We start from the raw sequence: 144,179 nt of genomic DNA, 5'->3' as shown, positions 1-144,179 counted from the left end.
TGGCCAACCTTGGCCGAGCGCTGATCAATGAGACAGCACGTTGATCGGCGCTCCTTTCATGAGGAGTTATGATTGGTTATGTATAGGGACGAGAGATCATTACTACGATCTTTCGTCCCCAGTCATTTCCATCATATGTTAGTACATCTTGTTTGTACAGGGAGATGTGCTGCCAACATTGATAAAATGTATTGCTGCATAAACTATGCGATCAGTCAGTGAACGTTGCCCTGTTTACACAGGGCTGTGATCGGGAACGAGTGTTCATATGAATGCTCGTTTGCCCGATCATTGGCCTGTGTAAAAGGGCCTTTAGACATGGTTTGGTTTTAAGGTTTAATAAAATGGGGCCACCCAATAAAAACGGTTCTTTTTTGTTTGTTTTTTATTAATTTAAAGATGGTTTGATCTGTTTATTCACTTTACATCCCAGAAATTGTACGTTCTGAGTGGTAAGTCTACATAATTATTTGACTGCGAGATCGCAGTCAAAACATCCTTTTTCCCTGATGCAAAGTCAACAATCTTCTTTTTTTTCACCTCTGTTCTATTTTGGTCAGGTCTGCAGAGTGTGTCTTCTTATAGCTTGTAGTGGATTCAAGGCTTTTGAAACTTGGCCAGATGGTGGATGGGAACTGTTGTTCAGGACGGATGTTGATGGCTTTCAAGACAGAGCTGTCATTTGGGTGAATACTTGGAAAGTCAGAGTCCTTATTCCAATTCTGATCTAAATCTTCAAAGTCCCACTATAAATAAGACACAATTAAAGTTATTTTTGGCTTTGCATAATAAAGTACTAACACATGAATTGTTATAGAAACAAATGAGAAATATATTCCAATTTGTGAAATATTCAGAGTGAAAAACCAACAACAGCATTTTTTATTTGTCTATATCTAACCATCTCTACTTCATATAAACGCTTGTAAATTGTACATTATATGTAAAACTTTAACAATAATATTCAGCGATTTCCTCGTGCAGGAAGGGAAGTGGCCTAGAACTCACTTTTTTTTTTGGCTGTGTTTTTGTCTCTTTCACGATTTCCCTTCCTAGAGACCTTTCCCCTTGTTTCTTTTCATCTTTATGCAACTCCCTCCCTTCCAAGTCCAATTTCTCCAATTCAATTAGAGTACAAAAATTTTGTATCCCTGGAAAACCCCTGTCAAAATTAAATAAAACTTTCTAATATGCATTCTGTCAAAAATCGGAACGAATTTGTTCCCATTCACCCTACCGCTGCCCGGCCGGATGTTCTGCTTTTCATCCTGGTCTTTTTTTTTTCCTTCGACACACGTTCTTGCACGAGTTTTATTATGCAGACAGACCTGTGTCGATACCTCACTGAGTAACGTAACGACACAGGGATGTTCTTCAGTAATTATTCCTCCTCCTGGATTTTTCGCTTCTCCCTCCAAACTAGTTCTCCCGTACCCTTTAGTGTATTATCCCGCTCATCAGCTTTCTATGTGTGTGGCCACAGAATCACGTAACCGCACCTCCGCTAGATGCTGAAAACCTTGATTCAGCAGCGCGGAGCGACAGTGTGCATGAGCTTGTAATGGTCGAATCCGATCAAACCTGTTGTGCTTTCCAATGTAGTAAATAATAAAGATAAAACGGTGTCGTGGGATAAGAGTAAGTTGATAAAATTATTGAAACAATAACTTGCAGGTATGTTGTGCAGGGATGCCAGACAACCCTGCTCAGCGGAATGCTAATTTGCATAAGTTAATAAAACGAAAGAACATGTTGGAATTGGAGGTGGAGAGCTATAGGCAGTGCTGGTGGGAGGGTTGAAATAAGTATGATTGGGAGTAGATATGTAAATGTGGGAGTGCTAGGTCAGATGACAGAGAATATTACGTTGCGCCAGGCTGCAAGACCGCTCAGATGCCGGAAGACAAGGAGTGCAGGCAGTCTACGCAGTTGAATAGGAGTGAAAAAAAGTGAAAATTAATTAAAGAAAAAAAAAAAAAGAAGGATTAAGAACATATTTCATTGCAAGAATGTATTGGATTTCAGTTTAAAATAAAAAAAAGCAACTAATTTCCCTGATGGGTTTGACGACTTGCCGGCCTCTAATATTGCGGTTACGGAAGCAACTATGAAGCAGATGCTGCAGGCATTGCGCCATTCTTTACAAGCGGGATTCGCCAATCTTCTGCATCCTAATACCACATCTTTGCAAGAAGTGGAGCAACGTGTTAATCATGTGGAAACAAAGATGGGATCGTTTGCTACTTCCCATAATGATCTTATAGACGCTCATTTTGGCCTTGAAACAGAAGTACAACTGCGCACTAAAGTGGCTGATATGGAAGATAGATTGAGGCGCAATAATGTGAAGTTTATTGGAATTCCTGAGAAGGTCATGCCACAAAATCTGGCCCAATATTTGAAATCTCTTATGAAATGTCTGTTGCCCGACTGCACTCCACAGGACTTGATCATGGATAGAGAACAACCGGGTGCCGCGACCTAGGCATTTGGAAGAGCATGTTCCTGTAAAGGATCTGCCAGAAACAGCTGTGTCGACGCCCGTGGTTAGTCAGTCTGCACCTGCTCCTAAGTCTGATCGAGTGACCCCTCCTTCTACCAATCAGGCTGGGAGGCTGAGGAGTGGGAGAGCCTATCACAGCCTGGCCAGACGGAGCTAGCTTCCGCCCTCTGTCTGTTTCCTGGCTCTGCTGCTGCTGCTTGTACATTTGTCCTCTGCTCCATATAGACCCTGGCTTACTGACTACTCTCCTGCTCTGCGTTTGGTACCTCGTACACTCCTGGTTTGACTCGGCTCGTTCACTACTCTCCTGCTCTGCGTTTGGTACCTCGTACTCTCCTGGTTTGACTAGGCTCGTTCACTACTCTTGTTGCTCACGGTGTTGCCGTGGGCAACTGCCCCGTCCCCCTAGCTTCTGTGTACCCTTGTCTGTTTGTCTGTCGTGCACATAGTGAGTGTAGGGACCGTCACCCAGTTGTACGCCGTCGCCTAGGACGGGCCGTTGCAAGTAGGCAGGGACTGAGTGGCGGGTAGATTAGGGCTCACCTGTCTGTCTCCCTACCCCGGCATTACAGTTCCCAGAGATGTGTTGGCCCGTATCCACTTTTTCCAAACTAAGGAAAACCTGATGTATGCTGCCAGAAAGAGGTCTCGTTTGCCGGAACCTGATCAGATGGTCACTTTATGCATCGATCTATCGTCTACTACCTTGCAACTTCGGTGTCAACTGGCCCCCATCACCTCTACCTTTCGGGATCATAAGATCTTATATAAGTGGGGATTCCCGATTCGTCTACTCATCACTCGACATAATGTTTTACACATTGTTAAAACGGTGGAATAATCTACCTTACTGCATCAATGGAAGATTCCTTTATCATCATGGCACGCTTCACTCCAGGCGCCTCCTAAACATGTTAATGATGAATGGCGCACTGTAGGTTCTCCAAAGCATCCACATCGTTGAGGTACTTTCTATTAAAGGTGCTTCCTCATGCTGGGATTCCCAAGCCTTGGGGAAACTCACTGACTGTTCTACCCCCTCTTTTGTAAGACAGCTTCAATGCTGTTATAGTTTAACAAAATTTTGTTTCAATGCTGGTATATCGGCTTGTTGATATATATGTTCTTTTATCTTTTCTTGTTACCGTGTTTCCCCGAAAGTAAGACAGTGTCTTACTTTCTTTTTATCCCCAAAAGCCCCACTATGTCTTACTTTCGGGGTATGTCTTATATTAGAAAAAAATTGTCGAATTTTTTGCACTTTACTTTATTATTTATTATTTTTTTATTACTATGGTCTGTCCCTCAAAGGTCAAAAAAGACCTTTGGGGAACTTTATATATATTTTTTTCCTCTTTTACACCATCTTTTCCCCTGTAACTGGAGCTGCACAGCAGCCCCAGTTACAGGGGAAATCAGCCCTCTCATAGTGACGATTGTCACTAATAGGGCTGTGCTGGGTCTTGTTAGACCCAGCAGCAGTCTGTCACTAACGGGACCCGGCGATCATGTGACCTGTCACATGATCACCGGGAGGAATAGAGACAGCGCCGCTGCTGCTGTCTCTATTCCTATACACAGCGTTCATTGAACGCTGTGTAAAAACACATCGGAGAAGACAGAAGCAGCTAAAGCTGCTCCTATCCTCTCCTCAGGGTCCCCGGCAGTCACTGACAGCCGGAGACCCGACATTCAGCTGCCCGATCGCGCGGGCAGCAAGTTAAAACCCGAGCCGTAAAAAGTCTATGGCTCGGGTTTTAAGGAGGAGGCGGCGGCATTGACAAGTGCTGGGGGTGACGTATGGAGAGGGGGGCGGCGCAGAAGTGGGCAATACCCCCGTGTTTCCCCGAAAGTAAGACATATGTCTTACTTTCGGGGTACGGCTTATATTAGCCGACCCCCCTGAAACCCCCGATACGTCTTACAATCGGGGGTGTCTTACTATCGGGGAAACACGGTAGTCACTTTGTGGAATGTTGCATTAACATATTTTTTCTCCATGGATGTCTATGCAGTGTTGTATGGTGGCATATGGAGATATCTTCTAACATATATTTTCCCTGATGTAAGTGAATATTCAAATCCTAGTATGCATTTCTTGAGCTTTTCTGATGGTGTTGAAAATTGCACCCCTTAATGTAATGGGCCTTAATAGTCCGCAAAAGAAGGCATTTATGTGGGCAGAGGCCCGGGCTCTGTCATGCGATGTTTTTTGCGTCCAGGAAACGCATATTATGCAGAAAGATGCTTTTAGGATTAAACATCCGGGTTTCCCAGTGGTATATCAATCTAATTTTACTTCTAAATCCAGAGGGGTTCTCCTGGCTATTAAGAATACGGTAGCTTTTCAACTTATACAGGAGAAAATAGACACCGTGGGTCGGTACATAATTTTGGTTTGCTCCCTGTCGTATATACATTGGTATCGGTATATGCTCCCAATAAGGGCCAACTTCGTTTCTTTCAAAAGGTAATGAAAATTGTATCTAAACGGCGCCAAGTTAATTTGTACCATCTGTGGTGATTTTAATACCAGAATGGATACACAAATGGATACTACTTCTAGTGTGCGGAGACAAAAGAGCACGCTGGGCGAGAGTTTATGGAAAGCAGAATTGTATGATGTATGACGTGCTTTACATAGTACAGAGAGAGATTATTCTTACTTTTCTGCAGTTCACAATAGCTACTCTAGATTGGATGTGTTTTTGGTGGATAGAGCTTTACTGTTTTTGTCTAAATCCTCTACCATTGAAACTATTATGTGGTCTGACCATGCCGCTATCGCGCTCCAAATAGAACATATAATCATCCAAATACATATCTTTGGCGCTGTAATCCTTACCTTCCATCACATTCCACACATAAAAATACGATAGAACGTGATCAAGGAATTTTTCAGTTTGAATGCTCCTTCTGTCTCTAGTCGAGATATTTTATGGAATGCACATAAAGCATATATCAGAGGTACATTCATCAAGATTGGGCATAGAGACAGGAGGGAACAAACGAAACTGACCATGTCCCTTATGGAAAATATAAAAAAGCTAGAACTACTCAATAAAACTCAACAATCATCAGATCATGCTGAGAAACTCATGAACTTGAGACAGCAATTACGGGCATGTCTGATACAAAAATATAAGAAGAAGGTACGGAAAACAAATTCCTATTACTATTCCCAAAATAACAAGGCGGGTAAACTATTGGCCTCGCGACTTAAGCATCAATACACGAAAGCTAGAATTCCATTTTTATTAGCAGAAGGATCTAATGGAAAGTTATATGACCCACGGGACATTGCCAATAAATTTAGGGTTTACTACTCCTCGCTCTATAATTTGAAGGATGATCGTAATTCTCCCCTGGTGACGCAAAATACTATTCAGGCGTTTATGCAGTCACTTACTCCCTACCCTGACCATAGATCAATTATCTTCCCTCAACTGTCCCATTACTGATGCAGAAATTTCAAATGTAATTAAAAAACTCCCCTTAGGGAAGTCACCAGGCCCTGATGGGCTGACAAATGAATATTATAGATCTTTCCAACATATCCTTATAGAATATCTCAGACCATAATGCCTTTCTAACTGGCAGATTTCCCAAAGAAAACCAATCCGCATTCATAGTCACCCTTCCCAAGCCAGGGAAAAGCCCAGATATTCCCCAAAATGTTCACCCTATTTCGCTATTAAATACAGATTTGAAGATATGCTAAACTGTTAGCATCAAGATTAGCTCCACTTTTACCCACTCTAATTAAAGAAGACCAAGTTGGATTCATAAAAGGTAGACAAGCTACCGGCAATACTAGAAGGGTACTGAATATCATAAATTATTTGACTTCCCATGATGTACCTGCGGTTTTACTTTCGCTCGATGCGGAAAAGGCTTTTGACCGCATTAACTGGATGTATGCCTTTTCTGTGCTGAAGCGGATGGGTTTTTCTGGTCACATACTTACTGCAATTCAAGCTTTATATTCAGAGCCCTCGGCTCGGGTGTTTACTAATGGCTCTCTGTCTGAGGAGTTTTCCATCACTAATGGTACTAGGCAGGGATGCCCTTTATCCACACTAATTTTTGTGTTATCTATAGAACCTCTTGCACAAGCTATACGAGAAGATTCTTATGTGAAAGGCATAAAAATTGGAGACCGTACTCATGTTGTTTCTCTGTATGCGGACGATGTAATAATTACGTTAGGTGCTCCTGAAGTGTCGTTAACAAGAACCCTTGACATTCTTAAGGATTTTGGGGATTTCTCAGGCTATAAACTGAACACCCAAAAATCACAGGTACTACCGATTCATGTATCCTCTGATCGCCTCTATTCGGAAATGTAGATTTCCTTTAGATTGGCAACCAGAGGGTATACAGTACTTAGGCCTCACTTTGATGGTTTCACATAAAATAAACCATATACGGTTAATTATATACCACTTCTAGCTGATATTTCTGCAGAAGCTCGTAGACTTTCAGCATTTCAGGTCTCATGGATTGGTAGAATAGCGGCTTTTAAAATGCTTTTACTGCCAAGACTTCTTTACTTGTTCAGGACACTCCCTATTGAGGTACTAAAATTTTTTTTTAACTCCCTACGTCAGGTTTTTTCTTCATTTATATGGGCTAACCGTAAGCCACAAATTTCCTATAAACTACTTACTAAAGATAAGAAGAAAGGTAGCTTGGGGATACCCGATATGTAGGATTATTTTGTAGTGTGTCAAGTCTCACAATTGAGATATTGGTGGCTGTCGGACACGGTTAAACATTTGGTGCATATTGAGAGTGTTTTGGCTTCTCCCATCAGTCTGAAAGCATTATTAATAGCTGCCCTATGGAATATTAAGGCGCCAACCCAGATTTCTCCATTCACTAGAGCATCACTACTGTGCTGGTCTTTTCTCCATACGAATTCAGATGTTACAGTGGGTTTGCCAAAGCTGCATGTCCCCTTGGAATTAATGAACGTAGTTATATTAGATCTGAATGTTGATCTATGGGTGAAACAGGGTATTCGTTCATTGGCTGATTTATATGAGGCAAACCTTCTCAGGTCATTCACAGATTTATCGGATAGCTTCTATTTTCTTAACATTGGATACTTTGGACTCTTTTTCTCAAGTTTATATATATTTCAAAAAGGCATCAGAGGTCTAAAGCCTATTTATAATTTGTTGCATGAACATACTCTTTTTCAGAAAACATACCCTTTTAGATTATGGGAACGTGATTTGGGTGCCTCTTTTACTGATGCGGAATGGACCAGTGCCCTTACTTTAATTCATAGATTATTTAGGTGTAGTTCCCACTTCAGGGCAGCTATGAAGACTATGCTGAGATGGTATTTTACACCTGATCGATTACATTCTATGTATCCGAGCTCTCCACCTACTTGTTGGAGGAATTGTGGTTGTAGGGGATCCTTATAGCATACCTTATGGAGCTGTCCTATTTTGACGTCATATTTGGGAGAAGTCTTCCGCTTAGTATTTGATGTACTGAAACTTCACATTACTGCTGTACCTCAATTGGCCTTATTGTTTATAGGTATCCAAGTCATACCGGTACAATATAGAAAATTAACCTGTAAAATCCTTCTGATTTTAAAAAGAGAAAGGTCCTGTTGCACTGAAACGTTGCATTTGTGGGTAAATAAATTCCTGTTATTTTTGGATGTGCTGCCTTGTCTCCTGTATTTTGCGGTCTTCAATGATCAGCATCACCCTGCTTCTTTGGGTACTTAAAATCATGGTTTCAGTGTCTTGGTCATCAGCGTAGAACAAGTTAAGAAAAAAGAAGATGTTTGACAAAAAAGGTATAAAGTACGCATGGAAAAATGCTGGACAAATTTTCAAACAGTTTCCATTTAGTATTACTCCTGAGGGCAGAATAACAGAGCAAATAGCATTACAGTGAGAGGATTCTTTTAAAGAATTGTGAATGGCTTCCATTCTCTTCAGACTGTGCAAGGCTATGGACCATGCAAATTGATGGTCTCAATTATTACCGCCATAAAATAATTGTGAATGATGGCTGGTCTGCGGGTTGGATTTCCATTGCCAAGATGGAAAGTCGACTACAGTATTGATTCCATCTAAACTACGGAACCCTTGCACAACGGAGACAAACGTAAACCATTTGCACCGGATCAGTCACCATTGAAATCAATGGTAATGCAAAAGGAAACCTATGGTTTCCATTTGTTTTAGCCAGGGTTCCGTTCTGACGGAAAGCTCAGGCGGAACGCCAGAATGGAGCCCTGGTGCAGATGTGACGGAATCCTTACAAAATTAAAGCAAGCGAGTTCCATGGCACCCAGTAAATGTCCTCCAAACCTCCCTTTTCTGGTGTCTAGCAGGACATCTAGCTTAAAGAGCCTTATATTTTTAGACACAAAATTCTAGATTGCTTTCATTAACTAGTCTTCATGCAGGAAAAAGGCAAGACCATCAGACCATTTTTTTTTTAACCAATTGACTAGAGGTGTCTAGTTTGAGGCTACAGATTTGTGCTGCTTAGAAATCGTGCAGTAACTGCCCCTCCATCCTTGTCCCAATTTACTCTTTGCTAATGCAGTCCGTCCTGAATAGGGAGAAAAAGCACGATTTTCAACACAGTGTCCATTGACAACCCACCTTAATTTTAGACATTTTTCTCTTCTGCAGCTTTGTAACTTTTTTTCTCTGCTGGGATAAGAGGAACAAATGGTTCCCAAAAGGAAAAAAAAAAAAGTTTGTGGTTTAAAAAACCCAAAAAGCATATAGTGCGCCCCTTTGCGGGGAAACTTACGGCGGCATTAAAATGGCACAAACATCACTATTTGCCTCCATATAGAAGTTAAGCCTCTAGTTTGTACCCCCATAAATTTAGTGCCCTCTGTAGATGGTGCCACACAGCCCCCTCCCAGGTAGTGCCACACAGCCCCCGTGTAGATTGTGCCATACAGCCCCCTGTACTACAGCGCCATACAGCCACCCTGTAGATAGCACATTACAGCCCCCCTCCTGTAGATAACATCATACAGACAATACATGAATGCCAACGGGATCCTTGTGTAGGCTGGCATGATCCAGAGACATTATCACGCCAGCCTCTGTCGAAGTGTTCACTAGTATCTGCGTCCTGAGGACGCAGATATTATTGAATGTGGCGTCGCTACCGCTGTAGCAGCCATAGCGGCTGCTAGCGGCCCCCTCTTGCCGCAGGTCCCGTAGCATCCCTCTAGAAGCAGAATCCCCGGAAGAGTGTCGGCGATGCTCTGGCTGGGGATTTCACTCCTGTGAAAGCCATGACGGCAGCGACCTTGCCCGGCGGCTGAGTAGGCCACCTCAAGGGTAGTGGGCCCCGGCACTTGCCCGAGTTTGCCGGGTGCGAACGCGGGCCCTGTGCACATTTCAACACAAAACCGGAATTCAACTTGTATTCTAATAAAAATGAACATACAACAAACACTTGTACATGCCTAAGTCTAAAGTTGATCTTTACCCTAAACCAGTTTCACATGAGCAACTTATTTTTATCGTATTGCGTCTGTATTTATACAGTTCTTATTGTGGAGACAGTGTTAATCTATGGGGATTTTCACATGATTGTATAAAATAAGGGAGTATTTGAAAGTCTATGGAAAGCGTTAAAAATATGGATGCATTAATATGAGATCTGTATTGAATCTGTATTAAAGAAAAATAAAATAAAATCCTTAAAAAATCTCCCCAAATTTGCCATAACATCTAAGGTAACAGGGTTGGTTCACCAAACGAACATTCAAAAGAGCAATGTTTTTCAGAGTTTTCTATTGTATAGTCATATATTATCCCTATACAATGAGAAGCCTTGCATATTCCCAAACAAACTTGAAGATACACGGGATACTAAAATATATTTTAAAATGATCTTATTTCTGTTGTTGGGCAGCGTGCTTGGGACTATTTAGTGTTGTCCTTTGATGACATATCACAAGATTTTCCATCAGGACATTAAAATGTTGTGGTGTACTTTTTTTTTCCCTTGGAAAACATTTAACCTCGTATGTGCCACAGTGCCAGTTAAATTCAGAAGTAGAAAAAGTAAAGACTTGGCACTAACAAATCAGCATGCCCTTCCAGATACCCCAAGCCAGGAATGATTTTACGGCGTAAATATAGGAAAAAGCGATTCTTCACAGTTTATCTTGTTTATTTCTTATCCCGTTCACGTTTCACGCTAAACCTGTTAGATTAATTCTTCAGGTTATTACAGTCGTTTAGATACCAAATATGTGTAGGTTTTTTTGTTTTTATTTAATGTAGAGGCAATAAAATATATTTAATGCAAAATAATGACATTTTTGGGCCATTTTTTTTAAATTTTTGTTACTTTTTAAAAAAAATCCCATTAAGGGATAACTATTTTTTACTTATAAATGTATTAGCATACTCTTGTTAACGTTACACTGTGTCACGATGACACAGGCTGCTGTTAGCGCAGCACATAGTGTGCCCTAACAGCAGGCTTACGGAATAGACAGCCCTGGGGTCCTTTTATGTCCCCAGGGCTGACTGCATAGGGATTCCCTGCTCTTTAATCACATCACCGGTTTTCCAGTTACGCGATCAAAGAGGAGAGTTTCCTTTGTCACGGACCGTGGCAATCAAAGGGTTAAACAGCCGTGACTGAGGGCTTGCTTCCTGTGCAGTTCGTGTCAGCATGTTATCAAGCGCAAGAGACTAACATCGCTGGAGTCCCCGAGCAGAGCATCAGCTAGCGCTATGCCGGGACTCCAAGCACTGCTCCTGATGTCACTATCCATATATAGTCAGGGACTTCAGGGGTTTCTGATCGCTGGAGTTCCTGAGCAGAGCATCAGCTGATTCTCTGCCGGGGACTCCAACACTGCTGCATATATAGACAGTTATGTCGGCAGCAGTGCTGGAGTCCCTGGGAAGAGCATCAGCTGATGCTCTGCTCAGGAACTCCAGCGACAGGAAACCCCTGAAGTCACTGACCATATATGGACAGTGACGTCGGGAGCGGTGCTAGTGTCCAGAGCAAAGCGCTATCCGATTCTCTGCTCAGGGATTCCAGCGATAGGCAATGTGACAGCCCCTTGCGGTCATGCGATTGATAACATGACTACACAAACAGCACAGAAAGCAAGCTCTTAGTCATGTGGGGCCGTGTTGGCGCATCATCAATATTAGGATATTTTCAGGACTTTCAGGAACAATTCCCTGGGTTTGAACTGCACGATTTAGTACCAAATTAAAAATTAAAGTACATTAGTAAGGGACTTTTCACATAAAAATATTAATCCAATGCAATTTTTGGTGCCAGGATAACCCCTTTAAGATCTGGTGCATTTTCGAGAGCCATTGATCAATAGTTGGAATGAGTAATTTGGCCGCCGAAATTAAGAAAGTTGGGAGGATTGGGTGTGTTGAGGAAGCCAAAGAAGAATAAGTTCCACGGTTAGGATATGCTCGACTAACATAAAACTATTTATATGGGCTTCAACATCGTTCCAGTGACTTTTAATCAAAGGACAGTCCCACCAAATATGTGAAAGTGCCCGGATTACCACATCTCCAACAGGTATTCGTGGGGGATAGACCAATCTTATGTAGAAAGACTGGGGTTCTATACCACTAAGAGGTTGTTTTATCAGAGTTTTCCTGCACGTGAACACATCTGGAAAACCCATGGGAGTGGATCAGGATGTAGTTCCTTTCCGACTAAGTGAAAGTCTTAAGTTCAGATTCCCAAACTGCAATGTATTTTGGAGGGGGTCAGATGAAAGAGACCTTTATACACCTTAGACAGAATTTTCGAAGGTGGAGAGGGCAATAGTATATAGTTTGCTAACCAAGTGGTGTCAGGATAAGAAGATTCAAATATAATGGTGGTTTCTCTTGGCTCAAATACCCACAAAATCTCTCTCAGACCGGAGCAGGCAAAACTAAATTGGGTATGATCCAACAAATACCCTAAATAGCATATATAAAGTACAGTGAAGTTTACCGCTCAGACGGCACTGGTAAGAGTCCAATATCATTCAGTATAGACACTCTCTCCCAGAAAAATGCAGTGGACAGTCCGCAATCCAATGAGGGTGTGGATGGTAATTCTTATCCTTGTAGTTCCACCAAGCTCCTTATCGTCTCCCTCCACATTCAAAGAACTCCTGGTAGGAAAAGGATCTTATGTCTCTAATAGATGGAAAAAGGAAGACACATAGTGCAACACCCTCTGCAAGAAGATTGCTCCACGCCAAGTTTAATCCATACTCACAGAAGTAACAAGAAATAAAAGCATCAAGGTAAGTAAAAATCTTTAAAATTTCTAGGCGGCACGCCAAACACTCTCGCCCGACCCAGGGTTTCGCCCTTCCGGCTTCCTCTGGGGCATCATAATAAGAAGATTGGTGAGAGTTTTTGAACTTATGGCAAGTGATATTAAAATACATAATTTGAAGGCCATTAGGTTGAGCTAGTACTCGTTCGAGAAGAGATCGTTGGCAACGCGGTTGGATACTTCACTAATTCACAGATCTTTAAATTTTGTTAACAATTCCAAAAATCTGATACATGTGTAATCGAGTTATCCACAAAGTGGGGAAGCTTAGTGGGGCTAATGGGGACAAAACAAAACAACTTTGAACATGATGAGGGCCTGTGTTTTCTGGCAGACCCGCAGCATACCCCTAGTAAGGTCACTAATTAAAACATTCCTTCCCGGGCGTGAGGACTTGACCCAGAGAAGATGTAGAAGATGCGTGCCCCAAAGTCTGCGTTCAATATAGACATGTGAAGCAACTACACTAGGGTCAGCTAATCACGTCCATCTGATAGTACATTGGAGAGAAATTCCTCCATTTGACCTTTTTTGTGCCAAAAGAGGAAATACTAGCCTTTGGTATTTATTCTTCCAAAGAAAGCGCATGAAAAGACTTAAGAATTAATTATTTTGGACGGTTATGGTTAGAGCTTGGATCAAGTACAGAATTTATGTATAAAGCAAATTCTTCCTACCTAGCCAGTAAACATATGGAATCTTAAATTTGGCAAAAGAGAAGCTAATTTTAATCATAAACAGAGAGAAGTTTAGGTTGAATAGGGGAGTAGGATCAGCTGGAAGCATGATACCCAAGTACTTGATAGCGGTGCAGGGCCATTTGAAAGGGGAGGTGGTTTTGAAATAAGATATTAGAATGGATTTCTGCTTTGATTACTTGTGGTCTGATTGTTATAGGCAAACACAATCTAACTAATCTAATTAAAACACAGTTGTACTGTACCTTTCACATGGGCCAATAATCGCACAAACGCTCGTTCATCTGCTGATCGTATCGTAAATGCAGCACAAAATATTATCGTTATCAGCAGCACATTTCATTGCGTAAACAGGGAGATGTGCTACCGACATGATTGAAATGCATGCGGACGAGCGATCATAGTAACAATACATTACTAATCATTGCTCCTTGTGAAAGGAGAAAACGCGTGCCGATCAACGAGCTGTCTCGTTAGTTTCTTATGGTCCATATTGGCCGGTATAAAAAGGACCCTTAGAGTAGTCAAACTACAGAATGTCCTACCCCTAGCGGTAGTGATAACAGATACGTCAGCATTTAAAAAAAGGGCCAGATGATTATTTACGGACAAATGGCATTAAGGGTTATAATTAATCAAGCAATGAATAACGGGTAATGGATTGAGAAACGTTGAACTAGATGGACCTGTGTCTTTTTTCAACCTACGTAACCATGTATATGACTGCAAAAGAACAATTGGAGACTCTACAAACTGCAAAAACCTCTGTTCATGTGTCCACTATTAGAAAAACATTAGAATGGTGTCCATGGAAGGACATAACGAAGGAAGCCACAGAACCCCAAAAAACATTGTGGCCCATCTAAAGCTTGCCCTAGACCACCTGGATGTTCCACAATGTTTCTGGGAAAATGTTCTATGGACAGATGAGACCAAAGTGGAACTTTTTAGCACACATTCATGTTCATATTTATGTAATTCTCTAAATATATCTTAGCTATTTAACTGCTACATGCACAAATAACCTTACACATACATAGATAACCATTTAAAGAGATTTTACAAATTAAAAAATTTGTGGGTGAGGTTGGGGGGAAAAAAAACAAAAAAAAAACGTCAGAAAACCCCAAACACAGGGGCATGCAAGCAGGCATGCCAAGATATTGATGTGTTGATGTAAAAAGAAATGCAGGAAGTTGCTTGCGTTAAAAAAAGGGTAAAGATGCTTGGATACTTAAAAACCATTAAAAAAAAACAGAGACCTCTAGTGGCTAGATATAAAATTATGTATAGGAAGCATTTATGTACTGAAACCGTAAGGCCTAGTTCACACTGAGTTTTTTGTAGGCAGATTAGGAACTGCCAGCGTTGTTTTAACATTTTTCTTCTGCGTATTTCCTGTCGGTTTTTGCTAATGCAAGGACCGGGAGCAAAAACCGCTGCAAAAAACAAACAAAGAAGAAACGCTCAGAAACCAGCGCTGCTGTTTTTTTTCTGCCTCCCATTGATTAAAATGGAAGGTCAGAGGCAGAAACCGCGACACGTTAGAACATGCTGTATTTTTCCCCCGGGATTGGCAAAAAGCAGTCTTGGAAAAAAACAAAAAAAAAACGCCTCTGCCTCCCATTGAAATAAATAGGAGGCGATTTCGGACGTTTTTTAGCGCAGATTCAGTGTGAGCTGATGCGAATACTGCTTTAACCCCTTCCGGACATTTATCGAAAGTAAAAGTCATGGAAAGCCAGTGCTTCCCGCAATTTGTCATATATATATATATACACACGAAAAATGGATGACACTGGCTCAGAAACGGAGTCCGTGCCATCATCCCCGGGTGTCAGCAGGGTGACACCCTGCTGTAATGGCAGGGACCGAAGTTAGCTCAGATCTCCGCCATTAAATCCTTAAATGCAGCGGTCAAAAGCGATCGCTGCATTTAAGGCATTTTCAGCTCATCGCCATCCCAGCTACGAAATTGCCGGTGGTGCCGATAGCTGCAATGCAACCGGAGGCCTAATGCTGGCCTCCAGGTCTGCCTAGTACAGAAGCCTTCCAGGCCCCACCCGGAGGCCTAAAAGCCTTCTGTAGCCGACAGCAAGATGGCGCCAGCTCGGGAGCTGAGCCGACGTCATCAGCGGTGGATGTCAACTGTATGCTACAGCTGACGCCCTCCTGTAATGTCGGGGACCAGAGCTAGCTCCGATCCTTGCCATGAACGCCTTAGATAAAGCGATCGCTGCATCTTAGAGGTTGGTAGCAAATCGGCAGCCCTATATGCGATCGAAAGACTGCCGACTGCTGCTATGGCAAAAGGAGGTCTAACAATGGCCTCCTGCTCTGCCGTTATGGAAGCAGAGTAGGCCCTGCCCGGAGGCGAAGCCTAAATCGGCTTGCGGTCAGTGAACGACTTACAGATCTATTACATTGCCCTACATTGGTAGTGCAATGTATTAGAAAAAAAAATCAGACAGTCGGAACTTCAAGTCCCCTAGTGGGACTAAACAAAAAGTGAAAAAAAAAAAAAAGTTGCAAAATTTATAATAAAAGTTTCAAGTAATAAAATAAAAACGCAAATCACCCTTTTTCACTTATCAAGTTCTTTAATATTGAAAAAAAAAATGGATAAGCCATACATATTTGGTATCACCGTGACCGCAACGGCTTGAACTAGAACATAATATTTTTATTTATTTGACGTGGTGAACGGCGTAAAAAAAACAAAACAAAAAAAAATATATGTCAGAATGTGTTTTTTGGTCACTTTGCCCTACAAAAATGTGAATAAAAAAAGTGATAAAAAAGTCGCATGTATCCAAAAATGGTACTTATAAGAACTATAGCTCGCCTTGCAAAAAACAGCTCCGTCGACGAAAGAATTAAAAAGTTTTGTTTCTCACAACAAGGAGACAGAAAAAAATAATTTTTTTTTACAAAAGTAATTTTATTGTATACATAGTTGCAAAACATGAAGAAAAAAGTGCTATAAATTTGGTATCGCCGGAATCGTACTGACCCGCAGAGTAAAGTTGACATGTAAATTTATAAACGCATGGTGAACGCTGTATAGAAAAACCCCTGAAAAACGATGCCAGAATTGCTGTTTTTTGGTCACCTTGCCTCCCGAAAAATAGGATAAAAAGGGATCAAAAAGTCGCATGTACCCCAAAATGGTACCAATAATAACTACAGCTCGTCCCATAAAAAAACAGCCCTCATACCACTACGTCTATGAAAAAATAAAATTAGTTAAGGCTCCAATAAGTCAGTAAAGGAAAAATATGCAGTTGTGCAGGCCCGAGGGGAACATTTCTTCTGTTTCAAAAGCCGATTTATCAAGGCCCTAAAAATAGGGAACCAGGAAGAGTAGGGCCCAAACATATCCGCTGGAAGAGAGGATGCCCGTAAAATACCAGGACAACACTTTCCCAGCAAATTTCCCCAAACTGTAAAGGTGCGGAGTGTGTACCAAAAGGGAGATAAGAACGGACACCATTTATCAGTGTGACACCGGCCTGTGCAGGAAAGATTGCTTCACAGCGTAACACACAACTATGGATTATTTATTGCTTTTTTTTACCCCATTATTATATCATCTGACAATGCCCCTGATGTACTCTGCCCAGCTTACATGTACCCCCACATAATTGAAAACGCCAGCAATACTCAAACAAAACTACTACCAAGCAAAATCCACGCTCCCTTCTAAGCCCTACAGTGTGCCCAAACAGCCGCGTTTACCTCCACATGTATGGCATCTTCATACCCGGGAAAATCCTTTTAACAATTTTTTGGGCGTGTGTCTCCAGTGGCACAAGCTGGGCACGACATATTTGCCACTGAAATGGCATATCTAGGGAAAAATTTCTATTTTTACTTTGCTCCATCCGCAGCGCATTAATTTATGGAAAATGCTCACTACACCCCTTAATAAATGCCTGGAGGGGTGTAGTTTCCACAATGGGGTCAATTCTCAGGGGTTTCTTTTATTATTTCACATCAGAGCCTCAGCAATTGTGAACCAATACTTTGTAAAATCGCCAAATTAGGCCTCAACTTCACATGGTACTCTTTCACTCCTGAGCCCTGTCGAACGTCCAGGCAAAAGATTAGGGCCACATGTAAGGTGTTTCTAAAACCGGGAAAAACAAGTATAATAATTAGAGAGCTGTCTTGTTATGGTGGCACAAGCTAAGCACCACATATTGGCATATCTATGGGAACATTCCCATTTTCCCTCTGCAACATCGAGTGAACACTAATTTCTAGAAAACACCTGCATGGTTAGAATGCCCACTACACCCCTAGGTGAATACCTTGAGGGGTGTAATTTCCAAAATGGTGTCAATTCTGAGGCGTTTCCACTGTTTTGGTCCCACAGGGTCTTTGCAAATACGACATAGCGCTCCAATCCAGCAAAATCTGCACTCCAAAAGCCAAATGGCGCTCATTCCCTTCTGAGCCCTACTGACAGTAGTTTATGATCACATATGGGATATTGCCGTACTCAGGAGAAATTGCTTTACAAATCTTGGGGTGCTTTTTCCTTTATTTGTTGAAAAAATGAGAAATTTTGAGCTAAAGCTACAGCTTTATTGGTTAAAAAAAATAAAATAAAAAAAACAAAGGAATTTATTTTCACTGCCCAAGTCTAATAAAATCCATGAAACACCTGTGTGGTCAAAATTCTCACTACACCCCTAGATGAATTCCTCAAGGGGTGTAGTCTCCCAAATGGAGTCACTTTCTGGTAGTTTCCACTGTACTGGTACCTTAGGGGCTTTGCAAAAGAGATATGGTGCCTAGAAACCAATCCAGCAAAATCTGCGCTCCAAAAGCCAAACGGCGTTCCTTCTCTTCTGAGCCCTGCCACGTGCCCAAACAGTAGTTTATGACCACATATGGGGTATTTCCGTACTCCAGTTGCTTTACAAATGTTAAGGGGCTTTTTCTGCGGACATTGTTTTTTCTTAGCTAAAACTACATCTTATTGCTTTATATCTAAATTCTAATAAAATCTATGAAACACCTGTGGGGTCAAAATGCTCATTACACCCCTAGATTAACTCCTTGTGGGGTGTAGTTTCCGAAATGGGGTGTTTTTTGGGTGGTTTCCTGTGTTTTGGCATCACAAGACCTCTTCAATCCTTTCTAAAATATATTCTAATAAAAAGAAGGCCCCAAAATCCACTAGCTGCTCCTTTGCTTCGGAGGCCGGTGTTTTAGTCCATTAGCACACTATGTCAGATATTTCTAAAAACTTCAGAATCTGGGCAATAAATATGGAGTAGTGTTTCTCCGGTAAAACCTTCTGTGTTCCAGGGAAAAATAAAATTGATTAACTATGAATTTCTGCAAAAAAAAAAAAAATTTAATTTGTGAATTTCACCTCTACTTTGCTTTATTTCTTGTGAAACGCCTAAAGGGTTAAGAAACTTTCTAAATGCTGTTTTGGATACTTTGAGGGGGTGCAGCTTTTAAAATGGGGTGACTTATGGGGGTTTGTATTGTATAGGCCCTTCAAGGCTACTTCACATCCTGAACTGGTCCCTATAAAAATAGCCTTTTGAAATTTTCTTGAAAACGTGAGAAATTTCCAGTAAAAGTTCTAAGCTTTGTAACATCCAAGAAAAATAAAAGGAGGTTCAAAAAACGATGCCAATCGAAAGTTGACACATGGGGAATGTTAATTGGCAACTATTTTGTGTGGTATTACTATCTGTTTTACAAGCCAATACATTTAAATTTGGAAAAAGGCAAATTTTTCGCAAAATTTTGGGGTTTTTCACAATTAAATACTGTGTGGATCGACCAAATTTTACCACTGACTTAAAGTACAATGTGTCACGTGAGAACAATCTCAGAAATTGCTTGTATAGGTAAAAGCATTCCAAAGTTATTACCACATAAAGTGACACGTCAGATTTGAAAAAGGCTCTGTGAGGAAGGTCAAAAGTGGCTGCATCGGGAAGGGGTTAAAGATTGTAGAAAGTTGACAATAATGTGTACCTATGGCCACGTTTAGATGAAGGCCAAGCGATTGCTCGTTCAACTGACAGCCGTCTATCAAATGTCTATGGTTCGTTTCAGATGCAAATGCAGTTCTACAATAATTTTTTTTACGTTTTTAAAAATTGTTTGCTTCTTCCCTCTACTCATTCTACTTTTGTGTCAGTAACAATGACCCAGCACCCTTATTCTGAAATGCAGTTTAACTGCAGACTGTAAGGTTTGGTTCTGCTAGCCTTTGTACCCCCAACAGTTGCCAGTTATCTGAATCTTCATATTTTTACCAAAAATTCAGACTCGAAATGTATTTCGGTTTGATGAAACAATAATTCTTCTGCTTGAAGTTTGATAGCGGTCGTTCGGCCAACAGCTATTCCTCCCTACTCCCCCGTACATGCTCGGCCAAGCCTGTATGCATTCTCAATAGGGAGAATGCCGTTGCCAGAAACCTCTTTCAGCGGCTTATTTCTTTGCAAACAAAAGATCTCTCCGCCAAGATCGGTGTAGGGTCAATGCACATTAGATGGTCAACCACCGAAATCAGTGGGTTGGCCGGCATACATCCAGTATGTATTGCCATCGTAAAGCGTACCTAACTTTTCAGAATAAGCCGTCATATACATGTGTTCATGAGGAATAACACTGTCTGGCCATTATATGGATTTTTATTCTGCATTATTTAGAAGTTTTCCCCTCTGCAGAGTCTCTCTCCAAATCTCAGTTGTCTCAAAGTGGGTGGTGCCTGATGGCTATCATGTCTTCTATACACTGCACACATAGAAGAGGAGAATCCTGCTCCCCTATCTATCACATATAAAGAAGCTGCAGCAGCACGGAAGACATTATACAGCAGTAATGAGTAGGTTAAACAGGATATTTAAATAGTTCGGCCTATTACGGATGCGACAATACTAGTATGTTTACAATTTTTTTTTTCACATTACGTTGGGGGGAGGGGGGCGACTTGTTTTTTCAACGTAATAATCTCTATGTTTTGGTACATCATTGAAAATGTTCTTATACATAATAAATATTTTTTTAGTCCCTCTAGGGAAGGGTTGGGAACGTCCACCCGCGGGCCATATAAGGCCCACGGGATCATTTGGTCAGTGACGTGAGGTCAGGTGACTGGACTATGCCAGCCCAAGAGTGGACCAGTCCGGTCACCTGACCGGAGTCAGTGACGGGAGGTCAGGTGACAGGAGTGGTCCACTCCCGGTCCGGCATTGGCATAGATGTAGGGGTCACAAATGCGACCAGGCCCCTAAGCCTAGGGGGTGCGCAGGGTCCCCGTTGCCACACACCGCTGACCGCGCTGGTCTCGCTTCCAACAGGACGCACATTCAGTTGGCTTCAATGCTGGAGCCTTGCTTCAGCATTAACTGTGCCGCTAGCTGTTCGGCGCAGGCAGGCGCGATGTAGGGACGTCATTGCACCTGTCTGCGCCGAGTCACTCACAGCACAGTGCAAAGGAGGAGAAGGATCCTCCACCCATTGTGGGAACGGTAAGTAGTTATGTTATTGTTTTTTTCTATTATGTACATACCCATGGGGGCATTATACTGTATGGGAGAGCTATGGAGGGCATTATACTGGGTATGAGAGGGGGGCTCATATGGTAGCTGCTGATGGGGCTTTATACTGCGTGGGGGGCATTATACTGCATGGGACAGCTATGGAGGGCATTATACTGTATGGGGGGCATTATAATGTATGGGGCAGCTATGGGTGGCAATATACTGTGGGGGCAGCTATGGGGGCATTATTAAAGTTAATAATTTCTACGGCCCGCGAATGATGTTATAAATATCCAAATAGACATTGGAAGAAAAAAAAAAAGTTCCCAACCCCTGCTCTAGGGGACCTGAAAACGCAAACGCTTGATCGCTGGTACAATACTTATGTTTTGCAGTATATTGTGCTATTTACCGGCTCTCCTATTAAGCCCAACCTTTGGCAGGGTTTAATAGGAGAAGAAAGACCGCAGACCTGAGGGCCTTCATTAGGCCCCCAGGCTGCCATGGCAATTGTCGACATTCCACAATCGCGTTGCGCGTGGTGGGGCGATGGGTTGACAGAGAGGGCCGCACCCTTCTTCTAAAGGCTTAGATGCCCCTGGCGCTATTGACCATGGCATCTAATTTGTTAAACCTCCGGGATAAGAGTTATCTCCAATCCTGACCGTTGCAGTGAGGTACACCTGCAGAGTATGGAGTGGGCTCAGCCCGTGAGCTGGCTCTATACTCCCCCCCCCCCTCCCCTTATCACATGTTAAAGAGGAGTATCCATAAAATGCTCATGGTATGGTGTCTCAGCAGACCCACTGAACAGCGCCCCAAAAAGTGTGTGATCTATGCTTATTACGGTGCAACAGCACCCACTAAAGCATAATTCCATAAAAATGTTTTAGATTCTGATTAATAATCCTAGAATATAAGGGCTACAGCTTTGATCTTAATATCAAATTACAGGGATTATTCCATTCAATGTCTATGGGGCCAAAGGAAACAGCTGAGCGATGTACTTGGCTGTTTCCTTCAGCCCCATGTACATTGAATGGAGCAGTTGCGATGTTTGCGCCTTGCCGCTCTATTCAAACACTTCCTCACTGCAGTCATTTAGTGAAGAGGAACGGGGGCTCGGGACCTCCATGCTAGTGATCGGTGAGGTCCCGAGAGATCAGACATTACCTATCCCGATTATACCAGGATCATCTCTATCTGTAGCATTCAGCACTTGGGAACAGGATGAAAAGTTTTAGGCTATGTTCACACGGAGTATTTTGGGGGAGGAATATCTGCCTCAAAGCTCCAAACGGAATTTTGAGGCAGATATTCCTCCCCCAAAATACTCCGTGTGAATAGAAATTATCGCGCCGTTTTTCGCCCGCGGCCATTGAGCGCCGCGGGCAGAAAACACGCTTTCTCCTGCCTCCCATTGAAGTCAATGGGAGGTCGGAGGCGGAAGCGCCCGAAGATAGGGCATGTCGCTTCTTTTTCCCGCGAGGCAGTTTTACTGCTCGCGGGAAAAAGACGCCGACGCCTCCCATTGAAATCAATGGGAGGCGTTCTCGGGCCGTTTCTGCCGAGTTTTGCGACGCGGTTTCCGCGTCAAAAAACTCGGCAAAAGACCCCGTGTGAATTAATTTCTGATTTTGTGTCTATGTAAAGGGAGGGAAGCTGCAAGTGAAAGAAGGAAGGAAGCTCACAGCCTGTTACACGATCTCTCCTACTGTACAGCTTCCAGTGACCCCAGGTGGGTAATATAGGAACTTTTCTTTATGTTACCACCCCCCTTACCAATCAGGGAGGAGATGTGCTCTCTGGATGTCACGTTTAGGAGGATCTTTTTTCCCCCCACTACAGGGGTGAGAGAATGAGCAGTTACACATCTAATCACCCCCTGCACCAAGACATTTGTCAATTTTGTGACTCGGACGTTTCCTGGCATCTGGATTTTCACAGCAGTGAAAGGGTTAAAAGGGGTCTGTCTGGTGACGTATAAAACAGGACTCAGAGTTTATAACACCTATAGTGTCAAACCCAACCTTGCCGTTACCAGGACTGGCAATATCAATGGTAGTTTAAATGAGAGAAGAGATGTAGTGAGACTATGGTGTACAATTTCTACTAATGTTCATTCTACAACAAAGAATGAACCTTTTGACCACAATAGAATGGTGTTACTGAGGGAATTTTAAATCCTAAAGTTAAATATTCATTTGTGCAAATGTTATTTCCTGCAAGCTACTGAAAATGTAATGAATAGAGAGAAAAGACCACATACCTCCAGGTCAGTAGTATTAGAAGATGCATCAGAGCTGGAATTTGTAGAGTGTGTGATACGAGGAGGGGGATACACAGACAGGTCAAAGTAACAGAGTGGTTCCTTATTAATGCACCCAGGGTTAGTCTGTCCATCCCCAGGTAGTCTCACTGCTCCAATATCATTCTGAATATTGAACAAAATTTGAGTGATTCAAAAGTGGATCGGGAAACGTTTTCATTGCCAGAACGGCAAAAGTTTACCCTACACCAGAACACCCATTAGCAAATATTATCTTCTTCGCTGACCACCACTAAATATCCATAAAATAGCCAACTTGGACTTCAAAAATGGACTCCTGGAAGCCTTAGGCCATGGTCATATAACGTGGCTGTGTTGTGTGGTACTGCATTTGCCATCTTCAATTTTTTTTAATTTGTATTTTGCAGTTTAGTAAAAAAAAAAAAAAAATAGAGAAACCAAATATTACCTCTTGCACTTGCTCAACACTAAGCGTCACATAACGTCCAAGTGATACTTTGCTGCTTAAACATCTATTCGGAACCATATTTAATGGTGTCCAGCTCGAGTTCTAGAAAGAAAGAGGTAACAATAAACGGACAGCATTTTACAGAACGGTAGACCAAACACACAGAGTAGCAGTAACCAGTCAATGAACACCTACAATACGTGACACTTCATGAGATACCAGATTATATTTGGTTATTATTAGGAAACATTTGTACATAAACAGTGTCCTACTTAAATCATAACCATAAGTTGACAAACACTGTATACCGGCAAATAAGTAACAACAGCCAGAGATGATGCTAAATGCACCTCTACAGAGGTAGAAAAACCAAACCCGCCATCAGCAGACTACACAAGTGATGATTTTATATAAATGCATTGTCAACTTGAAGCTTTAAAAATCGATCCCAACCAATTAACCCTTGCCGTTGTAGGAGTGTTCAAACTAGACATGACACAGCACAGCAACTTTTAACATATAAAACTTTACTGATAACCAACCTCGGCTTCCACAGCAGCATTATGGATTACATTCGGCTCTCCCGAGTTTTGCTCTTCCGGTGCGAGTAGCTCGCAGCTTTCGTCATCCAGCGTTGCATCCAGGACAAGTCCCATCTGTTGTACCAGCTTATTTTTCATTATACAAGACAGTAACATTAACTGCAGATATCGCAAGGTCAAGGATTTTACACTAACAGCACAAAGACATCTAATAAAGGATCAAGAAAAAAAGACAGCAAGTCTTTATTTTTAGTCCTCAGGTGTCTAGCCTGTCGACCGGCACATAATCTTTTAATGGGCTTCTATTGTGTTTTATATGCGGTTTGTTATAAAGGCTTTAAAACGAATGTCCAACCTTTTTGTGTCCTACCTCCCTTCACAAGGCCAAGTCCCAGCTCTCTGCAGCCACCACTAGAGGGAGCTTATGGACTTATTGTATACTATGCGATTTATACATTGAACTCCATTATAAAACATTCAGTAAGCTCCTAAAGGGAATAGATCATGTGTCATCCCTAATGTCAGCTACAGGTAAAGAGAATATATTCAGGTAAATCTTTGGATGCAGGGGATTCGGAGCTCTATTAACCCCTGAGGACCAGGCCTATTTTGGCCTTAATGACCAATCATTCTTTTCATTTTTTCCTCCCCGCCTTCCAAGAGTCATACCTTTTTTATTTTTATGTCGACATAGTCATATAAGGGCTTGTTTCTTACGAGACAAGTTATATTTTTCAATTGCACAATATGGTGTATATATTAAATTGCTTAAACTTTTATAAAAAATTTTAGGGAAGGAATTGAAATAAAAGCAGCAATTCCAGCATTGTTTTTCATGTTTCAAATTGACACTATTCGGTGAAAAGAACAGGTTACCTTTATTCTATGGGTCAGTACGATTACGGCGATACCAAATATGTATAGGTTTTTTTATGTTTTACTACTTTTGCACAATTAAAAAACACTTTTAAACAAAAATTATTTAGATTTAATTAAGAGTGGTATCTTTGTAGCCATATCTGTTCTTGTTTTTTTGTGGGATGAGATGTAGTTTTCATTTGCATCATTTTAGGGTACATGAGACTTATTAACTTTTATTTTATATTTTGTTGGGGCGGAATGGAAAAAAAAAAAAAGCATTTTCACCATTGTTTTTGTGCCGTTTTTTTGTACGGCGTTCATCCTGTATTTTATTTAATAGATTAACTTTATTATTCGTGTCGTTATGATCGCGACGATACCATATACGTGTATTTTTTATCTTTTTTTACACTTCCAGTAAATAAAACCACTTATGACAAAAAGTGTGTGAATGTGTGAATGGCTGCCTTTCTATACCGTGCATGTACGGGATTCTGCGCCAAGGTGTTAATGTTGTTCAAGGGAAAATTCCCAAAATTTTACTGATGAACCGGAAGTAAAACGTTAAGTAACTATGCTTTACAGTTTTTGCATCAATATCAAGGTAGGGCATGTTCACACGGCAATAAAAATAAAATTAAAAAAAGGCGTCATATAAAACGCTAGCATTTTTGTAAAGTGCTTTTTAAAATATAGCACAATGCGTTGTGTGCGCTTTCTGAGCGTAATTAGGACCCCCCCCACTGATTATGGGAACATTTGGCGCGTTTTACGCACCAAAGAGTTTACCTGATGTTTTGTTTGTTTTTTAAATCCGCTCGCGTAAAAAAACAGTGTTGTATGTACTAATGGGGTGCTTTCTCATTGATTTGAATGTGAAGCTTAATCAAGCATTTTTTTTAACGCGTATTTTGGCGCATTAATACACGCCGTGTGAACAGGGCCTTACTCTTCTATTTCCTTCATTTATAATATAAGGGAATAAAAGCCAAAATAAAAGACAAATGCCTAAATAGCACAAGCTCAAAATACCTTAAATAGCAATTGCGCCAAAATTGTGTAAATTAACCATATACATTTTCAGTAAGTGCTATTTGGGGATTTGTCTTATTTTGCTCTTAAAGTGGTTGTCCCACAAAACATGTGTGATCGCTGGGGGTCCGACCCCTGGGACCTCCAGGAATAAGGAGAACAGGGGACCAAAAGACCCCGGAAGTCCGAAGCTTCTCATGAAGCACCTCAGGGGACTTTAGGCCCCCCGTACACATTATCGCTGGGGTACCAGCAGGCGGACCCCCAGCGATTACACATGTATCCCCTATCCGGGGGATAAGGGATACATGTGTTTTGTAGGATAACCCTTTTATGGCTTCACATTCACACGACTGAAAATACACGGTCATTAAGTTTTTCAGTTTTTCGTGGCCGTTTTACATCAGTGCGTCTCCAAATTTTCATCCATTTCCAGTCCGTATAACATCCGTTTTTCATGGCCGTTAAAAAAACTGATGTATTTCATTTGTCAGGGTTTTCTGTCCAAACCCCCAGAAAACACCACAATACCTATGTAGATCATGCCGCAATGCCCACTAAAAATAGTGTCCACATAGATAGTGACAGTGCTCACATAGTGCAATAGTGCCCACGTCGTGCCAGTGACCACGAAGATACTGCCACACACAGTACCCATGTACATAGCGCCAGTGTCCTCTCTAGATAGTGCCCATATAGTGCCACAGTGCCCATGTAGATAGTGCCACACCCCCTTGAAGAAAGCTCCACCCAACACTTCCTCCCCATAGATCGAACCCGACAACACCCTCCCCTGTAGCTAGCGCCAGACAACCCTACCTGCAGCTAGCGCCAGACAACCCCCACTATTGGGGCTCCATCTAGGAACGGAATCTCCAGCCAGAGTGTTGCCGAAGCTCTGGCCGGGATTCCGGCAGTGACGTCAAGGACTTCCCCGGGCTCAGCGCTTAAAGTAGTGCAGCTCCTTGGGAATCCTCTTGGCCAGGATCACTTTTTAATGGCAGTCACAAGGATTAAGTCATAGAGTTCTATGGGGGCCGTCTGGCCGTGAAAACGGCCAATAATAGGACGTCCTATTTTTTGACGGTCAGCATTTACGGGTCATTTTAAATAAAATAAAAAACGGTCGTGTGCATACAGACATAGAGGTACATCGTCCTTAAAATGGCTGCGACAGTGTCGTAAAAAAAATGGCCGTTTTTCACGGTCGTATGTATAAAGCCTAATGCATACTCACTACGGCGGTTCAGTTTTGTGTATGACATTCCCTCTTTAGTGAGATGTTTTAACACCAAAAAAAACACGACTCAAGGTATATAAAAGATGAGAAGTGCTACAAACTGATGAAAACAAGACTACACCTCAGCCATTGGTATTCATGCGCGGAGGCAAAATCCTGAAAATTCAATAATAGATTTAGGCGCTCATTTAGTATACATTCAGCGTAATAGTACGATAGTAGCGTAAAGGATACGGCAACATCCAGGGCAGCAGCGCCCATTGATATAAGGAACCAAGGAATTGCTCTGACAAAATATTCTGGGCGGCGATCATGGGACATTATGGCAGCTGCATACATCAAACTGGCCAAAGCAGAAAACAGCACAGCCCATACTCGAATGACTGGGAACACCAGCCCCTTGCACTGCAGACAAAATGTGCTTAGAACATAGTATAGAGATGCTTAGCAGGTTACACAATCCATACGCAAATGTTTATGTGAGAAGTGGTACTTGCCAGAGAAAAGCAAAGGATTCGTATGTGTCATTTGCTACCATGAAGAGTGGTTGATGTTTAGGCCAGGTATGCACTATTGTATAAACATTAATGCCTTGGGTGGCAGACAACCTGTTCACTTTAATGTAACACTGCAGGGACAAACTAGGCTTCGTTCACGTCTGCGTTTTGACAGAATCAATAGCGTAGACGACTGCGCTATTGATTCCGTCAAAACGACAGAACCCATGCACAACGGAGACAAATGGAAACCACTGGCACCGGATCCGTCACCATTCAAATCAATGGTGATGGAAACGGAAACCTGCGGTTTCCATTTGTGTCCGTCAGGGCTCCATTCTGACGGAAAGCTCAGACGGAACGTCAGATTAGAGCCCTGATGAATATTTGAACAAAGCCCAAATGCTAGTATTTATAGCGGTCTTTTTTTTTTTTCTTTTTTAACCACTCTGCTCTACTTTTCTCAGCAGTGGCAAATGCCGACAAAATACGCACCAAATCAAACAATTTGGTGAGGACTTTTAGCCAAAATTCCCGCAGCAAATTTGACCCGCGTTAACATACATTTTGGAAACAAATCCACACTAGATAGAAGTACACAACAATATCCATGCAGAGCCTACAGCAAAAAATGTTTCACATACTATGACTTTTACCCAAATGCTTCCTGGAAAAACCAGAATATCAGCTAAATCTACCTTAAAATAAGAGATGACGGGTGGGTAAGATGTGCATGTCTGTACAGTATGGCCTTCTTACAGTACGTGCTTGGATATTATTTCACGTGGCAGTGACACATAAGTACATGATGTCTGGTATTTTATACAGTGCCATATTGCAGGAGTATACATAAAAGTGGTTACATCCCAGACATGAATTATTTACAGGAAGGGCACCGTCACCATGTAAAACTATACTGGAGAAGTACAATTACTCTTCTCTTGGTAAATAAGTCACTGAATACAATGAAAGGAGGTTCACAAGGCATCTGTAAAAAAATAAACCGGTATATGTAATCTGTATCCTACACACAGAACAAAAAGGATGTGAACACTGGCCAACGGTGTCACAACAGAAACATTTTGGGAGGTCTTGCCCTAACCCTTTCAGAAATTGGCATCTACACCAGTGGTGACATTTTCTGTAGCCAACTTACCACTCTCGTGATGATAGGCACTCGTACTGTCCAGGAGACCAGAACAGCAATGATCCCAAGTGTAAAACCCACAACATCTGTATTTTCCTGGAACAGGATGACAGAATATTAAATATGAGACCTGGTCATCTAGTTATGCTAGGGTTACATGTAGAGGGGAGTTAGGGCAACATGGCGTATATCGTCACAGCAGATGCTAAAGAGAACAAAACACTAGCGGACAGGTCAGGTGACCCTTTGCTTTAAAGTGGTTACACTTTATATAAACCTACTGACGGCAAAAATCCCTGGTACCACCCCTCCAAAACTGGCATACAAAAAACACCAAGAAATCCTTACTCCAGTACTGGGGTGATCATCGAACCCTCTAAAGTCAAATGGACATGCAGAAATCTCATTTACACGGTGCGGTTCAAAACGGCTAGTGACGGAATGACGGAATCCACAGAGCTTTATGTTTTATAAAACCACAACTGCAGCAAAACATGCATGTGTTTACCTCCCTGTGTGAATGAACGCATAAGAGCTGGAAGTTATCAATCTGCACCACTCGTCTTTTCCAGTTTAGTGGGGGACACTTCCGGACACTGACCAGTGTTTACAGCACCATGTAGTCCATCGATGGACTTCTGACTACAACCGGCCATAAAGCGGCTTTGTTCTGCTGACGGGGTAGGGAATTTATCATGCACTGCACGTTATAAGAAGTGGGTTTTAAAAAACAAAAGTGCTATTCAATCTGCATAGTATAGATTGCAATTCATAGTTTCAATGCAGTTTATTACCTAGCAACATTTTTGTTGGTGGGTACTATAATGCGGTTATTTTATACTATGGATACTAAGTCTATTGCTATATGAAGTATTTATTAGTGGGTATCAAGAAATCACAATGCTCTTTTCTTTCCTACTTGGCACACTCAAAAAAAAAAGCTGCTCAGTGACGTTCAAATACCAGTCCACTTAGTCTCGTGTGATAGAAAGTGCTAACCATTGCATTTTCTGTCTCACAAACATTTCCTCAGGCAGTGTAAGGTGTAAATGCTTTGCTGGATTCACATGACAATAGTCTTTATTGCAACATGCAAATTAGTGCCACTCGGGCAGATCAATTCCCCGTATGTGCTCCTGTTCTCGGCATCTAAGCCAGGCCCAACTTCTACCCCTGGCACATGATTGACGTTTCCTCGCTAAGCTAGCGTCACAGTTCTCTTCATTGAATCTTGAACACGTGGCGCTCGCATTAGGGCCGGTATACTCATCATTTCTTGTAAGTCATCAAAGGCCAACTGCGCATTCCACACGGAAAAATGCTTTATAGCAAAGTCTCAAATTGACTAAAATCTGAATCATTTTTACCTGCAGTATTGTCCCGAGTAACCTTCTACGAGGAGCACGAGGCAATTCAAATGAAGAATGGTCATTTTCTACTAAGGAGTAATAATACCCCAAACTTATAAGCGTAGAGAGTGACAAAGCAGATAAGACAGGCTTGTGTTTTCTTCTGGATCTCCTTTGTCCTGCATTAGGGTAAATTAAATCCAAAATTAGTCAGCACCTCCTGTGGTTGCAATGCAGCAGCACCCTGCGAGCACTAAGGCCAGGGCGAGACCTAGACTTCTTGTGGCACAACTGATTGATTTTAACTCTTGAGGGACAACTTCAGTCCAAGATTGCCCTGGCCTATGGGTTTATTCACAAGTTGCGGTTGTGTTCAGTTAGAACCACATAAAAAAAAAAAACGCATCCAAAAACGGCTTTGTTTTTACTGCTGTAACTCAACTGCGTGTAAAAATGCACCAAAGAGGTAAAACCCCATGCAGATTTTGGGGGGAGTTGATTCGATGCAGTTTTAAGGGGCCATTCACATATGTCCGGCGTCCGCTTCAGTTTACCTCCGACGTGTTTAAAGAGGCTCTGTCACCACATTATAAGTGGCCTATCTCCTACATAAGGAGATGGGCGCTATAATGTAGGTGACAGCAGTGCTTTTTATTTTTAAAAAAACGATTTTTACCACTTTATAAGCATTTTTAGATTTATGCTAATGAGTTGCTTAATGCCCAACTGGGCGTATTTTTACTTTAGACCAAGTGGGCGTTGTACAGAGGAGTAGCAGAACCGATAAAAACAAGGGGACATATACAAAAACACCGAAAAAGGCCATACTTACAAATGGACACAGCCAGGTCAGAAACGCTGATGAAAGGGTGAGCAGGTGCTTTAAATAATAATAGCCACTCCCACTAGTCTTGAGGGGAGTGGTGTGTGGTGCATGGGATGTGTAGTAAGAAATAATAAATGAATAGTGTGTGTGCAAGTGTAATACTATAAGTGAAATATAGGGGGCAGTAATGAGTGAAGTGCCTCAATAGAAATAAATGGATAATGGGGTGCAAGTGAGTGAAACATGGAGGGATACTGCCCCCTATATTTCACTTATAGTATTACACTTGCACACACACTATTCATTTATTATTTCTTACTACACATCCCATGCACCACACACCACTCCCCTCAAGACTAGTGGGAGTGGCTATTATTATTTAAAGCACCTGCTCACCCTTTCATCAGCGTTTCTGACCTGGCTGTGTCCATTTGTAAGTATGGCCTTTTTCGGTGTTGTTGTACAGAGGAGTGTAGGACGCTGACCAATCAGCATCATGCACTCCTCTCCATTCATTTAGGCAGCGAATAGGGATCCGGTTAGATCCTTATGTGCTGTCTTATACTAAGTGTTTAGACAGTGAATAGACATTCCACGGGATATCTATTCACAATCTCTGCACTTCATTACGGTTTCTATGGTAGTTACAGCAGAGGAAGCGTGATCTCGAGAGATTACGCGGTAAATGACAGGTTACAATGAGATCACGCTTCCTCTGCTGTAACTACCACAGAAACATTAACGAAGTGCAGAGATTGTGAATAGATATCCCGTGGAATGTCTATTCACTGTCTAAACACTTAGTATAAGACAGCACATAATGATCTAACAGGATCCCTATTCGCTGTGTAAATGAATGGAGAGGAGTGCATGATGCGGATTGGTCAGCGTCATACACTCCCCTGTACAACGCCCACTTAAATCGAACCATAAATCTAAAAACGCGAATAAAGTGGTAAAAATAGATAGTTTATTTAAATAAAAAGCACTGCTGTCACCTACATTATAGCGCCGATCTCCTTATGTAGGAGATAGGGCACTTATAATGTGGTGACAGAGCCTCTTTAAGAAAAGCCAGAGGCAAACTGATGCTAGAACAGATCCCATAGCTTTCTATGGGATCTGTTCTAGCATGGGGGACATCAGACCTCCCTAGGAGCCGGATCTAAAAAAAAAAAAGTTACCTGCAGCGTTTTTTGTTCCAGCTCCCAGGGAGGTCTGGCGCTGTATCCTATCTATTTTAATGGCGGCCGGATGAACGCCGGGTGCTGCCGCATCCACCTTCTGGCAGCACCCGGCGGGAAGGTGGATGTGAGCTAGGAGCGGAATCCCCGCTCATAGCATTGCCGGGGACTCCGCTCCAGGCAGAGACCCTGACGACTACCCTCCCACCCTGGGCCAGCCTTAGGGGTGTACGACCTCTGCCATTGCACATCACCCCAGCAGGTGGAAGGGGGCGTTGCGCTGGATCCCTTCCCCTGCTGGTTTCAGAAGCGCCCAGGCCCGGCGACTCGGCAGTCGCCTGTCCGCTTCTTCAATCAGTGGCGTCGCTACCGCTGTAGCAGCCATAGCGGCTGCTAGCAGCGACACCGGGCATGAAGGCGCTCGTGCCGCCCGTCGGGACGGTGTACGGGACCCCTCATGGCCGGCGCCGCCGCTAGCAGCCGCTGCTACAGCGGTAGTGACACCAGTATAGCAGAGCAGGGAGGTATCTCTGCTCTGCTATCTACTAGCGCTGCTGTAACTCCTGAAGGAGCGGAATCCCCGTGGACAGAGACATTAAGCGTAACGCTCCAGCAGCGGACTCCCCGGCCACACTGGGATTTCGCTCCTTCAGGGAGCTACACTGGCACTATCTACAGGAAGGGGGTGTGCTACCTACAAGGGGTCTGTGTGGCACCACCTACAAGGGAGCTGCGTGGGGCTATCTACAGGGGGTACTGTGGCATTATATACAGAGGGCACTCAGCACTATTAACAGAGGGCACTGCGGTATTATCTACAGGGGGTGTGGCACTATCTAGAAGGAACCGTGGCATTATCTACAAGGGGGGGTGTGGCACTATATACAGAGGGCACTGCAGCATTATCTACAGAGGGCACGGTTTTATTATCTACACATGAAATTCATCCGTTTTTAAAAATTTGTCAAAAACTGAAAACACGGAACGGGTACAAAACGGCAGTCAAAAACTGACCTAGATGGCAGTTTTTAACAGCAGACACCCGAACCCTGTTGTGTGAATCCCTGCGTGGTGTGGGGTGGGTAGGATATGCAGGGTGGTATTGGTTAGCTGTAAAGGCGCCAAAAACTATCTACTCGCTGAACTTATGGCTAGTGTTTGGCGTCTTTTCAGGCTCCCATAGCTGCTTCGATGACTTGATCTGGACAGCAGCTGCCTTCTGGGCTCTCTCTCTCTTGGCACCGGCCTTGGCGCTGCGCTGAATATGACACAATGTGTGTGTCAGACTTCTCTGTTCCAGCCTTGGCGCTACACTAAAGGAGAGCCCTGACATGGAACACAAGTATCTAATCTATCACAAACTATCCACCACTCTTATAAAATTGGCACATTTTCAGACCCTTGACTACCTTTTTGGTGGACCAGTGTGGTAAAAACTGATGATAAAAACGGATGGTAAAAACTGATGACAACTGATTGTTTTATTGTAAAAATCGTGAAAAAGTCAGATTACAACTGATGCAAAAATGTATCTGTTGCCATCATTTGAGAGACAAAAAAACTGATGCGGATACAACAGATATATGTGAACGCCGCCTAACCGCACCTCAACCGCAATGCGTGAATGGACCCTAAGGCTGGATTCATACGACCGAGTGCAAACTCGGACGTGAAAAACTGCAGGTTTTCACGTTCGAATTGCCCCCGTGCGGTACCCGTTTTCATGGAGTCCTTCATAGACTTTAATCTTTTGAGGGATCCGTGAAAACTGAAGAAAATAGGACGTCCTATTTTTCCACGGACCCTTTACATAATCCATTAAAACAACGGCCGTGTAAACGGCCCCATTGAAATACATGCGTCCGTGTGACGGCCGATGTTTTAACGGCCGTCAGACGGACATATACTACGGTCGTGCGAATAAGCCCTTTGACATATGTAAATATTGTGTAGAAGTTATTTTAAATTGCATTACTGCTATGTGTACTATACATACAAACGTGAATTTCTTAGGGTCTGTTCACATCAGCGTTCTGTTTCCGTAGATGGGTTCTGTCAGACCATTCCGTCAGAGGAACCCATCAACGGAAAGGCAAATGCAAACCATAGCTACCATTGATTTCAATAGTAATGCTTCCGTTACTAATGGTTTCCGATTGTCTCCGTTCCGTAAAGGTTTCCGTTTTTTTTCAGAAACAATAGCGCATACGACTGCGCTATTGATTCCGACAAAAAGTAAGCTATGGTTACCGTTGATGGGTTCATCTGACGGAAAGGTCTAATGGAAACCCATCAACGGAAACTGAACGCTGATGTAAACACACCCTTAGCACACATTTTGATCAAATTTTATGAGCCCACCTGTCACGACAAGGCGACCTCATTCAGCTGGGTCCCTACGCTAAACAGACCAATTTGTGGGCGATTCATAATATAAATTAGACAATAAATTATATGTAAGAAATGCAGAAAAACAAACAAGGTTTTTTACTAAACCATTCCCCATAAAAAAAAAAAACGTGCTAAAATTAATTGTACCGGCTATGGTACAACAACAGTGACTGTTATTACTTGGTATGAATTAGAGACATGCGGACCACAGAGCGGCTGGGTTTAGATACGAAGACAAGCACATTAGATCAAACGTTCACATTTGCAAAACTCAGATGAGCCAGCAGACAATTACAAAATATGCCCATTACGCTGTACTCAAATTTTAAAAAAGCCTGTAAAAATTTATTCATACACCTTGTCCAACAAGCGACAAATTGATATTACTTACTCAATCTGTAGCTACATGCTGGGAATAAAGTCAACATAAATTGTATAACATCTGACAATGCCATATATGCCCCAGTGATGATCTGTAAAAATTTGAGGGGGAACAAAAAAAAAAACACATAAGAACTTGCAATAATTATGTAGAAAACAAAAATGGGGGGGAGGGGGGGGGGGACCTGCTATGTAAACGACTTTCTTAAAAATGCATAGTACCGTATATGTCGGCGTATAAGACGACTGGGCGTATAAGACGACCCCCAACTTTTACCCTTAAAATATAGAATTTAAGATATACTCACCATTTCGTGCAGGAGCGCTTCACTATGGCCATCGGCGGCAGGACCCAGGACTCTCTGTCTCTTTGAACTCGCGCATGCGCAGATAGGCTGCTTCATCGCGCGAGATCTGAGAGGCAGGGAATGAGAGGAAAGGGCGGGCCAGAGCATCTTACAGAGATGTTCCCTGGCGGCTAATACCGGCTTCCCTCAGATCCGTGGCGGATTCCGTGCATCCCGGGAGCCTGTGTACCGGACTGCAGGCTCACAAGGTAACACACAACCTGTGTGTAGACGATATGTAGACTAGGGATGTCACGATACCAGAATTTGGACTTCGATACCGATACTTCGTTTAGTATTGCGATTTCGATACCAATTTCGATACTTTTGCCAACAGTAATAAAAAAAAAATTCTTCCGTTTTCTGATGTGAGGCGCGACGTGTGATGAATTTTGAACGCGCCTCACATTAATAGTAATTAATCCCATCATGTTTCTCAGTCATATTGGGTTAATGTGCGAGGTACATGATGGGGTTAATTACTATTAATGTGAGGAACATGGAGGGTAAATTCATCGCACCTCATGCAGCACATTAATAAGTGAATGAAAGCCGTGTTTATTTAATTTTTTTATTTTAATGTTTATTGTAAAAAAGGTGAAGGTGTATTTTTTTTAAAATTTAACAATACTTTGTTTTTACTTTATTTTTAAACTTTAATGTACTGACATATATCAGATATGTGCCAGTACATTAACCTGTGGACGGATAATACACAGGCAGTTGTTAGGACATACTTGGGTATGTCCTAACAACATGAAATATGGTAAGACAGCCCTGGGGTCCGTCAATAGACCCTGGGCTGTCTGCCCATATATGGTATGGCCCTCGATCGCGTCACAGGAATTCCCTGTGACGCGATCCAGGGGCATCCCCCCTTCTCACTTTCCCCTGAATGCTGCAGTCAGCTGTGATCGCAGCATTCAGGGGAATAACGGCGGAGATGAGAGGTTTCTCTGATCTCCGCCGTTATAGCGCGGGGCTGCGGCTGTGTAATACAGCCATTGCCCCGCTCCTGACAGGAAGTGCGCGCTCGGTCAGCATGAGGTGATGCGGCCGGCGCTGCACTAATGAGCGGCAGTTCAGGCACTGAAGACAGAACATGGGGGTGTTTTGTAGCGCGCCCGCCATGTTCTGTCTCCAGTGCCGCCGCTCATTAGTGCAGCGCTGGCCGCATTGCATCATCCTGACCCCGCGAACTTATCATGACTCAGGAGCGGGGCTGTGGCTGAATTACACAGCCGCAGCCGCGCTCCCATACATTCATGCGTCACTATACTGAGCCGTGCGGCTGCAACATGCATCCCTAATGTAGACAATATCCGGCATATAAGACGACCCCACACTTTTGACATCTTTTTAAGGGTGTAAAAAGTCGTCTTGTACGCCGATATATACGGTACTTCAATACCAAGTGACAGACACATGTATGGCTGAGACCAGCTAAGTACAGACAAGTAGAATCACGTTTGGCTTCATATTTGCTCACACTTTGTAGAAGCACTGTTTATGAATAGTGTCCTTTTCAAAGCACAAAACCTAGTTGTGTACACAAGTATTCATTTGTAATATTCTCAATGTGTATTGTTATCTTGTCTAAAGCTTCACTGTCACATCCACACCCTCTATGCACACATGATGATCCGCTGAATAAAGCGGTAGCAGCGCTCGCTGAAGTATCGTGGCCCCTTCACTGCAGTACCTGGCAAAGCAACGTCCATACAAGTGTGGCTGTGTCTGGTACTGCAACTCCGCCCATTCAAGTGAATGAAGCTCAAGTATAGTTGATTTGCAGTACCAGTCACAGACATGGTCGTATAAATGTTGGACTTCATTATGTTTATCAGTGGGGGTCCCGGGGATGGGACCAACACGATCATACAATTTTGGCCTAGCTGAAGGATAGGCTATCAACAGGTGCATAGCTAATGGCTCATAGGCCCCGATGCAAAAGATGTTCTTGTCCCGTCCCCCACTTCTCATGGCCGACTACCCGCAGCTTTCAGCTGCATCGCTGGGTTTCATAAGTGACCCAACGATGCAGCACTAGTAGCCAGGGGCGTCACTAAGGACTTAAAACATCAGGGGAAACAACATATCTATAGCACTAAAGGGCCTTTTACACCTGCCGATATCTGGCCGATGCAGCGAGCGCCGATCAACGAGACATCCTTTGTCTTCTGCTGATGCCAGTCTGGACTAGGGATGTCACGATACCAGAATTTGGACTTGGTATCGCAATACAACACAAAGTATCGGTATCAAATACGATACTTTTGCCCAAAAAAAAGTTCTTCCATTTTCTGACGTGAGGCACGTGGTGGTATGAATTTTGAACCTTCATGTGCCTCACATTAATAGTAATTAACCCCATCATGTTCCTCAGTCGTAATGGACAACATTGGGTTAATGTGTAAGGTACATGGGGTTATTTACTATTAATGTAAGGCACATGGAGGTTCAAAATTCATAATACCTTGTGCTTCACATTAATAAGTGAAAGAAAGCAGTTTTTTTATTTTATAACAGAGTAAACACGAATGACGCTATAAATGTGTTATTACGGTCGTGACAATACCGAATGTGTACATTTTATGTAGCGAGACTTATTTTAATGTTTATTGTAATGTGTGTATGTGGTTTTTTTTATTTAACATTACTTTACTATTTTTTTACTTTTAAACTTTAACCAGTTCAGGACTGGGCTATTTTGAGCCACCGTTTAGCCCTTTTTAGCACGTGTTAGTTAAATGGCTATAACTTTTCTATTTGTTGGGCTAACGACGTGATTTTTGCGAAGTTTTTTCCGTAGACAATGCAGGTTTCATTTTGTATCGTTTTTATAAACACCTTTTTTGCTATTTTAGAAGTTTTATTCATAAAGTTTGAAAATAATAGTAAAAAAATAAGCTTTTTTACGTTTCAGCTATTTTTTTGGGGTAATAACATAGTTTTACCCTAAAATAGACCTTTTATTTGTAATCGTCATTGTCTACCGTAAATTTTTATATATTACATGTCTATATTAGGGTAATTGGGTCAGCGCTAGCGTTACAACAATGATTGGCGGGGGGGGGGATGTTTTTTTTTTGGGGCTGGGTATTTTATGTGTATTTATTATTTAATTTTTTTTGCTCTTTACTTTACTATTTTTTTATTACTATGGTCTATCCCTCAAAAGGTCAAAAAAGACCTTCGGGGAACTTTATATATTTTTTTTCTTTCTTTTACACCATCTTTTCCAATGTAACTGGAGCTGCACAGCAGCCCCAGTTACAGGGGAAATCAGCCCTCTCATAGTGACGATTGTCACGAATAGGGCTGCGCTGGGTCTAGTAAGACCCAGCAGCAGTCTGTCAGTAACGGCACCCGGCGATCATGTGACCAGTCAGATGATCACCGGGACCAATAGAGACAGAGCCGCTGCTGCTGCCTCTATTCATATACACAGCGATCATTGAGCGCTGTGTAAAAAGACATCGGAGAAGACAGAAACAGCGAAAGCTGCTTCTATCTTCTCCTCAGGGTCCCCGGCAGTCACTGACAGCCGGAGACCCGACATTCAGCTGCCCGATCGCGCAGGCAGCAAGTGAAAACCCGAGCCGTAAAAAGTCTATGGCTCGGGTTTTAAGAACCCTGACCGCTGGCCGTGAAAATACAGCCAGCGGTCGGGAACCAGTTAATGTACTGGCATAGATCTACATGCCAGTACATTAGCCTGCGTACGGATAGTACACAGGCAGTTGTTAGGACATATAACCTTATTCATGGTCAGAATTCACCTCATTCAGCCGCAACACAGAGTGGCTGAACGGGGTTTAGGGGGTCCCGTTCTGGAGATAGGTGCGGGTCCCAGAGGCGGGACCCACATCGATTTGACATTTATGACATATCCTGTGGATATCCTCAGAAAAAGCTTGGTTGAGCATGGTTTCTCAGACGGAATCAATAGCGCAGTCGACTGCGCTATTGATTCCGTCACAAAAACCTGCCGAAATGGTGACAAACGGAAACCATCAACAATGTTTTCGTCGCCATTGATATCAATGGGGATACAAACGGAAGCTAAGGTTTCCGTTTGACTTTCCATTGAGGGGTTCCACCACGGAAACCTCAGACGGAACCCCTGAACGGAAAGCGAACTCTGATATGAACCGGCCCTTAGAAAACCTCAAATAGTGACACTAGAAGTGTATCGTTAAAGAGAACCTGCTTGCTCTCCTGACATGTCTGTTTTAGTTAATACTGATATTCTCTATGAAACAATTTTTTTGTAGTATCTTTCTTAAAACTTTGCATTGTGCTTTTCCTCTGTTATTCCTCCTGGAAATGTAAGAATAAATTGACAACTGAGTGTTATTATTCCCCTTTTCAGAGGGGTTTGTCCCCAGTCTCACTCTGTCAGCACTGATTGGTCAATGTCAGTCTGTGTAACACCCAGTTGTCAATTTATTCATTCACGTTTCTAGGAAGAATAACAGGAACGCACAACGTAGACATAAAAAGATAGATGCTCCAGAATTGTTTATTCATAGGGAAGTCAATTATTTATTAAAGCAGACATGTCTGGTTTTTATTTTTAACTGCCACACAACAGAACATGTTTTCTGTGACACACGGTACTTAAAAATTATATTCATACCATTATTATACATACCTGGATGGTGAGCTGTTTTGACAATAAGGCCCCAATTGTGTTACACATAGAACCGAAAAACCCATATATGCTCCAGAACACAGATTCTTCATAGCTGAATTTCCGCTTGAACCTCAAGTAGACATGTCTAAAAGATACATACCGGTATATTAAAATAACGGCAAGCAATAATACTGGCGATTTTTAAATACTACTGAAAAACTAATATTATTATAGACCAGACTTATTGATCTGTGGAGCGATCTTCTCACTTTAATAAAAGCAGCAATTTCTATTTCATTATTTAATGGGTAACAAGTTAGTGTTAAAGGGGCTTATTTATTTAAAGAATAGGAAAGGGTACAGTTTTCTAATATACATGTATTAGAAATTCTGCTCACATACTATTGTTATATCAGTGTAGTAGGCCCGTCTCTTCACAGTAGAACGGTATAATCCGTAGGGCCTGTGAGTTCATTTGGTCTGGCCCGACCACACTCAGACCGCGTCATTGGCTATTTGGCTCAAGTATGACGGCGGTCAGAGTGAGGTTGGGGAGTTCCAGCCCGAGAGTGGACCAGCCCGGTCACCTGACCCGAGACAGTGACGTGAGGTCAGGTGACTGGACTGGTCCACTCCCGTCACAGCATGCCCCGCTGGGTCATTCCCTCCTAGGCTCTGTCCCCCCTATTCACTCACATTTAAAAGCAGACGGAGCCAAATATGGCGGCGGCGGTCTGAAGTTGTTGCGCGTCGGCCCAAGAGTGGAGCAGTCCGGTCACCTGATCCGAGTCAGTGACCTGAGGTCAGGTGACTGGACTGGTCCACTCCCGTCCTAGCACGCAGGATATGTCATAAATGTCAGAAAGATGCGGGTCCCACTTCTGGGACCCGCACCTATCTCTAGAACGGGGCCCCCTAAACCCCGTTCTACCTCCCTGTGTTCTGGCTGACTTCCGACCATGAAGAAGAAAACAGCATAGCTCACTGTAGTTTCGGAAACAGCGTAACTTGCACGCTTCGCTGCTTCTGTAACTGCCATTCACTACTATGGGAGTTACGGAAACTACGTAGCTCAGCGAGCCACTCGGTTTTCTTCTTCATGGTCGAAAATCAGTCAGAACACAGAGAGGTAGAAAAGGGTTTAGGGTGGCCCCGTTCTAGAGATAGGTGGGATCCGTATCTACCTGACTTTTATGACATATCCTGTGGATATGTCATAAATGTCTAATGGGAAAACCCCTTTAAGCAAGTCGGGACAAGCTCCTTTTCAAAACTTACCATTGCAAAGAGTCGATTGCGCTCTAGACTGACTGACACGGTAGCAACATCATCAATACCGGCTAACATCGCACGCCTCACCGAAGAGAAGTCGTTCCAGCCATCACATTAGGGGTGAGTTAATTCAATGTTTGACCATATATAGCAGGCACATTTTTAAGTTGATAATTTTGTATGGCATGCGAATGATTTTATAAATATCCTAAGTGAATAGAACAAATGGTGGAATAATTATGAGCTACTTCACCCTGTGTGTATTTACTTGTATAAAACGGGTGCCTGTCTCTAGGTGATATTCTCATTTTTGTAATAAACTAAATTGAAAAAAACCCCCCAAAAAAACAGAGGAGACAGCGAGAACAATGTCACAAAGACTGACAGACAGGATGCTGCTGTATGTAGTCATATTTAATACTCCTCAGTAAAATACTATTTACCAGATCATATACCTGAAGGTCAGTGGTCACATGATGTGCGGGTGGTGGGTCACATGATGTGCGGGTGGTGGGTCACATGACTGACGCCATCTTTAGTCCATTCAGTTATTCTATGGATGCATTATTATGGGCGATACCAGACAAGGGCAACTGCACCGTTACAGAAAGGTATGCGATCATCATTTCTAATACATGTATATTAGAAAAGCTTAAATAAATTAAACATAATAAAACTGGACAACCCCTTTAAGGCACTGTTCACATCAGCGTTGCTTTCCGTTGAGTGGTACCATTGGGTTAACCCCTCAACGGAAATGCAAACGGAAACCTTACATTCTGTTTGCAGTGATCTAAACGGTGACGGAAACTTTGCTAATGGTTTCCGTTTGCCATCGTTGTGAAAGGGTTCCGTTGTTTTCAACGGAATCAATATCGCACAATGTGAACAGGCCCTAAGTCTGTTATTAATACCGCTCCAATATTAGACGGGAGGCCTACCAGCCTCAAAGCTCTCATAATTCCAACCAACTACAAATATGTACAGTAATATCTCCAGTTCATTTGCAATAAATGACATCTGCAGTATAAGCAGATAACCTAAAATATTTATTTATTTTTAATAAATTTTTTCCAAATGGCCATCATGTTTTATGGGGATACTAGTAGCCGGTCCTCCTGAAATCAGATACTGCCAAGAAGAGATGACTCAATGACGGATGTCCAGGATGGAAAAACAATAAGGCCACTGAACTGAAGTCAACACGCACACCTAGTAATGCAAATATAGTACAGTCTAGTAACGAAGGCCGGGTCACACAGAGTTTTTTGCAGGAGGAAAATATGCCTCAAAATTCCGTTTGGAATTTTGAGTCAGATTTTGCTCTGCATGCACACCGATTTTTGCGACGTTTTTCACCTGCGGCCATTGAGCGCTGCGGGAATAAAACGCTGCAAAATACACTTTCTCTGCCTCCTATTGAGGTCAATGGGAGGTCAGAGGCGTAAACGCCCGAAGATAGGGCATGTCCCTTCTTTATCCCGCGAGCCGGTTTAATGTCATAGTGTCATAATGATGGCGGCTGCGCGAAAATCACACAGCCACGCATCATATGCTGCTGACACACGGAGCGGTTATGGACCTTTTGCGCGTGCAAAACGCACACGCTCGTGTGAATCCGGCCTAACCATGCAGTTTTTGAGGGTATGGTCACAGCCATTGCTAGAAGCAGGACCATCGGAAATAGTTTGAGATAATTCCATTTGTGACTTCTGGACTCGTGGTGAGTTACTGATATAATTGTACAAGGTTAGGCCTCATTTACACGAGCGTAATATACGCGCGTGCGACGCGCGTGCTTTTCACGCGTGTCGTACGCACCTATATTACTCTATGGGGCAGTGCAGTTGATGCGTGAATTTTGCGCAGCGCGAGTGCGTTGCGTAAAACTCACGACATGTTCTATAATCGTGCGTTTTTCGCGCATCACGCACCCATTGAAGTCAATGGGTGCGTGAAAACCATGAAGGTCGCACGGAAGCACTTCCGTGCGAACTGCGTGATTCACGCAAGAGCTGTCAAACTGAATGTAAACAGAAAAGCACCACGTGCTTTTCTGTTTACAAACATCCGAACGGAGTGTCTTAGACATGAGCGAACCGAACTTTACCGGGTTCGGCCGAACTCGTTTTGACCGAACCCGGCAGGAGACAGTCACTGTGCAGGGTGCTGAAAGAGTTAAACTGGTTCAGCACTCTGGACAGTGACTTCCGATTCCAATATACGTGAACGTGTAAAAAAAAAAAAGTTCTGACTTACCGATAACTCCCGGCTTCTTCCTCCAGTCTGACCTCCCGGGATGACAATTCAGTCCAAGTGACAGCTGCAGTCAATCACAAGCCAAGCACAGGCTGCAGCGGTCACATGGACTGCCGCGTCATCCAGGGAGGTGGGGCCAGATGTCAAGAGAGGCGCGTCACCAAGGACGCGTCACCAAGGCCGCGTCACCAAGGCCGCGTCACCAAGGCAACGGCCGGGAAGTTCTCGGTAAGTACGAACCTCTTTTTTTTTTAAACAGGTTGCTCGATATGGTGATCGGAATGCACTGTCGAGGGTGCTGAAAGAGTTACTGCCGATCAGTTAACTCTTTCAGCACCATGGAGTGACTGACGTCGACTAGCCTCATCTCTATGATGGCGGCTGGCGAAAATCACGCAGCCGCACATCATACACGGATGACACACGGAGCTGTGAAGTGCCTTTTGCGCACGCAAAACGCTGCGTTTTTTGCGCGCGCAAAACGCACACGCTCGTGTAAATGAGGCCTTAGAACTGGCAAGGGACGATTGATTACCATGAAATTGTATTAAAATGCAGCGGTTTAGCGAAATTGTGTGAAAACACACCAAAACCAAAGATTGATTATCATTATAAGGCCTTGTTCACACAGTGCAGATTTTGCGTGTATTTTTTAAACCACACAAAAGAAATATATAAAAAGGGAAGGCATTATAGATCTGCTCTCCTGGATCCAATTCTAGTTTTGGCTTATAAAAAGACATGCAAAATCTTCAGCAAATCTGCAGTGTGTAAACAAGGCCTTATAATGATAAGCAACATACGTTCCTTCTTTTCAAAGACTGATTATCACTTATTGAAAAATATAATAATATTACAGGTTAGGAGTGCTAGATTCTGGAGAGAGAACATTGAACCAGGGATTTATGATGATTGTCATATTTGGAGTCAGGGAGGAATTTTTCCCCTAATGAGGCCATTGGCATCTACCTCATGGGTGGATGCAAATTGCGTAAACGCTGCGGAATTCCCGCAATGGGATTATGTGCGGAAATTCTGCAGAATTTACAGTAGCAGCAAAGTGAATGAGATTTAGAAATTCTCATGCCCAAGCTGTGGAAAAAAAAATGCAAAACCCCCGCCGATTAGCAGCTTTGAAGGGGCTCGTACGAGCACCCCTCCTTCCCCTATCTGCTCATACTGTGAATCCCCAACACACTTGTAGCGGAAATTCACAGTATTTCAAGTGAAGGGGAGAAGACGTAAGGAAGAACATATGTTGTTTATCACTTCTTGAAAAATATAATAAGTTTGTCGGTGATTCACAGTACAAGCAGTGAAGGGGAAGCAGTGCTGGTATGAACGCTGTGGCCTTCGGAACAGCTGATTGGCAGGAGTGCCGGGTGTTGGACCCCCACCGATCAGAAGTTGATCGCCTATCCTGAGGCTAGGTCATTGATTTCTTATAACTGGACAACTCTCTTTAACCCCTACGCAAACCATGACGTAATAGCACGTTGTGGTGCGGGGGGGGGGTGATGTTTGGAGCGGGCTCATCCGCTCCATACACAGCGGGTGTCAGAATTGTATTACAGCTGACGCCCTGGCTGATTCCGGCAGTTAAAACCCTTAGATGCTGCGATCAATCGCAGCATCTAAGATGCCCCCCTCTGACAGCTCGAGATCAGGAGGTGCCGATGGTTGTCATGGCAGCCCAGGGGCCTTATGAGGGCCCCTAGTACTACCTTTCTTGCTAAGCTCTGCCTCTGGCAGTGCTTAACAGGAGCCTGTAAAAATGACAATATACTGCAATACATTATAAAACAAAGATCTCACGAGATCACGCTATGAATGACAGCAGTAGCGATTAAGTCCCACACAAACTTTACCGAAGTGTCGGGAGTGTGAATAGACATGGCGTCCTGGCTGGTGGTGATGTCTATTCACTCTCAAGACACTTCAGTAAAGTTAATGTGGGTGTATGTGACAGCACAGCGTGATCTCACGAGATCACGCTGTGCGGAATACAAATGGACATGAATGGAGAGAAGTGTATGACGGTGATTGGTCACTGATTGGTCAGCGTCATACACTACTCTGCACTACGCCCAGTTGGTCAAAAGTAAAAAAATGCCTAGTTGGTCATTAAGAAACTAATTAGCATAAAGCTAAAATTGCTCATAACTTCCTCATCAATGATCGTTTTTCTAAATAAAAACCACTGTTATCTACATTACAGCGCCAATCACATTATGTAGAAGATAGGGCACTTATAATCTGGTGACTGAGCCTCATTAATCTAGGGGTGTAGCTATAGGCGGTGCATAGGTTGCCGAAAAGGTCTCTCTGCTTCCTATGAGGAGACCACTATTATTATTTTGCTGGATTCAGTATTTTGCTGCGGCCAGAGTTTACGTAAGGCTATGTTCACACAGAGTTTTTTGACGCAGAAACCGCGTCGCAAAACTCGTCAAAAACGGCCCGAAAATGCCTCCCATTGATTTCAATGGGAGGCGGAGGCGTCTTTTCCCACGAGCGGTGAAACCGTCTCGCGGGAGAAGGGACATGCCCTATCTTCGGCCGTTTACGCCTCTGACCTTCCATTGACATCAATGGGAGGCAGAAAAAGCGCATTTCACAGCGTTTTATGCCCGCGGCACTCAAATCGGCGTGCAGGGAGAGGAAAATCTGCCTCAAACTTCCAAATGGAATTTTGAGGCAGAAATTCTGCCTGCAAAAAACTGTGTGAACATAGCCTAAGGATGGGTTCACACAACCATGTTACGTCCGTAAAGTACGGAACGTATTTCGGCCGGAAGACCCGGACCGAACACACTGCAGGGAGCCGGGCTCCAAGCATCATAGTGATGTACGATGCTAGGAGTCCCTGCCTCGCTGCAGGACAACTGTAATCATGATTACAGTACGGGACAGTAGTTCCACGGAGAGGCAGGGACTCCTAGCGCCGTACATCACTATGATGCTAGGAGCCCGGCCCCCTGCAGTGTGTTCGGTCCGGGTCTTCCGGCCGAAATACGTTCCGTACATTACGGACGTAATATGGTCGTGTGAACCCAGCCTTAAAGTCTATAGAAAAATATAAAAAGCACTACACAGCTGCATTGGTTTGCAGTGTTTTTGGGCAATGGAACGTTTTTGTGGTCAGTGGCAGTTTTTTTCCAAACACACATGCTCTGGGTATGGCGTTTTTCACGTAAACTTTTATTTAGGTACACCAAATAACAAAGCGCCACTAAAAACACCATCAAAAACGCATGTTACATTTTAATCATGCTGGTGGTTTTTGATGCAGTTTGTTGCCAGACAAAAAAAAAAAATCTGTATGTGTGAAGGAGACTTGAAGATGTGTAATAGGACGGTGCTTCAAGTAACCGCCACTGCTATAAATGGTATCTAGCGCAAATGGAAAATGTTTAAAAAAAAAAATATCAAATAGAATTAAAAACGCCATTACACATCTCATAGCACAGAAGATTATATATATATATACACACACACAGAGAAGTGTTTGCTCAAGTATGTGGGTCAGAAGTGACTACATTCACCACACCATACTAGCAACTTAACCCCTTTGCTGCCACTATCTCCCTCTATCTACACTGCCTGTTTAACAGACGGAAGTCTTATCAGGTGAACGATCCCTGCAGGAGGAGCAGCCAAACAAAACAAAGAAGGAACAGGCGACATTACAGGGAGAAGGAGGTGAACCAGAACAAGCAGGACAGCAGCCAGAGCCCGAACGACACGCAGATCTTCTCCTCAGCGAAGCAGGCGATCAGATAGTCCAGGTTCCACAGGCCGGGGTCACGACCCTCCTTCACGGTGACGTTTCCCGCCCCGTCCATGTTACCCCCTCAGCACCTGGTATGAGGGGGCAGCGTGCAGCGAAGTGTATGCCTGTCACTGACATATACCTGTGTGGATGCTTCCAGGCTATAGAGCTGAGGTCTGCTCCACCTGTGCATCCTGGCCGCGCCCCCTGCCCTGCCATAAAAACTCTGCTGATCCTAGTACTCTCAGCCTCAATTGAAACAAACGGGATCCTGATCATGACATTGACGCCTCCGTTCACACTAGCGGTTTTCTCTAGTGTCAGATACAATATCCCTGTTTTTGTAGTATTTAGTTTTTATTTTCTAAAGCAAATCTATGTATGACAGCAGACAAACATGATGTAATCGTAGCCCTAGGGCTCATTGCCACAGCAGAGTCCAGTGCATGGCCGGCCTTAGCTATGTTCGACCAGTGCGGTCGCACAGGGCGCCAGCCGCCACACGGCAAGAGGGGCTTCAGCGGGTGTGTGTATCCCCGCGCCGTTGCAACCAGGGCCGGCCCTAGGATAGATGGCGCCCTGTGCGAAATGATCTTTCGGCGCCCCACCCCATCATTAAAAAATAATGGCCCATAAAAAAAATTATAATGACCCTTTAATGCCCCCATACAGTATAAGGCCTCATTTACACGAGCGTATTATACGCGCGTGCGACGCGCGTGCTTTTCACGCGTGTCGTACGCACCTATAATAGTCTATGGGGCTGTTTAGACGATGCGTGAATTTTGCGCTGCGTGAGTGCGTTGCGTAAAACTCACGACATGTTCTATATTCTTGCGTTTTTCACGCAACACGCACCCATTGACTTCAATGGGTGCGTGAAAACAACGCATGCCACACGGACGGTCCTGCGTTGCATGCGCGAAAATCACGCAAGAGCTGTCAAAAGGATGAATGTAAACAGAAAAGCACCACGTGCTTTTCTGGTTACAAACATCCAAACGGAGTGTCAAATTAGAGATGAGCGCACCGAACTTCACCGGGTTCGGCCGAACTCGTTTTGACCGAACCCGGCAAAAAATGTTCGGGTACGCGACGACAGGAGACAGTCACTGCCCACGGTGCTCAAAGACTTAAACTGTTTCAGCACCATGGACAGTGACTTTCGATCACAATATACATATACGTGTAAAAAAAAACAGAAGTTCGGACTTACCGATAAGTCCCGGCTCCTTCCTCCAGTCCGACCTCCCGGGATGACAATTCAGGCCAAGTGACAGCTGCAGCCAATCACAGGCCAAGCACAGGCTGCAGCCAATCACAGGCTGCAGCGGTCTCATGGGCCTGCCGCGTCATCCTGGGAGGTGGGGCCGGATGACAAGAGAGGGACGCGTCACCAAGGCAACGGCCGGGAGACCGGACTGGAGGAAGCAGGCAGTTCATGGTAAGTTTGAACGTCTTTTTTTATTCACAGGTTGGTGTATATTGTGATCGGCATTCACTGTCGAGGGTGCTGAAAGAGTTACTGCCGATCAGTTAGCTCTTTCAGCACCTTGGACAGTGACGGGCGTCGACTACCTCATCTCTATGATGGCGGCTGCGCGAAAATCACGCAGCCGCGCATCATACACGGATGACACACGGAGCTGTCAATTGCCTTTTGCGCACGCAAAACGCAGCGTTTTTTTGCGCGCGCAAAACGCACACGCTCGTGTAAATCCGGCCTAATAATAATATTTAATAATATAATATATTACAACCCCTTCAAGGACACAGTATTTTGTCCTCTAATTGTGCCCACAGTATTATGCCCCCTGTAGTACCCCTACACAGTATAATGTCCGCTTAGTGGCCCCCACACAGTATAGTGCCCCCCTGTAGATTTTGCCATATAGCCTCCCTGTAGACAGTGCCATAATCCCCCACCTCCTTTTTGTAGATCGTGACATACAGCCCCCACCTCCCCCTTGTAGACAGCGCCCCCAAACAAAAACAAAAATTGTACTCACCTAGGCCCCGTTCACATGACGAACTGAGCTGCTCCATGACGGGACCCTAGTACAGAGTTTCCCAACCTTTTCGGACTCGAGGCAGCACTGGAAAAACAAGCATTGCAGACTCTATGACCGTGGATTCCACTCCAGGAGAAGCCAATGACGTCATGGACATAGACGACAGGAGCTTCTCCTGGAGTGGAATCGATGGTCATAGAGTCTGCAACGCTGTGGACGGGGATTCCGCCTCAGGAGTTTTCCCTGATGTCACTGTCCATATATGGACAGAGGCATCAAGCAGCGCTCCAGGACCGGAATCCCCGGCCACACGGGGATTCCGCTCCTTCAGGGAGCTACGGTGGCGCTATCTTTACTGGAAGGAGGGGGGTTGCTATCTACAGGGGGGCTGTGGGCTGTGTGGCACTACCTACAAAGGACAACTGTGCAGGAACACACACAATACCCAGCTTTCCCGGGTATGAAAAAAAAGTGTGGAAATAAACGAAGATATAACTTTTATTTTATCTAGCTAAAAGGATTAATCCTTTACTCAGACTAAATAAAAGTTATAACTTTATTTCCACACATTTATTTGATAGCTGGGAAAGCTGGGTATTTTGTCTGCTCCTGCACAGTTGTCCTTTTTTGAATGTCTTTTGCCCGCCAGCTATCGGTCATTTCGTAGTCCATGCACTACCTACCAGGGGGCTGTGGGCAGTGTGGCACTACCTACCAGGGGGGGCTGTGGGCTGTGTGGCACTACCAACCAGGGGGCTGTGGGCTGTGTGGCACTACCAACCAGTGGGCTGTGTGGCACTACCTACCAGGGGGCTTTGGGCTGTGTGGCTCTACCAACCAGTGGGCTGTGTGGCACTACCAAGCAGTGGGCTGTGTGGCACTACCAACCAGGGACGGAGCTGTGGGCTGTGTGGCACTACCAACCAGGGGGCTGTGGGGCACTACCAACCAGGGGGCTGTGGGCACTCCCTACCAGGGGTCTTTGCGACACTTCCTACCAGGGGGCTGTGGGCACTCCCTACCAGGGGGCTGTGCGGCACTCCCTACCAGGGGTCTTTGCGACACTTCCTACCAGGGGGCTGTGCGGCATTCCCTACAGGGGGCTGTGCGGCACTCCCTACAGGGGGCTGTGCGACGCTATCTACAAGGAGGCTGTGTGACGCTATCTACAAGGGGGCTGTGTGGCGCTACCTACAAGGGGGCTGTGTGGCGCTACCTACAAGGGGGCTGTCTGGCGCTACCCACAAGGGGGCTGTCTGGCGCTACCCACAAGGGGGCTGTGTGGCGCTACCCACAAGGGGGCTGTGTGGTGCTACCCACAAGGGGGTTGTGTGGTGCTACCCACAAGGGGCTGTGTGGCGCTACCTACAAGGGGGCTGTCTGGCGCTACCCACAAGGGGCTGTGCGGTGCTACCTACAAGGGGCTGTGTGGCGCTACCTACAGGGGGAATCTGTGAGTGGGGGTCTGACGGTAATTTTACTGTGAGTGGGGGGTTGATGGTCATTTTTCTGTGAGTGGGGGGCTGATGGTCTTCAAGTGGTTTCCACCTCTGATCTCCAATTGAAATTAATAGGAGGCAGAAGATACCTGCAGCGCCCGTTTGGAGCTTTTTTTCCTGCGTCTTTTGCATTCGCTTCAACAGCTTAAGAAAAAACACCAAAAAAAGGTCACACAACGCTGTCAGTTGCTGAAGGAATTTTGAGGCAGATTTTTTTTGCCTTACAAAAAACGTGTGTGAACATGCCCTACGAGTGGAGTGTTTGTTCTTAGCTGTTTTCTGTCTTTCTCAAAAAAAATTTGGTAGGGGGGCCCTGAGGAAATTTTGTTTTTCCAGTGCTGCCTCGAGTCCGAAAAGGTTGGGAAACTCTGTACTAGGGTCCCGTCATGGAGCAGCTCAGTTCGTCATGTGAACGGGGCCTAGGTGAGTACAATTTTTGTTTTTGTTTGGGGGCACTGTCTACAAGGGGGAGGTGCGGGGACTGTATGGCACGATCTACAAGTGGGAGGTGTGGGACTGTATGGCACTGTCTACAAGGGGGAGGTGGGGGACTGTATGGTACTGTCTACAAGGGGGATGTTGGGGTACTGTATGTCACGATCTACAAAAAGGAAGTGGGGGATTATGGCACTGTCTACAGGGAGGCTATATGGCAAAATCTACAGGGGGGCATTATACTGTGTGGGGGCCACTAAGCGGACATTATACTGTGTAGGGGTACTACAGGGGGCAAAATACTGTGGGCACAATTAGAGGACAAAATACTGTGTCCTTGAAGGGGTTATAATATATTATATTATTAAATATTATTATTATACTGTATGGGGGCACTAAAGGGGCATTATAATTTTTTTTATGGGGCATTTTTTTTTAATGATGGGGTGGGGCGCCGAAAGTTCATTTCGCACAGGGCGCCATCTATCCTAGGGCCGGCCCTGGTCCAGTGGATGGAGCCTGAGCGAGCCAGTCCTGTAAGATATTCTCTGCTAGAAACATTGCCACAATTTGTCTTTTAGTTGGACAATTGTAATAAATCGGAGCTATACGGAAATACGGTAGAAGCATCATGGACCTCTATGACCGTTCTATTATGGCTCTGTACGAAACCAAACCGCAATACGACCGTTTGCGCGAGCCCTAGGATCATGTAGACGTTTTCATCCGCAGATTTTACCTTATTCGTTTTAGTTGAAATCCGTGGTTAACATCACTTGCATTTCCTCAACAGAATGATTTGAAAATCCGCAGGTTGTTCTGATTTCCGCATGGATTTTTTCTGCTACATGTGGATGGGGTTTTGAAAAAACCGTAGCACATGTATTGTGCTGAAAATCGCAGCAGATTTTTGGTGCGGAATCTGTGTGGCCAGAACATCTGATTCTGGTATAGTAGTAAGGCTCTAGTCACACCGATGTGTCCTTTTTAATACAAAAGTAAAAAGAAAAATATTGGCGAAAATATTCCTTCCAAACATAAACACCAAATGCAGTGTGAATTTAGCCAAAGTTAGGCTATGTTCACACGGAGTATTTTGGGGAGGAATATCTGCCTCAAAATTCCATTTGGAACTTTGAGGCAGATTTTCCTCTCCCTGCACGCCGATTTTCGCGGCGATTTTCGCGCCGTTTTTCGCCCGCGGCCGTTGAGCGCCGCGGGCATAAAACAGCGCGAAATACGCTTTCTCTGCCTCCCATTGAAGTCAATGGGAGGTCAGAGGCGGAAGCGCCCGAAGATAGGGCATGTCGCTTCTTTTTCCCGCAAGGCAGTTTTACTGCTCGCGGGAAAAAGACGCCGACGCCTCCCATTGAAATCAATGGGAGGCGTTCTCGGGCCGTTTTTGCCGAGTTTTGCGACGCGGTTCCCGCGTCAAAAAACTCGGCAAAATACCCCGTGTGAACATAGCCAGTTTTTTGCAGGAGGAAAATCTGCCTCAAAATTCCATTTGGAATTTTGAGGCAGATTTTCCTCTGCCTGCACGATGATTTTAGCGGCGTTTTTCACCCGCGAAATCGAAATACGCTTTCTCTGCCTCCCATTGATGTCAATGGGAGATCAGAGGCGTAAATGCCCAAAGATAGGGCATGTACCTTCTTTTTTCCACAAGCCGGTTTTTCCGCTCGCGGGAAAAAGATACCTCCGTCTCCCATTGAAATCAATGGGAGGCATTTTTGGCCGTTTTTGGTGCGTTTTCTGAAAAAACTTGTCAAAAAACTGTGTGTGAACTGGCCCTTTCAGTGGTTTTGGTACCTGAATATTTTGTTGGCAAAGACCAAAGACTTTACTGCTAGAAAAGATCCTATTGGAGGCAGATAGTGGAAATCTCTGCTTTTTTCCTCTGCTTTGTTCACACTGTTGTTAGGGGATCCACTAGTAGTCGCCTTTGGCAGTTCCAACTTTTTTGACGGCAAGAATAACGCAGCATTCCGCACTAATATTGCTGTCAAAATGACAGTCAATGGGATCCGTCAGGCACTGTTTGGATCGATTTTAGGGCAGGTTCCCACGGGTCGGATACGCTGCGTAAAAATCACGCAGCATATCCGACCTGGAACCTGCAGCACTTTCTGTCCGAAAAGTCGCACCACGTTGTGGTGCGGTTTTTCTGATGGAATTTCCGCTGCGTAAGAAAGATGTTCATACTTACTCCCTCCCTCTTACGATGATGTTGCTGGCCATGTGACACTGCAGCCTGTGATTGGCTGCAGTGGTCCCATGGGATGAAACGTCATACCAGGAGGCCAGACTGCAGGAAGGACACCGTCCTGGGTAAGTAGGATTTTTTTTTTCCCCGTAGTTGCGAATACGCTGCAAAAGTCGCAACACTTGGCTTTCTGTTGCAGGTTTTGGATCCCTATTGAATTCAATGTGGGAAATCCGCAGCAATCAACAAAAACGCAGCATAAGTTGACGTGCTGCAGAATTAAATTCTGCTCCGCAGGTCACTTTATTAACGTTTACGCTGCAGGTCTTTTTCCCGCAGTATGGGCATGAGATTTTAGTAATCACATCCACTTTGCTGCTACTGTAAATGCTGCAGAATTTCCGCACAGAATTCCGTTGCAGAAATTCCGCAGAGTTTATTCTACGTGGGAACCCTGGCCTTACGACGGATCCGCCACAACACATTTGTGAACAGTAAGGCCGGATTCACACGAGCGCTGCACATCTCGGACGTGAAAAACTGCAGTTTTTCCCGTCCGAGGTGCATCCGTGTTCTGCACTGCGGGATGCGTTAATACGCATCCGCCATAGATTAGAGTCTATGGGGGGATGCGTGAAGTGTGAAAAAAAAGGGCATGTCCTATTTTCTCACGGACCCTTCACACGGTCCGTTGAAACAACGGCCGTGTGAATGGCCCCATTGAAGAACATTGGTCTGTGTGACGGCTGTTGTTTAAATGGCTGTCACGCGGACGTATACCACGTTTATGTGAATTATGTCTAAGGGCAGATTCACACGAACGTTGCGTTTTTGCGCGCGCAAACAACGCGGCGTTTTGCGAGCGCAAAAACCATTTGACAGCTGCGTGTGTCATGCGTGTCTGATGCGCGGCTGCGTGATTTTCACGCAGCCGGCATCATAGAGATGAGGCTTGTCAACGCCCGTCACTGTCCAAGGTGCTGAAAGAGCTAAATCTTTCATCACCCTCGACAGTGAATGCCGAACACAACAGCGAAAAACCTGTAAAAAAAAAAGATAAAGTTCCTACTTACCGAGAACTTCCCGGCCGTTGCCTTGGTGATGCGTCCTTGGTGACGCGTCCTTGGTGACGCGCCTCTCTTGACATCGGGCCCCACCTCCCTGGATGACGCGGCAGTCCAAGTGACCGCTGCAGCCTGTGATTGGCTGCAGCCTGTGCTTGGCCTGTGATTGGCTGGAGCTGTCACTTGAACTGAAGTGTCATCCCGGGAGGTCGGACTGCAGGAAGGAGACAGGAGTAATCGGTAAGTTAGAACTTCGTTTTTTTTTTACAGGTTCATGTATTTTGGGATCGCAAGTCACTGTCCATGGTGCTGAAACAGTTTAACTCTTTCAGCACCATGCACAGTGAATGTCTCCCGACGTCGCGGACCGGAAATTTTTTTGCCGGGTTCGGCCAAAACGAGTTTGGCCGAACCCGGTGAAGTTAGCTTCGGTTGTCGGGGTTCGCTCCTCGCAAAGACACTCCGTTTGGATGCTTGGAAACAGAAAAGCACGTGGTGCTTTTCTGTTTCCATTCATCCTTTTGACAGCTCGTGCGCTGTTTCAGTCTGTTCGGACGGAATTGCTTCCGTGCGACCTGCGTGGTTTTCACGCACCCATTGACTTCAATGGGTGCGTGATGCGTGAAATACGCAGAGTTATTGAACCTGTCGCGTATTTTGCGCAGCGAACAAACGCTGCGCAAAATACACGGACTGTGTGTACTGCCCCATAGACTTCTATAGGGCATTGCGTGCCGCGCGAAAACCACGCGGCCTACACGCTGCCAAATCACGTTCGTGTGAATCCCCCCTAAGGGTGAGTTCATACGTAGCGTATATACTGCAGATTTTCCGCAATGAATTTTGTTGTGGAGAATCTGCAGCATAATACAGAAGCAGCAGAAAGGATGAGATTTTAACAAATCTTATCCACACGCTGCGTAAATGCTGACCGGATAAAACGCTCAGAAATTGACCTGCGGTGCGTTTTTTTTAAATCCGCAGCATGTCAATTGTATTTGTGTAATCGCTGCTTATTTTTTGCGGGTTTTCCCCATTGAATTCAATTGGGAGGTAAAACCCGCAACAAATGGCATATGTTGCGTTATTTTGCGTTGGAAAAGCAACAATTCTGCCGCAAAAAACGCAACTCAAAATAAAAAACTTATACTTACCCAGGAATCTGTGTTTCTTCATCCAGGCCGGCCTCCTGGGATGATGTTTCATCCCATGTAACCCCTGCAGACAATCACAGACTGCAGTGGTCACATGAGCTGAAACGTCATTCCAGAAGACCCGTCTGCAGGACAGCGGAGAGACGTGTCGCCACCGTAAGTATGAGGGTATGTTCACACGCTGAGCCAAAACCGTCTGAAAATACGGAGCTGTTTGCAAGGGAAAACAGCCCCTGATTTTCAGACGTTTTTTGAGCAACTCACGTTTTTCGCAGCGTTTTTCGAGGCGTTTTCGCGCCGTTTTTTCTGCCGTTTTTGGAGCTGTTTTCAATAGAGTCTATGAGAAAACGGCTCCAAAAACGTCCCAAGAAGTGTCCTGCACTTCTTTTGACGAGGCTGTAATTTTACGCATCGTCTTTTGACAGCTGTCAAACGACGACGCGTAAATTATAGGTCGTCGGCACAGTACGTCGGCAAACCCATTCAAATGAATGGGCAGATGTTTGCCGACGTATTGGAGCCGTATTTTCAGACGTAAAACGAGGCATAATACGCCTCGTTTACGCCTGAAAATAGGTCGTGTGAACCCAGCCTGAAACTTTTTTTTTTTACATTCAGTTTTCCACAGCTGACATTCCGGCCGAAAAACTGCATCAAAATTTGGTGCGGTTTTTCAGCCGGAAGTTCCCTGTGGCACACAGGGCGGATACGCTGTGTGCTGTTATGCAGTGTATCTGACCTGTGTGAACATACCCTAAAGGAGTTTTGTAATCGTGCCTGGAAGGTTCGGAGGTCTCCACTTCATTTACATCACCTTTTGTATTTTTGATGTATCTTCTGTGTGGAACATGACACAAGGCGATGCCGGCACAGAGAAAGGAGGCCGCGAGTCTCAGCAAGCTCTCACTGCATGGAAATGGTAAAGCGTGTGTAATGTTTGTATTCGCTGACGCCTGTATACTCTGATGTCATCTGTGTGCACACAAATATCAAGTTACAGTCCTGATTCAGCTTGTCGAAGCACCCGGATTCCCTTACTCTGCGGATTTGTTCCAGAAATTTCTGCGTCTTATTATCGAGTTGCTTCTGCGACATGTTCAGGGATTTTTGCAAGCCCCATTGACATGGATGGGACAGTCGCCGAAATTTCTATAAAAAGTCTGCTACATGTGTATATACCCATAACGCTCATGCACACGCAGTAGTGTCAAGAATGGGAATGGATCCTGTCACGTGTTATTAGAAAAACACTTTCCAGATTACACATGGCCGTAACCGATCCTGTTCTTGGCCCTCATCATGTGGCTCACAGACTATGTGCATGCGTCCTTGGTCTTGGGATACATGGCAGCTTAGTCCAGGAAAAAGTTGCAGTCACTCACAATGCAAGTTCAATTCCCTATGGGGAACAATCATCGCCTTACAACGATCGTAAAATTTTTGACGCAGTTATATTCTCGAAGAACCTGCAGGGAAGTGGAATTATCTTATGCTGCGCCATCCGTTTAATAAATTCTGCCGGAAGTCATAACCAATATACAGCCACACTGCATTGGAATACATAGCGCTGTCGTGGAAATCCATCGCTCAAAATATATTATACTGAAATTTATACGAGTCCAAACAGACTCTCAAGGCCAGACCCCATTAGTCAGTATCCTAATTAGGATATTTCACCGATATATATCGAGAGAGGAGAAGAAAACACACAGACACGCTGATATGTTCAAAAATACTCCTCTGAAGGATTTCAGACTCAGGCCTCATTTACACGAGCGTGTGCGTTTTGCGCGCGCAAAAAAACGCAGCGTTTTGCGTGTGCAAAAGGCACTTGACAGCTCCGTGTGTCATCAGTGTATGATGCGCGGCTGCGTGATTTTCGCGCAGCCGCCATCATAGAGATGAGGCTAGTCGACGTCAGTCACTGTCCAGGGTGCTGAAAGAGTTAACTGATCGGCAGTAACTCTTTCAGCACCCTCGACAGTGAATTCCGATCACAATATACAGCAACCTGTGAATAAAAAAAAGACGTTCATACTTACCAAGAACTTCCTGCTTTCTCCAGTCCGGTCTCCCGGCCGTTGCCTTGGTGACGCGTCCCTCTCTTGACATCCGGCCCCACCTCCCTGGATGACGCGTCAGTCCATGTGACCGCTGCAGCCTGTGATTGGCCTGTGATTGGCTGCAGCTGTCACTTGGACTGAATTGTCATCCCGGGAGGTCAGACTGGAGGAAGAAGCTGGGAGTTATCGGTAAGTCAGAACTGTTTTTTGTTTTTTTACACGTTCATGTATATTGGGATCGGAAGTCACTGTCCAGGGTGCAGAAACAGTTTAACTCTTTCAGCACCCTGGACAGTGACTGTCTCCTGACGTCGCGTACCGGAATTTTTTTGGCCGGGTACGGTCAAAACGAGTTTGGCCGAACCCGGTGAAGTTCGGTTCGCTCATCTCTAAATTCTGACACTCCGTTTGGACGTTTGTAAACAGAAAAGCACGTGGTGCTTTTCTGTTTACATTCAGTTTGACAGCTCTTGCGCGAATCACGCAGTTCGCACGGAAGTGCTTCCGTGCGGCATGCGTGGTTTTCACGCACCCATTGACTTCAATGGGTGCGTGATGCGCGAAAAACGCACGATTATAGAACATGTCGTGAGTTTTACGCAACGCACTCGCGCTGCGCAAAATTCACGCATTGTCTGGACTGCCCCATAGAGTAATATAGGTGCGTACGACACGCGTGAAAAGCACGCGCGTCGCACGCGCGTATATTACGCTTGTGTAAATGAGGCCTCAAACTGTTAAACTGAAATTCAGAAGGGGTGTAGGCTTGAGGTAAACCAATCAGAGACAATGTAACAATATTTGTTATTCAGTAAAAAGCATACAATAAAATACATCCCAGATACATCATTATAATTCTTCACACATTAGGTTTTGCAGGTGTCTTATCTCTTTTTTACAGAATATTCTCGTGGAGATGGGGGAGACCTTCCCACACAAATACTTGCCACCCTCCCATCTCCCTCCCATCTCCCTCCCTGTCCATTCCTTACCAACTTCGCATGGGAACCAAGGTCAAAGATAAAACATACGAAATCAACATTACTTGTATTAAAGGAACAATGACTTTTCTATTCACTACAAAAGAACCAAGATGGGAACTCCAGACAAGATGGCTGCTGCACGAAACGAAATCATTTAAACATTATCATCACTTTCACATATTACATATCTTAGTAATTCGGCATCCTGCTTGATAATTCATAATGTAATTTCATACAGAGAATATAAGCAAATAAATCATCCTTCACAGCGCACACTAGTTTAACCCCTTTTAGATATTTTTTATTTAAGCTGTTTACGTCCTAAGGTCTTGTTCACACAGCGCAGATTTGCTGCAGATTTTGGCAATAATTTTCAAGTCAAAACCAAGAACGGAACCTAAACAGAAGCAATATATAAAGAAAGGCCTATTCGGTCTGCTCTCCTGGATTCAATTCTGCTTTTAGTTTAAATAATGCAAGTAAAATGTGCAGCAAATCTGCACCATGTGAACAAGGCTTAAAACATTCCTCTGTTCGAAGAAACTAATTTAAAGGGATTTTCTGTGACTTAAAGAGGACCTGTCATGTCCCCAGAAAAGTTAATATTACAGGGCGGCTTAGGTTCACGCGCCATTGTTGCTGGGCATTGGAGACTACCCAGTTGTCATTTTATTCATAAATAAGCATATCAGCCGTCGACCGGGCTGATTGCGGGGGAACGGGGGCAACTAGAAGCATCAAATAAACCAAGCGGGAATCGGGTAGAAGATTAACTTTTCTGGGGACATAATATGTCTTCTTTTAACTATTTACTTTTAGAACCCTATGATCTAAGTTTGGCTCAGGAGAACTGTGGACGGTGTTGGGTTTGTGACTGTAAGGGTATGTTCACACGGCGGGGGTCCGTAACGGCTGAAATTACGGGGATGTTTCAGCCTGAAAACATCCCCGTAATTTCAGCCGTACCGGCATGTGCAGGCACTTGAACGCCGCGTCCATTACGGACGTAATTGGCGCTGCTATTCATTGGAGTCAATGAATAATGGCTCCAATTACGGCCAAAGAAGTGACAGGTCACTTCTTCTACGCGGGCGTCTATTTACGCGCCGTCATTTGACAGCGGCGCGTAAATATACGCCTCGTGTGAACAGACAAACGTCTGCCCATTGCTTTCAATGGGCAGATGTTTGTCAGCGCTATTGAGGCGCTATTTTCAGACGTAATTCGGGGCAAAAACGCCCGAATTACGTCCGTAAATAGGCCGTGTGAACATACCCTAAGGGTATGTGCACACCTTAACTGCAGTTACGCCTGAAAACACGGCTCAAATACGTCGGCAAACATCTGCCCATTCATTTCAATGGGTTTGCCGATGTACTGTGCCGACGACCTGTAATTTTACGCGTCGCTGTCAAAAGACGGCGCGTAAAATAACAGCGTCGTCAAAGAAGTGCAGGACACTTCTTGGGATGTAATTTGAGCCGTTTTTCATTGACTTCAATGAAGAACAGCTCCAAATTACGGCCGTAATTGACGCCTCGCAAAACGCGAGTACGAGCAATTACATCTGAAATGCAGGAGCTGTTTTCTCCTGAAAACAGCTCCCTAATTGTCGATATGATGTGCACATACCCTAAGGGTATGTTCACACTGCCTATTTTTGGCCGTTTTTCGGGCCGTAAACACCCGAAAAACGGCCGAAAAGTTGGAAGCAGAACGCCTCCAAACATCTGCCCATTGATTTCAAGGGGAAAACGGCGTTCTGTTCCAACGGAGCGTTTTTCACTGCGTTTTTTGGCGTGTAAAAAAACGGCCGCGAAAAAGAAGTGCAGGACACTTCTTGGGACGTTTTTGGAGCAGTTTTCCATAGACTCTATTGAAAAAAGCTCCAAAAACGGCTGTAAAAAACGCCACGAAAATCCCAAGTGGCACAAAAAACGTCTGAAAATCAGGAGCTGTTTTCTCTTGAAAACAGCTCCGTATTTTGAGACTATTTTGACTCTGCGTGTGAACATACCCTAAGAGTATATTCACACGCAAACTCCCAAAACGTCTGACAATACGGAGCTGTTTTCAAGGGAAAACAGCTCCTGATTTTCAGAAGTTTTTTAAGCCACTCGCGATTTTCGCTGCGTTTTTTATGGCCGTTTTTGGAGCTGTTTTCTATAGTCAATGAAAAACGGCTCCAAAAACGTTCCAAGAAGTGACCTGCAGTTTTTCGCGGCCATTTTTTTACGCGCCCGTTTTTCAAAACAGCCGCGTAAAAAAACGGCCCATCGGAACAGAACTCAGTTTTTCATTGATTTCAATGGCCAGATGTCTCTCTTTATGTTCCATTTCTGTTTTTTGCTCAATGCATGCCATACTATGGAGGTACTCCCCTAAGGGCGGATTCACACGGACGTGATTTGCGTGCGTGCAGCCCGCGTTGTTTTCACGCACCACGCACAGACCAATAGAAGTCTATGGGGCAGTACAGACAGTCCGTGTTTTTTGTGCAGCGTTTGTCCGCTGCGTACACAGCGCGACAAGTTCTATATCTCTGCGTTTTTCGCGCATCACGCACCCATTGAACTCAATGGGTGCGTGAAAATCACGCATGTCATACGGAGGCACCTGCGTGGAACGTGCGTTTTTCACGCCGGAGTCGTTGTCTCTATTCTAATTAGTTTGACCTAACTTGTTCAAACCAGCAGAAAAGCAGGAAGTTGTTGATAGGCCAGGTTTGAAAAGAGAACAGACCATACTCCTGCAGGACAAGCAACTTGCAGCCATGCCACGCCACATGGATGTGGAGAAGCTAATCATTTTAGTTCAGGAGCGCCCAGAGGTATGGAACACCCATGCAGAGTCATACCATGACTGAACACTCAAGGAGGTGGCATGGGAGCATATTGCGGAGGCGCTGTTCGAGCAGGATTGGGCCAAGAGCACCTGCCGCGACCGTCAACGCATTGGTGAGTCGATGTCTGTATACATGTAATGTGATCCATATTCACTAGTGTGTCCCTGTGGTAACAGTTCCTCTCATGGCCAACGTTTCGGTTCAGTCGCAGCTTTAGCAGCTTAAAGTAATGTCTGTTCATCTATGTAAGTGTCGTCCTGTCGTTTCTAAGCAGTGCCTGTGTGGGCAGTAACATCATGTGTGTTCATTGAATGTTGTGTTCATTCTACAGTGGATGATGTAAAGAGACGGTGGCGAAGCAACCGCGACCAGTTCCGCCGTGAATATGGTTCCAGCGGGCGCAGCGGAGATGGTGCCACCAGGAAGCGCCGCTATATATACTATGAGCAGCTGCTGTTCTTGCGTGAAATCATGGATATGCGACAGTAAGTAATCGACGTTTCCCCTTTTTGCAAACGTGACCTCGCAGAAATGTCATATACGTAAAAGATGGTGGGTTTTCCAACAGTAAAATGTGATACTCAACTCTCGTGTCTATTATTCTAGAACTAGCGACAATCTTGACGACTCTCAAGAGGAGGCACGGCCAGAGTCGTCTCAGGCGTCCGCCGCTCCCCTGGTGACCCTAACCCCGGAACCCACCGCAGAGGAGCCTGCCCCAGTAGCCTCGGCGCCAGAAGCGGGCCCACCTGAGGAAGTGGCACCTATGCCTGCAGCACCCCGACGCAGACGGCCACTGAACCCGTCCGCAGGTGCACAGGTGGACGCTTGTGTCCTGGACTACCTGCGCCGCGCCGCAGATGAGGACAACTGCGATTTTTTTATTTTATTTTTGTCGCAGCATGGCCCCTTTAATGTGCCGGGTACCGTAGCATAGGCTGGGGCGCCTCCAGTCCAACATCCTGTTGCTGATCGACAGTGCTACACCCCCGCATAGTCCAGGGCGGTGCTTCACTGCAATAGAGCAGTGGCGTACTGTCCCTGTGCCCTTGCCGGGGGTCCATTTGCCTGGGCCCTCACAACCTGCCCCAGCCATATTGCATATGCTGCAATATGGTCCAGGGCCAAGCCACTTGGCCCCTGGTCCGATGGCTGGCCCTGACCCTCACTTACCTCCCTACTCCCGACCTGCCCCAACCTTTCAGCCTCCCATCCAGCATCACGGCTACCAGCCCCAGTATCAGCACCACTATGCTGCTCAGGACCATCCTCCTCAGGGCCGTGGACAGCATAGTGCTGCTCACTGGCGTAGCTATAGGGGTCGCAATTGCGACCGGGCCCCGAAGCCAGGGGGGCCCACGGCCCCCCCGCACCACATCAATAAAAAGTTACTATAGTAACTCGGGCCGCGGGCCCCTGTTACTATAGTAACATACTTTACTTACCTTCCTGGTTCCGGGTGGCAGCGGAGGTCCTGACGTCAAGAGCTGTGCGCAGCGCATGACGTCACAGCGCTATGCGCCGCGCACAGCATCGCGACGACAGAACTCCCGCCGCGGCCGAAGAGGAAGGTAAGGTTAGCCCTGACTGGCGGCGTCCGACTCCCGGGACCCGCCAATCAGCTGTTTTGAAGGGGCCGCAGCACTCGTACGAGAGCTGCTTCCCCTTCATTCCTGTCACTTCATTCCGGTCACACTGTGAATCGGTGTCGGTGATTCACAGTATGAGCGAGTAGTGAAATGAAGGGAAGCAGCTCTCGTACGAGTGCTGCGGCCCCTTCAAAACAGCTGATTTGCGGGTCCCGAGAGACACATCAGCTATTGATGGCCTATCCTGTGGACAGGCCATTAATGTTTAGGGACTGCACAACCCCTAAGCCTACGATGTATCAGGCTTAGGGGGCCCATGAGACAGGATCATAGATTGTGTGATCCTGTCTGCTGGGCCCTGTATCTAAGCCAATCACATGGTAGGCTTAGATACATGGCCCATGTGTGATGCTGTCTGCTGGGCCCTGTATCTAAGCCAATCACATGGTAGGCTTAGATACATGGCCCATGTGTGATCCTGTCTGCTGGGCCCTGTATCTAAGCCAATCACGTGGTAGGCTTAGATACATGGCCCATGTGTGATCCTGTCTGCTGGGCCCTGTATCTAAGCCTACCACACTGTAGGTTTAGATACAGGGCCCCAGCACACAGTAATCTTATACTGTATAAGATTACTGTCTGCTGGACCCTGTATCTAAGCCTACGTTGTGGTAGGCTTAGATACAGGGTCCCACAGACAGTATCACACATGGGCCCTGTATCTAAGCCTAACACACGTGTTACTAATCATTTTTTGTGTGTTTTCTTACAGGTTCGGTCGTTGGACTACGGCGGATTCCAGGACTACTTCGATGACGGCTTTTTTTTTTATTATCAATAAAATGGTTAATGAGGGTTGTGTGGGTTTTTTTTTATTTCAATAAAATATTTTTTCTATGTCTTTGTGTTTTTTTTTAAACTATATTACTACCGCCTTAGTAATGGCCGCCAGCTGATTGACGACGTCCATTGCTAAGGCGGGGCTTAGTGTTAGCCGATGCAGCGGCTAACACTAACCCCCTTTATTACCCCGGTACCCACCGCCACCAGGGGTGCTGGGAAGAGCCGGGTACGATCCAGTACCTGACCATCTGTAGTGATGTTCGGCTACTGGGGTGGCCGCAGGCTGGTATTATCAGGAGGGGAAAGGCCAGATACGGTGGCCCTTCCTACCCTGGTAATGCTAGGCTGCTGCTGCTTTATTGTATCTGGCTGGTTATGAAAAATGGGGGGTGATGTGGGGTCCCCCCCAATTTTCATAACCAGCCAGATACAACACAGCAGCAGCAGGCAGCATTACCAGGGTGGTAGGGGCCACTTTTTTTGGCCTTCCCCAGCCTAATACTACCAGCCTGCGACCGCCCCGGTGCCTGCCCGTCACTACAGATAGTCGGGTACTGGTTCGTACCCGGCTCTTCCCAGTACTCCTGGTGGCAGTGGGTACCGGAGTAATAATGGGGGTTAGTGTTGGCCTCTGCATCGGCTAATATTAAGCCCCGCCTTAGTAATGGAGATTGTCAATCAGCCAGCGGCCATTACTAAGGCGGTGATAATAAAGTTTAAAAAGATACAAGCACATAGAAAAAATATTTTATTGAAATAAAAAAACACAACCCTTATTAACCATTTTATTGAGAATAAAAAAACGCCGTCATTGAAGTCCTCGAATCCGAAGTCCAACAACCGAACCTGTAAAAAAAACACAAACACAAAAATAATCAGTAACACATAAAGAAGCAAAATTATTATTCTTACCTATCCTGGGTCCAGCGCTGGAGCCGCAATGTCAGCGAGCTGAGCCCTGTATCTAATCTAATCATGTGTGATACTGTCTGCTGAGCCACTGTATCTAATCCTATCATGTGTGATACTGTCTGCTGAGCCACTGTATCTAATCCAATCATGTGTGATACTGTCTGCTGAGCTGTGTATCTAATCCAATCATGTGTGATACTGTCTGCTGAGCTGTGTATCTAATCGTATCATGTGTGATACTGTCTGCTGAGCCACTGTATCTAATCCTATCATGTGTGATACTGTCTGCTGAGCCACTGTATCTAATCCTATCCATAGTTTATAGGGTTGTAGTGCTATAGATATGCTATGCTGTCTCATATACACACTTTTTTTTGGGCGGACACATATGTATTGGGGCTATTTTCCCTGACATTTTAAGCCCTGAGGGTATGGTCACACGGCAGCGTCTGTTACGGCTGAAATTACGGTCCTGTTTTCAGGAGAAAACAGCACCGTAATTTCAGCCGTAATGGCACGTGCAGGCGCTTTTCGCTGCGTCCATTTCGGACGTAATTGGAGCTGTTTTTCTATGGAGTCCATGGAAAACGGCTCCATTTACGTCTGAAGAAGTGACAGGCAGTTCTTTGACGCGGGCGTCTTTTTACGCGCCACTGTCAAAAAAAATGACCGTCGGGACAGAACATCGTAAGACCCATTCAAATGAATGGGCAGATTTTGAGCCGCATTTTCGGACGTAATTCAATGCTAAAACGCCCGAATTACGTCCGTAAATAGGGTGTGTGACCCCAGCCTTATTGACGCCCCCGGCTGCTAGTGCTGCATTGTTGGGTCACTTAGGAGACCCAGCGATGCAGCTGAAAGCTGCGGACCGTCGGCCATGAGAAGTTTGCGGGGGGGGGGGGGGGCCCAGTAAGAATTTTTGCATCGGGGCCCATGAGCCTTTAGCTACGCCCCTGGTGCTGCTGATATGTCCGCCTACACCTCGCCGACCCATGCATATCAGAATTTGTAGGTGTGCGCGGGCAAGGGCCTTTAATAATTAAAAACTGATGAAACCCTTGACAGGGTTGTGTTCGTTACGGGTTATAATGTTGATAGCATCATGTTGGTGCATAACTGTGTTTGGGTATTTAATCCTACTATGTTGTTTTTTTTATGGAGTTTATGTGGCACTAACATAAACTCAGAAGTCATTTGTTTAACTACCGTGTGGACAATCCTTATTTTACATATCTCAGCAATTTGTAGAGGCTCTACCGCTAGGAGGTGACATGTCTTAAGAGGTTTGCAGGGTACGACATTTCTCCACCACATCGTTGAGGTCTTAGTTGATCGGTAGGGGTTTGGAATTCTGGGGACTAAGCTTTTAGTATTTTGGTGCCCACAACTAGCTTGGTTCAGGCAGAAAGGGCCGCTGACATAGGACAGGAAATCATTGGTCTACACGAGGGGATGTTGTGGCAAGGAATTGGTGCCCACAAAAAAGGGAGCTCCATACCGCTACCGATGTTGAAGCTCGCAACCCACGTCAAGGGTCCTCAAGTATTGCGAGTCCCTAACACAACTCCCCCCCCCCCCCCCCCAAAACAAAAAAGGCCTAGAGGGAGAAACAACCGTTCTCGCAAATAATTAGAACTTCGCAACAGTTCAAATGGCAACGTGCTGCCAGGGTACATCTCCAGCCGGGCTGTCAAAATACTCGGCAAATTGCTGACGCACTCGCAGGCCAGATGTTGGTGGCCGCCATATGCGACCTGCCTGCACAATGTTGGTGGTGGGTGCAGGTGGTAACATATATTCCCCATCATGACTGGCATCATGGATGCGGGTAAAGTTGTGCAGCAAAACACACGCTTTGATCACACATGTCACATTGGCCGGTGACATTTGCATTGCTGTCATCAGGACCCTCCACTTGTTTGACATGATGCCAAAGGCGCATTCCACACATTTGCGTGCTCTGCCTAGCCGGTTATTGAACATGCGCCTACGGTTATCCAAGCCCCTCCGCGCATATGGACGCATTACTTGTCTGGTCAGGGCAAAACCCTCATCACCAACCATAACATATGGAAGTGGTGGGCCGCTAGTGCCAGGGAGGATGTTAGGTTCGGGAACATCAAGTTGGTTTGACATTAGGCGCTGGCCCATTCTGGACGAGCGAAATATGCGGGTATCCGCAGAGCTTCCATAGGACCCGATGTCTACGATGGTAAAGCATAAATTACAGTCCGCCAAGGCCAGCAAGACTATAGAAAAAAACTGTTTGTAGTTGAAGTATCGCGATCCAGAGTGGGGGGGGGGGGGTTTATGGACACGGATGTGCTTCCCATCGAGTGCACCAATACAGTGTGGAAATTGGGTGTCAGTTTCAAACTGCTGGGCTATTCGAAGCCAGTGTTGGGCCGTTGGCTGAGGCATCACGGTGCTCTTCAATCTCTGCCACAGGACCACACAGGTTGATGTGACAATGCCGGAAATTGTCGACACCCCAAGAAGGAATTCGAAATGAAGCGAATGGTAGCTATTGCCTGTCACCAAAAATCTACATGAAATCAGAAACACAAACAACAAAGCCAACATGTTAGGTAGGACATGAAGCACATAAACCACTGTGTAACCTCGCTTAACAAACATCACATACCGCAAGGTGACAAGGAGACGCTCCTCTGTGGAAATACAGCGCCGCATGTTGGTGTCCTGGTAGGTTATTCCTGTCCGAACCAGCTCAAGCAGCATATCAAAGGCGCTGACAGACAGGCGGCAAAAGGAGCGGAATTTATCAGGGTGACGACGGAGGTCAGCATACAGGGTATGAAAATGGCCTTTGGAGGTGCGTTGGGCCACGATGGTATGAACCCAAATCCTACCTCTTCTCCGCGGGTGTGGCAGTAGCATGGTACAGCGTTCCCCAAATCTCCAGGAAACCATCCATGCTAGCAGGACACGGGCCAGCGAGCTAGGTGGCATCAATGCAGTTAAGCAGGCAAAATATCCACAAATAGGGGTTGTATTAAACACTGTCTTGCACAAAAAGGCACAAAAATGCGGCATCACAGGTGCGTACATCAAGCTGGGGTGTTGCATTGTCTGCCTTTTTGTAGGCTGGCCAAAAGCTCACACCTCCTTGCATTTTTTAGACGCACGTGAAAAACGAATGTCGTACGCGCGTATTCAACGCACAAACGCGCCAAATACGCATGCCACACGCTGCTGACACGTGAGCAAAACGCTGCGTTTTTTGCGCGCGCAAATACGTCACGTTCGTCTGAATCTGGCCTAAGGCTGGGTTCACACGACCTATTTTCAGGTGTAAACGAGGCGTATTATCCCTCGTTTTACGTCTGAAAATACGGCTCCAATACGTCGGCAAACATCTGCCCATTCATTTGAATGGGTTTGCCGACGTGCTGTACCGACGACCTGTCATTTACGCGTCGTCGTTTGACAGCTGTCAAACGACGACGCGTAAAATGACTGCCTCGTCAAAGAAGTGCAGGACACTTCTTTGAAACGTAATTTGAGCCGTTTTTCATTGAATTCAATGAAGAACAGCTTAAGATTGCGGGCGTCAATGATGCCTCGCAAAATGCGAGGAGGAGCATTTACGTCTGAAACGACGGAGCTGTTTTCTCCTTAAAACAGTCTGTAATTTCAGACGTAAAAGCCAGTTATCGTGTGTACATACCCTAAGGCTTTGAGGGCCTTATGTACTAGATCAGGGGTCTCAAACTCGGCAGGGTAAGTTGGCCGCATATAGAAAAAATGGGAAGTTGACGGGCCGCATTACTTTCAAATTTGATACAACACAAAATTATTGTTAATAAATTACTTATTTGAACTACTATAACACTATATTACTATAATAATAATAATACTACATTACTATAAAATTAATACTACATTACTATAATAATACCACTAGGTTTAAAATTTGAGATATTTCTCCACGTGCTTATTTCAACAATCCAGTTTTCCAGTTTAAGTGTCGCTAAATGCAGTCCGGCGGCTCAGTTGGCAGACACACATGTCAAGATTGGACAGCCCCTTTTGAGATAGTGCCACTGTGCCCTCTGTAGATGCTGCCGCAGTGCCCTCTGTGGATGCTGCCGCAGTGCCCTCTGTGGATGCTGTCGCAGTGCCCTCTGTGGATGCTTCCGCAGTGCCCTCTGTGGATGCTGCCGCAGTGCCCTCTGTGGGTGCTGCCGCAGTGCCCTCTGTGGGTGCTGCCGCAGTGCCCTCTGTGGATGCTGCCGCAGTGCCCTCTGTGGATGCTGCCGCAGTGCCCTCTGTGGATGCTGCCGCAGTGCCCTCTGTTGATGCTGCCGCAGAGTCTTCTGTAGATGCTGCCGCAGAGTCTTCTGTAGATGCTGCCGCAGAGTCCTCAGTAGATGCTGCCGCAGTGCCCTCCGCAGATGCTGCCACAGTGATGTCAGGGGCTTGCCCAGAGCTGGAGTCCCGGAGCAGAGCCGCTTCTAGCACTCTGCCTGGGATTCCAGCTCTGCTCCTGACATCACTGTCCATATATGGACAGTGATGTCAGGGGCTTGCCCAGAGCTGGAGTCCTGGAGCAGAGCCGCTTCTAGCACTCTGCCTGGGATTCCAGCTCTGCTCCTGACATCACTGTCCATATATGGACAGTGATGTCAGGGGCTTGCCCAGAGCTGGAGTCCTGGAGCAGAGCCGCTTCTAGCACTCTGCCTGGGATTCCAGCTCTGCTCCTGACATCACTGTCCATATATGGACAGAGCTGTCAGGGGCAACCCCAGAGCTGGAGTCCCGGGCAGAGCGCTAGTAGGCTCTTCCTGGGACTCCAGCTGTTGTCCTGACATCACTGGGACTCCTGCTCTGGGGAATTCCACAGAGTCCCGGAGCAGAGCCTGTACTAGCGCTCTGCTCGGGACTCTGCTCTGGGGAAGACCCTGACACACTGTCCATATATGGACAGCGATGTCAGGGAGTTCCACAGAGTCCCAGAGCAGAGCCTGTACTAGCGGTCTGCTCGGGACTCCGCTCTGGGGGAGAACTGACACACTGTCCATAAATGGACAGCGATGTCAGGGAATTCCACAGAGTCCCGGAGCAGAGCCTGTACTAGCGCTCTGCTCGGGACTCCGCTCTGGGGAAGACCCTGACACACTGTCCATATATGGACAGCGATGTCAGGGAATTCCACAGAGTCCCGGAGCAGAGCCGATACTAGCGCTCTGGCGAAGCCCCAGACATCGCTGTTCATATGTGGACAGCGATGTCAGGGAATTCCAGAGTCTAGCGCAGGGGTGGGCAAACTTTTTGACTCGCGGGCCACAATGGGTTCTAAAATTTGACAGAGGGGCCGGGCCAGGAGCATTTGGAGGGAGTGTTTGGGCCGGATATACTAAAGCATTAAATGTAGTGTGTGCAAACCTCATAGCACAGTAAGAACACTACAACCCAATTTATTAACTGTCTTTCAAATGTGAAAAATAGCCCTTATCAGTTAATAAATTTGTCTCAAGGAATATGCAAGATATGGCATTTACATACTATTTCGCAGATACTGGGAGAAGGAAATGTAAATAGATTAAAATAACATACGCACTGTGATTTATCAAGAAAAAAGTTCTGTTGACTCTGTAAATTAGCTGCCAACCTCTGAGCAGTAGCCGCCCGTTCTTGTGTTGACTGCTTGCTAGAATAGTTTGCATGCTTCGTGGCAAAGTGACGGCTGATATTGTACTCTTTGAAAACCGAAGGGCTTAATGGTGACGTGAAACGAAGTGAAAATTAAAGTGAAATAAAGAGAAATACGCGCCACATTAACCCCTTAATGACCGGGCCATTTTGCACGTTAATGACCAAGGATTATTTTTTGTTTTTTCATGGTCGCATTCCAAGAGTCGTAACTTTTTTTTTATTACGTCGACATAGCCGTATAAGGGCTTGTTTTTTGCGGGACGAGTTGTATTTTGTAATTGTACCATTTTTAGATGCTTACAATATATTGATTAACTTTTATTAACTTTATTTTAGGAGAGAATTGAAAATAAGCAGCTATTCCAGCATTAATTTTCACGTTATAAATTTATGCCCTTTACTATGCAGCATAAATAACATGTTACCTTTATTCTACGGGTCGGCACGATTACGAGGATACCAAATATGTAAAGGTTTTATATGTTTTCCTATGTTTGCACAATAAAAACCCTTTTAGAAAAAAATTACTTGTTTTTGCATCGCCGCGTTCCAAGAGCCGTCATTTTTTTATTTTTCCGTCGATGTGACCGTATGTGGGCTTGATTTTTGCGGGCCAATGCGTAGTTTTCATTAGTACTATTTTGGGGTACATAGGACTTATAGATTAACTTTTATTTTATTTTTTATGGGGGGAATGGGAGAAAAGAGAGAATTTTGCCGTTATTTTTTGCGGGTTTTTTGGACGCCGTTCATCCGGCGGTTTAATTAATGTGTTCATTTTATTGGTCAAGTTGTTACGATCGCGGGGATACCATATATGTGTATGTGTGATTTGTTTTGACACTTTTACTGAATAAAACCACTTTTTGGGCAAAAAAAGTAGTTTTATTTGATTTTGACTGTAATTATTTTATTTTTTTTCAACAAACTTTATTTAACTGATTGACATTTTTTTTTTAAGTCCCACCAGGGGACTTCACTATGCGATGTGCCGATCGCATATATAATGCTTTGGTATACTTAGTATACCAAAGCATTATTGCCTGTCAGTGTAAAACTGACAGGCAACCTGTTAGGTCATGCCTCCGGCATCGCCAAACAGGCAGTTGCGGAAGACAGACCTGGGGGTCTTTGTTAGACCCCCGGCTGTCATGGAAACCCGACGGCGACCCGCGATTTGTTTGCGGGGGCGCCGATCGGGTGACAGAGGGAGCTCCCTCCCTCTGTCAAACACATTAGATGCCGCTGTCACTATTGACAGCGGCATTTAATGGGTTAAACTGCCGGAATCGGAGCGCGCTTCGATTCCGGCAGTTGCAGCAGGAGCCAGGCTGTGTATAACAGCCGTGCTCCTGCCGCTGATCGCGTGGGTACACTGGCAGTACCCGCGCCATCACAGGACGGATATATCCGTCCTCCTGCACGAACTAGCAGCTGCTGAGGACGGATATATCCGTCCTTCGGCGTTAAGGACAACGGTCAATGTGTTTTGAGTGCGCCATCTATTGGGAAAACGTGGGCATTGCAGGGAAAGGGGAAAAAAAAAGGAGGTTTTTACTATGATTTGGACAAGTTCGGCGGGCCGGATTAAAAAGCCTAACGGGCCGTATGTGGCCCGCGGGCCGTAGTTTGCCCATGTCTGGTCTAGCGGCTCTGTGTCCCACGGGCCGCAGATGACAGCCCCATGGGCCGCATGCGGCCTGCTGGCCGCGTGCCTGAAACCCCTGTACTAGATAGACCCCATAAATCACCCTATATTAAAAACTGCGCCCCTCAAAGTATTTAAAACAGCATTCAGAAAGTTTCTTAACCCTTTAGGCGTTTCACAGGAATTAAAGGGGAAATTGACAAATTTTTTTTTTTTGCTGCAATTCATTTGTAATACATTTTTTTCTGTAACACAGAAGGTTTTACCAGAAACGCAACTCAATATTTATTGCCCAGATTCTGCAGTTTTTAGAAATGTCCCACATGTGGCCCTAGTGTGATAATGGACTGAAATACCGGCCTCAGAAGCAAAGGAGCACCTAGAGGATTTTGTGGCCTCCTTTTTTTAGAATATATTTTAGACACCACGTCAGGTTTGAAGAGGTCTTGTAGTGCCAAAACAGTGGAAATCCCCCAAAAGTGACACGGTTTTGGAAACTGCACACCTCAAGAAATTTTTCTAGGGGTATAGTTAGCATCTTGACCCCACAGGTCTTTTGCTATATTTATTGGAGTTTGCCTGTGAAAGTGAAAATCTACTTTTTTTCTGAAAAAATATTAAAAAAAATATTTGCAAGGAATAAAGAATAAAAAGCACCCCAAAACTTGTAAAGCTACTTCTCCCGATTACAGCAATGCCCCATATGTGGTACTAAACTGCTGTTTGGACTCACAGCAGGGCTCAGAAGGGAAGGAGCGCCATTTGTATTTTGAAGCGCAGATTTTGCTGGATTGGTTTTCAGTGCCCTGGAGGGAGCAAAATTGTGGAAACCCCCCAAAAGTGACCCCATTTTGAAGACTACACCCCTCAAGGAATTTTTCTAGGGGTATAGTTAGCATTTTGACTCCACAGTTTTTTTGCTGAATTTAGTGGAATTAGGCCGTGAAAATTAAAATGTTTAATTTTTACAATGAATAAAGGAGAAAAATCACCCCAAAATTTGTAAAGCAATTTGCCCTGATTACAGCAATAGGCCATATGTGGTAATAAACTGCTGTTTGGACCGATCGCAGGACTCAGAAGGGAAGGAACAATATTAGGCTTTTGGAGCTCAAATTTAGCTAGAATGGTTTTCGGGTGTCATGTCGCATTTGCAAAGCCCCTGAGGTACCAAAACAGTGGAAACCTCCCAAAAGTCCCTTTAGGGGACTGGAACGAGCGATCATTAGGTCGCTGGTACAATACACTGCAATACTAATGTATTGCAGTATAATATCATTTTTACAGACTCCTGTAACAGCGCGATCGCTGTTCCTGTCCATTAGTCCCGGGTGTCGGCTGTAATACACAGCTGACACCTGCAGAATATGGAGCAGGCGCAGCACATGAGCCCGCTCCATATATAACGCCCCGCACCACCAAGTCGTGGTGCGCGAAGGCGTTAATGCACAGAGGATGGTGCAAAGTGAAAATTTACATTTTCCACTGATACGCCATTTTAATGCACAATATGTTGTGCCCAGTTTGTGCCACTGAAGACAAATACCTCGTACAATGTTGAGCGGGTTCTCCCGGATATAAAATATCATATATGTGGACGTAAGCTGATGTTTGGGCACGCTGTGGGGCTCAGAAGGGAGGGAGCGCCATTTGGCTTTTGGAGCGCAGATTTTGCTTGGTAACTGTTCTGTTTGGGGTTTTGCTGGTATTTCAGTTTATAATGTGGGGGTATGTGTAAATTGGGCAGAGTATATCAGGACATAATAAGAGGGTATAATAATTCGGTAAATAGATAATAATCCGCAGATATGTGGCTAATGTCGCACTGATAAACGGCGCCCGATCTTATCCGCTTTTGGACACTGCACAATTTCTGTCGCTAGAACTTTTTTATTTTTTCTTCACCGGAGCTGTTTGACGGCTTATTTGTTGCGGAACAATGTGTAGTTTTCATTGGTACCATTTTAGGGTACATGTGATTTTTTTTATCACTTTTTATTAGATTTTTTTGGCAAGCAAAGTGACAAAAAAAATCATAAATTCTGACAAGGTTTTTTCTTTTATTCTTTACAGTGTTCACCGTGCGCTATAAATGACATTTTACTTTATTCTGCGGGTCGATACGATTACGGCGATACCAGATGTATATAGTTTTTTTATGTTTTGTGGCATTTGCGCAATAAAATCACTTTTCGATAAAATTATTTATTTTTTGTGTCACCATATTCTGAGAGCCATATCTTTTTTATTTTTAAGTAAAAAAAGCTGTTTAAGGGCTTGTTTTTTTGCGGGACGGGTTGTAGTTTTTATTGGTACTATTTTGGGGTACATGCAACTTTTTGATCACTTTTTATTCTATATTTTTGGAGGGTTGCTGACCAAAAAAAAATAGTGATTCTGACATTGTTTTTTAATTATTTTTTTTGCGGTGTTCACCGTGCGGGAAAAATAATATTATAGTTTTATAGGTTGGGTCGTTATGAACGCCGTGATACCAAATATGTGTACTTTTTTTTAACATTTTAATTTTTTTCCTATAACAAAAGACTTATAATAGGAAAAAATGAATTTTTTGTTTTTGTAACTTATAACTTGTTTTTACACTTTTATAAAACAGTTTATTACTTTTTTTCTTTTTGAAGACCTGCAGCACTGATAGCTGCTATAATACATTACACTACCTAGGTAGTGTAACGTATTATAAACTGTCAGTGTGACGCTGGTTTTGTGGGCTCTATATATTAGATACCCCCATAAAACACCCCATTTTGAAAACTGCACCTCTCAAAGTATTCAAAACAGCATTCAGAAAGTGTTTTAACCCTTTAGGCGTTTTACAGGAATTGAAGGAAAGTAGAGGTGAAAATTTCAAATTTCATTTTTTTTTTGCCAAAATTCATTTGTAATACATTTTTTTTCTGTAACACAGAAGGTTTTACACGAGAAATGCATCTCAATATTTATTGCACAGATTATGCAGTTTTTGGAACTATCCCACATGTGGCCCTAGTGTGCTACTGGACCGAAAACATTTTAGGCACCATGTCAGGTTTGAAGAGGTCTTGTGGTGCCAAAACAATGGAAACCCCGAAAAGTGACCCAATTTTTTAAACTACACCCCTCAGGGAATTTATCTAGGGGTATAGTTAGCACTTTTGACCACACAGGTTTTTTGCTAAATTTATACTACCGTATATGTCGGCGTATAAGACCAGTGGCGGACACAGACTGCAAAAGGCCCCTGTGCAGATAATGTGCCAGGGCCCCCCCCCCCCACCCCGCAAACTTCTCATGGCCGACGGTCCGCTTTCAGCTGCATCGCTGGGTCTCCTAAGTGACCCAACAATGCAGCACTAGCAGCCGGGGCGTCACTAAGGCTGGGTTCACACACACACTATTTACGGACGTAATTTGGGCGTTTTAGCATTGAATTACATCCGAAAATGCGGCTCAAAAGCGTCGGAAAACATCTGCCCATTCATTTGAATGGGTCTTACGATGTTCTGTGCCGATGGTCATTTTTTTTTACGCGCCGCTGTCGAAAGGCGGCGCGTAAAAAACTGCCTGTCACTTCTTCAGATGTAAATGGAGCCGTTTTCCATGGACTCCATGGAAAACCAGCTTCAATTACTTCCGTAGTGGACGCAGCAAAAGACGCCTGCACATGCCATTACGGCTGAAATTACGGTGCTGTTTTCTCCTGAAAACAGCACAGTAATTTCAGCCGTAACAGACGCTGCCGTGTGAACATACCCTCAGGGCTTAAAATGTCCGGGAAATAGCCCCAATACATATGTGTCCGCCCCAAAAAAAAGTGTGTGTATAGGAGACAGCATAGCATATCTATAGCACTACGACCCTATAAACTATGGATAGGATTAGATACAGTGGCTGAGCAGACAGTATCACACATGATAGGATTAGATACAGTGGCTCAGAAGGCAGTATCACACATGATAGGATTAGATACACAGCTCAGCAGACAGTATCACACATGATAGGATTAGATACAGTGGCCCAGCAGACAGTATCACACATGATAGGATTAGATACAGTGGCTCAGCAGACAGTACCACACATGATAGGATTAGATACAGTGGCTCAGCAGACAGTACCACACATGATAGGATTAGATACAGTGGCTCAGCAGACAGTATCACACATGATAGGATTAGATACAGTGGCTCAGCAGACAGTACCACACATTATAGGATTAGATACAGTGGCTCAGCAGACAGTATCACACATGATAGGATTAGATACAGTGGCTCAGCAGACAGTATCACACATGATCGGATTAGATATAGGGCCCAGCACAGTATCATACATGATTGGATTAGATACACAGCTCAGCAGACTGTATCACACATGATAGGATTAGATACAGGGCCCAGCTCGCTGACATTGCGGCTCCAGCGCTGGACCCAGGAAAGGTAAGAATAATAATTTTGCTTCTTTATGTGTTACTGATTATTTTTGTGTGTTTGTGTTTTTTTTACAGGTTCGGTTGTTGGACTTCGGATACGAGGACTTCAATGACGGCGTTTTTTTTATTCTCAATAAAATGGTTAATGAGGGTTGTGTTTTTATTTCAATAAAAAAAATTTCTATGTGCTTGTATCTTTTTAAACTTTATTATCACCGCCTTAGTAATGGCCGCTGGCTGATTGACAACCTCCATTACTAAGGCGAGGCTTAATGTTAGCCGGTGCAGAGTCTACACTAACCCCCATTATTACCCCGGTACCCACCGCCACCAGGGGTACTGGGAAGAGCCGGGTACAAACCAGTACCCGACCAGCTGTAGTGACGGGCAGGCACCGGGGTGGCCGCAGGCTGGTAGTATTAGGCTGGGGAAGGCCAAAAACAGTGGCCCTTCCCACCCTTGTAATGCTGCCTGCTGCTGCTGTGTTGTATCTGGCTGGTTATGAAAATTGGGGGGGACCCGACATCGTTCTTTCCAATTATTTTTTAAATGACGTGGCGTCCCCCCCATTTTCATAACCAGCCAGATACAATAAAGCAGCAGCAGCCTAGCATCACCAGGGTAGGAAGGGCCACTGTATCTGGCCTTTCCCCTCCTGATAATACCAGCCTGCGGCCACCCCAGTGGCCGACCATCACTACAGATGGTCAGGTACTGGATCGTACCCGGCTCTTCCCAGCACCCCTGGTGGCGGTGGGTACCGGGGTAATAAAGGGGGTTAGTGTTAGCCTCTGCACCGGCTAACACTAAGCCCTGCCTTAGCAATGGATGCTGTCAATCAGCCGGCGGCCATTACTAAGGCGGTAGTAATATAGTTTAAAAAAAACCACAAAGACATAGAAAAAATATTTTATTGAAATAAAAAAAAAAAACACAACCCTCATTAACCATTTTATTAATAAAAAAAAAAGCTGTCATCGAAGTAGTCCTGGAATCCGCCGTAGTCCAACGACCGAACCTGTAAGAAAACACACAAAAAATGATTAGTAACACATGTGTTAGGGTATGTGCACACACACTAATTACGTCCGGAATTGACGGACGTATTTCGGCCGCAAGTACCGGACCGAACACACTGCAGGGAGCCGGGCTCCTAGCATCATAGTTATGTACGACGCTAGGAGTCCCTGCCTCGCTGCCGGACAACTGTCCGGTACTGAAAACATGATTACAGTACAGGACAGTTGTCCCACAGCGAGGCAGGGACTCCTAGCGTCGTACATAAGTACGACGCTAGGAGCCCGGCTCCCTGCAGTGTGTTCGGTCCGGTACTTGCGGCCGAAATACATCCGTCACTTACGGACGTAATTAGTGTCTGTGCACATACCCTAAGGCTTAGATACAGGGCCCATGTGTGATACTGTCTGTGGGACCCTGTATCTAAGCCTACCACAAGGTAGGCTTAGATACAGGGTCCAGCAGACAGTAATCTTATACAGTATAAGATTACTGTGTGCTGGGGCCCTGTATCTAAACCTACAGTGTGGTAGGCTTAGATACAGGGCCCAGCAGACAGGATCACGCATGGGCCATGTATCTAAGCCTACCATGTGATTGGCTTAGATACAGGGCCCAGCAGACAGCATCACACAATCTGTGATCCTGTCTCATGGGCCCCCTAAGCCTGCTACATCGTAGGCTTAGGGGTTGTGCAGTCCCTAAACATTGATGGCCTATCCTCAGGATAGGCCATCAATAGCTGATGTGTCGCCCGGGACCCGCAAATCAGCTGTTTTGAAGGGGCCGCAGCACTCGTACGAGAGCTGCTTTCCCCTTCATTTCAGAACTCGCCCACACTGTGAATCGCCGAAACCGATTCACAGTGTGACCGGAATGAAGTGACAGGAATGAAGGGGAGCAGCTCTCGTACGAGTGCTGCGGCCCCTTCAAAACAGCTGATTGGCGGGTCCCAGGAGTCGGACCCCGCCAGTCAGGGCTATCTTACCTTCCTCTTCGGCCGCGGCGGGAGTTCTGTCGTCTCGATGCTGTGCGCGGCGCATAGCGCTGTGACGTCATGTGCTGCGCACAGCGCCTGACGTCAGGACCTCCGCTGCGATCCGGAACCAGGAAGGTAAGTAAAGTATGTTACTATAGTAACAGGGGCCCGCGGCCCGAGTTACTATAGTAACTTTTTATTGATGTGGTGCGGGGGGCCGTGGGCCCCCCTGGCTTCGGGGCCCGGTCGCAATTGCGACCGCTGCGACCCCTATAGCTACGCCAGTGGTCCACGGGCCTCTGTCTCAGTCCTCAGCATCGCGCAGCTGAGAACTGAGTCGGCCAGCAGAGGAACGGGCCCCCTTCCCACGCGGGGCCCTTGTGCAGCTGCACCGGCTGCACATGCGGTATGTCCGCCCCTGTATAAGACGACTGGGCGTATAAGACGACCCCCAACGTTTACCCTTAAAATATAGAATTTAAGATACACTCACCATTTCGTGCAGGAGCGCTTCACTATGGCCATCGGCGGCAGGACCCAGGACTCTCTGTCTCTTTGAACTCGCGCATGCGCAGATAGGCTGCTTCATCGTGCGAGATCTGAGAGGCAGGGAATGAGAGGAAAGGGCGGGCCAGAGGATCTTACAGAGATGTTCCCTGGCGGCTAATACCGACTTCCCTCAGATCCGTGGCGGATTCCGTGCATCCCGGGAGCCTGTGTACCGGACTGCAGGCTCACAAGGTAACACACAACCTGTTTGTAGACAATATGTAGACTAGGGATGTCACGATACCAGAATTTGGACTTCGATACCGATACTTCGTTTAGTATTGCGATTTCGATACCAATTTCGATACTTTTGCCAACAGTAATAAAAAAAAAAATCTTCCGTTTTCTGATGTGAGGCGTGACGTGTGATGAATTTTGAACGCGCCTCACATTAATAGTAATTAATCCCATCATGTTTCTCAGTCATATTGGGTTAATGTGCGAGGTACATGATGGGGTTAATTACTATTAATGTGAGGAACATGGAGGGTAAATTCATCGCACCTCGCGCCTCACATTAATAAGTGAATGAAAGCCGTGTTTATTTCATTTTTTTTACAGCGTACACATCATAAATGATGCAAAAACATTGTTGTCCGCGCCATTACTGAATGTGTATATTTTATGTATTGAGACTTATTTTAATGTTTATTGTAAAAAAGGTGAAGGTGTATTTTTTTTTAAATTTAACAATACTTTGTTTTTACTTTATTTTTAAACTTTAATGTACTGACATATATCAGATATGTGCCAGTACATTAGCCTGTGGACAGATAGCACACAGGCAGTTGTTAGGACATACTTGGGTATGTCCTAACAACATGAAATATGGTAAGACAGCCCTGGGGTCCGTCAATAGACCCTGGGCTGTCTGCCCATATATGGTATGGCCCTCGATCGCGTCACAGGAATTCCCTGTGACGCGATCCAGGGGCATCCCCCCTTCTCACTTTCCCCTGAATGCTGCAGTCAGCTGTGATCGCAGCATTCAGGGGAATAACGGCGGAGATGAGCGGTTTCTCTGATCTCCGCCGTTATAGAGCGGGGCTGCGGCTGTGTAATACAGCCATTGCCCCGCTCCTGACAGGAAGTGCGCGCGCGGTCAGCATGAGGTGATGCGGCCGGCGCTGCACTAATGAGCGGCAGTTCAGGCACTGAAGACAGAACATGGGGGTGTTTTGTAGCGCGCCCGCCATGTTCTGTCTCCAGTGCCGCCGCTCAATAGTGCAGCGCTGGCCGCATTGCATCATCCTGACCCCGCGAACTTATCATGACTCAGGAGCGGGGCTGTGGCTGAATTACACAGCCGCAGCCCCGCTCTCATAGTCATGTGTACTATACTGAGCTGTGCGGCTGCAACGTGCATCCCTAATGTAGACAATATCCGGCATATAAGACGACCCCACACTTTTGACATTTTTTTAAGGGTGTAAAAAGTCGTCTTGTACGCCGATATATACGGTAATTATTCTGTGAAAATGAAAATCTACTATTTTTTCTGGAAAACTTAGAATTTTCGCAAGGAATAAAGGAGAAAAAGCAACCCAACATTTGTAAAGCAATTTCTCCCGATTACAGAAATACCCCATATGTGGTAATAAAATGCTGTTTGGACCCATGGCAGTGCTCAGAAGGGAAGGAGCGCCATTTGGATTTTGGAGCGCTGATTTTACTAGGATGGTTTTCGGTGCCGTGTCGCGTTTGCAAAGCACTGGAGGGACCTAAACAGTGGAAACCCCCAAAAAGTGACCCCATTTTGGAAACTACAGCCTTCAAGGAATTTTTCTAGTGGTATAGTTTGCATTTTTACCCCATAGGTGTTTGCTGAATTTATTGGATTAGTCTGTGAAGATGAAAATATTTATTTTCTGAAAAAAACACAGAATTTTCAAATTTTTATAAGGAATAAAGGAGAAAAAGCAACCCAACATTTGTAAAGCAATTTCTCCTGATTACAGCAATACCCCATATGAGGTCATAAACTGCTGTTTGGACCCATGGCAGGGCTCAGATGGGAAGGAGCACCATTTGGATTTTGCAGCTCAGATTTTGCTGAATTGGTTTCTGGGGGCCATGTCGCATTTGCAGAGCCCCTGAAGTACCAGTATAGTGGAAATTCCCCAGGTGTGATCCCATTTTGGAGACTAGACCCCTCAAAGAATTTAATTTGAGGTGTAGTGAGCATTTTGATCCCTCAGGAGTTTTAAGGATTTTATTAGAAATATATTGTTTCAATAACATGTAGATTTAGCTCATAATTTTTCATTTCCACAAGGAATACAGGAGAAAAGACACCACAAAATGTGTAACACAATTTATCCTGCGTAGGGAAATACCCCATATGTGGTTGTAAACTGCTATTTGGACACACGACAAGGGCCTAAAGGGAAAAAGCGCAATTTCATTTTTTGGAGTGAAGATTTTACAAAATCGTTTTTTGGCACCATGTTGCATTGCAATGAGGTACCAGTACAGTGAAAACCGCCGAGAAGTGACCCCATTTATGAAGCAACACTCCTCAAGGAATTAATCGAAAAGTGTAGTGAGCATTTTGACCCCAGAAGTTTTGCAGAAATTGGTGCACAGTGGATGTTGCAGATTGAAAATTGCAATTTTTCCAGACATGCTATTTCAGTGCCGAATGTGTTGTGCCCAGCTTATACCACTGGAGTCACACACCCCATAAATTGTTAAGCGGGTTCTCCAGAATACAGTAATATCCCATATGTGATCATAAACGGCTGTTTGGGCGCACTGCCAGGCTCAGAAGGACCGCCATTTGGCTTTGGGAGTGCAGATTTGGCTTGGTAGTAGTTTTGTTTAGTGTTTTACTGGTGTTTCAGTTTATAATGTGGGGGCATATGTAAGCTACGCGGGGTACATCAGGGTATATGTAAGCTGTGCGGAGTACATCAGGGTATATGTAAGCTGTGCGGAGTACATCAGGGTATATGTAAACTGTGCCGAGTACATCAGGGTATATGTATGCTGTGCCGAGTACATCAGGGTATATGTAAGCTGTGCCGAGTACATCAGGGTATATGTAAGCTGTGCGGAGTACATCAGGGTATATATAAGCTATGCGAAGTACATCAGCATATATATAAGCTGTGCGGAGTACATCAGGGTATATGTAAGCTGTGCGGAGTACATCAGGGTATGTGTAAGCTGTGCGGAGTACATCAGGGTATGTGTAAGCTGTGCGGAGTACATCAGGGTATATGTAAGCTGGGCAGAGTACATCAGGGTATATGTAAGCTGGGCAGAGTACATCAGGGTATATGTAAACTGTGTCGAGTATATCAGGGTATATGTAAGCTGTGCCGAGTACATCAGGGTATGTGTAAGCTGTGCGGAGTACATCAGGGTATGTGTAAGCTGTGCGGAGTACATCAGGGTATGTGTAAGCTGTGCGGAGTACATCAGGGTATATGTAAGCTGGGCGGAGTACATCAGGGTATATGTAAGCTGGGCAGAGTACATCAGGGTATATGTAAGCTGGGCAGAGTACATCAGGGTATATGTAAACTGTGTCGAGTATATCAGGGTATATGTAAGCTGTGCCGAGTACATCAGGGTATGTGTAAGCTGTGCGGAGTACATCAGGGTATATGTAAGCTGGGCAGAGTACATCAGGGTATATGTAAGCTGGGCAGAGTACATCAGGGTATATGTAAACTGTGTCGAGTATATCAGGGTATATGTAAGCTGTGCCGAGTACATCAGGGTATGTGTAAGCTGTGCGGAGTACATCAGGGTATGTGTAAGCTGTGCGGAGTACATCAGGGTATGTGTAAGCTGTGCGGAGTACATCAGGGTATATGTAAGCTGGGCGGAGTACATCAGGGTATATGTAAGCTGGGCAGAGTACATCAGGGTATGTGTAAGCTGTGCGTAGTACATCAGGGTATGTGTAAGCTGTGCGGAGTACATCAGGGTATGTGTAAGCTGTGCGGAGTACATCAGGGTATGTGTAAGCTGTGCGGAGTACATCAGGGTATGTGTAAGCTGTGCGGAGTACATCAGGGTATGTGTAAGCTGTGCGGAGTACATCAGGGTATGTGTAAGCTGTGCGGAGTACATCAGGGTATATGTAAGCTGGGCGGAGTACATCGGGGTATATATGAGCTGGGCGGAGTACATCAGGGTATATGTAAGCTGGGCGGAGTACATCGGGGTATATGTAAGCTGGGCGGAGTAATAGGATGATGTAATAATGGGGCAAATGAATAATAAAATGAATTATCCATAGATAGTGACGTACGCTTTCAACCAATCCTTTATGCACAGGCCGGATTTTTGGGTGCAGGGGTCGCACTTCTAAAGGGTGTCCGTGGGATTGTACAAAATATCTGCACTCCAGCATTGCCTAATCTTTGACTTCTTCACTAGCCCCATATGTAGCACAGACCCCAAAAGGTCATAGTTTCCGCTGCATTTACAGGGTCCACCAGTGGGGGCCCGGCAAATTATGACGTGGGGTTTTAGGTGAAGAACTGCTGCACATATTAATTAGTCTGGGCCATCGTTTTGCATTATTGCGTTCCAAGAGTCATAACTTTTTATTTTTCCGTTGACGAGCTGTGCGAGTGCTTGATTTTCATGGGACGAGCTGTCGTTTTTACTACTATAATTTTGGGGTACATGTGATATTTTGATCCGTTTTTATTAAATTTTTTGGGAGGTGAGGAGACCAAAAAACAGAAATTCTGTAAAGTTTTTGTATGTTTTACTACTTTTACACAAAAACACTTTTTGCTAAATAAAATAATGTTGTAGTGTCACCATATCCTGAGAGCCATAACTTTATTTTTTTCAGACGGAGCTGTGTGAGGGTTTGTTTTTTGCGTTGGGGTACGTGCGACTTTTTGATCACTTTTTATTAAATTTTTTGTAAAGGTGACCAAAAAAGGAAATTCTGCCATTTTTTTTTTTTAACGTGTTCACCGTGCGGAAAAAAAAAAGTAAATTTTAATAGGTCATGCCGATACGAACGCGTCGATAACGATTATGTATAGTTTAAAAAAATAAATAAAAATCTAATTATAAAAAGGACTTGATCAGGGAACCAGGGCAATTATTATTACATAAAACTTTTATTTATTTATCTATCCAAAACTTTTTTTTTCCACTTTTTCTTTTACACATACTAGGGGACCGGAAGATCTGATCTTCTGATCCCCAGTACAATACACTGCACTACTTCTGTATGTACTGATGTAGTGCAGTGTATTGAAACTGTCATTTTGCAACTGACAGTTAAGCCTATTACGTGCTGCCTCGGGCAGGACCTAATAGGCTCACGTACCTGGCAACCAGGAAGCCGTTGCTAGGCTTCCTAGTTGCCATTGCAATTATCAGCACCCCGCAATTTTCCGCGGGGGCCCAAAGGGGTACAGAGGGAGCCCCCTCCCTGTTTCAATCACTTAAATGCCGATGTCGCTATTGACAGCGGCATTTCAGGGGTTAAACGGCGACAATCGGCAATAACTGTCATTGCAGCGGATGTCAGCTGTACATTACAGCCGACACCTGCTGAAGATGCGTTACTGTACGCCCATTTGTGGGGAGGCACCGCTAAAAAGTACGTATAGTAACGCCGATTTGCGGGAAGGGGGTTAACAAGCGTTTTCCACTAGGTTATCGATGGTGGAATATCCACCATCCAATGCTATAGTTTTCCTAGCTAGAAATATTCTTTTAAAAAAATACACGTGTGATGTGTCCATTGTACAGTGTTTATTTTTAATACATTTCTTTTCTTTGTACAGAGATTTTTCTGCTCCGTTAAGAGTGAGATGGCGGATGTAAATTGCAGCCATTGTTCTGTTCCTGATCATTCGTGCACAGTAGTACGGCTTACACAATGTGGCATAAAAGTGTGGTGCAGATCCCCTAAGCACTCCATCCTGTGCCGTTCTTTAGAGTTTCTCACCGCACCCTAGCTTCCGCTGCTCAGGTTCCCCACCGTATTTGCATACATTATCGTGTGACGACGCTGCAATGACGGGTCAACCATAGGGACGTCACTAGCTGGCCAACTTACATTATCACACAGCAATGTAAACAGATGTGGCAGCAGGGGAACGGTGACCAATTCTAAAAGGTAAAAGTATATTATTACAGCATTCTGGGCAGAAAAGTTTTTAGTTTTCTTCAAACCAGCAAACTCAATTAATGGAAACTCTGTTAGCACCAATAACTAAGGGGCATCTAACTATGAAATGTTTTTTTAAGCCCTGGCACCTTCCCCTGCCGGCCATCCCATCTCCTGCATGCGCTTTCCTTCACTACAAGGGAAAAACGTTTATTGGTTAATACGGTTACAGGCTGTCTCTCCGATAGGCGCTACCCAGTATCCAATGAGCCCTATCATTTACTACAGCGTAAAGCGATCATTGGTTAATGCAGGCTTTTTTTTTTGGTCAATGAACGATTTCCCCAGTAGTGAAGGACAGCACTCATGGTCTACTGAACGACACGGGTCACACAGTTAAAGTCTATGTTTGGTGACATGAGCCTGCAATAACTAATAAGCACTTTCCTTCACTACAGAGGAAAACGCTCATTGCAGTTCTGCAGGGGCCGGACATAGAGACACAGCCATAGGCAGGCAGCAGCTGTGTCTGCCGGGGCTGCAGCTGCGGGCCAAGGGTTGAGCATCCCTGGTTTTACATATGTCCTTGACAGTGAATGGGTTGAAGAAGTGATCTAATTGGCTGAAAACGGCAACGGTCACTTTTGGTTAGAACAGTTTAAATGCATGATGCTCTCAAGCGTCCGGTTATTTCTGCAGGGAAATGTGCGCCCCTTCAGTTTTGCTGAATGGCCAAGATGTCTCATAAATGTATTCTAAGCCATTTACCAACCTCTTTATGGGAACTTCAGGTGACCATGTAGTTGGCACAATTGTAATAGTCGTCTCATCTAGATCATTAGTGCGAGATTTGTGAAGGGGTTATAAGAAATCTTCACACAGTCGTGACCAACATGACAGTAATAAATGAAGTAGCCCCTGGAATGGTGGCCGTGTTTATTACACTCAGCTATTACGGTCACAGCAGGATTGCAGATTTGCAGTTGGGCAATGGAATTTGGAATATTAAAAATCAGTTCAATTGTGTTAATAAAAATGTACAGTGTTCTTGCAGATTTCTGTGGTCCTTGGTTGGTGTCACATTCATGCATCCAAGTGCTTGTTAAGCCTGCGTACTTTCTCCTTCTTATTTCGGTTTCCATGCTTTTTCCAGGGCTTTCCTGAAAGTGTCTCTGTGGTTGTAGATAATGGCATGGGGCCGCTGCCAGGCTTGTATCCCATTACTGACTGCACACCTTTGGTCAGAGCTCGGACATTTTCCTGTAACATTAAAGAGAGTTAATGTATTCTTCTAAGCACGTATGGCAGATCTTGTGATATGAAGCTTGATGTCCACCATTCCTAATCAACACATTTTTCTCAGTTTCCCTATTTTGACACGTATACGGCATAGAACAAACATCAAGCAGTTGCGCTCAGTCCTTTCCGTTTAAACAGTCTCCAGCCGGATCTCTTCTTGTACCTCATTACTAAAGACAGGGGAATTTTTCTGAAAATGGTCTAAAAAAAAAATGAACACCAAAAAGTCTTTGCAGCCCATATTCAATCAGAGTATAGCTTTAATTTTCCAAGCGCACTATAAGGGTATGTTCACACGGAGTGTTTTCAGACGTTTTTCGGTCCGTAAATGTCCAGAAAGACGGCTGAAAAATCGAAAGCAGAACGCCTCCAAACATGCGAAAAGAAGTGCATGTCACTTCTTCAGCCGTTTTTGGAGTCGTTTTTCATAGACTCTATAGAAAAACAGCCGTTAAAAACGCAGCGAAAAATGCAACTTCGATTAAACAACGTCTGAAAATCATGAGCTGTTTTCCCTTGAAAACAGCTCAGTTTTTTCAGAAGTTTTTTGCGAAGCGTATGAACATACCCTAAGAAATTTGCAAGGGCACAGGAGCCGAGATCTGCGTCTTCTCCTTATTTCCCATGTATGAATTGATTGGTAACTTATCGAATGGTCAGGAGCTGGAAATTGGAAGGGAAGGTATAGACTACTTGGGAAACAAAAAAAAACAAAACAAACACTCCCAATGTATGTGCAATTGCTGAAATATTATACAGATAAAATTTGCATTGATGGACAAAAAGGGCCCATTGTTTTTTTTTTCTATCCCTGATATCTATATAGCTCTATATTAAATATCCAATAATACCAGATCACTTAGCTTATGGACGTACCAGAGTGGAAGCCTCCAAAACCATCTCTATTAGGGTATGTTCACACAGCCGTAAACGCACCGAAAAACGGCTGAAAAAAAAAAACGGAAGCTGAACGCCTCCAAACATCTGCCCATTGATTTCAAAAGGGAAAAAGGGCTTTCCGTTCCGACGGGGCGTTTTCTTACGCAGCCGTTTGTAAAAACGCCCCCTAAAAAGCGCATGTCACTTCTTGAGCAATTTTTCATTGGTCAATAGAAAAACAGCTCCAAAAACAGCCGCAAAAAACCGTCGAAAATCAGAGGCGGTTTTCCCGTTTTTAGTCTTTCGTGTGAACATGCCCTTAGACAGAGTAGATCTTTTACAAAGATGGGCCTTGCTCAATTGGTTTTGCGCACATCTGTGCATTACATTAACTGCCCATTGATTTTATAAGGTGGAGAGTAAGGCTGGATTCACACTATGCTGAATTTACATGCGGACATCTGCAGTGTATTACAGTCCCAGGAATATGGATGAGATTTCAACAAATCTCATCCACATGCTGCTGAACATTTTCTGAACAAACTTCAAAGCATGCTGCAATTTTCAAAACTGCGGCAAGCTCATTCTATTCTACATTGCAGAGGCTGAAATCCGCAGCAAAATACACAAAAGGGTAGGAACACACTAGGCAGAAACACTGCGTATTTTCCAAAATGGATTTCAATGTGGAAAATCTGCAGCGTATTACAGTAGCAGTGCGGGTGAGATTTGAACAAATCTCATCCGCACACAGTAGAAAAATTCTGCTGGAAAAAAAAAGTTCATAAATGGACCTGCGATGCGTTGTTTTTACCTGTGAATTTATGCAGTGGAATCGCTGTTCTTCTGTTGCGGGTTTTCCCCATTGAATTCAAATGGAGAAGTAAAACCGGCAACAGAGCGATATGTGTTGCGACTTTTACGGGGGAAACTGCAATCCGCTGCAAAAGTCGCAAATTAAAAAAAATACAAAACAAAATTTGTATTTACCTGGCCAGTCCTAACAACGCAATCCTCCATTCCGAGCTCAGCCCGGCCTCCTGGGATGACGGTTCACCCATGTGACTGATGCAGTCAAAGAAGGGAGGTACGTGTCACCATGACTACGGCCGGGGGAAGTCTAAACTTTTTTTTTGCACAACAGGATTTCCGCAGCGGACATTCAGACTAAAAAACTGCACTACTATTTGGTGTGGTTTTTAGGGCACCATTCACTGCAGCTACCGGGGCGGGTACGCTGAGTAGTTTTACACAGCGGATCCACCTAGTGTGTTCTTACCCAAAACGTGAGCATTTTTGCTGCGGTAAGGGTCAGTCAGTGCCCACTTGTTTCGCAATAAGTAGTTGATCAACAAGCAGCAGTGACGAGTTAATTATAAAAGGGTGGTCCGAAATAAAACTTACATGAAGGGGTTAAGACTACATTGGGTTGCCATCTACGCATCAGTAGCAAGTTCTAATTCTCTGTTAAATTGTACAAAATTTAATGCAAAATGTGGATTCAAAAACTGTACCTGATGAAAAAAGGTCTTGTCCACCACGTTCTCAATATGTTTGACTTTCTTGCTGCCATGACCTTTTGCCTCGGCCATGCCATCTAAATTATTATCTTCCCTATACGGAGAATGCCGAGGCTGGAAGTCTGAAGGATCTATACCAGGAGGAGCGTGACAATACAGAAGCTTACCCTAAAATATAAAAAGCATTCTGCTGTGATTTTGCAAAATCCAAAAATTACACTTTGAATATATATATATATATATATATATATATACACACACACACACAGCATTTATATTTATCACAAAACAAACCCCTATGACGTACATTGACATAGTCCTTCAATATATACCGTGCAGATCTTGGCTGATCAGGCTGCCCATGTGCAGTCATAAAACCTCTCATATCTGCAAAGCAAACAAAGTATAGAGAAACAGTATAATGTATAAGATGTGTGTGTACAAGACATTCATGATGTAATGGAAACATGTACATCACTTACATCCATATGCAGCTAACAGTTCTTCTGAAGTAGGTGCACGGTCCTGATCCTCATCTTCTCGAGGTCGAATGATATTTATACCATAAATGGCCTCTAATGCATATCGTGGAATTCGCTGTGCAATGTAAGTACGTTAAGAAATCTATAAATGTACATGTCGAGCATGAAATACAATCAGTCTATAAGATCTTAAAGGGAACCTGTCATCCACAGTATGCTGCTCTTACTCAGCTCAGATGATTTCAGCGGTCTAACACCTATTTGCTTATTGGGGTTTTCCAGGACTTTTATATTGACAGCCTATCTTTAGGATAGATTATTAATATCAGAAGTTTCAGAAAACCCCTTTAAGTGAAGCAGATTTTGAGAACTTCCATGCAGAGCCTGGGCAGTGCAGCCAGAGATGATTCAGGCGTATTCATGAGCTCGCGCTAGATCAGCCCACACTCCACTGACAGATGCCTCCATAGGACCAGTAATAGGGAAAGATGGGGCAATCAATGGACAGTGAGCGGAGCTAGTGGAAAATATACAGCGCTAGCGGCAGCTCATGAATAAGCCGGAATCATCTCGGGAGGCGCTGCATAGGCTCTGCATGTAAATTCTCAGAAATGGCTTCACCTAGACCTCTGAAATAAGGGTGCCTGTCACTTATTTGCTGGTCACTAGATTATGCTGCCCTTAGTGAGGGCAGCGTAACGTGGATGACAGGTTCCCTTTAAAGAAGACCTGTCAGCTCTTGTGTGGTGCAGTACAAAGGACTGGTCTGTTTTAGTAAATACCTGCATTCCACATTGAATAACAATTCTGGAGTAACTTTTCTTAATACTCTGCATTGTGACACTCCTGGTATTCCTCCTGGGAGCATATGGATACATTTACAACTGTCCACTGTACCCTTGTCAACAGGGTGCATCTCCACACAGTCTGACACTGTCAAACAAGGGGACTTGGCTGCTTCCGTAACTCCCATAGGAATGAATGGAGAGAGGCGCGCACATGGATGACCACCTCTCCATTCAGTCTCCGCCTGGACGCAGCACCCGCTTCACCGGGTAAGACAGGGGTCGCGTGACCTCCGTTCTGGAGATCGGAGAGGGTCCCAGAGTGGACATCAAACATTTATGGCAAATCCTGTGGCTAGGCCATAGATGTTTCAGTGGGGAATACCCCTTTAAAGTAATCCAAGGAAGGCCATGATATGAAATGACGAGTGTTTATGACGATCCTTTATGAGATGTTTTGAACCATTTACAGCCTTTCTTTAAAGGATATGAGAGAGATTGGTGGGACATGGTCTCTCATCTGATCAATTGGTAGGATGCCACTACATATCATCTCTGCCTTTGTGGAAACAAATGAAGGCATCACAAGGCCAGGGCAATCACAGAGGCACAGTCCAGGCTCCACGTACAGCGTCTGCAGGGGAGGAGACAGAGTTAACTACAACTAACCAAATAAACATTACAGCATCATGTGATATAAAAATTATTATCAGCATAAAACAGAGCTATGACCTGAGAGATACATCTCAATCTGGTCTGTTCAGCAGACAATAGTGTTATTTACTAACCATAGGAAACGGAGCATTGTTTTGTTTTCCTATCCAACTAGGAATTGGCCAGTGTGAGCGCATCGCCAGGCGGCTTACTGCACACAATAATGTCTGTAGTCAATGTCTGTAAACAATGTGCTTACACACATTGACTGGCCTCATAAGGAATAAAAAACAGGTTAAAGGGGTTATCCGGGTTCACTGGAATGGGACAGTAGTGCAATACCTTGCAGGGCCGCTACAAATGTAATGGCACGTGCAGGTTCGAACGGAGAAGAGAACCATGTAAACAATGAAGAGGCTGCAGCGCTTGTACGCGCGCTGCAGCCCCTTCAAATAGCTGATCGGCGGAGGTGCCGACAGACGGACCCCCAACGATCTAATGACGATGGCCTGTTCTAAGGATAGCCCATCAATTTTAATAACCCGGATAACCCCTTTAATAGTGGTGATGTGGACACACATGGAGATAGGTATTTTAGAGCAGAGATAATAATCTTCTAAACAAACAACATTTTTCTGGATGGCTTTCAAGATAACTGGCTAAAATACCCTCTGTAGCAGGCACAGTATTAAACAAAAAAACACTTCTTCACACTTGTTTTTATGTAAAAAACCACTGGCTTGAAACCAGGTTAGTATGCATTAAATAATCGGGTGTTTCCTGCTTAATTTAATTAAAATGTTTCCTTTTAAGCACAAGTTCACTTTGGAACATACAGTCGGGTCCAGAAGTATTTGGACAGTGAGAGTTTCCATCATTTAGCCTCTGTATTCCACCACTATGGATTGTATAAAAAGCAATGAAGATGTGATTGAAGTGTAGATTGTTAGCTCTTCAAGAGGTTTAAAAAAAATATTACATTAACCGATTAGGAATTACAGCCATTTTTTATATAGTCCCTCCATTTTCTCAGACTGAAAAGTAAATCGGACAAACGAATAAAATTATAAATATAAGGATTATTTTTATTAATTAGATGCAAATCCCATACAGTCAATGACAGCCTGCAGTCTGGATCACATGGACATCACCAAATGTTGGGTTTCCTCCCTTGCGATGCTTTGGCGGGCCTTTATTGCAGCCAGCCGCCTTTAGTGGATGATTCTTTGTGGGTCTTTCTGCTGTCATTTTTGTCTTCAGTAAGTGAAAAGCAGCTCAATCACGTTGTGGTCAGGTGACTTGAAAAATGTCGCTTTTTTTAAACCCCAAGAAGCTCTTGGGTTGCTTTCATGGACGCTTTGGGTCATTATTCATCTGTACTGTACATAACCATCGTATCAGTTTTACAGGATTTGACTGGACCTGAGCAGAAAGTCTCACTTCAGAACTCATCCTGCTACTTCTATCTGCAGTCACATCATCACTAAACACCAGTGACCCAGGTCTATTGGCAGCCATTGGTGCCCATGAAAGAACACTGCCTCCACCATGTTTGACAGATGATGCGGTATGATTCGGATCACAAGACCTTCCTTTCCTTCTCCATACTCTTCTCTTGCTATCATCCTGGTACACGTTCATCTTTGTTTTATTTATCCAAAGAATCTGCTTCCAGAACTGGGCAGCCTTTTTAGGCTTCATTCACATCTGCGTCAGGGCTCCATAGGTTTCTGTTTCCATTACCACGGATTTCAATGGTGACCTATGGTTTCCGTTTGGGTCAGTCAGAGCTCCGTTCCAACGAAACAGAGCCCTGACGCAGATGTGAACGAAGCCTTAGATGTTTTCTAGCAAAGTCTAATCTGGTCTTTGTGTTCCTGAGTATTCCCAGTGGTTTACATCTTGAGATAAACCCTCTGTTATTTACATCCATGAGGGCGTCTCTTGACTGTAGACTTTGACAATCGTACGTCTACCTCCTCGAGAGGGTTGTTGACTGGACTAGATGTTGTGAAGGGGTTTATCTTTACCAAAAGAAAGAATTCTTTGATCATCCAATTTAGTTGTCTTCCAGGCCTTTTGTTGTTGCTGAACTTAGCAGTGCATTGATTATTTTTAATAATGTACCAAATACTGCCATCGATTGCCACAAACCTTTAAAGGGGTTGTCCAGTCCCTAAAAATTGATGGCCTATATTTAGGATAGGCCATAAATATCTGATCGGTCAGGGTCCGACACCCAGGACCTCTGGTGATCAGCTGTTTTGAAGGGGTCGCAGCACTCGTACGACAACAAATGTGTCTTCTAAAAAGATATTGCTGCTCTATAACCTAGAACTGAACCTTAAATTACCTGAAAGTGCTTCGTGTGGCCTGGAGTTGCCGAAACCGAAACCTTCTTGTTCCCCAGTATAGTGTTGATTGTTGAACTCTTACCAACATTGGGATAACCCACCTGACGCAAATTGGAAAAAAAAAAAAAAGGATTACATTTGAGACTACTTTATAGTACAGCAAACTCTTCACAACAAAGAATGTAATGGCATGGTAAAATAAGATCAGGACAACTGTCCATCTGGAGTAACAAATTACTTCGGGATTATACGGGGGTCGCAGAAACCTGCAGCAGGAGCCGGCTGTCAGTCACTGCTGGGGTCCCGCGGTGATCACACGATCTCCATCACGTACATGCACGTCATATTGCGGACCCTTCCTATGAAGTGCATGTACGATATATTGCACGAAGGGGTTAAAAGAAATCAGAACAAATAGGTCTTTTTTCTGATTACACATTTTTCTATAGAGGTATTCTGATTAAAATAAAAAAATCTTTAAAAAAAAGGTTTGTCATTATCTATATTTAAAAAGGGTACTTGTAACTAGATTTTAAGGCACTAAACCATCAGTAGGTCATTATACTGCAGGGGTTTGGCATTCTAATCACGCATCTTTAAAAACTGTCCGTTTTAGCATTTTGCCTAAAAAGACGTTATAATATAGTGTGTGCTGTGTGTAAATGACCAGAGGAGAGTCCTGAGATGAGTCCAGGTGTACTGGCCTTGGCTTCATCTGAGCACTGAGCATGTGCAGGATGTCGCTGGACTCATTTCAAGGTTCATCCCTGGTCATTTATAACTGCTTTTTGCCCAAATTCTAAAACGGACAGTTTTGAGAGGGGCATGTTGGTGGTTTAGTGCCCTAAAATCAAGTGGCCAGTTCCCTTTAACCCCATAGTGACCACCAATACACCTTTTCACGGCGGTTACTAAGGGGCCTTAGGCTAGGCCACCGCGTTTTCACGGCGGCCCAGTCTAAGTCCTGCACGGGTGTTCCGTGTAGGCTGGAGCCAGGGATCTGCTGTCTGATGACAGCCGGGCTCCTGCTCCAATGCCGTTTAACCCGTTAAATGCCACCGTCAATAGTGACCGCGGCATTTAACTTGTTTACAGAGAGAGTGAGCTCCCTCTGTCACCAATCGGCGGCCCGCAAATGCAATCGTGGGTCTCTGATGGGGTGTCATGGCAGCCGGGGGGCCTGATAAAGGCCCCCAGGTCTGCCCTGGGCATAGGCCTATTAGGACGCGCCGGAGGCACGTCCTAATAGACTGCCTGTAAGATTTACACTGACAGGCAAAATTGCTTTAGTATAATAAGTATACCAAAGCATTATAGCGGCGATCTGAAGATCACATAGTAAAGTCCCCTAGTGGGACTAATAAAATAATAAATGTGAAAGATTATTAATAAAAATGACAGTAAAAAAATAAAAAAAATCATTTTTTCTCCACAAAAAGTGGATTTATTTAGTAAAAGTGTAAAAAAAAAAAAAGAAGTACACATATGTGGTATCGCCGCGACCGTAATAACTCAATTAATAAAGGTAATATGTCATTTAAACCGCAAGGTGAACACCGTAAAAAAAAAAAAAAAAACGGCAAAATTGCTATTTTTTTCCATTGCCCCCCAAAAAAGTCATAATAAAAAAAATCAATAAGTCCCATGCACCCCAAAACAGTACCAATCAAAACTACGTCTTGTCCCACAAAAAACAAGCCCAAAAAATCACTACATTGACTGAAAAAGAAAAAAATTACGACTCTTTGAAAGAGACGATGCAAATACAAATAATTTTAGTTAATAAAAAGTGTTTTTATTGTGCAAAAGTCGTAAAACAAAAAAAAACAACTATACATATGTGGTATACCGACCCATAGAATAAAGGTAACGTGTTATTTACGCCGCACAGTGAACGGCGTCAATTTAAAATGCATAGAACAATGGTGGAATTTCAGGGGTTTTTTCTAATCCCCCCCCAAAATAAGTTAATAGAAGTTAATCAATAAATGATATGTACCCTAAAATGGTGCCATTAAAAAGTACAACTAATCCTGCAAAAATCAAGTCCTCATACAGCTATGTCGACGGACAAATAAAAAAAGCTATAGCTCTTTGAATGCGACTATAGAAAAACAAATAAAATAACTTGGTCATTAGGGCCTAAAATAGGCTGGTCACGAAAGGGTTAAATGGACGCTAACTTTTCATACAACTTATGCTAATCTAGTAGTATACCTGATATCATGCAACTTTGCAAGGAAAAAACAAGCTTTGAAGTAAATTGCAAAGTCTGTATGAAGTTACAGCCACTAGGTGTCTCCCTTCCTGTCATCTGCTGTCCACCTCCTGTTCCTATGCAAATTCCGTTCATAGTTATACAGAAGAGAAGACTGACTGCAGGAAGTGGGGGGGGGGGGGGGGGTCTGTGCTAAAACGTGTCCCCTGTACTCATATAGCCTGCTTGACGCTGCAAATATCCAGTTCATCACTCCTGGAACACATGTAAGTTTTCTTCTTCGTTCTGCTCGCTCATGTAATCCTTGCAGTAGCAGCTTGTGTCTGTATCTGGCTGCAAGTATCCCTCAATAAGAACTTAAAATCTGTTCATAAAACTACTGCTGGGTTCTCACGTTGTGGTCAGAATGCGTGTTTTGCCATAAATCTCAGTTTCACCATTTTGCTGCGATTCCACGTAAAATCGGGGAAAAACACAAAGCTCCCAACGTACAAGCGAAACTTGTTCATAGGGCTAACCGAATAATACCCCGAATGATACTAGTGGTCCTAGTGACTAATTAAAACTAAACCAGAACAAGAAACAAGTCACGACCAGGTGTTTGAAAAAATACAAATAATCTTTATTAAAGTCAATTAGACACATGGAGACAACGTATAACACTTAGACATACTAAAATGCCATGGACCCTCGAACACAAACGGAATCCGAACGTAAAAGCAGAGTAGCCCCCCAGATGTAAAAATGGTCTGACACAACCTATATATGGCTAAAGTGCATAAGTACATATTAATGAGCAGGTACTAGGCATGGTACGCTTTGCACAGATGAACACATAAATAAGTATAGAGAATATATATAAGGTACAATCTAAGCAAAAACGACATATAAAGTAGTATACCTACACCTGCGTGTAAGAAGATAAATAGGAGATCAAGACCAGGAGGGGGACCTCTGCTTAACCCAACGCGCGTTTCGCTGGTGCTTCGTCAGGGGTTGAATCAACCCCTGACGAAGCACCAGCGAAACGCGCGTTGGGTTAAGCAGAGGTCCCCCTCCTGGTCTTGATCTCCTATTTATCTTCTTACACGCAGGTGTAGGTATACTACTTTATATGTCGTTTTTGCTTAGATTGTACCTTATATATATTCTCTATACTTATTTATGTGTTCATCTGTGCAAAGCGTACCATGCCTAGTACCTGCTCATTAATATGTACTTATGCACTTTAGCCATATATAGGTTGTGTCAGACCATTTTTACATCTGGGGGGCTACTCTGCTTTTACGTTCGGATTCCGTTTGTGTTCGAGGGTCCATGGCATTTTAGTATGTCTAAGTGTTATACGTTGTCTCCATGTGTCTAATTGACTTTAATAAAGATTATTTGTATTTTTTCAAACACCTGGTCGTGACTTGTTTCTTGTTCTGGTTTTGTTCATAGGGCTCTATAAGCCCGACTCAGGATTTTCTATCCCAAAGAAAGCCACAAGTGAACACTACGCAGTGTTGTTTTTTTTTTTTTTTTTTTAACATGGGAGCCTACGTAAATGCATGCCTGTTTCGTATGCCATAACATTTACGTCATGGGCTTTTTAATAGCCTTTCATGACGTATTCGTGAAACGGATAACATTATCTTATATATATTTTCGAAAGTTTGTTTGTTTGAAGCCCGATTTTTCATTGGTTTAAAATGGATCACGTCATCGAGGCCACCGTACTAACAGGATGTGCCAAGGGGGAAGTGGTCTTTATTCCTCACATTTCCCTCTCTCCAAATGATGTTCCTTTCGAGTTCAAGCGGCAACAGTTCCCAGTACGCCAAGGCTTCGCAATGACAATTAACAAGGCTCAAGGTCAATCCCTGAAAGTGGCAGGAATACACCTTCAAAGTCCCTGTTTTTCCCATGGGCAACTATATGTTGCTTGCTCCAGAGTCGGCACTGGAAAGAATCTCTACATCTTGGCACCAGATCAAAAGACAAAAAACATTTTTTTACAAGAAAGTGTTGGAATAGAAACGCAGTCCTAAATCAACCCTATATGAATCTGTAATGAATATATTGCTTCATTTCATTTCTTTTATGCTTCCAATAACATTATTTACACTCTCTAGCAATTGAATTCATATAGAGAGGTAGCAATTAGGCTGGGTTCACACGAGCATGTTCGGTCCGTAAAGGACGGAACGTATCTCGGCCGCAAGTCCCGGACCGAACACACTGCAGGGAGCCGGGCTCCTAGCATCATAGTTATGTACGACGCTAGGAGTCCCTGCCTCTCCGTGGAACTACTGTCCTGTACTGAAAACATGATTACAGTACGGGACAGTTGTCCAGCAGCGAGGCAGGGACTCCTAGCATCGTACATAACTATGATGCTAGGAGCCCGGCTCCCTGCAGTGTGTTCGGTCCGGGACTTGCGGCCGAAATATGTTCCGTCTTTACGGACCGAACATGCTCGTGTGAATCCAGCCTCAAATTCATACTGAGAGGTATTTAGAAATAGTGAGCTTTTACTCTATCCATACTGTAAGTCAACCTCCCGAGCAACGCCGGGTATAAATGCTAGGAGTCTATAGGTGAGAGATCCCTTAAACTGTTAGGCATCTGTTACAGCCTATGTTAAATGTATATGTCTGGAGCTTTTTTCCCGGGGCATATGTCAAACGCAGGCAAAAAAATAAAAAAAAAGTGATGTGACCAGAGCCCTAAGGGAACGGAAGTCTCAACATGTAGTCCTGGTAGACTTCAGAGCCTGAAGACAAACACCCAGAAATCAAGTGAACAGGAAGAGGGTGCAGCATGAACGGAGCGCTCAGTGGGAAAATCGGTAAAATGCTAAAGCACGTTTATAACCACAAATTAAGTTAAACTAGAAGCTCATGCTTTTATTTCAACTTAAAAAAAAAATAATTAATGACCCCTTTCCTTTATTAATTTATGTGTTTTTATTTTATAATAAAATTTTATATGTACTTTATTTCTTTTTATTAATACTTTTTTTATTTACTGGGGGCTGCCATGTTTTATTTGATCTGTGTATGTGTCCCTTAATGACAGATACACAGATGGAATATGGCAGCTACAGGGCATACGACATAACGGGATACGTTCATTACATCCTCTGCCGTCTTGCTCTGTACAGTGCGTACATGCGGTTGCATAATTTTGTGTGTGTGTGTGTGTGTGTGTGTGTGTGGTGTTTTGGGGAGAGGCGCTCGACGTAGCACCGGTGGGGGGGGGGGGGGGTGTGTGTGTGTGTGTGTGTGTGTGTGTGTGTGTGTGTGTAGGGGAGGGGGGGGCGCTCGACGGAGCAGCGGTGCTCGCCGCTGTTTCTTCTAAACAGCTGATTGGCGGCTATAAAGGATCAGCTTGTCAGCTGTTTTGAAGAATCAGCGGCGAGAACCGCTACTCCGTCGAGGAGGGTTTGCGCGTGGCACTGTTGCATGTTTGGGGGGGTTGTGTGTGGTGGGGGGGCGCTCGACAGAGCAGCGGTGCTTGCTGCTGTTCCTTCAAAACAGCTAATTGGTGGCTATTAAGAATCAGATACTAATCAGCGGCGAGCACCGCTGCTTCGCCAAGTGGTCCCCCATACACACAATCCCCCCAAATATGCAGGTAAGGTGTACGCGCGCGCGCGTGTGTGTGTGTGTGTGTGTGTGTGTGTGTGTCGCGCAGTTGCATGTTTGGGGGAGGGGGTGTGTGTCTCGACGGAGCAGTGCTACTCGCCGCTGTTCTGTCGTTCCTTGCTCCTACTGTGAACCGCCGTGTAACTACATGGCGATTCACAGTAGCAGCAAGGAATGAAGAAGCTTTTTTTTGTTTTGTTTTGCAGGTTCCACTGGACCGTTTGGACTACATCGTAGATTCGTTGGATTACGTCGATCTACTTTTTTTTAAAATTTTTTAAATAAAACGGTGAAACTGGTTGTGTGGGGGGAGTTTTTATTTCACTAACCCCCCCATTATTACCCCGGTACCCACCGCCACCAGGGGTACGATCCAGTACCCGACCATCTGTAGTGACGGTCGGGCATTCGGCGGCTGCGGGCTGGTATTATTAGTCTGGAAAGGGCCAAAAACAGTGGCCCTTCCCACCCTAGTAATGCTAGGCTGCGGCTGTTTTATTGTATCTCGCTGGTTATGAAAATGGGGGGGGGGGGACCCTAGACAAGACACTTAATTTTTTTAGCAACGCATTTTTTTTAAAAAACGCTTGTGTAAAAAATCATGTATGTACTAATGGCGCGCTTTCCCATTGATGTAAATGGTAAGATTAATCAAGCGTTTGGCGCGTTTTTTAGGCGCGTAAAATGCGTCAAAAACAGTCAAACGCACACCGTGTGAACCTGTCAACTGAAAAGTCATTCACCACAGGGGCTTCCATCATCCTTATTGGATGTTTACACGCTTAACAAAAAAAACATCTGAAAATACGGAGTGGTTTTCGAGGGAAAAAAGCCCCTGATTTTCAGCCGTTTTCTAAGCTACTAGCGTTTTTTGCTGTGATTTTTTATGTCCGTTTTTGGAGCTGTTTTTCTATTGAGTCAATGAAAAACAGCTCCAAAAACGGCTCAAGAAGTGACATGCACTGCTTTTTCCAGGTGTCTATTTACGCGCCGTTATTTGAAAATGAGGCGTAAAATAACACCCCGTCGGAACAGAACACCATATTTCCCATTAAAATCAACGGGCAGATGTTTGTAAGCGTTCGGCTTCTGATTTTTCAGCCGATTTTCGGGACGTTTGCGGCTTGAAAAACGGCTGAAAATAGCCCGTGTGAACATACCCTTAGCCTTTTGACATGTCCTAGTGCTCTGCCAGCTGCCATTGTAAAATCACTCCCAAAATGGAGCTGGACAATGCGTAGCAATTTGAAGACACCTCTTCCTGGCTTGTAGCAAAAAATAGGGAGGGGGTGAGTCTCCCTCCCCCACATTTACAGCAGCTACTGTAGGTCAGGCTGCTCTGCCTGATTCTCCTTACTGTCATTCTGGGAAGTGCTCCCTCTGCTGGCCAACATAGGAAAACCTGTCAAATTATTTAATTTTTAATACTTTCCACCTTGTGGAAAAAAAAAACAGTAAACAAAACTTAAATATAATAAAAATAAGTAACTTGCTAAAAAAAAAAAAAAATTTGATATATTTGGCGACACATTGCGTTTAAGACAAAAAGGTCAGGTACGCTTTAATAATAATCCTGAAATCTTGAAGTTTTCGCTCTGGATCACTCCAATAACAAAAAGGTGATGATCACAGCTCCCCTCCCTGCAGAATGAGGTGGCAGAGCATGCCCAACAAACTCTTCCATACAAGTCAATTAACACCTTATGTCTACAGGTCCCTCTGGTCCACGTGGCTGCTGTAAAGCATATCTCTGAACGCTGTGAACAGCAGCTCAGGCAGAATGGCTGCCCCCATAATCCTGTACAGAAAATAGATCCAAAATATCTACAGTCAAAAATAAAAAGAAACTATAGTCCAAGACACTCTCCTCTGCTATCCGATTGGCTAGTGCTGCTCACGTGAGCACATCGGGTAGCCTGAGAAGCACTGCGCTGTAGGGCATACCCAACAGGAAATCTGAAGAGACAGCCCTATGGTCCTTCAATGGACTGTCCGAGTATGGGTATAATGGGTATAGATAACATCACAAGGTATCTCGGTGACGATCAAAGGGGGGGGGCTTCCTCATTTGATTTCCACTTGAATGCCACAGCATACAGGGGGTTATACATTGGAGATCAAAGTTTTCTCTTATCTCGGTCGTTATTGCAGGACCCTGGCTGTGTAATACAACCACGTGCCCGCACAATCAGAGCGCCGTAATAGTATAGTGCAGGTCCTCTGCAGACTCCTGCCTGCGCCGTCTGATTTAACCATTTTAAATTCTGAAAATTGGAAGGTATGAAAAAAATAAAATGAGATCTCCACACAGCTGGACAAAGGCAGCACGGATTGTCTCTTTATGACAACCTGATAACACTTCAGTATACGCCAGTGGACTGGAGTAAATGAAAGGCAAAGACACACAAAAGTAACAACCAAACGAGAAGATGCCAACTCACCAGCCCTACAGTGATCTGTTCCGCTTTGATCCTCTTCCCTGTATGTATGGATTTGAAAATTTCCAGGAGTTCATCACTTTGCACTAAGTGGCTTTCATTACGGACAACTTTTTGTTCAGTCCTCTCTGAATCATGCTCTGGTAGAACACGTCGTTCTTCACCCTCCGCATCTTCAGAGCAGGTCTGCCAACCTTCATCATCCTCACAATCTTCATACTCATCACTTGTGTCGCTGGTCTCATGGTCGCTGGAAGGAGCAATTTCTGTTTCACTTAGATCCTCATCACTCTCACTGTCTTCTTCATCTGTAGTCTCACCTTCATTCAGTACATCAACCTCTCCATCACTGCTTTGCTATTTAAAAAGGTCACAGAAAGGAGGATGCCATGTCAACAAATATATTATATACAAAAAAAAACACTATTCAGAGACACTTTATATGCACAAAAAAGGTGTATAATAAAATGATACAAATTAGGATTAAATCAGTAGTAAACAATGGGAAAAAGGGAGTCTGCAAGATGAGCATTCAGTGTAAGGCTGGGTTCACGACCTATTTTCAGACGTAATGGAGGCGTTTTACGCCTCGAATTACGCCTGAAAAAACGCCCCTAATACCCCTACAAACATCTGCCCATTGCTTTCAATGGGAATTACGATGTTCTGTTCCCACGAGCCTTTATTTTACGCTTTGCTGTCAAAAAACGGAGCGTAAAAAGACGCTCTGTAAAAAGTAGTAGCATGTCACTTCTTGAGGCGTTTTTTGGAGCTGATTTTCCATTGAACACTATGAAAAACGCCTCAAAAAACGTCTGTAATGAAGCCTCAAAAGAAGCTCCAAATTTCATTCTCCGCTTCAAAAACGCCTGAAATCAGCTCCGTATTTTTCATACGTTTTTTGTTAAGCGTGTGAACATACCCTAAAGAGTCTGGTCATATCAGCTCTATTCTACAGCGGATCATAGAGGCACTAAAGGCCCATACACCCGACAAGGCCCATTTAATAAAGTGGAGTGTATGTACTATTTTAAAGTGTTTTTGATCTCAGACTCACACAGCGTCTAAAAAATGGATTATAGAAGCATAATCCCCATAAAAGAGTCAACCCGAATAAACATTTTTCTCATGGCTTCTGCGCATTTCAAAGTGTAAAAAATAAGAACTTCAAGACAGAGCACAATATTTTCAGCCCAGTTTAGACTTCATTCCTTGGAGGTTTTTAAGTGGTTTGCTGGAGGTACGCTTTGTATATGTCAAATGTCAGAAAGAAGCGGGTCCCACCTATCTCTAGAACGGGGCCCCCTAAACTCCATTCTACCTTTCTGTGTTGTGGCTGAAGCGTGTGATTTCCGACCATGAACTATGGAAACTGCGTGGCTCGCTGAGCTAAGCCGTTTCCGTAACTCCCATAGTAGTGAATGGCAGTAGCGTAGCATGCGACCTATGGGGTTTCCATAACTACCATTCAGTTCTATGGGACATACGGAAACAGCTTAGCTCATAAAGCTACACCGTTTCCGTAATTCATGGTCAGAAATCACACGATTCAGCCACAACACAGCGGGACACGCATCTATCTGACATTTATGACATATCATATGGATATGTCAAACGTCTCCGATGGTAAGACCCTTTAACGCAAAGCAAGTGATAAAATAGGTTAAAGACGGTCATATGAAATTAGAGAAGAAAAAAAAAAGTATATTTTTTCCATACAAACAGTGTCACGTCTGTCTATGGGATGTATCTGGTATGGCAGCTCAATGGTGTATATGGAGAAACAAGTATTGTTACCTCTAAACAAAGAAATTTGTTGTTTTACAAAATAAAAAGGCCCCTTCGCGAAAACTGACAAGTCTTCACCGGAGTTGTGTTGGAAGGGATGTGGATGTAAAGGTTCATATTTTCACATGTGGTGGCAATGTCCGGAAGTATACTCATTTTGGAGGCAGATATTTGATATCATCTCCCAAATATCGTCTTGTAATGTTAAGCCGGATCCAGCCCTGGCTTTATGTTTTCTTAATATACACAATATTCCACACCCTTTTCAAATGGTGTCCAGTCACATCATAATAGCAGCACGTTTGCTCTTAGCTAAGTACTGGAAACTGCCCACTCAATACTCCATTCCTGAATTGATTAATCAGGTAAATGTCTCCTTTAGTATGGAACGCATGTATGCTTTGAGATCCCATAGGCTTCCTCACATCCTTACTCTATGGGAACCATGGACCAAGTATCTCTCCTCCTCCTCACAGGGCATTCAGCTGATTTCCCTTCTTCCACCTGTAGTTTGACATTTGTAAGTCCAAGACATATGTTTTAGGTTTTTTTAATTTAGGTTGCCAGACTCATACCACTAGTAAGACAACATATTCTTCATAATCTAACATATTTACCAGGCAGGGAATATTTGTGGTGTTGATGTAACCATACGAATATGTCAATGTAATGCTGATAATACGTTGAGTTCAATGTGATATATAATCTGAGGCCATGATATTAATAATATTGTTATAATACTATAAGAAACCACAGAATCTACATGTTTGAAGTTTATTGTGTGGACCTAATATTGTTATAGTCCGATATCGTTTTTGTTTTTCTTTCTTTTTCTTTTCCTGTAACTCTGAAAAGTTAATAAAAAAATTTAAACTTTAAAAAAAAAATAAAAAAAAAAATAAAAAGGCCGCTTATTTCTATTTTACCCCCCATGACGGCCCTACCTCCCTACCTGGAGATTTACCAGATGAGTAGATTTATGGAGGGACAATGGCCTAAAGTACTTAACGACCAAAATACCAAACCGTTTTTTGTTTGCAAATACCGCCTAAAATGTCTGATGACGGTATGTAAACTGGACCAAGTTGTAGTACTGCAGATCTGGTCCAACGAGGCCCCTACTTTTCCCGCTCAAGAGGAAGAGATAGTGTAACAGCACTCCACAATAGTTTATCCATCTGGCTATTGTATTTTTTGAAACTTGAGAGTCCTCTCTCTAATCTTTAGTAGTTTCGAGATATTTGAGGACAATTCTCCTTACATCCAAAGTATGTTCATTTACTCTCTTGGAATTAGAACACGATTACAGATGAGAGTATTTATTTTGCATCAACTTGAAGGATGGGGTCAATAAATCGACAATATTTATATTCACATTTGCCAATGGGGCAAAATACTACCATCTTACATCAATAAAAAATTTTTAATTATGACAATAAAAGTTAACAAAAATAAACAGAAAACGTTTATGTGATTCATATAAAAGCAATACAATCTGTGTGCCTCTATTTTTAGGGCTGGGTTCACACCTGCGTCACTGCTTTTGGTTGTTCTGCTCTTTTAGAGGAGCAGAAAAAGGGAAAACCATTAGCCACGGTTCCGTTGCACTACTTTAATCGGTTCCGTCGGCTTTCTGTCGCGGTGTCCGTGGTTTAACCGGAAACAATAGCACAGAATGCTGCGCTATTGTTTCCGGTAATCCCTGCCAGATCTGTGATGGAGACCCCTAGTAGAGCCTCCAACCAGATGTGAAGATTCTCTAAATTGAATAAGACAATAAATATTTTACGGTTGCTGTGCTTTTTGCAACAATGAAGCCTCCACTGTAGTAAAGGAGTTGCTTCTGCACGGCAGATAGTGACTACAACTAAGGCTACATTCACGCGCGTGAATCTGGTTCGAGTGCTTTGCGAGTGGCATGCGTTATTCACACACTTGCAAAGCACATCTTTTTTTCAATTTTATTATTATTATTCTCAATTCAATTGATACGTAAATCACGCACAGCACACGGATGTGCATCCGTGTGCAGTGCGTGATTTTCATGCACCCATTGACTTCAATGGGCGATAGGTGCGTGAAAAATGCACCAATATAGGAGATGCGGGGAGTTTTAGGCAACAGACATACGCTGCGTGAAAACTCCTGCATGTTTTAATGGCCCCATTGAAATCAATGGGTCCGTGTGCTGCGCGAGATTTCCCTGCACATCACATGGACATTATTCACGTTCGTCTGAATGAGCCCTTATACTGTGAAAATTCTATTACAGGGATAATATCCTCAATAAAGTTTAATGCAAGAAAATCCTGCGGAGGTCAGCAGCTTCATTATGGAGGACATTAGGGGTGGCCAAACACGCCGTACAATAATTCCTAAATGCAATAGGACTGCAGCAAGTGAGCACAAAAGAATGGTAAGGCAATTTCCTTAGCAACTTTTGGGAAAAAGGCTGGATCAAGTTTAAACGCAACTCTGTTGTCTGTTTTTCTGAGATTTGGTTCTCTTATGGACAGTGCGTGGATTTCCCCCAACAGTCTGGCTGAAGTGATATACACATTATATATATATATGTGTGCTGAAGTGACACACACACACACACACACACACACGTGTATGCTGTTTTTAACCCCTTGCTGTTGCAGACAGACATTTTTTGTTTTTTCCTACCCCACCTTCCAAAAGCCATAACTTATTTTTCCGTCGTCATGGTCGCCTAAGGTTTTTATTTGTGGGACTAGCTGTAGTTTTTAAATCGCACTATTTAACGTACTCTATAATGCACTGGGAAACACAAAAAATACAATTTGTAGGGTGAAATGAAAAATAAAAACACCTCCACTGTTCTTTTGGGTTTTCGTTTTTGCAGCATTCACCGAGAGGTAAAAATGACTTTATTCTGCTAGTCAATACAACCAAATTGATATAGCATGTATATGTATATATATGTGTATATATATATATATATATATATATATATATGTATGACAGCACCTATCAGATAGGGCATTACTAGTGACAGATTCTCTTTACACATGCAATTATTACATCGCTAGTGCAATTACTTATGTACTTTAACCCCTTAGTGACCAGCCTATTTTAGGCCCTAATGACCAAGCAATTATTTTTTTTTTTTTCCTATAGTCGCATTCAAAGAGCTATAACTTTTTTATTTTTCCGTCTACATAGCTGTACGAGGACTTGTTTTTTTGCAGGATTAGTTGTACTTCTTAATGGCACCATTTTGGGGTACATATTTTTTGATTAACTTTTCTTAACTTTTTTTTGGGGGGTGGGGGGGGGGGGGGAATAGAAAAAAAACCCTGAAATTCCACCATTGTTCTATACGTTTTAAATTCACGCCGTTCACTGTGCGGCGTAAATAACACATTACCTTTAATTTATTCTATGGGTCGGTACGATTACGACGATACCACATATGTAGAGGTTTTTTATGTTTTACGACTTTTGCACAATAAAAAAACACTTTTGAACTAAAAGGATTTGTTTTTGCAGAGTCGTAATTTTTGCAGTGTCGGAATTTTTTCATTTTTACGTCCATGTGGTGATATGTGGCCTTGTTTTTTGCGGGACAAAACATAGTTTTGATTTGTACTGTTTTGGGGTACATGGGACTTATTGATAAACTTTTATTATGACTTATTTGGGGGCAATGGAAAAAAAACCCAATAATTTCACCATAGTTTGTGTTTTTTTTACGGCGTTCACCTTGCGGTTCAAATTACATATTAAACTTTATTGTTTGGGTCATTACGGTCTCAGCGATACCATAGGTGTGTACTTTTATTTATTTTTTACAGTTTTACTAAATAAAATCACTTTTTATGGGAAAAATTGATTTATTTTTTACACTGTAATTTTTATTAATAAAATAAATAATGCGAAATAAAAATTATTAGTCCCACTAGGAGACTTTACTATGTGATCTTCAGATCGCTGCTATAATGCTTTGGTATACTTAGTACACCAGAGCATTATTGCGCGTCAGTGTAAATCTGACAGGCAATCTATTAGGACGTGCCTCTGGCACGTTCTAATAGGCATATGCCCATGGCAGACCTGGGGGGTTTTATCAGGCCCCCGGTTTTATCAGGCCCCCGGCTGCCATGACACCCCATCAGAGACCCGCGATTGCATTTATGAGCTCCCTCCCTCTGTAAATAAGTTAAATGCCACAGATGCTATTGACCACAGCATTTAACAGGCGCGATCTAAGTAAACTTCGATCGCTATCATCGGAACAGTAGCCCGGCTGCCATCAGACAGCCGAGCCCCGGCTCCAGCCTGCACAGGGCACCTGTGCAGTACTTAGACTGAGCCGCCTTGAAAAGGAGACGGCCTAGCCCAAGGCCCTTTAGCGACTGCCGTGAAAAGGCGTATTGGTGGTCACTATTAAGGGTGCTTGGTTTAAAGAGGCTCTGTCACCACACTATAAGTGGCCTATCTTCTACATAATGCGATCGGCACTGTAATGTAGATCACAGCAGTGTTTTTTTTATTTAGAAAAATGATCAATTTTGACGGAGTTATGACCTATTTTAGATTTATGCTAATGAGTTTATTAATAGACAACTGGGCGTGTTTTTACTTTTGACCAAGTGGGCGTTGTGGAGAGAAGTGTATGACGCTGACCAATCAGCATCATACACTTCTCTCCATTCATGTAATCCGCACATAGTGATCCTGTGTTGTTCACTATGTGCTGTCACATACACACATTAACGTTACTGAAGTGTCTTGAGAGTTAATAGACATCGCTTCCAGCCAGGACGCGATGTCTATTCACAATCCCGACACTTCGGTAACGTTTGTGTGGGACTTACAGCACAGCAACAGTGATCTCGCGATCACGCTGTAAGCTGTCATTTACAGCTTGATCTCGCGAGATTACGCTTGCTGTGCTGTAAGTACCACACAAACATTACCGAAGTGTCAGGAGTGTGAATAGATAGTGTCCTGGCTGGAGGTGATGTCTATTAACTCTCAAGACACTTCAGTAACGTTAATGTGTGTATGTGACAGCACATCGTGAACAACGCAGGATCACTATGTGCGGATTACATGAATGGAGAGATTTGTATGATGCAGATTGGTCAGCGTCATACACTTCTCTCCACAACGCCCACTTGGTCAAAAGTAAAAACATGCCCAGTTGTCTATTAAGAAAGTCATTAGCATAAATCTAAAATAGGTTATAACTCATAATTGATCGTTTTTCGAAATAAAAAAACACTGCTGTAATCTACATTACAGCGCCGATCACATTATGTAGAAGATAGGCCACTTATAATGTGGTGACAGAGCCTCTTTAAGGCCTAATTCAAGTCCATTGTGAAGAAATTCAGGAATCTTTTGCAGAACAGGCCTGGATTTATCTGGCACATCCTCACCACATCAGGAACAGAATCTCTTCTGGAATTTAAGGTAGATCGACGATGTCTACTAGTTCCTACTAAACTGAAGGGTAGTAATTATCTTGTCTGAAAGTCCCCTGTGCTTTAATTGCGTACTTTCAGGATCCAGGCACTAAGACAAAGTCTCCCTAGACTGAAGTAGAAGAGGACCCTGGAGTGAAGATTGCACTTATTTGTTAGAATAATGGGTTGTTCCAGTGCTAGTTCCTTCAAAAGAATGAACCAATTCTTCTTTGGCCAATAAGGCACAATCCATATCCTTTTTTCTGTTTCCAGTTGGATTTTCTGCAGAATCTTTGGAAACCGCAGAACTGGAGGAAAGGCATAAGCCACTTCCATGTACCACCACTGTGAAAGTGTATCTATTCCCGGAGACCGGTCTCTCTGATCTAGAGAAAATAATACATTTTTTGTAATTTTCTGGGAGGCAAAGAGATCGATCTGAGGATTTCCCAACAAACAACTAGTTATTGGTTAAAGAACATCCCCCTGGATCTAGATATTTCTGGCTGAGGACGTCTGTAAGTTACTAGACCTAGGCTTGCACACCTTTTCCACGTTGATGGTACTACATATAGCTTTAAGCATAGTCCATATCCTCAGAAGCAAAATAATAATTTTTTTTATCGTTGTCTTCTGAACAAAAAAAAAATACATCATTATCCCTCAGTCTTTAGGGAACCAGATATTATCATCCTCAGATTCTGCCTTTTCATAGGTTAAGAACTGGTATTCAAGCCTTGCTGGGCCATGGAAGCCATAGTCTGAACTTCTTTTCTGATGATATTACTAAATTCTTTCATTACTGATGGCTTTGGTAATGGTTTAGTACACACAGCACATTTACAGATTTTCTTCTCATCAGATTTGTGCTTATGAGTGCCCAGGACATAGAATAAAAGATACATATCCCATCTGGGGTACTCCTTGTATAGGAGACCGAGATCCATTCAATCACATCAAAGCGGATAGCAATCTTATCCTCAGAACTAGGAGACTAGAATTAGTATTATTTTCTTTTATATAGGTTCAATGAAAGATCAGATGCCTCTGCAAACAGTGCGTCCTAGCATCCACATCGCCCCTGGTACTCAGCATCTGACGTTGTCCCCAAACGACCTGCGAGATGCAGTAATTCTGGCGTTTGGCACGTGCCTACTGCATGCTCCTACGCACAGACTTCCTATACGCTCATGGAGCATCTGGCAGTGTCCTGGCACTTTTTTTTTTTGTAATTGCCCCCCTAGGACAGGAAACATTGATACCTCAAAAGGCCCCTCCCACAACCTCCTCTCTGGTTCCTGTCCCTACAGAGGTCAAGGGTCAACCTCCATGGGCTGCAGCCATGATGGATGAAATGGAAAATCCCACCTCTTACCCATAAACACTAAATACGGTCACTTAAAATCTGAAAATTTCTAAAAAGATGTAAATGTATACTCAGGGCACCAATGTATATAGAAAATGATTGAGAAACATACCTTGGCATCTTCAGAAAGCCTTTCTGACTCAGCCAGAGCTGACCAGAACACAACTTTAACGCATTCTTTTTCAAAGAAGAGTGCCCAGGCCTGACGCTGGCCTTCAGTTAACAAGTCCGCCTTGTTTACTAGGATTATATTTTCCTTCTGTGGATTTATTTCTTTGACATACCGCTCCTTTAAAAAAAAAAGAAAAAAATAAATTTTATTATTGGCATTACAACTGTGGTATGTCTTCTACAACATGGAACCACAAGTCCCATTCAAGGCCCCAAAACACTTTGAATTGGTAAATACGCCGTATCGGAGGTGTCTCAGCACCAAAAAGGTACAGTCCAAGTCAATATATACCAAGAGAAAAAGTATCTGCGGCACTGACCATAAAGCACAAATCTCTACTGGAATATAAGCATAGTTATAGGATGGGGAGTAAATTAAGCCTATGGCCGTTATGCACACTCCGTCAAGGCCTCCACAGACTCAGGCTCAAACTCGAGTCAATCAGAAGGATCCACACAATGTAGTTCAGCAATAGACACTCACACCAGCCATCGTGCTGTAACGGGTGGAACCCTTTTAGAAAACGTATAGGAAAGGGGGCGGCGAAAACAAAAAAAGCAATAGAAAAATAGGTGTCAAATTAAAGCCACCTCCTGAAGAAGGTATGAGGGACTGCTTCAATTGATACCATACTTTCGGATACACTTGTTGATTCACAGGAAACCATCTTCCTGATGTATAATCTGTTATCCAAGGGGTTACATTTTGTATAAGTGAATACTTTACATTTTGTGAATTCGAGATTAACTTGTATAGGACTAAGCGTAAAATAAATTTTCAGCAAAGACGACTAACATTATAGGATGACCTTATATCAATTAATGTATCTACCGCACGATAAACATATGATTGATGATGTTGACTCTGTCAAAAAGGTTTGTTGGTGGTGTACCCTAGGTGGTTCCTCCCTCATTTGGCTGCTGGTAGATCCTTGGACACTTTCTAAAATCTGCAGCATATACAGTAGCAGCAAAGTGGATGAGATAGAACAAACCTCACACACACGCTACATAAATAGTGAGCGGAAGAACCGCTCAGAAATTGACGTGGTGCGGAGTTTTATTCCGCAGCATGTCAACTATATTTGCGTCAACTATATTTGCGTATTTGTTGCGGGTTTTCCCCATTGAATTCAATGGGAGGTAAAACCCACAACAAGTAGCAGATGTTGTATTTATTGTGGCGGAATCGCAATAAAGAAAAAAAAAACGTATATACTTACCCAGAAGTCTGTGTTCTTTCTCCAGGCTGGCCTCCTGGGATCACGTTTCATCCCATGTGACCGCCGCTACAGTGGTCTCGTGGGATGAAACGCAATCCCATCCCAGTATTCCGCAGCAGACTTTCTGGTTGAAAGACCGAACCACATTCCCTGTGGATACCAGATACCGCGGCCCTGTAACAAATGATCCGCGGCTTGGTATTAATCTGCAGCCTGGTGTTTGGGGATCACTGCTCTAGATGATATAATTATCTTGAGTGAAAGGCTGGCCCTTCTAGAGCAGGGGTCTCAAGCACGCAGCCTGCGAGGCAGTCATCTGCGGCCCGCAGGACACAGAGACACTAGTATAGGCTCTGCTCCGGCACTCTGTGGAATTCCCTGACATCGCTGTGCATATATGGACAGTGGTCTCAGGGTCTTCCCCAGAGCGGAGCCCCTAGGAGAACACTAGTACAGGCTCCGCTGCAGAACTCTGCGGAATTCCCTGACATCGCTGTCCACTTATGGACAGCGATGTCTGGGGCTTCCCCAGAGCCGGAGTCCCGGGCACAGCGCTAGTGTAGGTTCTGCTCTGGGATTCTGGGGAATCCCCGGACATCGCTGTCCTCATATTGACAGCGATGTCTGGGGGCTTCCCCAGAGCCGGAGTCGCGGGCAGAGCGCTAGTATCGGCTCTGCCCCGGCACTCTGTGGAATTCCCTGACATCGCTGTCCATATATGAACAGCAATGTCTGGGGCTTCCCCAGAGCCGGAGTCCCGGGCAGAGCGCTAGAATAGGCTCTGCTCCAGGACTCTGAGGAAGCCTCTGACATTGCACTGCGGCCCCATCTGCAGAGGGCGCTGCGGCCCCCCATCTGCAGAGGGCGCTGCGGCCCCCCATCTGCAGAGGGCGCTGCGGCCCCCCATCTGCAGAGGGCGCTGCGGCCCCCCATCTGCAGAGGGCGCTGCGGCCCCCCATCTGCAGAGGGCGCTGCGGCCCCCCATCTGCAGAGGGCGCTGCGGCCCCCCATCTGCAGAGGGCGCTGCGGCCCCCCATCTGCAGAGGGCGCTGCGGCCCCCCATCTGCAGAGGGCGCTGCGGCCCCCCATCTGCAGAGGGCGCTGCGGCCCCCCATCTGCAGAGGGCGCTGCGGCCCCCCATCTGCAGAGGGCGCTGCGGCCCCCCATCTGCAGAGGGCGCTGCGGCCCCCCATCTGCAGAGGGCGCTGCGGCCCCCATCTGCAGAGGGCGCTGCGGCCCCCATCTGCAGAGGGCGCTGCGGCCCCCATCTGCAGAGGGCGCTGCGGCCCCCATCTGCAGAGGGCGCTGCGGGACCCATCTAAAAAGGGGCTGCCCAATCTTGACATGTGCGTCTGCCAACTGAGCCGCCCGACTGCATTTAGCGACACTTAAACTGGATTGTTGAAATAAGCACGTGGAGAATTCTCTCAAATTTTAAACCTAGCAGTATTATTATAGTAATGTAGTATTATTATTATAGTAATATAGTGTTATAGTAGTTCAAATAACTAATTGATTAATAATAATTTTGTATTGTATCAAATTTGAAAGTAATGCGGCCCGTCAACTTCCCATTTTTTCTATATGCGGCCCACTTACCCGGCCGAGTTTGAGACCCCTGTTCTAGAGTAACCGTTATAACACCAGATCAAGTAGTTAGAATTCAATGCAAAGGGATAACTGGCCATGTACATTAAGTAAAAGTCAGCCAAACCCGCAGATTTTGGCAGGGACAGCCAACAAACTAATGTGCATCCCAGCTACCCACCGATGGCAGATATCAAGGAAAAAAAGGAATCGGGCATGCTGAATTTCAAATGGTCTGATCCTCTGTCCCTATGGGAGATAAGCTGCCGCCAGAAAGTTCTGGGAGTAATTTTTCCCCCTCCCACCATTGAAATAAACATGCACGGTCTGCTGAACCGAGCATGCATGTTTATTGTAGTTGGGAAAAACAGCTGTCGGCAAAACAGGCATTCGGCAGGCAGTTATCTGATGTATGGCCAGCTTACCTTTAAAATCTTTTCAGTTTCTGCATGTGTTTTTTTTATTGAATTATAAAAAGGATAATATCTATAATATGTGTCATATTAAAAATCAAAACTAAGTGTGACAAGTACATAATCAATAGTCTAGCAAATACAATTATATATATATCTTAGTACTCATAGCTGGAGTAGATTGGAATTTCTGGCGAATGGACAGCCAGAAAAGCGCACATCTCACTCCAGTGCTCTGGCATATGAAACACGAGTCGCAATAAATAAAACAATGAATTTTTGATGACTCATTTTCCATATTTTCAAACTTGAGTATTTAAGTAAAAAATCTTAAACTTACCAAATCGTGGCATCTGAATAAGAGTGGATTTCTGGCATCCACAATCTGCACCACTACATCACTGTGGAAAAAAAAAACAAAAAAACACATAAATAGCTTAACTATATGGCTGCCAAATGTAGATATAGAAAAAAACAAAAAAAAAAAAAAAACACACAAGAGAAAAAAAGCCTATTAAGGCTGGGATCTCACCGTGCCTTGTTTGTCGTGAATCCGCGCCATTTTCCATAAAATAGTTGCAAAATAGTGCGTTTTTTGCCACATCTCACAGCTAAAAAAATGCATTTAAACAGCAACATGAGATTCCAGCCTAAGGCCCCATGCACACAATGCAGGTTTTGTTTAACTGAATTCAGGTCCATTCATCTGAACACGAATATGAGGTTCTTTAACATTTTGATCAAACTGTATAAGCCCACTTGCCACTTCAAGGCTACCGCTTTCAAAGTCAGTCCCTACTCGAACTGGTAGAGTAGGGACTTATACAGCTTATACACGGCAAGTGGGCTTATACAGCTTGATCAAAATGTGAACAAAGAATCTCATGTTCAGGTTTATAAATTATGCCTAGCGGCTCAGATCACCGTATATATTGTGGATGTGCGGTCCATGTCTAGTTTCGCGGGGAAAAGACAGCAATTTAGCCATTATTTTTTTGCGTTCGGAAAACCGTGCGGCGTTCACTGTGCGGGATAAACAACATGTTACCTTTATTGTATGAATCGCTATGATTAGCAAATAAGTATAGTCATTTTCAGGTTTTAACTTTTTAATTATTCCTTCCATGTGCCATATGAGGGCTGTTTTGCGGGACGAGTCATATTTCTTAATAGGACCATTTTGGGGTACATTTAACCCCTTGGAGACACGGCCGATTTCAGTTTTTTCATTTTTGTTTTTTCCTCCCCGCCTTTCAAAAGCCATAACTTTGTTTTTTTTGTCGACAAAGCTGTATGAGGGCTTGTTTTTTTGCGGGACAAGTTGTAGTTTGTAGTCATTAATTCTACCGCATAATGTACTGGGAAGTTGGTTGATACGATTACGGCAATACCAAATTTCTATGTTTTGGTTTATGATTTACCACATTTAAAAAAAAAAAAAAAAAAAATGAATACATTTTCGAAAAAAAAAAATGTTTTGTGTCGCCATGTTCTGAGAGTCATAACTTTTTTTTATTTTTGCCGTCAATTTAGCGATATGAGAGCTTAATTTTTGCGAGGCGAGCTGTGGTTTTCACCGATACCATTTTGGGGTATATGCGACTTTTTGTTCACTTTTTATTTCATTTTCTTAGAGAGCTAAGGTGACCAAAAAGAGCAATTTGCATGTTTTAGAATTAAATTTCATTTTTATGGCGTTCACCAAGCGGGTTAAAACAACGCTATAATGGGAAAAGGGGTGTTTTTTGAACTTTTAATATATATATTATTTTTTTTAAACATAAAAAAAAAGGAGTACAAAGATAGCAGACCTGGGGGCCTTTATTAGGCCCCAAGGCTGCCATAACAACCATTGTAAACAGACAATAGTGCTGCAGGGGGGCACAATGCTGTGCCCCCGATTCTAACTATTTAAATGCTGCGGTCACCATTGACCGCAGAATTTTAGGTGTTAAACGGGCGGAATCAAAGTGAACTTTGATTCCGCCCGCTGGAGTGGGGTGTCGGCTGTGTAACACAGCAGTCACACGCCGAGTATGGAGCGCGCTCCGTACTTCCCCCGTGGCGACACAGTAATAGTATGTCGCCAAGGGGTTAATTATTGATTTATTATATTTTTGAGGGAAGAATAATTTTTTTTGCATTTTCTTTTCATTACCCTGTTCACCGTCCGGTTCAAATAACGTGATCATTGTATTGTACGGGTCATTTCAATTTTTGCACTTTTGCTAAATAAAACCACCTTTTTTGGTGTAAAATTTCTTCTTTTTTCACGGGAACAGTTTTTAATTAACGTAATCTTTGACATCTATTTATTTTTTATTTTTTAAATTAATAAATAAACTAAAAATGTATCAGTGTGATTAGTGCAACTTCCTAAATACATTTTATGAAATTATTTTTACTTTTTGAGATACAGCTGCTTTGTATTCTGTATACAGAGCAGCTGTATTGTTCACGAAGACCTGAATCCATCAGGTCCGCAGGACTGATGGGTTCAGTGACAGAGGGTTCTGCGTGTCTGATACGCAGGATCCACCTGTAAATCGATCACATAGATTATGAACTTAGATGTGATCGATAACAGCTCGATAACACTGAACCTGTGGACCTGACGGGAATAGGATTTAGCACTAGATACATCTGCTCTGTATACAGAATACAAAGCAGCTGTAGCTCAAAAAGTAAATTTTTTTTAATAAAACTTATTTAGGAATTTGCACCAATCAGACTGATGTACACTTTTATTTGAAAAAAAAACAAACAAGATGTCGAAGGTGTACATAGCCTTTAAGTAAAACTCCGATCTTGTCCATGCAGCGGGATGTATAGCTCCTGTGCCCGCGCCATCCAATGGACGTAATTGTATATCCATTTGCAGGAAGGCACCACTAAAATGGCTGTACAGTTACGTACATATGCGGGAACGGCTTAATATTACAGTGCTATTCCGGTTTTAGCAAATGTGATTTTTTTGCAAAATGAAAAGTTATATAATTTTCAAATATTTGCTGAAAACGTAATACTCCTTTATAGGGATGCACGATGCATCGAAATGTCGATACCATTTCGTTGCTGTGCGGAGGCAAATGGTTCAATAACGTCAATTTATGTATTTCGATACTAAGCCGTGCGGCCGCACAGCTTAATATTAAAATAAATGAAGAGAGCACGGTGCACGCACTGTACAGCGCCTGCGAGGTTTTCTTCTTTCAGGGACGACTGTGTCACATTAGGAGGGAAGAACGCTCCTCTCTTCTCTCTCTACTGCCACCAATGATAATCTGAGTATGTGAGATGGGGGAGTGAGGGGCATAATAGTAGAAATACCTCTATGGGGTTTTTTTAAGCTTCGAATATTTCCCTGACGAACACCAATATAGAATGTTAAAAAAAAAAAAGCAGAAAAAATTTGAGGAAAGGGCAAGAAGCGTAGGATGCAAGGATCTCTGGATAGGTTATATGGACCGGCTTAGAAAGGTATGGCTTACCTAGCAAGGACGGGGTGAACGGTCCCTCACAAAAGTACAAGTTGTGCAAAATTCATACATGCCACTTATACATGCCACTTATTCATACATGCTCATTTCTTCACAATCACCAAAACAGACCAAAAATCTGTGCGCGTCAGATGCCGATAAACATCCGAGTCACATAGTCGACAAACGTCCTGATAAGGCGCAGGGTCTAATTAGATGTGTAAATGCTCCTCTTCGCACTCCTTTTTTTCTACTAAAGAACCCCTTCCCCCTAAATGAGAACATATACTCTCTTACTGATAAAGAGGGGTGATAGCAAAAAAAGTGGGGTCACTGGAGGTTGTACAGGTGGAGAGATGACAGTAACAGGCTGTGCTCTTTCTTCCTGCTGTCACTTGCGGCTTCCAACCTTCCCCACACTCCATTACTGAGACTAGGGTTGAACGATGCAATGAAATATCGATACTATTTTCATGCTGTGCAACCCCAAAAGGTTCAATGCTGTGAATTCATGTATTTCGATACTAAGCTGTACTGTAATATATAAATTTAGTGACTTGTATGATGTGATGCGCCCGGCGCTGCACTAATGAGCGGCGGCACTAGCCCTGAAGATCGAAAACATGGCGCGCACACTCCACAGAGCGTCCATATTGTGTCTTCAGAGCATGCCGCTCATTAGTACAGCGCCGGCCACATTACACCATGCGGATTGCGTGGGCACAGCAAGTGCGCCCATGCGATCAGGACCAGGGCAATGACTATAATACACAGCTGCAGTCCCGCAATAACGGCGGAGTTCAGAGAAACCTTTGATCTCCGCCGCTATCCCCTCGAAGGACGCGATCAAAGCGGAACGTGGCATTTATGTTGAAAATGAGAAGGGAGACCTGCAGTACAGTATTTAAAAATAAAAAGTAATGTCAAATAAAAAAAAACTGTTAAAAAACAAAAAAGATGCAATTTTTTTTTTTTTTTACAATAAATAAACATTAATATACAAGTCCCAATACATAATATATACATATTTGGTATGGTTGCGACTGTAATAACCTGCACAACAAATTGACAATGATGATTGGTGTATGCTGTAAACAAAAAATAAATAAATAAATTCAGCATTTTTACCAAAAAAAAAAAAAAATGTATAGAAATTAAACGATAATGTAATACCAGCACCTTCATAAAGTACAACTGGTCCTGCAAAAAACAAAAAAGTCTCAGAGCTACATCAAGCAAAAATTAAAAAAAGATAAGATGCAAAGAGAAAAAAATATATATATAATTATTCTGTCCTCAATTATTTTTTGGTAACGAGAATCGCAACACTACACAAAGTATCGGTATCTAAGTCCAAATTCTGGTATTGTGACAACCCTAACAGAGACACAGAATTAAAATCTTTTCATCCTGCACCCCGACTTCAGACGATTTCTGCGCCTGGAGTATTGCACCTAGAATTTTGAGCTTGGTATAATTTGCTTAAATAGGATACTAAGCTTTTATCTAAAAAGGTTAAATTAAAGGGAAGGTGTCACGGAACTTTTTTTTTTTTATATGTTATTGCTTTTAGTATATCATTAAAATAAATTTTATTTGTGTTTTTGTGTTGTACTTTTTTTCTTTCTTTTACTTCTCTATGGGGGCTGCCATTTTTTTTTTCATCTCTGTATGTGTCGATTAACGACACATACAGAGATGGAATACGGCACATACATCCCCATAGAGAATGCGAACAGGAGCCGTTCCATTCACTATAGCGTACGCCGTCTGTGTGGGAAGGGCGCATGCGCCGCTCCTACACAGTCCAAAAGGAAGTTCTTCGGCAGAGCGACATCCGGCGCCATTTTCATGTGGACCGGAAGCCGCGGCCGGACAGTGAGAGGACTACTTCCGGTCGCGGCTTCCATCCATATGTTCAGAAGTAAGGACTAGGAGCGGAGGCAGTGGCAGGAGCAGGTAAGTTATGTTTGTTTGTGTGTGTGTATGTTCGTGTTATACTGTCTGATTACCACTGTATCTAATCCTCCTACACTGTGCATTCGCTCAAAAAATGGCGGCACACAGTGTAGGAGGTTTGAACATTCAACCCCCTCCTTTCTCCTGGCACTAGCCAGGAGAAAGGAGGGGGGATTGTGTGAGGACACTAGAGCGAGTGTGTCTTCTCCAATTTTGCAGCATAAAGCAATGAGGTTGCTTTACCACATGCCAATGCTGCAATTTTGGGAATTGCTCCCTCTAGTGACCAGCACATGGAAATGTTATAAATTAGAATCTAATTTATAATATTTCCTGACTTGTGAAATTTTTTTTAAAAAATTAGAACAATGTGTAATCATTTAAATACTAACAGTTTAACAAAAAAATATATATATTTTTTTCCTAGCGACACATTCCCTTTAACCGTAATAGACAAGTGCGAAAACAAATAATTGAATGTAAAAAATCTCCTACAATGTCTGCGAATATGGTAGGTGTGATCCCTGAGATTTGCTCTTGGGGATGGCGTTGCTACAGATCATGGATTTCACGTCTATGCACATACAGTTCCCTCATGAATAAGCTGTTAAGCACCCTGCCGCACCCCTTTAATATTTACCTCCTTTCAATGACTCTCCAGAGTTGACGCCAGAAATCTAGATTACGTTCAAATGGTGTAAGAATCAGTTTCTTCTCTTCCTCAAGTCTGGTATGGAGAAAAAATGAAGTCTGATTATCCATGACCAAAATACCATCATCCAAAAATCACACTGCACCATGTAATAAATTACTTAGCAAGCTCGCGCCTCCACTCCAAAAACTTCTCCCTCTCGGACTGCTTCAGAACTTCAGCGCTGGTACTTTCATCCCATTGTGGTCTGCAAGCAAATGAATAAAAGGACATCAATAGTGTTCAAGAGTCTATAATCTAACAGAACACCAGAAAGAAGCATTCTATGCAAGGAGGAATTGCAACAAGTAATGAAACAGGACAATCAACCTGTTCTTACCGTCGTGGGATACACAAAAACTGCTCATATTCTTCATGAAGTTTATGGATTCTGCTAGATTCCTCGGACGTTAGCAATCCTGTCCTGGCTTCAGCTGGGACAAACTTAATGTTGAGTTTCTCTACGAAGAAAAATCAGACAGAGATCTTACGTAAACCGATGAAAAAATCATAAAAAAAAATCATAGAAAACAACTTCCCTTCCCAGTTTTCACAATCTGTTTTCCTTAGAATAGGGTCTCCGAATTGCTCCATAGCTGAAGAAAAACTTCACCTAAAAGCTGCTAAAAGTATTCATTGGCTTCCAGCACCACCAAATCCTCACTACCACCTTCTCCTCCCAGGTTCTCTCCACGGCGGTCCTTTTGACAAGGACTATGGAACACAACAGGACTGTCACACCTCAGCCAATTCCAGGAGAGGCCTACCATAATACTTCAAAAATGTTCCAGTGTTCGGCATCTGCAGATACTACCCCGTCTGCATCTAGCATGTGTCGAAAAATGTGCCCCTCCATATCAGCTCCCCATACAGTATAATGCCCCTCCATATCAGCTCCCATACAGTATAATGCCCCCCAATATCAGCTCCCATACGGTATAATGCCCCCCATATCAGCTCCCCATACGGTATAATGCCCCTCCATATCAGCTCCCCATACAGTATAATGCCCCTCCATATCAGCCCCCCACAGTATAATGCCCCTCCATATCAGCCCCCATACAGTATAATGCCCCTCCATATCAGCCCCCATGCCATATCAGCCCCCCATGCAGTATAATGCCGCTATATGTGCATAATAGAAAAATAGCATAATTACTTACCTATCGTTCCCTTGCCAGGTGGAGGATCCTTCGCCTCCTCTGGTCTGTGCTATGAGTGACTCGGCGCAGACAGGCGCGATGATGTCGCTACATCTCGCCTGCCTGCGTCGAGCCGCTCAGGGCACAGTGAAAGCTGGAGTAAGGAGACGTCCGCTCCTTGCTCCAGCATTGAATGGAATCGGGACCTCGGTGAGTGACTCGCGACCCCCCGGAGGTCTTCACACGACCCCCCCAGGGGGACGTGACACACAGTGTGCAATGTATTGTGTTGTATTGTGCAGTTTGCGGTGGAGAGAGGAAAGGGGGGGGCTGTAATTTAACGGCCCCCCCTCTCCACTGCAAACAGCACAATACATTACAAGGCAACACAATACAGACACTGCAGCTCACCTGGAGTCCTCCGCACCGGCTGATCCACTGCACTGGTTGGAAGACGTGTCACGTGATAACACGGTCACATGGTACTATAAGTGTACCATGTGACCATAACCAGGAAGTGCCGGCTTCACGGCACAGAAAATGTATTTAACAAGCATGCTGTATGGCAACGGGGGCCAGTGGGCCCCCCAGGCTTAGGGGCCCGGTGGCAACTGCGACCCCTATAGCTACACTACTGATCATGCGCCAAATTTATCATACAGCGTGCACCACTGTGATAAACTTGGTGCATCTTCAGACTGCCTGGTCTCAGTTTATGCTAAACAGATTAGAAAATCCACCCCATTGTGTCTGAAGTATTATTGGCGGAAAAAAATCATAGGAAAGTAGTTATAAATACGACAGTGTATGTTGTTTCTCAACAAACTTTTTGTTAAATATATATTGGAACATTGTGGCAGATTTACTAATGCAGTGTAAGATTTAGACAGCGTTAACTTGGACAAGGCAGTCAAGAGATGCGCCAAATTTATCACAGTGGTTCACGCTGTATGATAAATTTGGCGCATTTAGATAGACATGTTTGAAAATGTTCCTATTGGTTAGCTTACTTTACACCAGGATTTCTGTGCCAAAAAATTGGCGCATGTCTTGCATGTTAAGCCATGCCCTCTTTCAGCTAGACCCCACCTCTATTCAAACAAGGCACAAAATGTGTCTAAAACAGTCAATAAATGTGGTGCACGGCACGTGCACCAGAATTCTGGCTCAATTTCAGCCAGAATCTTGTCGCACTTTGAATAATAAATCTGCCCCATTGTGTATATTTTGTGTATCGGTGGTTGGGATCAAGGCTTTATTCACACTTTACCAACCTGTAAAGGATTTGCCAGACACAGGTTCTGTGTCGACGCCCGTGGGCAATCAGTCTGCACCTGCTCCTAAGTCTGGGAGACTGACTCCATCTTCCACCACTCAGGATGTCAGGCTTAGGAGTGGGAGAGCCTATCACAGCCTGGCCAGACGGAGCTAGCTCCCGCCCTCTGTCTATTTATACCTGCCTTTCCTGTTCCTCCTTTGCCTGTGATTCTTCTATGCTTGTTTCCTGGCTTGCTGCTGCTGCTTGTACTACTGATCCTCTGCTTGTTATTGACCTTGGCTTTCTGACCACTCCCCTGCTCAGCGTTTTTGTACCTCGCTCATCTCCTGGTTTGACTCGGCTCGTTCACCACTCTTGTTGCTCACGGTGTCTCCGTGGGCAGCTGCCCCGTTTCCCTCGCTTCTGTGTACCCGTTTGTTTTGTCTGTCTTGCACTTACTGAGCGTAGGGACCGTCGCCCAGTTGTACCCAGTCGCGTAGGACGGGTCGTTGCAAGTAGGCAGGGACTGAGTGGCGGGTAGATTAGGGCTCACCTGTCTGTCTCCCTACCCTGTCATTACACAACCACTTTTACTTTTCTGTATTTTTTAACGCCAAATATTCAATGGAAGTCAATGATGCGTTATCCCTATCCTTTTGGAAACTGATCCGGTATAACTGTCAAAGCCCCTACATTAGGCCCCATGCACACGACCGTAATTTTCATCCGTAACTACGGAATCGGTAGTTACGGCTGAAATTGCGGACCCATTTCTATTGGCCACGGATACCTTTCTGTACATTTACAGGTGTGTGTCCGGGCCGTAGAAATGATTTGCAAAATATAGAATATGTCCTATTCTTGTCCGCAATTGCAGCACGGACTCGCCCATAGTAGTCTTGTGAAATGAAGACATATTAATCCTTAATATACATACGGCTATCATAGTGTTCATGCGTGTGCATACCATATAGAATTAGAACTCTACATGTATTTATATTCACTGAAAAGTGACACTTATTCTCCTTACCTGCAACAAATTCTGTTCCTGCCAACTCTGCAGTGGCAAGAAAGTCATCGATCGAGCTTTGTTCTGTCACAGATTGGAGATTCAGCCGGCCCCAGTCATACCCATCATTTAGTTCACTTGTGTGGAGCTGTAAAAGACAAGAATTACAGGGAACGGATCATCAGAAATTTACAGATTACATAAATCCGGGTTTTATTATAAACAGAATTCTTCACGTTTTGATGGTGGTTATTTTTATGTGACTATCCACATACGACAGTATAGAAATATTCCCGTTTTCATCCTCGCTACTATAAGCTGAAGCTTCGCTGTAAATACAGACACAGGATGAGGAGGATCAACTCATCATCATTAAGAGGTAGGAGAGTTAAAGAGGCTCTGTCACCAGATTTTGCAACCCCTATCTGCTATTGCAGCAGATAGGCGCTGCAATGTAGATAACAGTAACGTTTTTATTTTTAAAAAACAAGCATTTTTGGCCAAGTTATGACCATTTTTGTATTTATGCAAATGAGGCTTGCAAAAGTCCAACTGGGCGTGTTTAAAGTAAAAGTCCAACTGGGCGTGTATTATGTGCGTACATCGGGGCGTTTTTAATACTTTTACTAGCTGGGCGTTGTGAATAGAAGTATCAGCCACTTCTCTTCACAACGCCCAGCTTCTGGCAGTGCAGACACAGCCGTGTTCTCGAGAGATCACGCTGTGACGTCACTCACTTCCTGCCCCAGGTCCTGCATCGTGTCGGACGAGCGAGGACACATCGGCACCAGAGGCTACAGATGATTCTGCAGCAGCATCGGCGTTAGCAGGTAAGTCGATGTAGCTACTTACCTGCAAACGCTGATGCTGCTGCAGAATCAACTGTAGCCTCTGGTGCCGATGTGGCCGACACGATGCAGGACCTGGGGCAGGAAGTGAGTGACGTCACAGCGTGATCTCTCAAGAACACGCTGTGTGTCTGCACTGCCAGAAGCTGGGCGTTGTGAAGAGAAGTGGCTGATACTTCTATTCACAACGCCCAGCTAGTAATAGTAGTAAACACGCCCCGATGTACGCACATAATACACGCCCACTTGTACTTTTCAACACGCCCAGTTGGACTTTTGCAAGCCTCATTTGCATAAATACAAAAATGGTCATAACTTGGCCAAAAATGCTCGTTTTTAAAAAATAAAAACGTTACTGTAATCTACATTGCAGCGCCGATCTGCTGCAATAGCAGGGGCTGCAAAATCTGGTGACAGAGCCTCTTTAATGACAGATCTATTGTATTACTGGAGGCCTAGATAAGGCAGGATAGTGACCCAATACACCAGCAGAGTGGCTATAAGGGGGTGCTGAGGTAGCAGTCACACCCGGACTCTGGTGTCTGGGGGAGGGGTAGTAATCCTTCACTGTAATAATCTCTGACATTTCTCTGTCAAGTAAACTCCCATTTATTTCAACTGCCATAAAGCGAACACAATAGGCTGCACTGTACAGAGAATACAGGGAGGAAGTGTGTAACCAATATGGCAGTCACCAGGGAAGTCCCAGCAGTCGGACCCCCAGCGATCACACACGTGGATAGGGAACACGTGTTTGTGGGAAAACCCCTTTAATAGAAGTTAATTAATAAGTTATATGTACCCCAAAACGGTGCCTTTGAAAACTACAACTCATCCCACAGGAAAACAATCTCTTACACAGTACAGCGATGCAAAAAAAAACAAAAACAATTATGGTTCTGTGAAAGCGGTGACGAAAAAAAAAATCCCTGCGGTTCTAAACGACAAACTAGGCTTGGTCATGAAAGGGTTAAAATAATTCTAGGATATGGTTTCTCTAATGAAAAAACATATATGTTATTTTAAATTAGAACAGGGAAAACAGCACAACCACATTAGAGCTAGAAGATGTTACAATTTTGTAGAAGAAATCAGCAGTTCTAAGGCCCCATGCACACGAACATGCTTTTGCGGCCGCAATTCTCCCGAAAATCCACAGGAAAATTGTGGCCCCATTCATTCCTATGGGGCCATGCACACAACCGTGGTTTCCACGGTCCGTGCATGGCGCCGGAGCCCGGACCGCAGAAAGAACGGGCAAGTCTTATTACGGCCGTGTTCTGCAGTCCGGGCCCATTGAAAATAATGGGCGCGGCCATGTGCACAGCCCGCGATTTGCGGGCGGCTCGCGGCTGACACACCGTGGCCGGCCAACCCGAAAATCACGGCCGTACACATGGCTACGGTCGTGTGCATGAGGCCGGCTTCTTTCACACTACCGTTAGTATATGTTTACCTCTCTTCCGTCAGAGGAAGAGAGGATCGAAAGATTAAACAGAAGGCAACGGTTCCTTTAGAATTACCACTGATTTGAATGGTAATTCTTTTGTTTCAGTTGCATTTCGTTTAAATCAATGGTAATTATAATATTAAACGGAAAGCAACGGTTACCTTTCGATCCTCTCTTCCGTAAACGTATATTAATGGTAGTGTGAACTTAGCCTTAAAGGAACACTCCAGGCGAAACTGCTCTAGTTTTATGCCTAATGCAGGAACTAAGGCCGCAGCGCATGACTTTTGGACTTTTTCGGGCTGCCATATGTGATTTTTTTATTTTTTTTTAAGGACAAAATAGCATAGAAGCCTACGCTTTTCCATGCCGCTGGATCCCTTACCAAAAAATGTATACAGCGCGGTATAGTTTTTTAACATGGTTGCTTATAGGTGATGTATGCTACTGTATGGCATGTCCCAGGTATATGCTTAACATATACATCATGGGCTTTTCAATATGCATACGTTAAAGGAATATGATTATAGTCTATGGGTGACAGATACGTTAAAAGGATTCCTAATAGGGGCATCCATCACCCACAGACTATAATAGTATCTATTTAATGGATACATCATGAACTCATGATCCCATTTTACGACATATCCATTTAACGGATACCAGTCTAAGGTGACGAATACCACTTTTAGGAATCCCTCGCAACTTATGTTTAACGTATATGTTGGGAGTTTTTTCCCGACCTATACATCAAACATAGGCAAAAAAACATGATGTGAACATAGCCTTACCGGAGTATTCCTTTAAAGCGAGTCTGTCATGAGACTTGAGGCTAACAAACGGCTGACACCCCAAGTTAGCGATAGGGTAAAGGTATAGGAACATACCAACATACCAGTGTTGGGGATCTTAGGGCTTGCATTAGGGTAAAAAATTACTTTTATTCCGGAAGTGGAAGTGTCCGGCGTCTAGAGCTTCAACTACTCCCCCCCCCCCCAGGTGATTGACAGCTCTGCTTGTATGATGCAGTCAAGCAGAGCTGTCAATCACCCGCAGAAGGGAGTGGTTGATGCTGAAATCTAAATTTGCATGGGGCACACGGTGGAATTGTTATCGATGTAAGCCCCAAGATCTTAACTCTGGTATGTTTCCACTCCTTTAACCTATTGCTAACTAGCGGTGTCAGCCTAAAATCTGATGACACTCCCTTTAACTGCAACAAGCGATTAGGATGGTTATATTTTCCGAGCACATTTATTGCAAGTCTTTCCGCTGTGCACAACGACATGTGTGAATCTGACCTTAACATTCTGTCTCATGCTTCTTAGTAAAAAGTACAAGTTGACACTTTGTCCACGTCATTGACACTAAGTGGCATTTTGTAGTCTGTTACCGTGGAGCACCCGACATTTTAAATATCATGTATGACATTTAAGCAAAAATAGATTTCCTTGGAATACTACATTCGCTCAGTGATCTCAGAAAGCACAGCTGGGGCAGAATCCTATACATCTACTCATCAGAACAGACTTATCTATGGGCACCTGGATCTGCTTACACCAGTCTACGCCGCCATCTCACTACCCTTCACTGCCAGCTGGGCATGTATAGTAGTTCTATCCACGGAAGGTTTGTCTGTAACACTGCCCCAGGCAACCCATCACTGACAAATCTTATTCTCCATAGAAACGACACTAGATGTGGTTGTCCATAGTAGATGTGCCCGTAGCTGCCAGTGCTCATGAAGCGGGGGGAGGGGAGCGCAGCAGACAAGTGTGTACTCACCCAGGAGTCTTTCCCTCGCAGCCCCCGCTGGCTCTGTGTCCGATCCTTAATCAGAGCTCTCCCCAGCCCACATGTCGCCTTCTTTTTCCCCATTACTTCCACATGCGATCTACACCGGAAACGACGGAACGAAAATGTAATCACACAGGAAACAGATGTGGTGCCGCACCAAAACAGCTCCCCTAGTGCCGTACAAAGGTTCCACACTTTTCCATCTGTATAATTGCATAGTGAGCATTAATTAGTAGGGAGATGCTGGTTATTCTGACCATACTGTGCGTACCCTCATCATTAATAACAGGGAGAGGCCCCCATCCATAGCTAGAGAACTGATATATGAAATGTATATGCTTTATAGATGTGCCAGTCACAAATGCCCCCATAAGAGCAAGTCATAGATGCCCATACATAACTGTATGTCAGCCACAGGTGACTCCATAACAGTGTCCCAGCCAAAGTTACCCCATTGCATTGTGAAGCTACAAATGTCCTCATAACCGAAAGTCAGCCACAGGTGACCCCAAAAAAACAATGAGGGAGATTTATCAAAAGTAGTGTCAAGGTAAAGAGTAGTAGTTGCCCATAGCAACCTATCAGACTCCATCTAATTTTCCAGAGGAGAATGAAAGCTAAAATGTGATTGGTTGCTATGGGCAACTACTACTACTTTTCCATTGGACTACTTTTGATAAATCTCTCTCAATGTTCTAGACACAAATTCCCCCAAAACAATGTGCCAGCCACAGAAACTTCCATAAGAGCATACAATGCCCCCCCCGCCCATATAAAATTGCCAACCAAAGATACCAGCCAGAGATGGTCCCATTGCGCTGCCCGTCACAAACGCCCCATAGCACTGCCAGTTAGAAATGCCCAATAAATGCGGAAATACAAATCCCCCCATACGTAACAATGTGGCTAACACAGAAGCCTGAAAAACTGCCAGTGAGAAATACCCCCAAAATAGATCCAGCGGCGTTCTTACATGTTCTGCACCTGCGCTCAGGTATATTGATGTCAAACACAGTGGTTCAGTTTCTGCCTCGGTCGTACTGCACATTGGTTCATCACAGGTGACTAAACATTAAGGCCCCATGCAGACGAACGTGTTTTTGCGGCCGCAATTCCCCCGAAAATCCACGGGAGAATTGCGGCCCCATTCTTTTCTATGGGGCCATGCACACGACCGTAGTTTTCACGGTCCGTGCATGGCCCGGGAACCCGCACAGCAGAAAGAACGGGCATGTCCTATTACGGACATCTTCTGCGGTCCGGGCTCATTGAAAACAATGATGGCGGCCATGTGCATGTCCCGCGATTTGCGGGCGGCCCGCGGCTGACAGTCCGCTGCCAACCGACCCGAAAATCATGGCCATGCACACGGCTACGGTCGTGTGCATGAGGCCTAAAACTTTGCCTGTTTTTTTCAATGCTGCCAATTTGAAAGATATTGTAAAATGCATTAGAAGGTGAAAGAAAGAAATTTGGTATCACCAGCAAAATTGGTAAAAGATGGTCTGAGTGCCCATGTGACTACCCGTGTTACATAAGGAAACTGTATCATGAGCAATTCCCTAATGTAATCTTATTATCAGAACGGCACATGTGTTTTGTTAGCAAATCTTACAGAAGAAGCTGTATTATTAGCATTATATTAGGGAATTGCCTAATATAATAGCTAAATTGCTACAAAGCAGAGATTCAGGGTTGTCTAGGATTACAAAAACAAGGCTGCTTTCTTCCCAAAACAGTGTCACCCCTGTCCACAGGTTGTTTGTGGTATTGCAACTCATTTGCTTCAATGGAGCCGAACTGCAATACCAGACATAATACATGGGCCGTGTACTTTGATGCTATTACTGTACCTCTTGAAGGAAATGCTTCTATCTTAGGGCTAGTTCACACAGAGTATTTTGGAGCTGTTTTTGACGCTGAATCAGCGAAAAAAGAGCCAAAAAAACGCCCGAAATTGCCTCCCATTGATTTCAATGGCCGCGGCCGAAAAACGCCCTGAAAAATGCAGCAAATGTTCTGCCAGCATGTCAAAATCTGCATATTGAGGCAAAAAACTGTGTGAACACAGTCCTAGGGTATGTTCACATGTCTTAACAAATTATGTCTGAAATGACGGAGCTGTTTTCAGGAGAAAACAGCTCCTGAATTTCAGACGTTTTTGCAAGTGCACGCGTTTTTCGCGGCGTCCATTACGAACATAATTGGAGCTGTTTTTCAATGGAGTCAATTAAAAATGGCTCCAATTACGTCCCAAGAAGTGTCCTGCACTTCTTTTGACGCGGCCATAATTTTACGCCCCGTCTTTTGACAGCGACACGTAAAATGACAGCTCGTCTGCACAGAACATCGTAAGACCCATTGCAAGCAATGGGCAGATGTTTGCCGACGTATTGGAGCCGTCTTTTCAGGCGTAATTCGAGGCGTAAAACGCCTCCATTACTGCAGAAAATTTCTGTAGCAATGCCGCAGAAACTGGCAGGATTTCCGCTTCAGTAAACCATTTCCTGCATTTTTTTATTGCAGAAAATGGTGTGGATTTTGCTGCATTTTTCTCAATGTTGGGAGATGGCGACATTTCCTCTGAAAAATGCAGCAATTCTGTCCACTTTCTGTCCGGCGTGTGGATGAGATTTGTTGAATCTCATCCACTCTGCTGCTACTGTATTCTGCTGCGTATTTTTCATCCGCAAATCCGGACGGAAAATACGCAGCAATTCAACTACGTGTGGACAAGCATTTTTAGGTGCGGTTTTTACATTTTCATGTGGAAATAGGTGTTTTTATGCTGCAAATTTGAGTGCATTTTTTTTTAAGACAAGTCAGATACAATTCACAAGCGGAAACGCAAGATAAATTGACATGTGTGCGGATTTTAAAATACGTACCACAGGTCAATTTACGTGCAGAAAAAATCTGCAACGAGTAGATGAGATTTCTTGAGATCTCATTTATTTTGCTGGTACTGTATTACGCTGCGGATTTGCCGCACGAAAATACGCGTGGCAAATCCGTATGTAATATGCATCGTGTGTTTGGCCTAATGTTTTTAGTGTCCCATTAACTGTAATCTCAGATTTCATCAGTAGGTGGCAGCCTACTGAGGTCAGCACTACAAGCTTCCATTCAATATACATACACTGATGTTTCCTGTTGATTAATGCATCATGGTAGAAATATGTAAAGTGAAAAGGTGTGATAATATAAAGGTAGCATGGTGAATGGTAAATCGTACTCTTATGAGAAATATAAAAGTAAGCGAAGGACTGTTCATATAGTTGTTGTAGGCGTCAGTTAAGGTGTACCACTGGTTTGAAAGCTCACTTAAAGTGTACCTGTAAAGTTTTTGCACTTTCCATTTGTGGTTTCAACATGAAAAAATATGCATATTCACAATGCATTCTACTTACCTATATCCTGTGCTTTTCCACTTGTAGTCCCTTGTTCACTCGCATCTCCCTCTGCTTTGGCCGCTGTTACTTTAGCGTTGCACACTCGTTGTGGAGTGGAATCCGTATCCAGCTCCTGACGCTGGATACGGATTCCAGGGAGTACAAATGCCTCTTGGGATGCCGCCTGCAGTGAGCATAGAATAGCGGTTCCTGCTGGCAATATTGAATAGGCGTTTGGCAAATAATATTGCGCAGGAGGAACATAGCGCTCGTCCGCTCCTATTAGCGTGCCTGTTTAGCACCTGTCTAATGCCTCGGAGAAATCATTGGTGTACCAGTGGAGATTATTTTATTGGTGGTGTCAGTGGTTAAAAAACAAGTATACTTACCATAACTAGTGATCCTGCGATGTGCTATCCCGCCACTGTGTCATTCCTCTACATTGCTTTGCTGTAGGAATCCGCAAAGCAATGTTGAGGACAGACAGAGACAGAAGCAGGAGCTTCTGAAAGCTGATTGGATGAGCTGCCCAAGTGCATTCACTGCAGATGCGTGCAAAAGCACGTGAACTAAGGGAACTGCTTTAAGCACAGTACCCTAAGGTGACATCAGAGCCAGGAAGTAACTGCCCATTTACACGGGCAGACTGTCACGATCTGTGGGCATGTGGACCGTACCGCCGAAGCGGGATAGCAGCTGGCCAATACACAGTACCAAGTAAAGTCTATAGTTCAAGCAAGGGTACCTGTGGTAGTTCAGACCGTAGCGATGACTAGGCTCAGATGGCACCTTAGCAGCAGACACAAGGCATGGTGTAACACAGCAGACAGACTGGTGGTACAACGCGACTCCAAATCTTTAAGGCACTGGAACAAGGTAGAACAGGATACAGGTAGCAGGAACGGGAACACTGGGAACTGGAAAACACTAAGGGACCATTTGGAAAGACTAACACGGGTAAACACAAAAAATGCTCAGGCAATGAATGAAGGGGCAGGGCCCTTTTTATAGTCCAGGGTGATTATGGGCTAATTTGGTATACAATTCGAGTGCATGCGCTGGCCCTTCAAGGCACGAGCCTACGGGACACAGCAGAGTTAAGCGGAATTGAGCGCTGGCGTCTCATGAAGAGATGCGGGCCAGCACTCACTGATCCATGGCTGCGGCAGTAGGGGGGGGTGAGTAATCCCGATGGTCCGTGGCCATGGGTGTCATACAGACATTGCAGAGTTTACATCTATGGCTGGCACAAGACCATGGGCGATAGCTCCAGACAGGAGTAAAGTAGAAAAACTGTTTATATAGCGTTAGAATTGTATTTTCAATTATGATTCAGCTATGTTTTTTGGGTATTTTTGGACAAACTTTGGAGGTACACTTTAATGATACATAATGACCTGCATTATAAGCAGATCCCTATCAGAACCACTACTGTATGCAGGTGCACGTGAGCAGAGAACAGGTGGATGGCAAAGAAAAGAAATTCCCTGTTCCCAGAAGCCTGTTGACAATAAGGTACCTATTGAGCCTGTTGATGGACTGCAGGGAAACTCTTTTGCCTAGCTCTGTTTTCATAAGGAAGCCCTGTGTTATAATAGTAAATGTACCTACTTGAGATTGCTGCATTGTTTATGTAGAACAGATCATACTTTTTTATATCATGAAGAGTTGTAAGAATATAATAAATTATACCACATATTTATTTTCTATCTTGTAATAAGTTGTTATGGAGTTTTTTGCCTTCTTCACAATTCCTATCTATGGGGTGCTTGCCATAGTCCAAAGAAATAACATGTAAATTGTTTTACAGAGAGATGTTGAGTTTTGCAGGTGAAGATGTTCTATACAGAAGTGTCCATATAGATATGTCAGGACAAGAGAGTCACCTTCCATACAGTACTCTCACCAATAATCCAGAGGACAACTACTCTCCCAGGGCCGGAATAAAGGGAGGGCAAAAGAGGCCGTTATCAAGGGACCTCCACCACACATTTCCATTCAGCCCTTTTCAGACACCCCAGCAGCAAGACACGGGAGTTTGTGATCATTATGTGACTTTTACTATTGAGGGTATTACTGAGGTTAGAGTTCTGATGCTCCATCTGACTCCACTTGTAGAAATCTGGTGGTCAAGCATGCATTTTCTTATCATAGAGTTGGAAGTGTCGCTGCAGAATTTACATTGTCCATTAACGTTGGACATTATCTGCATTTGTCTATGAGCTCCAAATTAATGAATGCTCTCTCAATGGTGGATCTGAGAGAGGCCGGCCGGCTGGAGAGAGACCATGACACGCAGCTTCAGTGTTCAAACAGTCTCTGCCATGGGGGGCAGATGCATCTTTATTTATAATGAAGAGAGAGAGAAGGTGTTACCCTCATGCGTACACATATACATACCACATATGGTAAAACATAGAGTTCCAAGCAACTTATCTCAACATATATATTTAGTTAAAATGGATTGCAAGTGGTTTTGGGTTTTGTCATGTCAGCCCTTGTATCAGCTGATTACAAGGTCATTAGGTCATGTGGCCGAAGCCTTAGAATAGAATACTCATCCCCCCTGTAGGCTGTTGTTAGCAGATCTGTGAGCTCCAGTGACAACTGTCTATAGCATTTTTAGGTTCACACATATAAAGATAATTAAAATATTTTTGACAATTCCCTTCTTTTGAACATAAAATTGTTTAGCCATGTATTCGAATATTCGTTCGAGATTACGTTCTGGCTAGATCCCCTAGACCAGGGCATTTTTAATGCCATTCACCGCGAAACGAATACTCAGGATACGTGTCTAGCAATAGGTGCGCGTACAGCGTTACATACTGTACACACCTGAAGATTTAGGGAATTACAGGTTTCACAATTCGGGCAAACCCATCTATCTTGGTGGTTTTCTACGACTTGACAGATGACTTTATCAGGTATGGAAGCATTTAGTGTCACATAAACAGGTGGCTCTGAATGTTTCCTCCCACCTCGGTTCTTAGGGTGGTGGGTGGTCTGGACCACATGAATTTTAATATCCTGTGCTGTTCTCTTGATTTTTGTTATTTTTGTAATCAAACATATTACAAGTTTAAACAAAATATATCCCAGCAAAACAAAAACTAATACCTGTACAGCCACATGAGTTATCCCAGAAACCCAGCCTCCAATTCCTTTAAACCAATTGGCGGGGTTTAACCAGCTCAACCAGTCGGGCCAATCAATATTCCAGTCCTCTTTAGAATTAGCTTTCCTAAATTCTTCCTTTACCTTCTGGGCTTGTTCTATGTCATGCTTTACCTGCACCAGTCCTGAGGGATCTACATAATGGCAACAGGCTGGTCCAACAATTTGACACATACCCCCCTGTGATGCAGTTAAATAATCAAGTACCATAGTGTGTTGGTTGGTTACTAAGACTAATTGTCCTATGATGGCTGATGTTATGTTTAAACTATCGAATATATAATCAGTTACATTATCAAATAGCTCGGCCAATCTTTCTATATTGTGAGCATTCTTTATAGATAAGCCTGAAAGTGTTAATGCTAGGCCGAACTTTTCCTGCCATGGTACATGTACTAATGGCCTGGCCTTCTTTTGTACTTCCCTTTTTAATAACATGTGTTGGGGAACATTAGCATAGGGGAAATCTTTATCTTCCCATACCCAAGTAGCTGGTTGGATCCTTGCTAAGGTACATACTCCTGGCCTCCCGGGTGGCAACCACTTATATGCCTCGTACCCACATATATGACATACATGTTGGGTGAAGCACATCCCTGGAGTGAGTTAACACTCCTGCAATCCAGGAGAACAAGATCATGCCCTGTCCGGTGGCATTCATCGATGCCCCCCCTTTATTAGTTAGATTACCTCGTGTTACACCCTCTAGACCCTGCGTCATCCATTTTCTAGCTGTTTCTGAGCACTAGGAGCTGCCAGTTGCTCTTATCTCCAGACTATACATATTCTGTGTCTCTTCCCTCACAGCCGGTGAGGTTTACAGCATCAAACAACATGTCATTTTTATTAACCTGACCTCTGTTTACACATCACACACTGTCATTGGGGTAACATCCAATCATGGACGGCCGTATTCCTGGCCTGAGATCTGTTTTCCACAGCGCTTCCCTCTTTGAATATCTTACACGATAAAACAGCCAGGGAACCAATGCCCACGCTGCTATTACACGAAGGACAACTCCAGGAGAGTAAGGGTTAAGCGCTAGGGAAAAGAGATGGGACCGCAAGGCCAAGGCAATAACGTTATCTATCTTCAGATCTGGCATCGTTTTTGAATAGAGACATATACAATAATCCAGCAATGTAGTCAATACTGATATCACTTGATGTTTGATAAACGTGTCATTAAACTCTTCTTCTCGCTCATCATTTAGACAATAGGTAATGTAGAGATGACAGAGAAGATGAAGGTCAGCCAGAGCTTGACGAGACCCACAGTTCATCGTGATTGAGGACCTTCCAGCAGTGACTGGCGGGTGTCCAAGTTCTTTCCTTCCAATGTAACGGATGTGGAAGTTGTGAGTCGGACTTGGTACGGAGCGCCACGGTGCGGCTCTAGTGCTTTACGGTGTCTCTTTAAACACGTCCAAGTCCCCTGACTGTATACAATGTCCTCCTTTCGCTTAGGTTCTGGAATGGAATCATAAACATATTTATACATCTGCGTGAGCTGTTTCTTCAGAGCTCCCACATAACTGGTGAGGTCAGAGGGCAATAGGCAGGCACTCAGTCCATGGTTTATGGGTTTCAGCCATGACCTTCTGGATTTTTAACTTAAAAGTCCCATTCCACCTTTCTACCTTCCCATTGCTCTTGGGATACAGGGTGTGAAAAGCTGCTCTATACCCAGGACCTGCAGGATGTCTCGGAGTTCCTCTCCAGTAAAGGGAATTCCTCTATCACTTTCTATTGTCTCAGGGACCCCATATCTACATACCACTTCTGAGAGCCATCTTTTACTTTTGCTGTGGCCCACGTTACTGGCCACGCCTCAGGCCACCCAGAGAACAGATCTACACGGACCGGTACATGTTCATACTGTCCCACCTTTGGTAACTGAGTCAATCTGCAATCGCTGATATGGGTAGTCTGCCTTTACCATATGCCTTTTTGCAACCCGCACAGTTTTGCCTATGTTATGGCGGACACATATCATGCACCTCTGGACAAATCTGGCAACAGCACTTGCTGAAACCTCGGGGGTACCCACCATTTGGTCACCATTGCACTCATTCCTTCTCTTGACACCTGCGTTGGTCCGTGCATTAGTTGGGTTATCATGGGGAAGAGGACTCTGGGTAGGCACATCCTGTTACCCACCTTCCATATTCCATCCTCCCCTTCACTGGCACCTTTTGTCTGCCAATGTCCTTTTTCCTCTTTTGTGGCTTGACTTTGTAGTCTACTTAATATTATCATGTCTATGGGACCAGATACTATGCTGGTCAAGAATACTACGTCCTCCTCTATGAGGGACATGAGAGCTGCAGCTTTCGCAGCCTTGTCTACTAGTCTATTTCCCCTTGCTTCGGGGGTAGTTTGCATTTTAGTAAGAGCTTGCACTTTACGTATATTTACCTGCTTTGGCAGTGTCAGAGCCTCAAACAGTTCTCTCACTCTCAACATTATGGGTTTACCGGTGGATCCAGCAAAATCTCTGCTCCTCCAGATTAGGCCATAATCATGTGCAATACCAAAAGCATATCTAGAGTCAGTATATATGTTTGCGGTTTTACCTTCAGTCAGTCTACACACCTCAGCGAGTACCTTCACCTCCACCTCCTGTGCTGACACGGAGGATGGGAGTGGTTGTTACTTTATTACCTCTGTTTCGGTGGTGACAGTATATACCCAGTCTTGTAGCATCCTTCATGGTGGTACCTGGAACCATCTACAAAAGAAACTCAAAAGCTGGATTAGATATTGGATCCTTTGTTACATTTTTTTTAATGTTTTTATCTCTATTGGCATTCAAGACAATTATGTTGATGATCTGGGTACTAGGGAATCAAATGTGCTGAGAAATCAACTTCCCACCAGGCTGGAAATTCACTGTCTACTATTTCCTGCGACTTATGCCATTCCCTCTCAAGTCCCCCATTGACCATATATCCATCTCTTCCTCCTTTGTTGAACCCTGCGGAAGCAATGTAGTAGGGTTTAACACTGTACATCAATGTATGGTTAGTTTTATATGGGGCCATGAGACTGGTCTTATACTTAGTAGACATGTGCTTAGTGTGTGCTTGATGAAGAATCTCACTAACATCACAGGGCACCCTGAGAACTAGAGGCTAATCTTAGCACTGTGTCTGTTGTCTTGTCTTTGAGAAGAGCAGCTGCTGCTACTACACAGATACAAGACGGAAGGTACAAAGTTGGGAGAGGGGCTTATTATAAGGACATACACATTTCTTCAGTACCTCGGCCTCCAAATACTGTCTTATCTGGTTATCAATACTTGTCACCTGTGGGAGGCTCGGAGGGCACTGCTTCAACTGAGGTTTGGGGCTGTTTGCAAACAATTTTAAGTCACAGGGGCCACAGACATACGTCCTACATCTGTTTACCCTGTGCCCAGAAGGAGGACAGGACCGTTCTCAATAAGCCTGAGATGTGGGGTCTTCCTCCTCTCAGTGCAATCCCCATAGAGTGCTGCACACATAAAATTTTGCATATCATCAGTAACTTCAATCTGTCCATCAGCCTTATATTGGATGACAACCTGAATTGCTGCAAGGATGTCAGAAACTATAAGATTAACTGGACAGGAATCTGACACCATAAACGTGACAACAGCTCCTGTGAATGCTGTCATCTTATTTACATTTTCATTTCATAAAATATATTCCCAACATGTTACTGTGTGTGTGTGTGTGTGTGTGTGTGTGTGTCATGTGCATATGTAATGTATATACCACCATTCAACAGAAAGGATACTCTTATAATTAAATAATAGAGCTTTGCAAAATAGCAAAATACTTGTTTCCTTAATTAGTTTATGTCAATTATTAAATAAACCAATCTATTAACACAAATGATGAAACATATCGTGCACTATACGCGTCATCATATGCCAATAGAAACCTTTAATATCAAATAATCATAAACTAAAATGTAATAATGACATATAAAAATCTTTCTTCTTTGAATCACTTCTCATGTGGTGATTTCAAAGACACCATTTCCCTTTAAAAATAGTTCAGCACAAACACCAGTCACTCACAATACCAGCTGTTCCCAGACACTCAGTGCTGAGAATCCAATCTCACACATTATATACCTTTTGTGTGTGACCTTATGTAAAACAAGTATATAACTAGAGTGACTGTGTATAAACTCCTATTCTTGGATTCTTCATTTTATGGACTATAATCTTCATTTAGTAATGGGCATCATATTAAATTTAAATATGAGAGTCACCTTTTTTTCATTGTGGTCGACACATAAAACACATATAACGTAACATATAACATATAAACATAAAACATATAATACTCAATCCTGTGATTTCATTAGGCTTTTTTTTTCTTTCTTTAATCTTTAAGTTACAGTTCTTATTTTGCACTTTCTGTAGACACAGCTAAACTACAGATAACAGAGAATGTAGCATTAACCCCTTACTAGCTAAAACTTATTAGCTACAACGTCAAAATGTCACCATGTGCTCCTGTCAGTCAATGACAAAACCTCTTCACATGTTTTTTTTTTTTTTTTTTTTCCCCCACAATGGATATCTGAGGCATGCTCTTGTAAGTAACACGTTATTCTCTTATCATTAGTTCTATTAGTCTAACACGGTTACTATAGATTAACAATAAATCTTGTTAGACATTCCATGCAATTATTAAAATTACTGTTAAATAAACCAAAAAGGAAAAAGATTTACAGTAAAGTTTAAAATGTCTTGGAAAACTCCTATAACGAGAGGAAATTTCATTAGTGACAATTTAGGACAGATGATCTACAGAATATTCCAACAAGCAGATCTGGATAGAAATACATAAGAATCTTCACTTTATCAATCTCCTTCTACAATCCATGTTTATTACACTTAAAATGATCCTATTGGCTTTAACTCTATTTCTAGCCAATTCCTAATCCACGTCTATCCCTCTATCAATAATCCCTGAACATTTCACCCAATGTTCCCTTTTTAGGAAGTGAAGAGTTAATTGATTCCTTTATGAACTCAGATGACGCCTTTCTCTCAATGTATGGCTAATAACTGATCGCATGTCACCCCTGGAAACCTCTTGTTTCTGGAAACCTTTGGTTTATAAAGCTGTACATAGAAGAGTTATATGTTGGCACATTATTTTCTACTGGAATGTCTATCTATAGAATTAGACGCTGGTTAATTCTTACTGACAACTTTGTTTCCTTGTGTTTTTTTTTTTTTCCCCTATTTTTGGTGCATTCAATCACTTCTATCTGTTCTCTGCAACTCTGTCTATTAATCCAGGGCCCATCATCTCTCAAGAAACCATCCCATCCAGTATAGCTGAAAACTACCTGCTTGGACATTCTCGATTTCTACGTTATTTTCTCTAGGTTCTAAACTAAACCTTTTCCCACTTAGTTTCCTAACAATATCTGCTGCTGTTTGTCCACACCCTGTACCTTGGGTGTTATGCCACAATTCCCGGCTGGCCAGCACTTTACCTTGGGCATACTTTGAATCAGAAGTCCCCATGCCCTCTGCTAGACTTTCGGCTTTCTTAGTCTGTCAATGAGAATTCCCTAGGCACTCTGCTAACTCCTGTGTATAGTCTGTCCGTAGGGCTCCTCAAAGCACTCTGCTAAATCCTGGGCCTATTTCTAGTCTGTCATGGTGGTTTCCCCCTCACGCGCTCTGCTAAATATTCTAGACTGTCATGGAGTTTACCCCCCACGCGCTCTGCTAAATGTTTTAGACTGTCGTTGGGCAACCACGTCTCTGATCCGGTCTCCTAAACAGCAGCCAAATCACAACTATTGTCAACAAGATCACAATTATTGCAAGTCCCTCGGTGCAGTGTACGTTAACCTACTTTATGTTGTATTTAAAGGGATGGGTGTGATTTATAACTCACTGTCTCAGGCGCCCATGGATATTCCATAAACTTTCTAGTTACAGAGATGTTACTTAATGATCAGCAACTCATTCAAATCGGGCGATCGAGGATTAGCCCACATACATACTCTTACTTCCGGCCAGGTGCGCCTCCTATGGGTCACAGTCTGGATCCACGAAAGTCCTAACAATCACTTGGGCGGGGATGGTTACCCGTCACTTCTGCAAGGATCAATTTGCAACCTGATCTTAATACATACTAAACCCAGGGGCCGGAGGGAACACTTCGGACAGGCCGTTTAGTGTTATCTCGGTATTTGGTTGTTTCTGTATGTTTTGGGATCAGAAAACAAACGCTCCCTTATCTCAGCCGCTCACAGATACACTCACAGATTCATTTCTACTCACACACCTATTCCTATAATTCATACAACAACTCATAGACAAATGGTGTTCATGGTTCCCAAATAGTCAAAAGGGACAATACCTGGACGGCAGCTAAAACAAGAGAGAAGTGCACAGTAAGAATAACATTTCTTACTCACCGGTTTTGTGTGCAGTTCTCAGTTATCTTAGCGGTCATCCACCTTCGATTGTCGCCTTCGATCTGTGTTGAGAATCCCGGACAAGAGCCCCCAAGTAATGTCGCTGCAGAATTTACATTGTCCATTAACGTTGGACATTATCTGCATTTGTCTATGAGCTCCAAATTAATGAATGCTCTCTCAATGGTGGATCTGAGAGAGGCCGGCCGGCTGGAGAGAGACCATGACACGCAGCTTCAGTGTTCAAACAGTCTCTGCCATGGGGGGCAGATGCATCTTTATTTATAATGAAGAGAGAGAGAAGGTGTTACCCTCATGCGTACACATATACATACCACATATGGTAAAACATAGAGTTCCAAGCAACTTATCTCAACATATATATTTAGTTAAAATGGATTGCAAGTGGTTTTGGGTTTTGTCATGTCAGCCCTTGTATCAGCTGATTACAAGGTCATTAGGTCATGTGGCCGAAGCCTTAGAATAGAATACTCATCCCCCCTGTAGGCTGTTGTTAGCAGATCTGTGAGCTCCAGTGACAACTGTCTATAGCATTTTTAGGTTCACACATATAAAGATAATTAAAATATTTTTGACAGAAGTCAAAGGATCAGACATGCTAAAAGCCTACGTGCCGAACCTTGTCCCCCCAGTAGCAGGCATAGAGCTACCCTAATACAGGCAGAAGAATTCAATTGTCAGATGTTCCTGTTGACTTTAGTAGGATCTGCCGACTATTATCTAATGTGAATGTCCAGCATAAACTAGTCATGCATATGACACTGCTTCTAGGGAAGGGGCCTCCACTATGTTTTTGGCCCATACACCTCCACCAACCTTGAGCCAGCCATGCCCTTTCTAAAGTACTGGGGCAGGGCTGGTACTCTTAGAAATCATTCAGACGAATGTATTATACGTCCGTGTGCTGTGCGTTGAAATAACTGACAGCACACGGACCCATGCAAATCAATAGGGCTATTCAGATATGCGTGATTTTTCACTCAGCGTGTCTGTTGCGTGAATCTCACTGCATGTCCTATTTTGGTCAGTTTTTGCGAACCTTGTCATTCATTGAAGTTTATGGGTGCGTGAAAAACAGGGACAGCACATGGGCGACACATGGGTGCTGTCCAGGTTTCACGCATCACCTATTCAGAAGCATGGACTCTATATCAAAAATTTCTGCAACAAATCTGCCGCATGTGAACATAGCCTCATGCAGGCGCTGCAACTGGCTGGAGTGTAGATGGGCTGCGGTAATGTGCTTATGGGTATTGCAACCAACATAGGAAAAGGATCCTTGCTACTTCTCTCCTCTGTTACCCAAACACAAGGAACTGCTATTAGGCGGACTCGACAGATGGAGCTTCACATTTCAAAACATTAAAAGTGACAAGAAAACAAAGGGTTGTCGATATTTGAGCAGCCACAGAGATGAATTGGACAGCCAGGGACAGCCGAGCGCCCACATTTCCATAGAGAGTGGCTGTGTAAGCGTGGCCAAATCTCTGACTGGTAATGACCCCTTGTTCTTGGTAACATTGGAGATCTAAGAGGTCGATCCCTCATCTATAATTCTTTTATGACCTGTCTAATCGAGAGGTGATAAAAGGAAAAAGAATGCTTGTCATGGGATAACCACTTCAGGGTTATTTTGCAATGTAGCGTGTTTTGTGCTAGTCTAAATGTCTGTCATTCTATCTTACTGTAGTTCAGCTGTTTACCCGTTGTCTAGGGGGCAACAGTATTTTAATTTATTTTAGCACCAACAAATATGACATGGGTGTGGTTGTACATTATATTTAGCGTGTCAAGTTCTTCCTGCCAGCATAACCCAGGCAGGTCTAGCTTTGTTGTAGTCCCACATAGTGCCAACAGGTGGCAGCCCACCATAATATATTGCTAATATTTTTTATTGATGTAGCTGCCAGTCTCTTGAAAATGTGAACGCAAAAAGAACACTTTAGGGCATGTAAAACTAATAATAATCTTCATTTATATGGTGCCAACATTCTACATCACATTACAATTCAAAGAGTACATATACAAACTAAATCAGACATTACACAGTGACCAGTAATTAACGTGAACCTGTCAGGTCAAACATGCAGTCTTATCTGTGGGCAGCATGTTATAGATCAGGAGGAGCTGAGCAGATTCATACGTATTTGTGTGTGGAAAGATACAGAATAACCTGGAATTTATTCATTTAAAGGGGTTGTCCAGCTTCTGACAACTGATGACCCAGTATGTCATCAGTGCGGGTCCGACACCCGGACCTCGCACCGATAAGCCGCTCCGGTGGCCTGCGGGCACCGGATGCTGTAGTGCATAATGCAATGGACGGAGCCTGGAAGCATTTGGCTCTGACCATTGCATAGCGGCCGTGCTGAGGAGCTAACTGCTTGCGGCATGTACATCCGGTGCAGGGAGGCACCGGCGCAGCTGATTTGTGCGGGGCCCGGGTGTCGGACCCCCACAGATCATGTACTGATGACCTATCTGGTGGATAGGTCATCAGTTGTCAGAACCTGCAAAACCCCTTTAAGCCCCTGCTAAGGCCCCACGCACACGGCCGCGCCCGTAATTACGGTTCGCGATTACGGGCATGGCTGGTGGACAGCCACCCGCATTATCGGCCCGTGCTCCCATACAAAGTATGGGAGCACGGTCCGTAAATAGCAAAAGATAGGACATGTCCTATCTTTTGCGGAGGCTTTATACGGCCCGGATACCTTCCCGCAAATATACGGGCTGGTGCCTGTGGTCAATAGAAATAAATGGGTCCGTAATTGCGAACCGTAATTACAGACCGCAAATACGGACAAAATCTACGGTCATGTGAATGCGGCGTAACTCTGGGCTTAAAACTGGGGCTCCCACTAGCACCTCTCGGCATTACAGATACGCAGCATCAAGCTGTCAATCACTGTGAAGTGGGTGGGGGAGCGCTCTCTTTATGAATACATTGGACTCATAACTATGAGTGCAGTGCATTCTTTCATCATTCCTATTAGCCAAACGGCACAATATATTTTGGGCCGTTTTGGCTAATAGGAGAATAGACCTGTCCCTCTAATATGATGCCCCTACCTATGGCAGCATATTGAGGTGACAGATTCTTTGACAGCGACGCGTAAAATGACAGCGCGTCTGCACAGAACATCATAAGACCCATTGCAAGCAATGGGCAGATGTTTGCTGTCGTATTGGAGCCGTCTTTTCAGGCGTAATTCGAGGCGTAAAACGCCTCCATTACGCCTGAAATATGGTCGTGTGCACATACCCTAATAGGGCTGCCATAGATGTCCATTAGGCCTCCACTGTACCTCTGTATGCCTCCAATTTCATATGGAGGCATATGAAAGTTTTTTCTGTCGGATTCCGTACAAACTTTTGGTATTCTCCCCTAGAAGCATTGCATTACAGAGTCTGATAGAGCCTGTTCGGCAGCTCATGGAGGCTTTTTGTCTCCGTACTAATGACTGCACTGCCATGTAGGTTCCTTGGACAGGGCTCTGCCATGTGCATGAGCCCTTAGATCGTTGGCAGAATGTAGAGAATGGGTAGGGCAGTAGACACAGATGTAGGGAGGTGCAGCACTCTGGAGGGCTTTGTGGACAATCTACCACCCAAAATACCAGAAGTAGATGGCTGCCTTGAATCCATCAGGAACTCCCACGAAATACTTGTGATTGTACCGCCGCCTGATTAAAAATCTCCTTGCAATTAACAATTTGGACCCCTGCT

At 44.0% G+C, this 144,179-nt stretch overlaps 2 protein-coding genes across 2 annotated transcripts; both read right to left on the bottom strand.

The window, feature by feature from the left end:
* Positions 1–376: 376 nt before the first annotated feature.
* TMEM44 (transmembrane protein 44) lies at positions 377–47,741 on the bottom strand. The gene is made up of 12 exons (XM_075864062.1): positions 47,458–47,741; positions 40,255–40,381; positions 35,276–35,342; positions 32,350–32,354; positions 30,723–30,744; positions 30,487–30,647; positions 29,129–29,215; positions 27,710–27,880; positions 24,343–24,501; positions 23,801–23,902; positions 23,332–23,496; positions 377–746 (listed from the first exon to the last, which is right to left on the bottom strand). Exons 1-12 carry the CDS (start codon positions 47,610–47,612, stop codon positions 537–539), a joined length of 1,431 nt encoding a protein of 476 aa, XP_075720177.1. The 5' UTR covers positions 47,613–47,741; the 3' UTR covers positions 377–536.
* Positions 47,742–85,162: 37,421 nt separating this feature from the next.
* On the bottom strand, positions 85,163–127,562 carry LSG1 (large 60S subunit nuclear export GTPase 1). Its single transcript, XM_075861750.1, has 14 exons — positions 127,408–127,562; positions 123,346–123,472; positions 120,256–120,376; positions 120,037–120,123; positions 119,865–119,951; positions 114,127–114,187; positions 110,505–110,681; positions 101,804–102,157; positions 93,512–93,613; positions 90,995–91,138; positions 89,720–89,843; positions 89,545–89,624; positions 89,232–89,405; positions 85,163–86,799 (listed from the first exon to the last, which is right to left on the bottom strand). Exons 1-14 carry the CDS (start codon positions 127,498–127,500, stop codon positions 86,623–86,625), a joined length of 1,908 nt encoding a protein of 635 aa, XP_075717865.1. The 5' UTR covers positions 127,501–127,562; the 3' UTR covers positions 85,163–86,622.
* Positions 127,563–144,179: the final 16,617 nt, after the last annotated feature.

The sequence above is a fragment of the Rhinoderma darwinii genome, chromosome 4, assembly GCF_050947455.1.
Source record: "Rhinoderma darwinii isolate aRhiDar2 chromosome 4, aRhiDar2.hap1, whole genome shotgun sequence".
NCBI classification, from domain to species: Eukaryota; Metazoa; Chordata; class Amphibia; order Anura; family Rhinodermatidae; genus Rhinoderma; species Rhinoderma darwinii.
Note: the sequence above shows the minus strand (reverse complement) of the source record. Positions and strands in the feature narration are given on the sequence as shown.

Coding starts and splice junctions, on each gene's coding strand:
- TMEM44 (XM_075864062.1), bottom strand. CDS start 47,612: ATGGACGGGGCGGGAAACGTCACCGTGAAGGAGGGTCGTGACCCCGGC. Junction 29,216..30,486: donor TACTCGGGACAATACTGCAG/GTAAAAATGATT, acceptor ATCCTGTTCCAG/GAAAATACAGATGTTGTGGG. Junction 24,502..27,709: donor CTGCTGCCCTGGATGTTGCC/GTATCCTTTACG, acceptor CGATATCTGCAG/TTAATGTTACTGTCTTGTAT.
- LSG1 (XM_075861750.1), bottom strand. CDS start 127,500: ATGGGGAAAAAGAAGGCGACATGTGGGCTGGGGAGAGCTCTGATTAAG. Junction 93,614..101,803: donor AACAGATCACTGTAGGGCTG/GTGAGTTGGCAT, acceptor AATTTGCGTCAG/GTGGGTTATCCCAATGTTGG. Junction 91,139..93,511: donor GCCACACGAAGCACTTTCAG/GTAATTTAAGGT, acceptor CCTCCCCTGCAG/ACGCTGTACGTGGAGCCTGG.